The sequence below is a fragment of the Oncorhynchus mykiss genome, chromosome 11 (genome assembly GCF_013265735.2).
Source record: "Oncorhynchus mykiss isolate Arlee chromosome 11, USDA_OmykA_1.1, whole genome shotgun sequence".
Classification (NCBI taxonomy): domain Eukaryota; kingdom Metazoa; phylum Chordata; class Actinopteri; order Salmoniformes; family Salmonidae; genus Oncorhynchus; species Oncorhynchus mykiss.
The window spans coordinates 45,891,365-46,015,998 of NC_048575.1; the positions used below are offsets into that span (position 1 = coordinate 45,891,365).

At 41.9% G+C, this 124,634-nt stretch overlaps 7 protein-coding genes across 12 annotated transcripts; 2 read left to right on the forward strand and 5 right to left on the reverse strand.

Moving 5' to 3' along the window:
- Positions 1 to 25,229: 25,229 nt before the first annotated feature.
- LOC110535743 (caspase recruitment domain-containing protein 9) lies at positions 25,230 to 30,923 on the reverse strand. 2 transcript variants are annotated; one of them, XM_036935530.1, is made up of 11 exons: positions 30,532 to 30,923; positions 30,155 to 30,292; positions 29,478 to 29,803; positions 29,111 to 29,281; positions 28,557 to 28,709; positions 28,083 to 28,208; positions 27,079 to 27,267; positions 26,640 to 26,685; positions 26,341 to 26,450; positions 26,108 to 26,160; positions 25,230 to 25,921 (listed from the first exon to the last, which is right to left on the reverse strand). In XM_036935530.1, the coding sequence occupies exons 1-11, from the start codon at positions 30,746 to 30,748 to the stop codon at positions 25,822 to 25,824; spliced, it is 1,629 nt and encodes a 542-aa protein (XP_036791425.1). In that variant the 5' UTR covers positions 30,749 to 30,923; the 3' UTR covers positions 25,230 to 25,821. The 2 variants fall into 2 exon arrangements, with proteins under 2 accessions (XP_036791425.1, XP_021476644.1); XM_021620969.2 differs by having other exon boundaries at positions 25,340 to 25,921; positions 26,087 to 26,160; positions 30,532 to 30,903.
- A 1,186-nt stretch (positions 30,924 to 32,109) lies between these two features.
- LOC110535744 (snRNA-activating protein complex subunit 4) lies at positions 32,110 to 51,042 on the reverse strand. Its single transcript, XM_021620970.2, has 25 exons — positions 50,871 to 51,042; positions 50,386 to 50,520; positions 48,023 to 48,063; positions 47,836 to 47,941; positions 47,686 to 47,717; positions 47,414 to 47,554; positions 47,185 to 47,310; positions 45,490 to 45,568; positions 45,285 to 45,366; positions 43,354 to 43,455; positions 43,093 to 43,165; positions 42,834 to 42,998; positions 42,405 to 42,555; positions 42,003 to 42,109; positions 40,228 to 40,322; positions 39,978 to 40,069; positions 39,786 to 39,871; positions 39,235 to 39,696; positions 38,752 to 38,841; positions 38,200 to 38,365; positions 37,987 to 38,057; positions 36,001 to 36,057; positions 35,814 to 35,853; positions 33,685 to 35,324; positions 32,110 to 33,589 (listed from the first exon to the last, which is right to left on the reverse strand). Exons 2-25 carry the CDS (start codon positions 50,504 to 50,506, stop codon positions 33,488 to 33,490), a joined length of 4,227 nt encoding a protein of 1,408 aa, XP_021476645.1. The 5' UTR covers positions 50,507 to 50,520; positions 50,871 to 51,042; the 3' UTR covers positions 32,110 to 33,487.
- A 10,458-nt stretch (positions 51,043 to 61,500) lies between these two features.
- Positions 61,501 to 66,336, reverse strand: entr1 (endosome associated trafficking regulator 1). The gene is made up of 8 exons (XM_021620971.2): positions 65,904 to 66,336; positions 65,184 to 65,305; positions 64,555 to 64,980; positions 64,371 to 64,444; positions 62,556 to 62,667; positions 62,308 to 62,370; positions 62,079 to 62,218; positions 61,501 to 61,903 (listed from the first exon to the last, which is right to left on the reverse strand). The coding sequence occupies exons 1-8, from the start codon at positions 65,947 to 65,949 to the stop codon at positions 61,813 to 61,815; spliced, it is 1,074 nt and encodes a 357-aa protein (XP_021476646.1). The 5' UTR covers positions 65,950 to 66,336; the 3' UTR covers positions 61,501 to 61,812.
- chek2 (checkpoint kinase 2) lies at positions 66,238 to 75,259 on the forward strand. 5 transcript variants are annotated; one of them, XM_036934617.1, is made up of 15 exons: positions 66,238 to 66,351; positions 67,906 to 68,137; positions 69,708 to 69,832; positions 69,947 to 70,079; positions 70,276 to 70,366; positions 70,500 to 70,599; positions 70,682 to 70,735; positions 71,517 to 71,581; positions 71,767 to 71,866; positions 72,066 to 72,152; positions 72,331 to 72,494; positions 72,734 to 72,852; positions 73,032 to 73,117; positions 73,263 to 73,364; positions 73,583 to 75,259. In XM_036934617.1, exons 2-15 carry the CDS (start codon positions 67,930 to 67,932, stop codon positions 73,676 to 73,678), a joined length of 1,530 nt encoding a protein of 509 aa, XP_036790512.1. In that variant the 5' UTR covers positions 66,238 to 66,351; positions 67,906 to 67,929; the 3' UTR covers positions 73,679 to 75,259.
- Positions 75,233 to 77,823, reverse strand: gstt2 (glutathione S-transferase theta 2). Its single transcript, XM_021620973.2, has 5 exons — positions 77,612 to 77,823; positions 76,533 to 76,620; positions 76,290 to 76,440; positions 75,939 to 76,115; positions 75,233 to 75,741 (listed from the first exon to the last, which is right to left on the reverse strand). The coding sequence occupies exons 1-5, from the start codon at positions 77,739 to 77,741 to the stop codon at positions 75,595 to 75,597; spliced, it is 693 nt and encodes a 230-aa protein (XP_021476648.1). The 5' UTR covers positions 77,742 to 77,823; the 3' UTR covers positions 75,233 to 75,594.
- Positions 77,824 to 81,690: 3,867 nt separating this feature from the next.
- Positions 81,691 to 99,058, reverse strand: LOC110535747 (solute carrier family 2, facilitated glucose transporter member 11-like). Its single transcript, XM_021620974.2, has 12 exons — positions 98,721 to 99,058; positions 98,062 to 98,160; positions 97,050 to 97,210; positions 96,755 to 96,879; positions 96,464 to 96,593; positions 96,202 to 96,350; positions 95,452 to 95,639; positions 86,692 to 86,802; positions 84,238 to 84,339; positions 83,492 to 83,567; positions 83,233 to 83,360; positions 81,691 to 82,815 (listed from the first exon to the last, which is right to left on the reverse strand). Exons 1-12 carry the CDS (start codon positions 98,787 to 98,789, stop codon positions 82,618 to 82,620), a joined length of 1,536 nt encoding a protein of 511 aa, XP_021476649.1. The 5' UTR covers positions 98,790 to 99,058; the 3' UTR covers positions 81,691 to 82,617.
- Positions 99,059 to 101,823: 2,765 nt separating this feature from the next.
- si:dkey-98f17.5 (uncharacterized protein LOC569123 homolog) lies at positions 101,824 to 120,371 on the forward strand. Its single transcript, XM_021620975.2, has 12 exons — positions 101,824 to 102,092; positions 103,356 to 103,467; positions 104,038 to 104,131; positions 106,490 to 106,544; positions 112,034 to 112,174; positions 112,646 to 112,806; positions 115,356 to 115,454; positions 118,071 to 118,216; positions 118,458 to 118,629; positions 118,861 to 118,973; positions 119,137 to 119,224; positions 119,373 to 120,371. The coding sequence occupies exons 1-12, from the start codon at positions 101,951 to 101,953 to the stop codon at positions 119,424 to 119,426; spliced, it is 1,377 nt and encodes a 458-aa protein (XP_021476650.1). The 5' UTR covers positions 101,824 to 101,950; the 3' UTR covers positions 119,427 to 120,371.
- The last annotated feature ends 4,263 nt before the right edge of the window (positions 120,372 to 124,634 follow it).

The following is a 124,634-nucleotide window of genomic DNA, read 5'->3' on the forward strand; positions in this document are numbered from 1 at the left end:
AGGGGGAACTTTACCTAGCAGGGTCTTGTAGATGACATGGAGCCAGTGGGTTTGGCGACGAGTATGAAGCGAGGGCCAGCCAACGAGAGCTTTGGTGACAAAACGGATTGCACTGTGATAGACTGCATCCAATTTGTTTAATAGGGTATTGGAGGCTATTTTGTAAATGACATCACCAAAGTCGAGGATTGGTAGGATGGTCAGTTTTACAAGGGTATGTTTGGCAGCATGAGTGAAGGATGCTTTGTTGCGAAATAGGAAGCCAATTCTAGATTTAACTTTGGATTGGAGATGTTTGATATGGGTCTGGAAGGAGAGTTTACAGTCTAACCAGACACCTAAGTATTTGTAGTTGTCCACGTATTCTAAGTCAGAGCCGTCCCGAGTAGTGATGTTGGACAGGCGGGTAGGTGCAGGTAGCGATCGGTTGAAGAACATGCATTTAGTTTTACTAGTATTTAAGAGCAATTGGAGGCCACGGAAGGAGAGATGTTCCGTATAGAAAGGTAATATGTTCAATAAAAATACCCACATTTTTATATTTGCTAGTAAACTCAAGAATGTCTTCACCAAAACAAAACTGAAAACCACTTCTCTTAGTAGCTGGTTTTCTAAAATGCATGATCTGTGTTCTTGTCTAGTTGATGGTGTGTCTCCATCTTTTACACCAATTGACAGCACATGATAACGTGTTCTGCCGATCTTGTTCAGTTTATACCATCAAAATAATATAATCCGCATATAAAATTATACTTAGATACTTATTTCGTCATCATATCTTACGCCAATATTTAACTGTTTAAATGATTTTGCCAAATCATTTGTAAACAAAGCAAACAAAGTCGGTGATAAGGCGTCTCCTTGTTTTACACCCGAGGGTGTGGGAAACCAATCTGTACGATATTCATTAACACGCAATCAAGCAATTGGTACTTTGTAAAGAGACTGGATTGGGTGATCAAATATCATATCAAAGAAGAGAAGTAAGAGAAGTGTCTTTAACAAACTACAGGCTAAAATATCCCTATTTACACAATCAAAAGCTTTCTGGAAATCAATACAACATGCAAAAGCTGGCTTCACAGCAAATCATTGATCTCAGTACGGCTGGTTTCTGTGCTGTTAAGGGTTCTATAAGGGGGTACTCACACCCTGCTCCTCTGGTTTGGGACCAAACCGCTGGAATCTCTTGTCAAACGAGTGGGTTTGGAAAACTTCACAGCAATACTAATCTATTCATAAGCTATGCAGTAACTTTACTGTTACTACAAGTGATGCCTGCGTGATTGTGCACCACTGATAAAGATAAGAAAAGGTGTCCTCTGACCTTTGCTCACTGACAGATTCAGCAGATGGGCTCTTCTCTGACTTTTTCCCAATAGGAAATTACAATTTAAGTACAGAGAGCACAGACAGACAAACCACTACATCTTACTGGAGCTAGCACAAGTTTTTCTTGCATTTGTTCTTGGCTAGCCTGGGAGCCAGACAGATCACATGGTACGTTATCTTAGCTAAGAACAAACCGCAAAATGGCTCAGAGACTAAGCACCAGGCTAGTCTTGATCAGTGGTGGAAAAAGTGCACAATTGTCATACTTGAGTAAAAGTATAGATACCTTAATAGAAAGTTACTCAAGTAAAGGTGAAAGTCACCCAGTAAAATAGTATTTGAGTAAAAGTCTAAAAGTATTTGGTTTTAAATATACTTAAGTATCAAAAGTAAAAGTATAAATCATTTTCTTAATTTTAAAATGTATGGATAGCCAGGTGCACGCTTCAACCCTCATGAATCTTGTAAATAATGTCTTTGTATTTAGTGAGTCCGCCAGACCATAGGCAGTAGGAATGACCACATGTTATCTTGAAGTGTGTGAATTTCACCCTGTCGTGCTAAGCATTCCAAATGTAATGAGTACTTTGAGTTGTCAAGTAAAAGTACAATATTTTCTTTAGGAATGTAGTGAAGTAAAAGTTGTCAAAAATATCAACACTAAAGTAAAGTACAGATACCCCCAAAAAACAACTTAAGTAGTACTAAAGTGTTTTTACTTAAGTACTTTACAGCACTGGTCCTAATAGGCTAGATTGAATTCCGTTTTTTTCTGAAGTGGATGAAATCATTGTAAGCCAACACGACCAGTCATTGTGACTGCCGCTGAGCACCTGTCTGTTGACTGAATGGGTCTGAGCAATTTTAGGCTTGCTTAACCTGAGGAATCAGAGAATATTAGTTCTACTTTTTACTGAATTTATCAAGTTAAAGGTTAGTCATTATTTTTGGACTTCTACAGAATACAGTGCCTTGCGAAAGTATTCGGCCCCCTTGAACTTTGCGACCTTCTGCCACATTTCAGGCTTCAAACATAAAGATATAAAACTGTATTTTTTTGTGAAGAATCAACATCAAGTGGGACACAATCATGAAGTGGAACAACATTTATTGGATATTTCTAACTTTTTTAACAAATCAAAATTGGGCGTGCAAAATTATTCAGCCCCCTTAAGTTAATACTTTGTAGCGTCACTTTTTGCTGCGATTACAGCAGTAAATCGCTTGGGGTATGTCTCTATCAGTTTTGCACATCGAGAGACTGAAATTTTTTCCCATTCCACCTTGCAAAACAGCTCGAGCTCAGTGAGGTTGGATGGAGAGCATTTGTGAACAACAGTTTTCAGTTCTTTCCACAGATTCTCGATTGGATTCAGGTCTGGACTTTGACTTGGCCATTCTAACACATGGATATGTTTATTTTTGAACCATTCCATTGTAGATTTTGCTTTATGTTTTGGATCATTGTCTTGTTGGAAGACAAATCTCCGTCCCAGTCTCAGGTCTTTTGCAGACTCCATCAGGTTTTCTTCCAGAATGGTCCTGTATTTGGCTCCATCCATCTTCCCATCAATTTTAACCATCTTCCCTGTCCCTGCTGAAGAAAAGCAGGCCAAAACCATGATGCTGCCACCACCATGTTTGACAGTGGGGATGGTGTGTTCAGGGTGATGAGCTGTGTTGCTTTTACGCCAAACATAACGTTTTGCATTGTTGCCAAAAAGTTCAATTTTGGTTTCATCTGACCAGAGCACCTTCTTCCACATGTTTGGTGTGTCTCCCAGGTGGCTTGTGGCAAACTTTAAACGACACTTTTTATGGATATCTTTAAGAAATGGCTTTCTTCTTGCCACTCTTCCATAAAGGCCAGATTTGTGCAATATACGACTGATTGTTGTCCTATGGACAGAGTCTCCCACCTCAGCTGCAGATCTCTGCAGTTCATCCAGAGTGATCATGGGCCTCTTGGCTGCATCTCTGATCAGTCTTCTCCTTGTATGAGCTGAAAGTTTAGAGGGACGGCCAGGTCTTGGTAGATTTGCAGTGGTCTGATACTACTTCCATTTCATTATTATCGCTTGCACAGTGCTCCTTGGGATGTTTAAAGCTTGGGAAATCTTTTTGTATCCAAATCCGGCTTTAAACGTCTTCACAACAGTATCTCGGACCTGCCTGGTGTGTTCCTTGTTCTTCATGATGCTCTCTGCGCTTTTAACGGACCTCTGAGACTATCACAGTGCAGGTGCATTTATACGGAGACTTGATTACACACAGGTGGATTGTATTTATCATCATTAGTCATTTAGGTCAACATTGGATCATTCAGAGATCCTCACTGAACTTCTGAGAGAGTTTGCTGCACTGAAAGTAAAGGGGCTGAATAATTTTGCACGCCCAATTTTTCAGTTTTTGATTTGTTAAAAAAGTTTGAAATATCCAATAAATGTCGTTCCACTTCATGATTGTGTCCCACTTGTTGATTCTTCACAAAAAAATAAAGTTTTATATCTTTATGTTTGAAGCCTGAAATGTGGCAAAAGGTCGCAAAGTTCAAGGGGGCCGAATACTTTCGCAAGGCACTGTAAATCTCCTCTTTGACCAGGGAGTTCTGATAACTAATATCATACATGGATAATGTATGAACAAGATTATCTATGGCCATATAAACAGAGTGATGGATTGCATTATCAGAGACTATGTGTGAGTTTCTCACTGACCTCAGCAATCCCCTGATGACCCGCACAGCCACGTCATTCATGAAGGGCACCCACATGCGGCTAGGCTGAAGCAGACTGTCTGTGGCCGGGCTGCCCGTCTTGTCCTGTTTGCGGGACTTGGGACACGCTGCTACTGTGAAAGACCCCTAGAGACTGCCATGGAAGAGTCCTGCAAACAAAACCCGCTGCATTGAACCCCAGATGAACTTTAGTCATTGTCAATGCAACCATAAAAACAAATGATCAACATAGTAAAATTTGACTACAGTCCATTTATCATACAATATGTAGGTCTCACCTGTTATCAAAAGAGGTCCATCTCTCTCTCAAAAGTTTGTTTGCTGCATAAAACCCATACAAGCAAAAAAAAAAAAAAACTGTGAAGCGACGGCACTCAAAAATATCTCATTATTTTTGGGTAAGTTGTTCAGGTCTGTCTGTATGTTTATATAGAAGAGAGTGTTTAAATCCACTGCAACAGACTCAGCAAAAAGCATTCAAGGTAATGTCATTGTGCGAGTATAGTCCATGTAAAAGTGAAAATATAATCTGTCGTCACTCTCTACGAGAGGGGAAATGAATGAACTTCATTTGGATTGAGTTTATAACCTTTTCTGGATTGCTTCTGACACAAATATCTACTATACTTTTTAACTCGGTCAGGAGGCTGTTGATGGATTCTCTTGTGCATGTTGCTCTTTGTTGCCTGTAGACAGGCACATTTTGATCTGTGGGTGCAAATTAAGATATGAGCAATGGCAAGAGGGGCATGCAAGAGAACCATCATGAGATTCAGGCTGACCAGATATATTAATGTACCTCTGTTTTTATCTGAACCTGTGTATTTGTGAGCATTGTTTGGATTTTGTCCAGAAACCTAAATTCGACTGAAATTTCTCCTTCAATAATGTTTCACATCCTTCGCCTAAGGGGGAAATGCCATACCAATTTTTCTCCCTGTTGCAACACTCAGCACAAATATGCAACACTGAAATAATGAATCTGGGTCAAAACAAAATCAAGTAATGTGACTACTCCTTGGGTTTCAGTTACAGAACTGTTCATTGAATCAATGTGCATACAATCTGAGGAAACATAGAAAAGTAAAACGCTGTACAATAACAGAATGTAGGAAAACAAACAATAGTAAGAAACAGTATAGAATGTGCATTTGCTCACCAATTTACTCATTGACAGATGAGAGTTATGATACTCAGTGATAAGAACCTTACTGCATCTTGGAGGTATCAAGGTACTACAGATAAACCAAACATATCAATACTGTAATGTATCCCTAACTAAATATGACACCCTGACTTGTCTCACAATAGAGGAAATCAACTGAAGAATTTTGAAGCTTCATTCACGAAAAGATTGCTGAGCGGCACATGTTGTCCAGAGTAGCTTGTACATCCTTGGGACATTGGATTGGAGGGCTTCCCAGGAAATCTGTAATGTCAAAAGGTTAATGCGATTTAGAAGTTGGTCAGCAATTATCACGGGCGGGCAGACTGGCCATCAGGCAATTCTGGCAAGTGGCAGATGTGCCCAACCATCATTTTGTTGGGTTGGCTGGTCAAAATTGACAACAACAAAAAATCTATTCACAAAAAAAAATAAAAAATCCTCTTTTGTCATTATGTACAGCTCCAAAAGTATTGTCACAGTGACAAATGTTTTGTTGTTTGGGCTCTGTACCCCAGCACTTTGAATTGGAAATGAGACAATGACTGTGGTTAGCGCCGACTGTCAGCTATAATTTAAGGGTATTTTCATCCATATCGGGTGGACTGTTTAGAAATTGCAGCCCATTTTGTACATAGTCCCCCCATTTTAGGGGACCAACAGTATTGGGACAAATTTGTAAGAAGCTAGGTATTTGGTCCCATATTTAAAGCACACAATCAACACGCTTGATGTAGTCACTCTACAAATTTGTTGGACGCATTTGCTGTTTGTTGTGGTTGTTTCAGATTATTGAAAGGTAAATAATGAATTGTGTCATTGGAGGCATTTTTACTGTAAAAAATAAGTGTTTCTGGACACTTCTACATTAATGTGGATGCTACCATCACTACGGATAATCCTGAATGAATCGTGAATAACAATGTGGGAGAAAGTCAGACGCACAAATATCATACCCCCAAGACATGCTAACCTCTCACCATTACAATAACAGGGGAGGTTAACATTTTGGGGGGGGGGGGGGGGGGGGGGGGTATGATATTTGTGCATCTGTAACTTTCTCACTTATTATTCACATTTAAATACATCCAACAAAATGTGTAGTCAAAAGCTTGATGTAGTAATTGCGTGCTATAAATATGGGAACAAATGATTAACTTTTGACTACTTTAATGAATACACAAGTGAATTTTGTCCCAATACTTTTGGTCATATAAATTGGGGGGGGACTGTAATTTCTAAACCGTTCACAAGTTATGGATGAAAATACACTCAAATTAAAGCTGAGTCTGCATTTTGACTGCAGTCTATCATTTCAAAGAGACAAAACCAAAAAAATGTGACTGTCCCAATACTTTTGAGTTCATTGTATATTTCAACGTTTGCCTGATCAGTGGACAACGGCCGGCCCCGTTATCTGATTGGCTGAGGTTGTGCAAAAATTCACATTCACATTCAAACACGCATCAGCAAACAGACCTGCATTGACTCAATGTCATCAGTCAGCCCAGATCAAGGATCGTAAAAAAAATGAAAAGGTGGTACCAAAATGGTTAGAGACAAAAAGAAAGGATCTTGATACCAATGCTGCTAAGTGTATGAAATGAACCAACTCCTTTGGTAAAAGTTCTGGTTCTGCTGGTCCAAGTGATGTGACTGACTGTGCTGAGAAAAGATGCTAGGCTTAGCACCGACAGACGAGCAGCTGCTGCAGAAGACAGTGCAGTCGAGGTAGGGAGAAAATCAGGGGTGCAACTTCGGTTTTAGAAGTGGTGGGGGATTTAATAAAAAATTTTTTTTTTAAATATATATATATATATATATATATATATATATATATATATATATATATATATATATATATATATATACATACACACACACACACACACACACACACACACACACACACAAAGTCGGAAGTTTTACATACACCTTAGCCAAATACATTTATACTCAGTTTCACAATTCCTGACATTTAATCCTAGTAACAATTCCCTGTCTTAGGTCAGTTAGGATCACCACTTCATATTAAGAATGTGAAATGTCAGAATAATAATAAATTACATGATCATCTTTTTCAAGTTTGTTTACTTGGTTACCATGGACATGAATAGTGACAGTGGAGCACATTGATGTCATGAGGGGAATTCCAATTTTGATGCCAGGAAATTATAGAAATATAAAGATAAATATGACTTGAGAACATAATATTTTTATTATGTTAGATTTTTGAAATGATGTTTTAATTATGTGTATTTTAGGATACATTGTATGCTAGCCCTTCAACTGGAGTTAGCACGCTAGAATCCCTGCTATTTATGACCAAATACTGTTAAAATATAATTCCCACCACATGTCATTACCACCACATAATGAGCTGTGATGTAAGGGCAGAATGTGGTGGCTAATGACAAAATGTACTAGTTCATACATTTTTACTTACCTTAATTAAGACCTGAAAATAATTAGTCTGTCCTACGTTGTAACACTCACTACCGAGTTCCAAACTGCCTCTGGAAGCAACGTCGGAGGCTTTATGAAATGGGTTTCCATGGCCGAACACAAGCACAAGATCACCATGCACAATGAGTGGTGTAAAGCTAGCCGCCATTGGACTCTGGAGTAGTGGTAACGCATTCTCTGGAGTGATGAATCACGCTTCACCATCTGGCAGTCTGACCGACGAATCTGGGTTTGGTGGATGACAGGAGGACGCTACCTGCCGCAATGCAGACTGCCAACTATAAAGTTTGGTGGAGGAGGAATAATGGTCTGGGGCTGCTTTTCATGGTTTGGGCTAGGCCATCCATACAGGCAACAGTTTGAGGAAGGCCCTTTTCTGTTTCAACATGACTATGCCCCCGTGCAAAAAGCGAGGTCCATACAGAAATGGTTTGTTGAGATCGGTGTTATCACATCTAATCTCACTCCTCCCCTCCAGCGTTCGACGTCACCGGTAATGAAAGCTGGTGATTGAGTCCAGGCGAGTCCACACTGATGCGCGTGACGAGGGAAACAGGTGTGTGTAATGATGGTGGCAGGAGTGCGTAGTGCTGGGCAGCCTGCGGATCGGAAGAGTGGGCGCAGGTGTGACATTTATGTAATTTCCATTTCAACAATAATAGCAAATTTTATAATGTTGTGGTAATGACATTTCCTCTCTGGTATTTGGGAAAACCAATAAAACTCTTGATATTCTTAAATTATATGGTCTCAGCCACTATTAGGATCTTGTTTCCAGAAAGAGTGAAGAAAAGTGAAGAAAATATTGATATAGATAAAAAGCAGTTTCAAGAGGTTTCATTTTCCAAAACATTTGCCCGTATTTGTAAAATCAACCACAAACTATATACATTTTACAGACACAGTATATTTTACAATAGTTATCTTATGTTTGTTTTTAGTCCCATCCTTCAGCTCCACTCAACCCCTCCCATCTATCTCTGAACACCATCCAGTTTTGATATCAATTTGCCATATAATTTTCAACTGTGCTGTGACGTTTCACAAACATTCTATTCTCATTGATTCTACATATTGTACATAAAAATACAAATAAATGTTTGCTAAGACTGTCATATTATTGATTGATTGTCTATGACTTTTTAAATCACCCAACATCGCTATTTGCAAAGGGGGACATAACTTGACAGGGGAGCCCTCCCATATTTGGGGGCATCTAAAGCACATTTCCTGAATTTCTACACAATCTAATATGACGGCCCTTCTAGCAGTCTCTATGTAGAACAACAAGAAGTAAGCAAAAATGCCCACAGTCATCAAGCTAGGGAAGAGATGATTAAATATGTTTAAGTGATTGATAAGACTGAACCAGATCCATGATAATTCAATAATACATATTGTGTTGCATCTTTAACCAATAGCCTAACAAATTAACAGCTCTTACAAATAAAGTACAAAGACAACTTTTGATTGTCTTTAAGACATCCTCCATATCAAATTTCAGCCAGACCGCCCAGCCAATCTGAGCCACCTACACGCCTGACCCCCACCAGTCAAGTCAATAACTCAACTCTCTCCCAACACAACTTCCTTCCCATCTTTTTTTTTAATGTCTAAATGGAACGGTTTGGTAAACAAAAGTTGAATGAAAACACACACCTACCCATTAACACACAGAAACAGTACACCCTCCATATAATTCATATCATAGGCCTAATAGAAGTGTAGAGCTCTTTATACACAATATAGCTGGGTCGCCTCGTCCTGCCCCTAGGGGTCCCTTAGTTCCAGTGAAGGGAAAGCTTAACACTACAGCATACAATGAAATTCTAGATGATTCTGTGCTTCCAACTTTGTGGCAACAGTTTGAGGAAGGCCCTTTTCTGTTTCAACATGACTATGCCCCCGTGCAAAAAGCGAGGTCCATACAGAAATGGTTTGTTGAGATCGGTGTTATCACATCTAATCTCACTCCTCCCCTCCAGCGTTCGACGTCACCGGTTTACTAACCACCGGTCCTGGTATTCATCATTAGGCACACCTGTAATCCATCACTTCACTGATTACCTCCCCTATATCTGTCACTCCCTTAGTCAATACTGCCTGGGGAATGGAACTATGTGTTTTATGTCTGTACACTACTCATGTTTGTTGTATTGGTCCGTTTATGATTAAACTCACCACCTGCACTTGCGTTCCAACTCCCAGCGTATACATTACAGGTGTGGAAGTTCTTGACTGGCCTGCACAGAGAGCCCTGACCTCAACCCCATCGAACACCTTTGGGATGAATAGGAACAAATGGTCTGTTCTATATCTTCAATCAAATTAAACATGTACAACTGTGACAAAATGTTTAAAGATATTTTTCATCAGTTTTATATGAAATGTAATTTCCACCACACTCAGTTATTACCACAATGCTTAGTCATTGCTGTCACAGTACATATTTTTGAGGCAAAGGTGTATTAAATTCTAATTGATATTAATGATTTTTCACATGTGCACCTTATAATATTGTTCTTAAGATAATTTCAAAAGTAATGTTAAATACATGTTTCTGAGTATCTTCAAAGCATATGTGGACATTTAGACATGACAATGATGAATATGTATAATTAAGAACAAAAAAAAAAAGACTGAAATGTTACATAAAATAGCTTTGGTGTAAGAACTGACGCTGGAGATGAGCAGGTACAGGGAGTGATTTTATTTTTGTTTAAAAAATATATATATACACCCCACCTTTTCTCCCCAATTTCGTGGTATCCAATTGTTAGTAGTTACTATCTTGTCTCATCGCTACAACTCCCGTACGGGCTCGGGAGAGACGAAGGTCGAAAGCCATGCGTCCTCCGAAACACAACCCAACCAAGCCGTACTGCTTCTTAACACAGCGCGCATCCAACCCGGAAGCCAGCCACACCAATGTGTCGGAGGAAACACCATGCACCTGGCGACCTGGTTAGCATGCACTGCGCACAGCCCGCCACAGGAGTCGCTAGTGCGCGATGAGACAAGGAGATCCCTACCGGCCAAACCCTCCCTAACCCGGACGACGAGGGAGTGAACAGGGGGGAACGTGCCAGAACACGGGGGAACAAAACGACATGACGACAATGTGCTGAAGCGGGGAACAACCTCGTGAACAGACAGATATAGGGGAGGTAATGAAAGCTGGTGATTGAGTCCAGGCGAGTCCACACTGATGCGCGTGACGAGGGAAACAGGTGTGTGTAATGATGGTGGCAGGAGTGCGTAGTGCTGGGCAGCCTGCGGCTCGGGAGAGTGGGCGCAGGTGTGACATTTGCACAATTTATGTAATTTCCATTTCAACAATAATAGCAAATTTTATAATGTTGTGGTAATGACATTTCCTCTCTGGTATTTGGGAAAACCAATAAAAATCTTGATATTCTTAAATTATATGGTCTCAGCCACTATTAGGATCTTGTTTCCAGACAGAGTGAAGAAAAGTGAAGAAAATATTGATATAGATAAAAAGCAGTTTCAAGAGGTTTCATTTTCCAAAACATTTGCCCGTATTTGTAAAATCAACCACAAACTATATACATTTTACAGACACAGTATATTTTACAATAGTTATCTTATGTTTGTTTTTAGTCCCATCCTTCAGCTCCACTCAACCCCTCCCATCTATCTCTGAACACCATCCAGTTTTGATATCAATTTGCCATATAATTTTCAACTGTGCTGTGACGTTTCACAAACATTCTGAACCATTCTATTCTCATTGATTCTACATATTGTACATAAAAATAAAAAAAAGGTTTGCTAAGACTGTCATATTATTGATTGATTGTCTATGACTTTTTAAATCACCCAACATCGCTATTTGCAAAGGGGGACATAACTTGACAGGGGGGCCCTCCCATATTTGGGGGCATCTAAAGCACATTTCCTGAATTTCTACACAATCTAATATGACGGCCCTTCTAGCAGTCTCTATGTAGAACAACAAGAAGTAAGCAAAAATGCCCACAGTCATCAAGCTAGGGAAGAGATGATTAAATATGTTTAAGTGATTGATAAGACTGAACCAGATCCATGATAATTCAATAATACATATTGTGTTGCATCTTTAACCAATAGCCTAACAAATTAACAGCTCTTACAAATAAAGTACAAAGACAACTTTTGATTGTCTTTAAGACATCCTCTATATCAAATTTCAGCCAGACCGCCCAGCCAATCTGAGCCACCTACATGCCTGACCCCCACCAGTCAAGTCAATAACTCAACTCTCTCCCAACACAACTTCCTTCCCATCTTTTTTTTTTATGTCTAAATGGAAAGGTTTGGTAAACAAAAGTTGAATGAAAACACACACCTACCCATTAACACACAGAAACAGTACACCCTCCATATAATTCATATCATAGGCCTAATAGAAGTGTAGAGCTCTTTATACACAATATAGCTGGGTCGCCTCGTCCTGCCCCTAGGGGTCCACGGCCCTGTAGCGCCCCAACACAACACACCCCACTCAGCTTTAGGATCTTAGTGAAACATTCATTATTGGTTTCAGGTGTGTTAGGCCAAGGCCAGAGAGACAACAGTACAGCAGACCCCCAGGGCCAGGACTGTGCAGCCCCAGCAGAACCCCACCTGGTTTGAGCCCCACATTTTTAACAAAAAATTGCTTGTTTTGCATGTTATTTTGGCATTAATAGGTGTCACATATCAGTTTGCAAACAATGTTAAAAATATATATATCATTGAGTTAATAAAGCCGCATACAAACATGGTCTCTTTTTTATTTTCTTGAGTAAGGCAGCCTCAAAATGCAGGTGTTTCAGCCTAGCTCAGTGCTTTCTGTGGTGGTGGGGCAAGCCAGCAAAAAATACAGTGTTGCACCGTGATTGGCTCAGTGTTCTGTCAGTCATGGGGAAACAATGTCACCGCGAAGTCTAAGGGGTGACCGCGAGAATTTGAGTCCTTTGGGTATTGACATAGAGATACATTAGAAGTGCCCATCCAAGAAGGCTCAAGGTCATTGGCCACAGATAAAATGACGTCAAATCACGTTATATGTACAGTAGCTTTGATTGAACTGATCATGTCAACATCATACTTTCAAAGTCTTAGCTAGCAGTCATCATCATGTCGACAATCTACTGGCAAATCCTTTTCGATCCTTGTCACATGAAGAGAAATAATGAAGAGAAATTATAGATAAAACGCATCGGTGCTCATCGGCCATAAACTTTGCTGTCCCTCTCTGTGGTCGCAGGTCCGTCTGCTGGATAGTAGTTCATCAGAGAGTCTCTGGTTGCGTTCCCCATAAGTCCCAAGGTCTTTCGTGGTTTTAGTTGTTATAATGGATACTTCAGAATACCATTTGGAAATGTTCTTAGATTGACTGCGTTTACCAGACTAAAGTATTTAAACAGCTGCAGTAATTGTTCTTTAGTTTGTAGATTTCGTAGCAATTTCAACGCTTCATGGTTTCTGATCTCTTTAACCATTCAAGACGTCCGGCTTACCGTGGGTCTCTTTGGCATAAAATGTCAATTTTGTCACGGGTGGTTTTAAAAGGGGGCTTTCGATGAATCGCCACTGATAGCTTGACATTTCTTCCGTACATTGTGGGAGGATAACCAACCTCTCAATTAATAGTAATGCATGTATTAGACACTATAAAACGCTAGGTTACACAAGTTACACAACATGTTTGGTGTACTTAGACAACATCATAGTGTTTGGTCGTACATTCCTAGAGCATGTGAAGCGTTTAGACGAGGTTTTCAGCGGATTGGAGCAGGCGGGACTTCAGGTGAAGCCATCTAAGTGCCATTTGTTCAGGTCGCAGGTGAGCTACCTGGGACACATCATCTCAGGCTGAGGGAGGGTCCACTGACCCCATGAAAACAGAGACAGTCAGGTCATGGCCTAGCCTCAAGTCACTCACAGAGGCAAGAAGCTTTTTAGGCCTGGCGTCATAATACAGGAGGTTCACACCAGATTTTGCAGCCATGGCGGGGGGCCGTTGTACAGATTGACAGATAAGGGGAACATTTTTGAGTGGAAAGCAGCATGTGAAGGGGCTTTAAATCACGTAAAGTCTGAGCTTACCACATCCCCCATCCTTGCTTTCCGGACCCAAATCTAGATTTCATAATAGATACTGGGGCATGTGATACAGGCATAGAGAGTAGTAGCATATGCTAGTCGGGCACTGTCAAAACAGAAGAGGAAGTATTCAACTACCAAGAAGTAGCTTCTTGCTGTGGTAGCGTTTCGTCCTCTCCACACTTTTTGCTGGAGAGGACATTTCTACTGAGAACTGATCCAAGCTAACTGAGGAAGCTGAGTAACTTCAAACAACCTGAGGAACAGTTGACTACATGGTTAGAGAAACTGGATCAGTTTGACTATGATATTGTCCACAGGCCAGGGAGACTGCACAGTATTGCAGATGGTGTATCACGCCGGCACACATATACAGAGAGTGTAGACACAGCCATCTCACAGGAGGCCACTGTCAATCTGAGAGCCGTCGTCAACAAGCCTCAGGATGTCACTATTTAGCCTTTGGTTGGAGCTCAAACAAGCCAGGCAGTACCCAAAAATGCAGCTTTCCTTCTGGAATCACAGGATAGAGACCCAGTAGTCTCCCAATTAAAGATATCAGACAAGTGTGGGGGGCATTACATGTGAAGAATGGGGTGTTATGCCTTAAGAGTCAAAACTATGAGACAGATGACACCATCTGGAGAGGGGTTGTACCAGATGAGCGCATACATGAGATATCCACAATGACACAACAGGACGCCATTTGGGAATTGAAAAACTCACCAGTAAAATCAGAGCAAGATTGTATTGGCCAGGCTGGCAGAGGGCCATAAAGCGGTTGTGTAAGGGCTGTGTTGTGCACTGCATACAAGTTACAGGGCCCAGCCCCCAGAGCACCCATGACAAGTTCTGTCACAGGCCGCCCTTTTGAAAGGATAGCTGCAGACTTAATGGGTCCGTTTACAGAGATGGCTTTACTAGGTGGTCAGAGGCATATACCATACCCATTCAGGAAACAGTAACAGTGCCCAAGAAGCTAGTAGAGGAATTTGTGTTGAAGCTAGGCGTTCCTCGCTCTATCCATAGCGACCAGGGGCGACATTTTGATTGTAGTCTTTTTTATAGAAATGTGCAATCTTTTACAAATGAACAAAACACGAACCACTCCGTACAACCCACAATCAGATGGTTAAGTGGGAAAAAAATTAAAAGAACTTTGATCAACATGCTGTCACTTTTTCTTGATGACAATCAAAGAAATTGGGATGAGATACTCCCATATGTGTTGATGGCATACAGGAGCAGTGTTCAAGCTTCCACGGGGTTCACACCATACATGGTGCTGTTCGGCAGTGAAATTACTTTATCGGTTGATGTTGTTATGGGAACACAAAATGAAGGAAACAGTATGTTTCTCAGTATGTGCAAAAGGTGCAAGGGTATTTAAGCTGTAAAGAGAAATCGCCTAAAAGCCACAGGTAAACAAAAGCTATACTTTGATCTTAAGGTGACACCCCAGAGGTATGAGGAAGATGAGTGTGTGTGGTTTCGAGACTACCAGAGGAAAAAGGGGTTGTCGCCCAAACAAGAGAAAGAAATTCAAGGGTCCTTTCAAAATTGCAAAGGAACTGTCAGAGGTGCTGTATGGAGTAATACAGTGTAATGGACTGGTGCCGTGGTGCACTTGTAACAGTACAAATTTAGACCGTCCCCTCGCCCATACCCGGGCGCGAACTAGGGACCTTCTGCACACATCAACAGTCACCCTCGAAGCATCGTTACCCATCGCTCCACAAAAGCCGCGGCTCTTGCAGAGCAAGGGGAACTACTACTTCAAGGTCTCAGAGCAAGTGACGTCACTGATTGAAACGCTATTTAGCGCCCACGCTAACTAAGCTAGCCGTTTCACATCTGTTACACACTACAACAGGCTCAAACCTTACTTTGGGGTTGTTTCAGAGCATGAGGTCACTGGCACGGGACAAGAGACTGAGTTGAGCATTGACTCATTTATGCCTTATAAGACAATACTACCCCCCGAGGAAAAAGCAACCAATTTTGCCTAGTTTATCCTTCAAGAGAAGGGTGGGGGACATTGTGAGACTGTGGGCCCCAGGGGATGTTAATGCCTCAGTGGAATGGGAACTGGACACTGTCAGGACTGAAAGCTCAGTCAAAGACACAGAGACTCGTACCACGCAAACGGATGTGAACACTGAGTTGCCCTGTGCACCTGAAGAGAATGTGTCTCCTTTGAGACGGGTCAAGCACCTGAGTCAATTGCAGCAGAAGATCACATGGGTCAGGGAGGTAGACCCCAAATAACTATTCGGAGACCTGTTTGGCAAGAGGGTTTTGTGTTGAACTTGGTCAATGCATTCTGAATGTGTTTGGTTACTGTACACTTCTCAGAGGTTCTTTTTTGTGTGTTTATCCAGTTTAAGAAGCGGGCAATGTAAGGTTTTACACATTCTAAAGTCTCTCAGCCTATCACACAATGTTATGCAAATGAGTTACTGTATGTGAGGATGCGGAGGTATGCTGGGGGAGTTATTGGGAAGGCGTTTTGTGTGGCGGGTCAGTGCACTGTCTGTTCTTCCAAATAAAATACAACTTGATTATTTCATGGGAAATCAGTGTCCTCGACTGTTTACGCTAGTCAACAAACAATGTGCGAATTTCGGAGGCTTTACAGTTTAGTTACAATAATAGTAATAGCCACCCCATTTTGCTACCTGCCAGATAACTAGAGGCTAGAGCTGACCTGGCTGTGGTAGCTACTCAGTAGCGTAGCTTATTCATTCACGTCAGTCGAGAGCTAACTCAGCTAACTAGCTCGGCATTGCGAATAAACACACATTTTCTTTCAGTTAAGTTAAATAGCAGTTGCCTTGCCAGCTACATCAGTCAACTAAAGACCAGCCCGTTTCTGTTCCTGTTTCAACTCGGTGGTGAAAGAGCTTAACGAGTACAGTGATCTATGCTCAGCTCTCACTTCTGGTCCAACCAGCCTTCCAGAAGCTTAGCCTTCACACAGCCTGTCAGCCCGCTCTGTGGTGTCCACGTGGTCCTAAATCCAGTCGAATTCACACTCCAAAACAACCTATCCGACGCTCTGAGGAGTTCGCATTTACAATAAAACGTCCATATATTTAGCAAAAAAACAGGCAACGAATGGGTCGCATCTCTGGCAACCGAACCGATATAATGAACGACCAGACGGCTTGGGTAGCAACCCTAGATTTGTGTTGGGACTATATCTCGTAAAGTATTTTTGCAGTCCCTAATCACAAAGTGAGTGCTATTTATACTCTGTTGTTTTGAGTGACCAGTGTAATTCCATTGACAGATATTCCTGCTGTACCTGGTAAAAGAATAAGCACACCACACAGGATGTTTAAGGTAATATCCCGCTTTAAATGACATGCAGCTCATAAAGCCTTCATAAACACTACATAAATGTGTTAGAAATCTATAACCATATGTCATGGTTTATAAAAGGTTCATAAATCTGGCATAACTGTGTGACATAACTACCAATGTCAAATGTGACAACGCACTATGTCAAATATAACTTAAACCTGTGCTTTATAAAGGATGGCATAAGCACCTCTTAATAAAGGCCATTTAAATAATACTAAATTGAGGCTTCACAAAGCATTTATAACCCTGTCATGCATCTTGCATTGCATTGCCAGGATATTGGGTACGATTCCCAGGCATAAGTAAAAATGCTTTGGATAAAAGCGTCTACTAAATTGTATATATTATATTACATGTCACTAAAACATTTCTAGGATGGCCCAACCTCTCTTCACTCTTGGGTGCATATTCAATATTGGCCCACAACTTGCCCCATGCTGTCCTGCAAGATGACACACATTCTAAAGTGCAGTCATGCACGGCAAAAAACATCCTTTTTTTTTTGCCTACTTATGTTTTCTTCCCAAATTCAATTTTCTTCATTTTTCCAGGTTTCGGATGTCCCCCATTTTTTTCTGGGTTATCAAATTTTTTCACACTTTTCTCTATAGAAAAATGCTTAAACCACTTCAGGGGATGACTTTTGAGGTCTGTGAAACCACATCAGTGGATGACTTTTGAGGTCTGTGAAAAATCGAAAAAACTTCGATTTTTGAGTGTAGTTGCCTTATAATTCAGTGAGCATGCCCTACACTGTTGTTTGGTTAGCAGATTTTCTGTAGTGCAGTAAGCACATGTGATGTGATTCCGCTGCCAATGGAATGGGTGGAGTAAAAGGGGGCTCCTGAGTTGCACAGGACACCTTACCCAAACCGGTCGCGCACGTGCGCCATCTTGCGCAAATTGATTTTGTCCCCCCACACCAAATGCGATCACGACGTGCAGGTTGAAATATCGAAACAAACTCTGAACCAATTATATTAATTTGGAGACAGGTCGAAAAGCATTAAACAATTATGGCAATATAGCTAGCTAGCTTGCAGTTGCTGGCTAATTTGTCCTATTTAGTTGGCTTGCTGTTGCTAGCTAATTTGTCCTGGGATATAAACGTTGAGATGTTATTTTACCTGAAATGCACAAGGTCCTCTACTCCGACAATTAATCCACACATAAAAGAGCCAACCGAATCATTTCTAGTCATCACTCCTCCTTTCAGGATTTTTCTTCTCTGGACTTTATATGGCGATTGGCATCTAATAGTATTACCATGACCACGACCGATCTCAGTTCGTCTTTCAATCACCCACGTAACCAATGAGGAGATGGCGTGTGGGTATTAGCTTCTATAAATCAATGAGGAGATGGGAAAGGTAGGACTTGCACCGCGATCAGTGTCACAAATAGAACAGACTTCTATTTTAGCCCTTGACAACGCAGACGCTCGTTGGCATGCGCGAACAGTGTGGGTGTAATAATTGAATAACATGTATGTTTAACTTTATTTTGCAACGCTCGCACACGCGACGCAAGCGGTGTGGTCAGTATGTGAGGCAGTGGATCTCAGTGCTAGAGGCGTCAATACAGACCCTGGTTCGATTCCAGGCGGTATCATAATCGGCCGTGATTGAGAGTCCCATAGGGAGGCGCACAATTGGTCCAGCAGTGTCCAGGTTAGGGTTTGTCCGGGGTAGGCCATCATTGTAAATAAGAATTTGTTCTTAACTGACTTGCCTAGTTAAATAAAAGGTTAAACACATTTTTAAAAATGACAACATATAGTATTCTGTATATACAGTGTTTTCTGAAAGTATTCAGACCCCATTTTGTTACATTACAGCCTTATTCTAAAATGGATGAAAAAAAATTCCCCTCGTCAATCTACACACAATAGCCCATAATGAAAGAGCAAAAACAGCTTTTTAGACATTTTTGCAAATGTATTAAAAATAAAAAACTGAAATATCATATTTACATAAGTATTCAGAACCTTTACTTAGTACTTTGTTGAAGCACCTTTGGCAGTGATTACAGCCTCGAGTCTTCGTGGGTATGACACTACAAGCTTGGCATAACTGTATTTGGAAAGTTTCTCTCTGCAAATCCTTTCAAGCTCTGTCAGGTTGCATGGGGAGCGTCGTTGCACAGCTATTTTCAGGTCACTCCAAAGATGTTCGATCGGGTTCAAGTCCGGGCTCTGACTGGGCCACTCAAGAACATTCAGAGACTTGTCCCAGAGCCATTCCTGCGTTGTCTTGGCTGTGTACTTAGGGTCGTTGTCCTGTTGGAAGGGGAACCTTCGACCCAGTCTGAGGTCCTGAGCGCTCTGGAGCAGGTTTTCATCAAGGATCTCTCTGTACTTTGCGCCGTTCATCTTTCCCTCAATCCTGACTAGTCTCCCAGTCCCTGCTGCGGAAAAACATTTCCACCGCATGATGCTGCCACCACCATGCTTCACTGTTGGGATGGTGCCAGGTTTCCTCCAGACGTGACGCTTAGCATTCAGGCCAAAGAGTTCAGTCTTGGTTTCATCAGACTAGAGAATCTTGCAGGCTGTCATGAGCCCTTTACTGAAGAGTGGCTTCTGTCGGGCCACCCTTCCATAAAGGCCTGATTGGTAGAGTGTTGCAGAGATAGTTGTCCTTCTTGAAGGTTCTCCCATCTCCATAGAGGAACTCTGGAGCTCTGTCAGAGTGACCATTGGATTCTTAGTCACCTCCCTGACCAAGGTCCTTCTCCACCGATTGCTCAGTTTGGCTGGGCGGTCAGCTCTAGGAAGAGTCTTGGTGGTTCCAAACTTCTTCCATTTAAGAATGATGGAGGCCATTGTGTTCTAGGGGACCTTCAATGCTGCATAAATTGTTTTGTGCCCTTCCCCAGATCTACCTACAATTCCTTCGACATCATGGCTTAGTTTTTGCTCTGACATGCACTGTCAAATGTGGGACCTTATATAGACAGGTGTGTGCCTTTCTAAATCATGTCCAATCAATTTAATTTAACACAGGTAGACACACCTGAGGTAAACACACCTGAGATAAAGTCTCAGTCTCATAGCAAAGGGTCTGAATACTTATGTAAATAAGGTATTTCTGTTTTCTCTTTTTATACTTTTTCCACACAAAAAAAGCTGTTGATGTTTACTGGGTATTGTGTGTAGATTGATGAGGAAAAACCTTTATTTAATCATGTGGAAATAGTCAAGGGGGCTGAATACATTCTGAATGCACTGTCTATATATATATAAACTGGGTGGTTCGGGCCCTGAATGCTTATTGGCTGACATCCGTGGTATATCAGGTATATAGAGTCAGTATATAGAGTCAGAAGTTTACATACACTTAGGTTGGAGTCATTAAAACTTGTTTTTCAACCACTCCACAAATGTCGTGTTAACAAACTATATTTTTTGCAAGTCGGACATCTACTTTGTGCATGACACAAGTCATTTTCCAAAAAATGTTTTCATGACATCATGGGAAAATCAAAAGAAATCAGCCAAGACCTCAGAAAAAAAATTGTAGACCTCCACAAATCTGGTTCATCCTTGGAAGCAATTTCCACACGCCTGAAGGTACCACGTTCATCTGTACAAACAATAGTACACAAGTATAAACACCATGGGACCACGCAGCCATCATACCACTCAGGAAGGAGGCTCGTTCTGTTTCCAAGAGGTGAACGTACTTTGGTGCAAAAAGTACAAAAAAATCACAGAACAACAGCAAAGGACCTTGTGAAGATGCTGGAGGAAACAGGTACAAAAGTATCTATATCCACAGTAAAAAAAGTCCTATATCGACATAACCTGAAAGGCTGCTCAGCAAGGAAGAAGCCACTGTTCCAAAACCTCCATAAAAAAGCCAGACAACGGTTTGCAACTGCACATGGGGCCAAAGATGGTACTTTTTGAAGAAATGTCCTCTGGTCTGATGAAACAAAAATCAAACTGTTTGGCCATAATGACCATCGTTATGTTTGGAGGGAAAAGGGGGAGGCTTGCAAGCCAAAGGACACCATCCCAAACGTGAAGCACGGGGGTGGCAGCATCATGTTGTGGGGGTGCTTTGCTGCAGGAGGGACTGATGCAATCCACGTGGATATATTGAAGAAACATCTCAAGACTTCAGTTAAGTTAAAGCTTGGTCGCAAATGGGTCTTCCAAATGGACCCCAAGCATACTTCCAAAGTTGTGGCAAAATGGCTTAAGGACAACAAGGTCAAGGTATTGGAGTGGCCATCACAAAGCCCTGACCTCAATCCCATAGAAAATTTGTGGGCAGAACTGAAAAAAACGTGTGCGAGCAAGGAGGCCTACAAACCTGACTCAGTTACACCAGCTCTGTCAGGAGGAATGGGCCAAAATTCACCCAACTTATTGTGGAAAGCTTGTAGAAGGCTATCCAAAACATTTGACCAGATTTAAACAATTTAAAGGCAATGCTACCAAATACTAATTGAGTGTATGTAAACGTCTGACCCACTGAAAATGTGATGAAAGAAATAAAAGCTGAAATAAATAATTCTCTCTACTATTATTCTGACATTTCACATTTTTTAAATAAAGTGGTGATCCTAACTGACCTAAGACAGAGAATGTTAACTAGGATTAAATGTCAGGAATTGAGTTTAAATGTATTTGGCTAAGGTGTATGTAAACTTCCGACTTCAACTGTATCTATGTGTGTGTGTGTGTGTATATATATATATATATATACACATATATTTGGAGCTCAGTCTCAACTTACTATTGAGAGTTAGAATTTTTCTCTCTGCCCAATGACAAAATGAGTAGAATGGAATAAAATGTGTTACAAAATTGCAAAATGTGTACAGTCATGGCCAAAAATATTGAGAATGACACAAATATAAATTTGTACAAAGTTTGCCGCTTCAGTGTCTTTAGATATTTTTGTCAGATGTTACTATGGAATACTAGAGTATAATTACAAGCATTTCATAAGTGTCTAAGGCGTTTATTGACAATTACGTGAAGTTGATGCAATCCACCCTGGCATGCTGTCAATTAACACATGGCAGCCCATTCTTGCATAATCAATGCTTGGAGTTTGTCAGAATTTGTGGGTTTTTGTTTGTCCACCTACCTCTTGAGGATTGACCACAAGTTCTCAATGGAATTAAGGTCCGGGGAGTTTCCTGGCCATGGACCCAAAATATTGATGTTTTGTTCCCCGAGCCACTTAGTTATCAATTTTGCCTTATGGCAAGGTGCTCTCCATCATGCTGGAAAAGGCATTGTTCGTCACCAAACTGTTCCTGGATGGTTGGGAGAAGTTGCTCTCGGAGGATATGTTGGTACCATTCTTTATTCATGGCTGTGTTCTTAGGCAAAATTGTGAGTGAGCCCACTCCCTTGACTGAGAAGCAACCCCACACATGAATGGTCTCAGGATGCTTTACTGTTGGCATGACATAGGACTGATGGTAGCGCTCACCTTGTCTTCTCCGGACAAGCTTTTTTCCGGATGCCCCAAACAATCGGAAAGGGGATTCATCAGAGAAAATGACTTTACCCCAGTCCTCAGCAGTCCAATCCCTGTACCTTTTGCAGAATATCAGTCTGTCCCTGATGTTTTTCCTGTAGAGAAGTGGCTTCTTTTCTGCCCTTCTTGACACCAGGCATCCTCCAAAAGTCTTCACCTCACTGTGCGTGCAGATGCACTCACACCTGCCTGCTGCCATTCCTGAGCGAGCTCTGTACTGGTGGTGCCCCGATCCCGCAGCTGAATCAACTTTAGGAGACGGTCCTGGTGCTTGCTGGACTTTCTTGGGCGACCTGAAGCCTTCAACACAACAATTGAACCGCTGTCCTTGAAGTTCTTGATGATCCGATAAAGGGTTGATTTAGGTGCAATCTTACTGGCAGCAATATCCTTGCCTGTGAAGCCCTTTTTGTGCAAAGCAATGATGACGGCATGTGTTTCCTTGCAGGTAACCATGGCTGACAGAGGAAGAACAATGATTCCAAGCACCACCCTTCTTTTGAAGCTCCCAGTCTGTTATTTGAACTCAATCAGCATGACAGAGTGATCTCCAGCCTTGTCCTCATTAACACTCACACCTGTGTTAACGAGAGAATCACTGACATGTCAGCTGGTCCTTTTGTGTCAGGGCTGAAATGCATTGGAAATGTTTTTGGGGGATTCAGTTCATTTGCATGGCAATGAGGGACTTTGCAATTAATTGCAATTCTTCTGATCACTCTTCATAACATTCTGGAGTAAATGCAAATTGCCATCATACAAACTCAGGCAGCAGACTTTGTGAAAATTAATATTTGTCATTCTCAAATCTTTTGGCCACGACTGTAGAATTGCAGGAAATTAACCACTAAAATGGATTGGGCAACAAAATTATTTGGGCCCCTAAATGGCTAGTGCCGGCTCTGACTGCATACAGTGCCTTGCGAAAGTATTCGGCCCCCTTGAACTTTGCGACCTTTGCCACATTTCAGGCTTCAAACATAAAGATATAAAACTGTATTTTTTTGTGAAGAATCAAGAAGAATCAAGAATCAAGAATCAACAACAAGTGGGACACAATCATGAAGTGGAACGACATTTATTGGATATTTCAAACTTTTTTAACAAATCAAAAACTGAAAAATTGGGCGTGCAAAATTATTCAGCCCCCTTAAGTTAATACTTTGTAGCACCACCTTTTGCTGCGATTACAGCTGTAAGTCGCTTGGGGTATGTCTCTATCAGTTTTGCACATCGAGAGACTGACATTTTTTACCATTCCTCCTTGCAAAACAGCTCGAGCTCAGTGAGGTTGGATGGAGAGCATTTGTGAACAGCAGTTTTCAGTTCTTTCCACAGATTCTCGATTGGATTCAGGTCTGGACTTTGACTTGGCCATTCTAACACCTGGATATGTTTATTTTTGAACCATTCCATTGTAGATTTTGCTTAATGTTTTGGATCATTGTCTTGTTGGAAGACAAATCTCCGTCCCAGTCTCAGGTCTTTTGCAGACTCCATCAGGTTCTTCCAGAATGGTCCTGTATTTGGCTCCATCCATCTTCCCATCAATTTTAACCATCTTCCCTGTCCCTGCTGAAGAAAAGCAGGCCCAAACCATGATGCTGCCACCACCATGTTTGACAGTGGAGATGGTGTGTTCAGCTGTGTTGATTTTACGCCAAACATAACGTTTTGCATTGTTGCCAAAAAGTTCCATTTTGGTTTCATCTGACCAGAGCACCTTCTTCCACATGTTTGGTGTGTCTCCCAGGTGGCTTGTGGCAAACTTTAAACGACACTTTTTATGGATATCTTTAAGAAATGGCTTTCTTCTTGCCACTCTTCCATAAAGGCCAGATTTGTGTAATATACGACTGATTGTTGTCCTATGGACAGAGCCTCCCACCTCAGCTGTAGATCTCTGCAGTTCATCCAGAGTGATCAAGGGCCTCTTGGCTGCATCTCTGATCAGTCTTCTCCTTGTATGAGCTGAAAGTTTAGAGGGACGGCCAGGTCTTGGTAGATTTGCAGTGGTCTGATACTCCTTCCATTTCAATATTATCGCTTGCACAGTGCTCCTTGGGATGTTTAAAGCTTTGGAAATCTTTTTGTATCCAAATCCGGCTTTAAACTTCTTCACAACAGTATCTCGGACCTGCCTGGTGTGTTCCTTGCTCTTCATGCTCTCTGCGCTTTTAACGGACCTCTGAGACTATCACAGTGCAGGTGCATTTATACGGAGACTTGATTACACACAGGTGGATTGTATTTATCATCATTAGTCATTTAGGTCAACATTGGATCATTCAGAGATCCTCACTGAACTTCTGGAGAGAGTTTGCTGCACTGAAAGTAAAGGGGCTGAATAATTTTGCACGCCCAATTTTTCAGTTTTTGATTTGTTAAAAAAGTTTGAAATATCCAATAAATGTCGTTCCGCTTCATGATTGTGTCCCACTTGTTGTTGATTCTTCACAAAAAAATACAGTTTTATATCTTTATGTTTGAAGCCTGAAATGTGGCAAAAGGTCGCAAAGTTCAAGGGGGCCGAATACTTTCGCAAGGCACTGTATGTGTGGGTATGGATGTGGGTTCGCAGACCCACGAGCCACTGCAGCCCCTCATGATGAGTTCAGCCCCTACCCCCATCAAAGTTGCTCTTCCCTGCTCCAAGTCATCCATTTGCAACATGTAACATTTTGTGAAAACATTTTATTCCGTGACACAAAATGCAAAGATTGTAACTTCTTGTGTCCATAAATTCCAAACAGTGTCTGCATTTTGTGGACAAAGTGCAAGTGTGCCTCTTCATCAAAGATTTCTATACAAATTGTATCTTTACTTTTCTTTGCCATTCATTATCCCCACTTTCCTCTGCTTTTGCATTTCTTCTAAAAATGCACATGAAGAGATACAAGCAAAGACATCAGAGGAAGGTGTTGATACCGTCTCTCGTACAAATAACTTGAATACAGAAACACATTCATCATGCAATCACGGTTCAAAATATAAAAATATTATTGGAAAAATATAAAGATTAAACGTCTTCATGATATCAACAAAATGATTATTTCAATTGATTTAATAATTAAACATGTTTTGTTTAAGAATGTAAACTAGCCTGTGTCTCAAGGTCCTTGCCATGTCACCCAGCCCCTCCTCTGTTCCCCCTCTCTCAGTCACATCCCATCCGTGTCAGTGTTGTCACTTCCACTGCTGTTGTCCAGGTGACAAGGTGTGTGTTCCTTCCATGTGGGCTTTGACCTAAGGACACGTTTCCTGTTGTTGAAGAATTCAATTATTATTTTAAAAAATTCTAAAAACAAGCAGCATAAAACAAGCCTCTTTGCCATACCAAAATCACTCCCATGGATAACCCCTATGGAGACTATGACAAAATACAGATTTCAACAAATGTTCTCTAAAACATATGAACTTGCCAACCTTCTGTAGTAGATGTTACACCTCGATCTGGGCTTGCTACAACCTAAGACATCATCCACTGATGGAGCTCTTTCCTGGCACAAAGAAAAATACATTTACAATACACATTAACTTCACAGCGGTTTCCTTTTAAACTGAAACAACATTTGACATGTGTTCCATCCAGATGGAGAGAAGTGAGTTCAGTTGGCGCGACTACTGATAAGTGGTCAAGACCTCAACTCGTCAACAGATAAACAATTGAAGGTACTTACTGCTGAGGTATTCTCCTCCCTGGGCCCTCCTGCACACAACTGGTGGTCTTGCGAAGCAATGCACACATCATACTCCCCTGATGTCGGACTTTGCAGCTCCACGCTACTAGCTGTGATAAAAATAAAAAAAAACATGTAAATAGCTAACATAGAATGCTAGGATTTCAAAAAAGCACAGTCAAATCACATCTTAAGCTAAGCTCATGATTAGCCAGAGCACAATAACTAGAACTAGACTGTTATTGAATATCTTTTTTTGTGCTGTGATGGTTATTTGTCACTTGTCATAGATTTCTTGCCTTTGGTTAATTTATCTTTGCAGTCTTCCTCACTGGTCTGGCTTTTCTGTGGCAGAGAAAACACAGGGGAAAAAACACACTCAATCTAAAGTGGGTTGCAGAGACAGGAAAACACATGAGTTGCCAAAGCAGAAAAACAGCAGAAAAAGTTCAAAAGTAATAAAACCACATTGTTATAAATCAGGAAGCACATTACATTTAGTCTCTGCAAGGAACCATCCTCAAAGTCTGACGTCTGAGAGCGAAAGACGTTATTTCATGTAAATATGTTTCCAAAATCAAAAGGCTAACCGAGGCTATCCTTTCCCAAAAACTTTTTATGGAAACAATTAACGGAGAGAGAATCTGAGAAGCTTGCAATTCAGTGAATCCAGTGACATTCTAGGTTTTGAATTAAAACAGATCTGAATGGAAACGGTTTGGTGGAACCCATTCTCACATCATGTTGGGAGCAGGTGTGTCTGTGAAGCCTGGTCTGTAGCGCAATAACCTCTCCCTCTGTCCGGAACAACTGGACCTGCAGCTCATCACAGCGCTCACCCAGCTCCCGAATCTGTTTCCGGTACTGGTCCTTCTCCTGGAGGCCCCGGCAATTCTCCTGGTGGTACTCCTCTCGTGAGGCGATGGCCTACCGCAACAATAGAGGAAAGACAAAACAGGGGCTTTGGTTTGCTTTGCTGTAGTGGTTTATATGAAACAGATGGCAAGTGCGGTTGGATGAACATCTGATCACAACCAACACAGATAGTAAATTCTTTCATTTTGATCAAAATAGAAGTAAACTCATTTCCAGGTTTAAATTAAAATAAGCACTATGGGACAAATCTTTTAGTTATTTATTTAATTTTTTTGACCCCCTTTTCTCCCCAATTGTTAGTAGCTACTATCTTGTCTCATCAGTACAACTCCCGTACGGGCTCGGGAGAGACGAAGGTTGAAAGTCATGCGTCCTCCGATACACAACCCAACCAAGCCGCACTGCTTCTTAACACAGCGCGTATCCAACCCGGAAGCCAGCCGCACCAATGTGTCGGAGGAAATGCCGTGCACCTGGCAACCTTGGTTAGCGTGCACTGCGCCCGGCCCGCCACAGGAGTCACTGGTGTGCGATGAGACAAGGATATCCCTACCGGCCAAACCCTCCCTAACCCGGACGACGCTAGGCCAATTGTGCGTCGCCCCACGGACCGCCCAGTCGCGGCCGGTTACGACAGACCCTTTGGGCGAACCCAGAGTCTCTGGTGGCACAGCTGGCGCTGCAGTACAGCGCCCTTAACCACTGTGCCACCCGGGAGGCATGGCACAAATCTTAACCGTCGCTTGAATGTTCACTTAGTCTTGCATTGATGCCAATGGGAGACAAAGTGAAAGGGGAAGTTAGGATTTGCCACCAAGTCAGTGAAGTCCTAGTATGACGCGGTCCCAGAATCACACCATGTTCACCTTGTCTCTCTCCCTGATAACCTCATCCATCTGTTTCAGGATACCCTCCATTCGGTCACCATACATTTTGGCATCCTTCTTCAATGTCGTGCATTTCAAGTCGAGAACCTCGTTCGCCTCCAAGTACTGCAAGAATAAATCAAACCTACTTGCTACAATTGGAACAACAGAACTTGCTCCATCATGGGAAAACCCAACTTGCACAATTTAACACAGCTATTCCAATGAATAAGGAACAAGCCGGGGCAGATGACAAAAAAATAAGGACATTTATGAATTCCGATGCTGAGGATCAGCATTCTGCACAAATAACGTGATTTGTGATATACATTTGTGATATACATTTTGCACCTGTGTTGAAAAATCAGTTGAATAACTTATATTTTAAAGATGCTAATATAATCAGTAGTCTTCTCTACAACTAACCCTAAACAGTGCTCATTGTTGTGGAAAATATCAGGCTGTGATGTATACCCTATCCCGCAGTGCCTCAGCATCATGCAGATCTCTACGCAGGGTGTAGATATTGTTGACCAGCTCCTGGTGCTGAGCCTGAGAGTGCTGCTTGTAGTCCTCCAGACTTTCAGCGCTCAGCCTCTCTTGATCCAAGGGGGCTGGAGCTGTCCCCTGTTGGAACATAGATGAATCCTGTCACACTACTCAAGACAATACTTTTACCACACTACTGTACCGGCCTGAATCACACTGTGCAGATTCAGATATTTTCTTTTCATTTTGTCCTTTTCAGCAGAGTTCCCTCAAAGTATAGTGGATGTAACCAAGCCAGCACAGTACAGCTCTGCTCAGCTCAGCACGACTTGGCTCAGAAGTGCGAAAAGGGTACAATTGTGCATCTGAAAAATCACATGTACTTTATTTGCAAATACATTTTACTTGCGGCGCACAAAATGGCAGCTGTTATTCCAAAATGTGTCCAGTGCAGCGCATTGTCTTTTTTATTTCACGGCATATCCAAACATTTGTTGAGAAATGATCACTGAAACTGACTGAGGAGAGATCAAACGTACCTGAGCAGACGCCTCCAGTTCCTGGATGCGCGCTGTGAGCAGATGATTGTGTCTCTGGAGCTGCAACATCCTGTCCTGGCTGGGTCTCTGCTCCATGGCGTTCTTCAGTTTCACAGTTCTGATTTTCGAGTCGCTCTCCGCGTTCATCAGGCAGTGCTTCAGCTTCTCTATCTATTGATCAATAAAAATCCCATAGAAACTGTATTCGCTGTTGCTGATTGAGTTTGTGCTGTCCTCTAACAAAATGTGTCAACATGTATGACTGCAGAGGTCTTTTTATACAATTTTTTTGTTAACCATTTGTCATAAGTTGTTGTGTTTGGGTTTGCCAGAGCCGTATCCCCCCCCTCCCTATTCCCTATCTCACCTCCAGCTGCAGATCACGGTTGGACATGAGGGCACTGTTCTTCTCTTCGCTCAGCTTGGTAACATTGTGCATCAGGCTGTAGTTCTCGTCCTTCAGGTGGCGTACCTCCTCCCACAGCCGGTCCTTCTCTTCCCGCATACGATGTACGCGCTCCTGCTGCTTCCGCAGCTCCCTCTCCCTAACCTGGTGCTGGCGGACAGTGTCCTCCTGCGTGGCTGCAGCCGCAGCGGCCTCTTGTCTGCGCCGGCGTTCCTCCTGCAGTCCCTTCTGCAGACGTGTGACCTCATTCATCAAGAACTGAGTCAGTCCTGACTCACCCACCGTGTCTATGATGTCAGAGAGAGTATGTTATGCAGTGGATGCTGAAGGGAGGACGGCTCATAATAATAATAATGGCTGGAAAAGAGTAAATGGAATGTCATCAAACACATGGAAACCATGCGTATGATGTGTTTGATACCATTCTGCTCCAGCCACTACCATGAGTCCGTCCTCCCCAATTAAGGCACCACCAACCTCTTGTGATGTTATATTATGGACAAATCCATTGTCACAGTCAGACATTGGCACTTTAAAGGATCTTAGCAATACATTTAACTCGTAACTTACAAAAAATGCATAAAAGCTTAAATGGAAAACACAACTATTCTACAGAAAGATGGTTCATAGCTACTCACCAACTAGTATGGAGAAGACCCGGGCAGGTTCTTTGCCAGTAATTTTGTGATACAGTCGAGGATAGTCCAGCTCCAAGCTCTCGAGGAATGCCACATAGCCTTTGTGTCCAGTTCTTTGAAGAATATCCAATAGTGCACCTGTGAGCATGAATCTGAGGTTTAAAAGTAAGGTATGGACATTCATTTCAGGTCATCGTTATTTAGCAGATTATCACATCTCTCAATGGCTGAATTGATATATATAGCAATCTTCTGAGATGCGCAGTGCAATTGCAATAAGGATGACCTGGAATGCAACTTCATTCTTGTAGTTCAAAGTAAAAAGTGGAACACTTGACCGTTTTCTCAATAACCTGAAATAGAAGAGAGTGCCTTACCTACTTTGCGTCGGCGGACGACCAGATTGGGGTCATTGAATATCTGCTCCTCATCATCACAGCTTAGCACCTTGCACTGCCGCAGGTAGGGAGTGATTTGCGACGGCTCAATGGTCTTTGTCAGCAGCAGCCTGTATTCCTCCAGCTGGACCCAGCACTCATCATCCTCCATATCTGACACACTCTGACTGTCAGTCCCAATTGTCTCTGGGTCCATGCTGGTCTAATAACTCCTTCACTGAGGGTTTATCAACTTGGAGCCAACTCTAGTTGTTAAAGTGGCTACAATCCAAATGTGGAACTGTTATGTGGAACTGCTGTTTTATGATGCAAGAGTCAAGTTCCTTTTTTTGTTATTTCAGTTTTTCCATTTCCCCCATTTCACAAGTATTTGTGCTGAGACAAACTCTTCAAGAAAAAAAATACAAATATGAATGCAACATGTAAAGTGTTGGCCCATGTTTCATGAGTTGAAATAAAACATTCCAGATATGTTCCATACATACACAAAGCTTATTTCTGTCAAAATGTTGTGTTTACATCCCTGTTAGTGAGCATTTCTGCTTTGCCAAGATAATCCATCCACCTGACAGGTGTGGCATATCAAGAAGCTGATTAAATCGCATGATCATTACACAAGTGCACCTTGTGCTGGGGACAATAAAAGGCCACACTAAAATGTGTAGTTTTGTCACACAATGCCACAGATGTCTCAGGTTTTGAAGGTGTGTGCAATTGGCAAGCTGACTGCAGGAATGTCCACCAGAGCTGTTGCCAGAGAATCGAATGTTCATTTCTCAACAACAAGCCGCCTCCAACGTCATTTTAGAGAATTTGGCAGTAAGTCCAACAGGCCTCACAACCGCAGACCATGTGTATTGCGCCGCGTGGGCGAGTGGTTTGCTGGTGTCAACGTTTTCAACAGGTTGCCCCATGGTGGCGGTGGGGTTATGGTATGGGCAGGCATAAGCTATGGACAACAAACACAATTGCATTTTATCGATAGCAATTTAAATACAGTAAAGAGATCCTGAGGCCCATTGTCACGCCATCCATCCGCCGCCATCACCTCGTGTTTCACGATAATGCACGGACCCATGTTGTAAGGATCTGTACACAATTCTGGGAAGCTGAAAATGTCCTAGTTTTTCCATGGCCTGCATACTCAGACATACTCAGCATGTTTGAGATGCTCTGGATCGGCGTGTTTCAGTTCTCGCCAATATCCAGCAATTTGGCATAGATATTGAAGAGGAGTGGGACAACATTCCACAATCAACAGCCTGATCAACTCTATGACAAGGAGATGTGTCACGCTGCATGAGGCAAATGGTGGTCACACCAGATACTGACTGGTTTTCTGATCCACGCCCCTACTTTCTTTGAAAGGTATCTGTGAAATACATAGATTAGGGCCTAATAAATGTAAATGTACACCATTTCCTTATATGAACTTTGACCTTTTTGCATGTTGTTCAGTATATTATGGACCATGAAAATGGGTAAATGGACTGTGATCTGCAAATACATTGACAGTCAACCTGAGCCAAGTGCTCTGAAGACCCATCCAGACATTTATTTTTAAACAAGTAGAATGATTTATTACAAAATATGTACAGGTCAACATAACTTTCTCTTTTCACAATATGTATAAGAAAATTTCAATTATGAACAAAAACAAGTACAAATATGAACCATTAGTTTAGTGCAGTGGTCACCAACAGGTCGATTGTTAAAAACTAAGCCATGCTATTTGTTTTTTTCCCCACTGTTGACAGTAGGTGCACTTGATTCAGCAGCCCTAGCACAGGGAAGACTGTGTTCCCATTTTTAACAATTTCATGTGTCTGAAGGTAGAGCAAATCAAGTGAACCGATAGGCCTGCCACTGACCAATCATAGCTCAGACCACCATGTCTGCAGTGTCCTTGTGCCTTAAACTGTAAAAATAAGCCTTGAACTCACAGCAAAGTTGATACTGTCAGATTTAAAAACCATGACTAGAGACTCAACGAGTACAGCAAAGAGCTGCACTTTTTATAAGTTCATGTTCAAGTTATTCAGCCCTGTCAACACTTTTATAAGCCATCATAGAATGCACATTCCCCCTACTTCCAATCTCGCCACAATCAGCACTGCAGCTGCAATGAACGAGTATAGAAAAGCATTCCGATAAGCTTGTGTTATTATTAGCTGCTTGTCTTTAATATTGAGGAATATTTCACTTTCTCTGGTTATAGGAGTAACATTAATTTGTGCACGAGGCAGAAATAATGCAGTGCAACTTGACTTTTGCCATCAGCTGGAAGACTGTGTCCCCTTTTCTCAGCAGAGGGCAGGTGAGCGGAGAGATGGCGAGTCGGATGAGAGGAAGCCCCAAGAGCTGCTCCTTCTCCTCAGATTGACCATCGGATGCAGGCCATCAGTCCAGTAAAAACATAAAAGCAAATTTTGCTCACTCAGCTGTGCCTCACAAACAAATGATCTATTACCAGTGTGATTATATACCAAATGTGTGTTTTATATATATTTATTTATTTTCAAAATGGTCTGAGAAGAACATTGCCAGGGCAATTCAAGCAGAACAAATATGCAGTGATAATGTATTGGGGCCTATAGCCTACTGCACTAACTTCATGGCTACAGATCTGTTTTTAACTGGCTAATGTTGCGTAGGCTTACATTTCTTAAGTCACGTTTATTTAAAATATGAGCGGTAGATCGGCTTGCATTTGGACTCAAAGTGATCTTGACTCAGAACAGGTTGGTGACCACTGGTTTAGTGCAAATTCGACAGCTTAAAATTCGTCTGAACTATTCTGTACTGAGTGACATAGAATACAGCTATCCACTGCCATCTTCTATCAATTCCAGTAACATCACAAAATTGGCAAGAACTTTCAAACACAAAACCTGGTTAACCCGTAAGACCACACGTCACTCCAAAACGACTCCATTTACTCTGTGTCCATGTTGAGGTAGCGACTTTTATTTCTTGTGGTGATTCCAGAGAAGGAGGTGGCAGGAGGTCCTTTTCCGTCTGTGCTTAGCAGAGGGGCCTGAGAAAAGAGCATAACACAAGCACAGTGGTTCAGTGAGAGGAGGAGGACGGCATGGCAGTGTTTACGAACACATGGTTTGAGACTGAACTCACCTGGAGTGTTGTTGGCTGTTCATACCCAGTATCCGTCTGTTCCACTGGACGGTTCCTGAAAGGTTCCTCCTCCACATCACCATGGTCCGGGGTGGGGGAATTGGAGAGTTTCACCGGATTGATAGTAGCTAAAAGAGCAGGCATGGTGAAACAGGACAAGAAGCGAGCCTTCAGGAGCAGGTAGCCTGGGTTATGGCTGAAGCGCTCTGCCACAAAGCTCCGCACTGCAGCTACCTGCTGCTGTTCTTCCTGGTTCTCTTTCTCCTCTGGGGGTAGGAGCTGCATTGCACGAACTGCCAATGTCTTTTTACATTTCAGGAGACCCGATAGGGTATTAAGACTGCTGACAAAAGGGGGTAAGTAGGGCAGAGTGACGCCCAAATCCGGAAGCGCAACTCCTCGCTTGCCGCTCAACCACTCGCTCACTTGTGCCGGGTCCTCCATGAACATCAGGTTGGGATCAAACTGCATTAGCTCCGGATTGCGGGGTGGAGGGACACTTTTAGGGTGGTTAAGCTGCACGATTCGGAGGGCTCCCTGTGGGAATGAGGCTGGAAGGGAGCCTGGAGGGACGTTGAAGACTAAAGCCTGTGGAGGGCCAGTCTGCGGTCTGATGGGAGCCGAGATGACCGTGTTCATGGGAATAGGTGAAACTGCATTGAGCCGAGGACAAGTGGTTGCCACAGCCTGCATGACTGGGTTAGTTATTCTCATGCGTTTTACTGGGTTGGTCATTCTTAGAGCAGTGTTGCTTGTGATGGTAATGGAGGTGGAGAGAGAGTTTACAGATGGGGAGGCAGTTCCCTGTGCTACAGATGAGGCAGGAGATACCATGAGGGCAGATGGGTCTTTAGGGGTAGAGGGAGATGGGCAGACATAGGTCATATTGGGAGAGGCTTGTGTTGCAGCAGCATTTAGTGTTAGAGGGACTTTCTGGTTGATAATAATAGGAGATGGACAAGCAGGTGCAAGAGCATTTCGTGGTAGACTCTGAGGTGTCATCTGGATGCCAATGCCACTGATTGGCACAAGTCCAATGGGCATCAGGACCCAGGCAGTTTGTGGGGGGGACATAACCACGTTAGAAGGCTGGACAACTAGGCTCTCTTTGGTACGGGCTTTCTTGCGTTTGGGTGACTCTTCCACTGACTTTTTAGCAATCGCAGCATCCTTGAGGGCTTGTGCTTTCGCAGTAGGTTTACGATTGCGTTTTTTCCCTGAATGATTCTCATTAGCCTCCTCATTCACCCGGTCTATTGTAGTTGAGGATTGGATGGAAAGGGAAGCAGGGAGTATAGGTCGGTTGGGGGTTGAGGTTATAAGTTGACCAGGAGTGGAGGGTATGGGTAGGCTGGGGGTAGAGAGTACAGGTTGACCAAGTGTGGAGGGTATAGGTCGGCTGGGGGTAGAGGGTCTGAGTTGGGTAAGTGCGGAAGGCATGAGTTGTTGTCTGGAAGTTGGAGTGGAGGGGACCGCAGGATGTGGGATGGACTGTACTACCTTCGGTGCAATGACAAAGGTCTGCGGGATCATCATCACAAGTTGACTGTTCTGCTTCCTCTTCTGCTCATTTCCCTTCTGGTTTAGCATACTGGCCACTGTTCTGGGACCATGGAGTTGCTTTGGGTTTTTCAATGAAGCTAGAAAAAGTAAATAAAACAGGGGTATTTACATTAAACTCACATAAAATGTAATATTGATGAATAGATGTATTTAAAACAAATTTAAAAATACTGTGCAGTTGACCATCACTGATCTGAGTACTGAGTCTCTTAGCTAATGTATAAGTGATTTTGGGTGGTATAAATACACTGAAAGTAACAAGGAAGTGACTGCCCCTCAGCCCTGTAGTTTTTAAACGTTTAAAAAATAATAATAATAAATGGTCTTCAATGCCCAAAGACGTAGCGCACTGGTCTTCAAGCACAGAACTTCATAAAAGGCATCTTGTAAGTTCCTCTATAAACACACACCATTTTATAACTGACAGCGTTAACATGATTTCATTACACAATCACGAAGCCAATTCAAAACAGCATGGTAAACGATGCGGAAGTACAGCGGAAGTGACCGTCACTTTCACAGGGTACGTACGACATATTCAAGGCCATATGCAAATATAATGTTACCCTGTTTCGCTTCCCAAGATTTGTTTCCCAGGTGTACAGCCTGAAAAAGATAAATTGACGTCACAATTGTTACAATAAGGCCTGTTCAAATTGATTATAAGTAGAAATGACTTTAGATGCAAAAATGTAAAACCTTATGAAGGTTGTAAAGTACGAGAATGTTTTGTTTATAGTAAATTATACTCACTTGGTTGTTACGCATTTTAATGATCTGCTTACAGCCTTCTGCATCTAAACTGAGGACCTGTTTCAGATCACAACATTAGAAAACGAGCAATGCATTATATATTGGTCATACAATCAGGATCGCTGACAACGGCTTCAAAATATGGTATTATAATCAGTAAACCTTTTTCAGAAACTCTGGGCTGATGACGCATTAATTGTGTACCATAATAAGTAGTCATGTTTTTTCTTTATTGGCATATCAAGAGCACGTGTTCAATCTTTCCTGTACACTACCGTTCAAAAGTTTGGGGTCACATAGAAATGTCCTCATTTTTTTTAAAGAAAAAAAAAGCACATTTTTTGTCCATTAAAATAACATCAAATTGATTAGAAATACAGTGTACACTCATGGCCAAAAGTTTGGAGAATGACACAAATATTAATTTCCACAAAGTTTGCTGCTTCAGTGTCTTTAGATATTTTTGTCAGATGTTACTATGGAATACTGGAGTATAATTACAAGCATTTCAAAGTGTCAAAGGTTTTAATTGACATGAAGTTGATGCAAAGAGTCAATATTTGCAGTGTTGACCCTTCTTTTTCAAGACATCTGCAATCCGCCCTGGCATGCTGTCAATTAACTTCTGCGGGTACTATTTAATGAAGCTGCCGGTTGAAGACTTGTGAGGCGTCTTTCTCAAAAACAAGGACATTTCTAAGCGACCCCAAACTGTTGAACGGTAGTGTATGTTACTATACTGGCCAGAATATCTGCATAGGCCTACATCAGGGGTTCGCAAACCTTTTTGGCCCACGACACCATTTGAATATAAAAAAGTGAATGTAATCAACAGCCAAAGTTTACTTTTTAATTCTATTCAGTCTATTACAAATCAGTCTGACACTACTTTTGACAGTACAGTATTTCAATACGAAGGTAGTATGGTTTAAATGACTGAAATGCATCAGAAAGGTATTGGGAATTACAGACGATCATCAGGCAAGAATTTATAATGATCTTTTGTGTAGAAAAGAACATCATTGATGTTATTTGTTTCCCCCCAGTCCGAGTTAGTGCCTGGTCTGTTCACTCTGTCCTAATGAGTCCTGCTTGGCTTGTGGGTAAATATACACTGTGTACAAAAAACAATAAGGACACCTTCCTAATATTTGAATTGAATTCCCCCCCTTTTGCCCTCAGAACAGCCTCAATTTGTCGGAGCATGGACTCTACAAAGTGTCGAAAGCATTCCACAGGGATGCTGGCCCATGTTTACTACAATGCTTCCCACAGTTGTGTCAAGTTGGCTGGATGTCCGTTGGGTGGTGGACCATTCTTGATGCACACGGGAAACTGTTGAGGGTAAAGAAAAAACAGCAGCGTTGCAGTTCTTGACACAAACCGGTGTGCCTGGCATCTACTAACATCCCTCGTTCAAAGGCACTTAAATATTTTGTCTTGCCCATTCACCCTCTGAATGGCGCACATACATAATCCATGTCAACAATTGTTTCAAGGATTAAAAATCCTTCATTAACCCATCTTCGCTCCTTAATCTACACTGATTGAAGTGGATTTAACAAGTGACATCTATAAGGGATCAGTTTCCACATGGTCAGTCTATATCATGGATAGAGCAGGTGTCCTTAATGTTTTGTACACTCAGTGAATGTGTTCCTGAAAGTCTTTCAGTGTTGGGGTCATTATATTTTGTAGCTTAAACGGTTCAAAAGATAGAGCCACATTTGTAGGAAGAAAACATTAAACCCCCCCAGTTTATTACAACCACAACCACTGACGTAACCCCGGTTCTATGAACCAAGCACAATTTTATTTATTAACTATTTTATTTATATCTATTTTCAAATCAGGCAATCTCGACCCCTAGTTTGGGAAACGCTGGCCTAGGAGCTAGCATCCTTAAGTAAAACCTGACTGGCATAATATGAAATGACAATTGTGCCCATTCATAGAAAGTGTTATATTTGTGGGTTCATTCCCTACCTGCAGAAAGAACAAGAACACTGGGCTATTGGTGAGTCCAATGCTCTCTGCTCTCTCTCGCACCATGTCCGCTAAAAAACAACAAGAGATCGTAGGATCAAATCATCGGTTCAGTCCTGAAAGAACCATTATGAAACCACCAAAATGCAAATAGTCGTTTTCTACAAGTGAGAGAGAAGTTGTGACTTATTTCCTTGACATCTCGTAAAGTACCTTCACGGCGCTTGTTTGAAGAGTGTGGTGGGGGCATAAGCACATTGCCCACCCAGGGAGTGACTGCCAATTGAAGGGAATAGTTGAGAGTGACGAAGGTTTCACGGTTGGCAGAGGACTCCTTTTGTCTTGAGGACTGGTCACCGCTGATAGGCCCACTGTTTTTCTGCAGAAACAAATGCATGGGATAGAAAACAGAAGACCTGTATCACAGACTCTGTGACCTCTGTATTAGGTCACAAAGCTCAATCTGTGTCATAGATTGAGCTGGATGGGCCATGCAACTAAAGCGTTGAGCACACAACTATGACAACATATTTTGTTCACTCCCTTCTAACCTTGGTTCAACAGTTTATATCTACGTATTTGTATGAAACGGTCAGATGCATTGATGGATTGTAATAATAATAACAATGCAACATATTTTTATTATAATGTATACAGACAAATGAATAAAAATGTACCCACTGGAAACAACTTTGTTTTTGATTTTTTTTTAAAGCAATTGAAACACCTGTTTCAACACAAAGAGAGTGTCACCTGGCGACTTACGTGTTTTCTGGCATTGGTTTTCTTCCAAGCGATCAGGTTTCTCACCTCTCCGTAGCACACCTTCAGCATGGCCAGGTCACTGTTGTAATCCTTTAGAAGGAACACATACAGAGAATGTCACATGCTACTTTATGTCACAAAGCCAGCACAATGGGTTAGCTTGCTAACTTTCCAACATATTCTAAAATCATCATCCTATTTCAGGAGGTCATAAACAGTGACACCCACTTCAAAATGAGCACGGTGTAATTGACGCCACACTCCAAACCGCAGATTAACGTTAACTGCCTAGCTTAATGATCCTGTTCTGTGATACACTGATGAAGTCAATATTTATGGTTACCGATGCAGATCCACAGTATGCGTTATGATGAGTGCTATTTAGGAACAAAATGACAATAGGGACAGGTGTTGAAAATGTGCTTAAGGTAAACACATAATGGCGCAACACATGATTGTTTAGAAATAAATAAATGCCGGTACCTTCTTTGCTAGGATTGGGGGGTTTTGTCCGATGACAGTGGCAGCAGGCTTGCCGAATTGGTCCAGGATAGTGGAACGTACCACTGTGACCTTGCGCGCCGCATCCTGGCTGTCCGTCGTTGCCTGCTCTTGCGTTGTGTTCTTGCTGGGCCGTTCAACCATCGTGCTCCTCACCTTCCCCAGCCCTTCAAACTCCTTCTCTAGCACGGGGATCCATTGCTCCATGTCTGGTTGGGTGTAGTCTTTGATAATGTCACTTTCCTGATCAGACCAGTGCGGTTCAAAGAACTTCTGTTTCTTCTCGTCGTCACTGTCCATAAACTCAATCTCGACGTTCTCCTCCTCGTCGGAGCTTGAGTGCTCATCATCGTCTAGCCTCATCAGCTTACTCTTGATGCTCCTCACAGCCGCGATCTTTCTCCTTCGCTGCAATGCTCTTTTACTTTTGTCCCTCTCTCTGGGCTGTTTACAAAAACAAGAGAAGAATTAACTGTGTCCAGTGTCACAGATTGAGTTGAGAGAGACATGAACGCTACATAGTCAACACTGACCTTGTACCCGGTCATTTTCCTCCACTGATGAAGGACCTGGCAGTCAATTCTGTTGGGAATCTCGGCAGCTATCTTAGACCATTTACCTATAAAAAAGGACCAAATGAACCGTTAGACGATTATTATCAAGAAAGACGATGGATTATTTTGATATAGTTTCTGTGCGAGTCAGCTTTCTATAACAGTTCCTACGTCCATATTTCTCCACCAATCGTCTGAGCTGTGCCTTTTCCTTCTCGTCAAAGGGCCCCTTCTTCACGTTCCCAACCAGGACGCCCAAGTACCTACAGGGTCAAACAGAGTTTGTCAGTGACAGTATGTTCTAACACTTTTTAAGTTTGAGTTAACTAAAATGGGTTGGCCAACGTGGAAATTGTCAGGGAATGTGGTGAGAGTTTGGTCAATGTATTAGCTCTATCGATCAGTCCATATTAGTCCTCACCTGTCCCGACACTGGCCATCATTTCTGCCAGGCACATCCTGACGGATCTTCCACCAGTTCCCTGCCCCGTGTTTAGCCACTGCGCTCAGTAACATCTGCAACAACCAAAAATCGGAGCACAACTTATATTATCAAATAACTATACACTACCGTTCAAAAGTTTGGGGGTCACTTAGAAACATCCTTGTTTTTGAAAAGAAAAGCACATTCAAATAACATCAAATTGTCCATTAAAATAACATCAAATTGATTAGAAACAGTGTAGACAATGTTGTAAATGACTATTGTTGCAGGAAACGCCAGATTTTTTATGGAATATCTACATAGGTGTACAGAGGTCCATTATCAACAACCATCACACTTGTGTTCCAATGGCACGTTGTGTTAGCTAATCCAAGTTTATCATTTTAAAAGGCTAATTGATCATTAGAAAACCCTTTTGCAATTATGTTAGCACAGCTGAAAACTGTTGCCCTGACTTTAGACTAGTTGAGTATCTGGAGCATCAGCATTTGTGAGTTCGATTACAGGCTCAAAATGGCCAGAAACAAATAACTTTCTTCTGAAACTTGTCAGTCTATTCTTGTTCTGAGAAATGCCAAGAACATTGCTAAGAAAGATCTTGTACAATGCTGTGTACTACTCCCTTCATAGAACAGCGCAAACTGGCTCTAACCAGGATAGAAAGAGGAGCGGAAGGCCCCGGTGCACAACTGAGCAAGAGGACAGACGCCTCATAAGTCCTCAACTGGCAGCTTCATTAAATAGTATCCGCAAAAAAACACCAGTCTCAATGTCAACAGTGAAGAGGCGACTCCGGGATGCTGGCCTTCTAGGCAAAGTTGCAAAGAAATAGCCATATCTCAGACTGGCCAATAAAAAGAAAAGATTAAGATGGGCAAAAGAACAGACACAGGAAGATTGGAAAAGACAGACAAATCTAAGTTTGAGGTGTTTGGATCACAAAGAAGAACATTCGTGAGAAGCAGAAAAAATGAAAAGATGCTGGAGGAGTGCTTGACGCCATCTGTCAAGCATGGAGGCAATGTGATGTTCTGGGGGTGCTTTGGTTGTGGTAAAGTGGGAGATTTGTACAGGGTAAAAATGATCTTGAAGAAGGAAGGCTATCACTCCATTTTGCAACAAAGTGCCATAACCTGTGGACGGCGCTTAAATTGGAGCCAATTTCCTCCTACAACAGGACAATGACCCAAAGCACAGCTCCAAACTATGCAATAACTATTTAGGGATGAAGCAGTCAGCTGGTATTCTGTCTATAATGTAGTGGTCAGCACAGTCACCGGATCTCAACCCTATTGAGCTGTTGTGGGAGCTTGACAGCAGCTTGACCGTATAGTATGTAAGAAGTGCCCATCAAGCCAATCCAACTTGTGGGAGGTGCTTCAGGAAGAATGGGGTGAAATCGCTTTAGATTACCTCAACAAATGGACAACTAGAATTCCAAAAGGTCGGCAAGGCTGTAATTGCTGCAAATGGAGGATTCTTTGACGAAAGCAAAGTTTGAAGGACACAATTATTATTTTAACTAAATGTTTTATTTATTTATAACCTTGTCAACATCTTGACTATATTTCCTATTCATTTTGCAACTCCTTTCATGTATGTTTTCATGGAAAACAAGGACATTTCTAAGTGGCCCAAAAACTTTTGAACGGTAGTGTACATATCGGCACATCTCAAACTGCCCTTGTAACAGATTCGATGCATCAAATCAATTTCCCAACCAAAAAATCCACAAACCCTCCTGACCATACCTCATCTTCTTCTTTAGACCAATAGCCTTTTTTGAGGGTGGGGTCCAGAACCTGAGTCCACCGATACATCAGCTGGCATGAATCCCGGCCCTCCATGAAATAGGAGACTGGAGTAAAACAGAAAATCACAGAAAACGAAAGTGAAATTGCCAGAACCAAACAGACGACGCACTACAACGACAAGCTACAGTATCTTGTATTGAACAAGCACTTTGTCTAGAGAAAGTAGTTAGTAGACTAGAGCAGTGGACAATAAGTAGTATCGCGAGAGCTTCTCGCCCCCACTGGGGCATAACAGTGAAGGGGACATCAATAACAACAACCGTCATCGATGTGCACAAACAATAAAAAAAGAGTTAATGTGTAAAACCCCAGGGTGTACACTGGGAGGTGGGAACTTACTCTGGGTGTACGGGATGTAGTTCCCGATACGCATCTTCTCCACCAGCTCTCGAAGGATCTCGTCCTCCACGCCGCCCCACCTCCTCCTCCTGAAGTCGGTACAGATGTAACGCTGGTACGTCTGGAGACACATGAAGGCTGTCCTGTTGGTCTGTGTGTGACAGACAGGGGGGGACATGAGTTCAGAATCGATAACGCTGAATCGTTTACACATTCAAAGAAATGGTTTGTGTTAAGACGTTCAGGGAATTACACTTGATCTACCTACTACCGAGAAACTTTAACCGTTCAGTACCAGGCACTTATCTCTAAGCAAAGCCCAATCAAACTGTGCAAATCAGGACTGGAAATCACGCCTCTGGATCCCACTGATAGGAAGGGGTAATGACCATGATTCATGATTGGCCAATACTATACATCTGCTCTTACCCCAAGTTTATCAGCAATCAGATCCCAGTTGTGGTGCCCATGTTTTAAAGCGACTTTCTTGAGCATCTCAATTTCGTTTTCCTTCCAACTGGCTTTGTTAATGGAGGGATGCAGGTAGTTCTGCCAAAAGCTTTTTATGGGTTCAGCTTCACGGATGCCTTCAAACTGGATAGGAATACGATTTCAGAGTCAACACTTAAGCCTTTTTAACAATAGGAAAACAAACGGGGGGGGAGATGACCGAAGTTACTCAACCCACATCAATATTGGAAATCTTTTGCCAATCATGGTCATCATAGCGGCCACCCATCAGCTCATCCTCCTTCAGCGCACTGCAAGGTAAGGCAGAAACAGTCATACAGCAATGGTTTGATTGATATCGATTAAACAATTCAAATCCATTTAACCGCTTCGCGTTAAGTGAGAACAAAACAGACCTGTCTGACAAGACAACCTGACGCATCTTGGATTTAATAGGCTAGGTCATTATTTCCCATGAAAGAGTTATGACGGTAATCACCTGATGGCCTCAATGTCCTTTTCAATTTCAGCGATTTGTTTCCGCAGGATTTGCTTTTCCACATTTTCAGAGTTGACCATTTTCTGTGTGAGGTATTCCACCCTATGAGACAAAAGAAACTTCATGTCATTCATGAAGGCCATTGGGTTAATAATCCTAATCTATTCAACTTCTACAGCACTTTTCTTTACAGAAATAATCTCAAAGTGCTTGAAAACACAAAACAAAGAGAAATAAAATACAACAGCTATCATAGTAGGCCTACACTACTATTTTCAGCCAGAGTAGAACGTTTTCAGTTGTTAAAGCTTTCAACAGATGGGCCGACACCAATCCTCAATAAATGTTAAGCTACATTTCATACACCCTGTGTAAAAATCAGAAGTTTTGCTACATTTTGAAAAGCACAGGAGCGAATAACACATTACCATTTCAAAATCCATCTACACTTTTTTTGGCATTTTGTTGCTTTACAAAGGAAGATTGAAATCAATTTAATTGTAATTTTTTGTCAATGACCTACATAAAATACTCTGTAATTTCAGTAGAAGAAAAAAAAAAGATTTTTAAAGATGAATGTAAACTTAAACACTAATATAGCGTGAATAGATAAGTATTCACCCAGAGTCAATACATGTTAGAAAAACCTTTAGCAAGTGTGCAAAGCTCGTGCACACCTGTATTGTGCAATATTTGCCAATTATTATTTTCTAAATTCTTCAAGCTCTGTCAAGATGTTGGGGATCATGACTAGACGTACATTTTCCAGTCTTGCTATAGATTTTCAAGATTTAAGTCAAAACTGTAACTTAGCCACTCAGGAACATTCACTGTATTCTTGGTAAGCAAGTCCAGTAGGTGTGGCTTTGTGTTGTAGTTTATCGTCCTGCTGAAAGGTGAATTCCCCTCCCAGTGTCTGGGGTAAAGCAGACTGAAGCAGGTTTTCCTTTAGGATTTTTGCCTGTCTTTGTTGATGTCAAGCATACCCATACCATGATGCAGCCACCACCATTCCCTAAACATAACGCTTTGCATTTAGGCAAAGCGTTATTTTGGGCCTTGTTAAATACACATTCATGTTTTGGAATATTTTTTTAATTCTGCATATTTTTTTTGTATTTTAGGTCATTATTTTTGAGTCATTACAATGTTGTTGATCCATCCTAAATTCTCCCATCACAGCCACAATCTGTAGCCTTTTTAAAATCCCCTAATTGCCTCATGGGTGACATCCCTAAGAAATGTCCTTCCTGTCCTGAAGCTCAGTTCAGAAGAACTGTATGTGTCTGCGTGGTTTAATATATCATCCACAACATCATTATTATTAACTTGACCATGCTTAAAGATATATTCAAATGTCTGATTTGTTATTGTTACCCATCTACCAATCACTGCCGTTCTTTATGAGGCTTTCGCAAATCTCCCTGGTCTTTGTAGTTGAATCTGTGCTCGAAACTCAATACTTGACTGAGGGACCTTACAGATGTTGGATTTATGGAGGACAGAGGTAGTCATTCAAAAATCATGTTAACCCCTATTATTTCACACAATAATCCATATAACTTTTGTGATTTAAGCCAAATTTGACTTCTGAACTAATTTAGTCTTGCCTAAACAAGGTGGGTGATACTTATACAACAACTATACTTTAGTTATTTATGTTTTTTAAAAATATGCATTTTCTTTTCGCTTTGACACTAGTGTGTTTTATGTAGATCAATGCCAACAAAAAAAAAAGAAAATCACATCTATTTCAATCCCACTTTAAAAAGCAACAAAATGTGAAAAATGTTCAAATGTTGCAGTTGAAATTTGTGTTATCGATTCTTCTTCCACAGGCTCAAGTGGGTGTAGACTTTCTACAGGCACTGTACATGATGAATTAAAAAAATGATAAAATACTCTTCAGGGGAAAACAACCCTTTACTTACTTGGACAGCTTGGGCTGTATCATGCGTTTCATACTGTCTTTCATGACAGCATTTATCAGCAGAGTCTTCTGCCAGCCTTCCCCTGAAAATAGAAAACCGGCAATTTAAAAAGTCATCAAGACCCCACGTCACATTCTGATAGTGGTGATGTCACATAAGGGTGCAAGAAGCACTAAGGTCTAACAATTATTATTTTTGTACTCACATCTTTTCATCTTGACGTCGTCAGTAGGTCCGATCCTTTTACTCATCTTCTCTCTGGCTTCTGGATTAGCAGGTGGGCCCTGTGGGAATCGGAGAGGCAATGTAAAAACATGGAGATATACAGTACCAGTCAAAAGTTTGGACACACCTACTCATTCCTGGATTTTCTTTATTTTTACTATTTTCTACACTGAAGAATAATAGTGAATACATCACAACTATGAAATAACACATATGGAATCATTGTTGTTAAACAAATCAAAACACAGTTTATATTTGAGATTCTTCAAAGTAGCCACCATTTGCCTTGACAGCTTTGCACATTTGGCATTCTCTCAACCAGCTTCACCTGGAATGCTTTTCCAACAGTCTTGAAGGAGTTCCCACATATGCTGAGCACTTGCTGGCTGCTTTTCCTTCATTCTGCGGACCAACTCATCCCAAACCATCTCAATTGGGTTGCAGTCCGGTGATTGTGAAGGCCAGGTCATCTGATATAGCACTCACCACTCTCCTTCTTGGTCAAATGGTCATTACACAGCCTGGAGGTGTGTTTGGTAATTGTCCTGTTGAAAAACAAATGATAGCGGGACTAAGCGCAAACCAGATGGGATGGTGTACCGCTGCACAATGCTGTGGTAGACATGCTGGTTAGGTGTGCCTTGAATTCTAAATAAATCACTGACAGGGTCACCAGCAAAGCACCCCACACCTCCATGGTGGGAACCACACATGCGGCGAACTTCCGTTCACCTACTCTGCATCTCACAAACACACGGCTGTTGGAACCAAAAATCTCTGATTTGGACTCATCAGACCAAAGGAAAGATTTCCACCGGTTTAATGTCCATTGCTCGTGTTTTTTGGCCCAAGCAAGTCTCTTCTTATTATTGGTGTCGTTTAGTAGTGGTTTCTTTGTAGCAATTCGATCATGAATGCTTAAGTCACAGTCTCCTCTGAACAGTTGATGTGAAGATGTGTCTGTTACTTGAACTCTGAAAAGCATTTATTTGGGCTGGAATTTCTGAAACTGGTAACGCCAATGAACTTATCCTCTGCAGCAGACGTAACTCTGGTGGTTATTTTCCTGTGGCGGTCGTCATGAGATCCAGTTTCTTCATAGTGCTTGATGGTTTTTGCGACTGCACTTGAAGAAACTTTCAAAGTTCCTGAAATTTTCCAGATTGACTGACCTTCATGTCTTTAAATAATGGTGGACTTTTCTCTTTGCTTATTTGAGCTGTGCTTGCCATAATATGGATGTGGTCTTTTACAAATTAGGACTATCTTGTCACAACTGATTGGCTCAAACACATTAAGGAAAGAAATTTGACAAATTAACTTTTAACAAGGCACACCTGTTAAATAAAATGCATTCCAGGTGACTACCTCATGAAGCTGGTTGAGAGAATGCCAAGAGTGTGCAAAGCTGTCATCAAGGCAAAGGGTGGCTACTTTGAAGAATCTGAAATATATTTTGATTTCTTTAACACTTTTTTGGTTACTACATGATTCCATGTGTTATTTCATAGTTTTTATGACTTCACTATTATAATACAATATAGAAAATAGTCAAAAAGAAAAACCCTTCAATGAATAGGTGTATCCAAACCTTTGACTGGTACTATATCTTTGACCAAGGCTATATCCGCCTGACCCTGCTCATATTGTACTGAATCTGCAGTCTAATACCTACCAGACATGATACTTTATCTCTGAAATAGGGCTTCAGAAAGCTCCCCAAGAAAAGCTTCAGTGTGGGTTGTCCAGATGTGGTAGCCTGGGGAGATCCTGTGGCAGACAGCTGAGTCATAATCTCTTTCTGTAGGGAAAGACGGACACTATTACATCGCACAGCTTCATTTAACAGATTCCATACGGCACCTTTAAGAATAGCTGTATGCTTTTAGTTGTTGGCCTCTTACTTGTTGGTGTTGATTGTCTGATAACAGTCGCTCCAGCTCCTCTAATTTCTCTTTCAACACTTCCTGGTAAACAAGGTTCATTTGCAGACATGTATCTGTGTTCTGGGGTAGATCCAGCTCCTCAGCACTGTCCTCTTTGCTCTACCAGATGTGGGAGATAGGAGAGGGCAGGCATTTTACAGACACCTTACTTTACATACTGTATTATTTACATCATGTGATAAACTGAAAACTGGAGTCATAGAATAGTGAAAATGGTCATCAATACGAACCGATTCTGTTTCACTTCCTTGGACATCCTCATCTGTTTCAACACATTATAAAATAAGTCACATGTGGTAGAAACGCATATTAGCAGGAAAACGTATTCATGAAACAATGCATAACCTGTTTAAAGAACACAAGTCAAGGGCAATGGCTACCTGACAGAATCTCAGCATTAGATGCATTTGGGCCAAGAGTGCACTCCAACTCTTCAATCTCTCTCTGTATTTGCTCCCGCTCTGCCTCCAGGTCCCCCGGAGGACCCTAGAAGAGCAGGTTAACATTATTTCTCAATTCATCTGAGATAAATCACGCGGTACTAATGGTGATGTCAATGAGTCTTACCAAATCTTCTGGTTGAGATGCATTATCGTCTGATCCATCATCTGACAACAGTAAAAAATAAAAATGTTAAAGTACATTTAGGAAGCCCTTAGCCAAGCAAACACAGCCAAGGAGTTGTGGAGACTAAATTGCATTCTATGATTAGACTAAGGTCCAGTTTTTCAAGTTATCGATAGGATTAAAAGCATAGAAATAGAATTCATAGAATGGAAGTTCCCATTCATGTCAATGATTTGTAATTGCTATACATTTAATACTACCCATAGACGAAACCTAGATTGATAACTTCTGAAAAACTGGGGGTCAGGGTCTCTCTCTGGAAGCTCACTGCAACAATAACGCAGAAACAACCCCCCCCCCCTCCCAAAAAAGGAATTAATAAACATAATAGTTCTGTGTTTCATAATTTACCTTCAATTCGCAAGAGGCTGAATGTACTTCACAAGAGAAAGCATCCAAGCGAGTGAAACAGCGCCCCTCTGTCTCTCTACGTGGAAGTCATCTATCTGATACGGTCTGGTCCAAACGAGTATGACATTGTTGTCGCCCTTAACATTGAAGGCATGGGAAGCCAGCGAGCATTTGGCCTCCCTTGACCAAAAATGTATTACAAAATGTGCCAATCAGCGTTGAGCTAATCTGAGCGAGCTCAACAGTGAATGGTCCTGGCACACCAAAAAAGTGTCAAGGGAAGCCAGCTTGGATTTGGCATCACTCCTATCAAATCCCATTGAGAGCATACCTCATTGACAGAAAACCATGAATAGTTGCATCATTGTGTTGTTGTGCTCCGGTAGCTAGCTGGCTAGAATTGACCCTTTCCTAAATTAGCCATGGGGATTGACCGTACTGGTCAATGATTATAATGGCGATTCGGATCCAACCATTAATTCATACATTGCTGTTGCCCTGGCCTTAGAGGATGGAAGTTCAATATTTAGAAGGCTAATGTTAACTAGCTAACGTTGCCCATGAATAGAGGTTAGGCTAGTGAGCAAGCATTTTAGCCAGGTAGCCTAGGACAACAAAAGACTACTAAAAAGACTACTATGTACTGTATGACAGAGTGATAGACCTTTTCGTCAACATGAAAAAAAGGTCATTGGCGTTTCTCCACAAGTAGGGTGAGTCAACATGTTTTGCGACTTGCACAAATGCACAGAAATCAGAACCATAGACAGCCACATCATATTTAGCTGACATTAATTGGACTAAATAGTCACTGTATTAGACTAAGCAGAGGAGATTTTGTGATGTTGAAATTTGCGACTTGCGATAACTCGGTGGTTCTAAATCAATAGTTATTTAGTGGTCTGAAAATGTTGTTAACATTAACTTGCTAGGTCATGTAACTGTCAATATGCTGTGTGGACTTCACGGGACAGAGGTGGCTACCGGTTTTGTAATAAACCAAGGTGTGGTTGAATTTATTCTGCAACTGTCTACTTATAGTCTCGCCCGGCCCTATATATATATATATATATATATATATATATATATATATATATATATATATATATATATATATATATATATATATATATATATATATATATATATATATATATATATATATATATATATATAGTAACGACCCTGGGTTTATAAGCGTGGATATCGACTCCGCCGCTTGAGCATTATTTTGGGGCACAGTCGATAGCTCGCTGGACTTCAGGCTAGAAGGTTGAGGGTTCGAGACCTGCTCCCTACCTGTTTCATTACTAGATATTGTAATGAAACAGCAGGGAGCAGGTCTCTAACCCTCGACCTTCTAGCCCGAAGTCCAGCACGCTATCGGCTGTGCCGCAAAAGCATGCGCAAGCGGCAGAGTCGATATCAGAGCTTATGAACCCAGGGTCCTTACACTACTCCCTCCTTTCAAAGGACATTCTATTTCACTTAAGATCTCTATGTGCTACAAATGACACTGCTGGAATATTAACTTAGCTTGCAACTAAGTCTTACAGGAACGCGCTCACCGGCCAAGCACATGCACTGTCGTGGATGCAAGGTCCGATCACTTCTGACACCAATATAATGAAACAGGCAGGGGGCAGATCTCCAACCCTCAACCTTCTAGCCCAGCGAGCTATCGACTGTGCCACAAAAGCATGCTTGAGCGGCAGAGTCCATATCCGCACTGGATTTCGGGCTAGAAGGTCGAGGGTTCGAGACCTGCTCCCTGCCTGTTTCATTACATTGGTGTGTGTGTATATATATATCATGGTCGCAAGGCATATGAATTAACAGGGTTATAGAGCAAACAACGCAGTTATCACAACACATAGGTTGTAATACGGCTTCCCTAATGATTTTACACACGCACCCCTAACGTACTGCTTTAATATACTTCAGATACCCACCAGATGAACAACTGTCTGAAGATAGTTCAATGGAGTTGCTTTCGGGACCAAGGGTGCGCTCGAGCACCAAAATCTGGCGTTCGACTTTCTCCCTCTGTGCAAGAAGTTCATCCGAGGACATAATGGATGAGACACCTTTTAAAAAAAACAATGTAAAATGAATGATAACAAAACCAGGGATCAATTTATTATAGGGCAATATGCATTGAAAATACAGGACGTTACAGTAGCTAGCTGACAATATTGAAAGGAAGCAGGGGGAGCGTGCTGGAATCCAAACCCATTCGCGATCAGCAACACAACATTTGCAGGTAGCTAACGTAACTTAATAACTAGCAAACACCTGAACTAAACCCAACGTGCAAAAAAAGCAACGTCCCTCAACTTCAGCATCAGTCAAAAGTGTTCTAATGTAGCTAGCTAGCTAGCTAGCCATGCAGTCTTGACCAGGAGGAGCATCTGAAAGCTTGCTAAACGCTTCTTACCAAGACTGTCATCCAAGTTAACAGATATGTCTTCTTATGTTATACATAAAAATATTATGTAGAAACAAATATATTTAACTTGCTAAGTCCCAATGAAATTGTCTGACATCCTATTTCATTTAAGATCTCTACGTGCTACAAACGACACTGCTGGAATATTAACATATTTCCCAGAATGCAACTGTGAAAGAATCAACGTTTATGTTGTTTTTAAAATGATATTATTGTTTATCATGCATAAACAATTTAGACACATATTCACCGAATATTCCTACTCAAATGCTATTACTTGATTAAAATAATCAAATGGTACGTTGCAATATTCAAATACCCACAATGCAACGCGGGTATCACAGTAAACGTCACAGCCTTGTGCAGAGTCGCTCCGTTGTTGAAGACAAAGATTTTCGATATACTGACAAGATCACATGTCTCTTCGCTATAACAATGGGAGTCGTTGTCCACAGAGGCACGGTGGGCTGTCCAGCTCCCGCCTATCCTTTACATCTCAGTTCTTGATTATTCGATAAAGGTTGTTGACGCATGTATTCAATGGGAGAGATTTTAGTATGCTACTAGCCTCAACCATGAATACACATAGACAACTCGAATATAAATGTTTTTTCCTCAAAGTTGCAGGGATATCACGTGTCCTACTTATGTCAGTAAACTCATAACGTAAGCATTATAAAACTTCTATTACTGCAAATAAACCTAATGTAGCAAATAAGCCATTCATTACTTTTTTGACCAATTCGACTCTCGTTGGCCTCCATACAAAACTCTTGGGAGTGTTCTGCCTTGTGGGAGATCTGTCGACGTTCCCTTGAGCAAGGCATTGACCGTAGATGTTTCTGTGTGTCGCTCTGAATGGGAGTCTATTGGATGACTGGTGTGGTGTAGTTGTTGAGCGGCTTCACTGCAAGTATATTGTATGTTTTGGATGTTTTGGCGAAACGCTGAAAAAACGCCACATGCTGGAGGGAGACAGCCTCTCTCTTCCTCTCTGTTGCAGCACAAGCTTATCAAAGCCACCACACGATTGTGACAAATTCCTGGAGCAGTTCAACCTTATTGGGCACAGGGGGAGGGTAGTGTGTTTTTTTCCTGGTTTACATTCACTCTTTTGCAGTTTTTACTATACCATTTCTTCCATTCTAGCCAAATTCCTCATCTGCTTACATGCGCCTCCCCTATATAGAAGTGTTTTGGTACTTCCCTTATGCGCTATGCTTATCATTGTGCTAACTTTTATTGTCAACTGGGGGGTTCGAGGCCTGAATGCTGATTGGCTGACAGCCGTGGTATATCAGATCGTATACCACAGGTATGACAAAACATTTAGTTTAACTGCTCTAATTACGTTGCTAACCAGTTTATAATAGCAATAATGCACCTCGGGGGTTTGTGATATATGGCCAACATACCACGGCTAAGGGCTGTGTCCAGGTACTCCGCGTTGCGTCGTACAAGGAATAGCCCTTAGTCGTGGTGCAGTGCCTTCGGAAAGTATTCAGACCCCCTTGACTTGTTCCACATTTTGTTACGTTACAGCCTTATTCTAAAATTGATTAAATGAAAACATCGCTATAACAATTCAATTAACTCAACATTCTCCACACAATACCCTATAATGACAAAACAAAAACCGGTTAAGACATTTTTGCACCTAAAAAAAACAACATATATAGATATATATACCTTATTTACATAAGTATTCAGACCCTTTGCTATTAGACTCAAAATTGAGCTCATGTGCACCCTGTTTCCATTGATCATCCTTGAGATGTTTCTACAACTTGATTGGAGTCCACCTGTGGTAAATGTTTTGGAAAGGCAAACACCTGTCAATATAAGGTCCCACATTTGAGTGTATTTCAGAGCAAAAACCAAGCCATGAGGTCGAAGGAATTGTATGTACTGCTCCGAGACAAGATTGTGTCGATACACAGATCTTGTGTATTGTTGTATGACGTTGGATTAACTTTCTAATGTTTTGCGAAGGCCTTTGCTGTGATGGCCGAGAACATCCTGACAAAGATGGAGTTTTTGTTTATTTTTCTCGGGTTGTGAGGTGGACGGAATACTCTCTTCAAGTGGAGCCTTGACAACTTTTGGCACTATTTGGCCTGCTAGATACATAACATTATCAGGTACTTCTGTAGGCCTACAAAGATTGAATGTTTTTATGTTTCGTGTTCATCAAACATTTTTCTCACATGAACACGTTGCTAATGTTGAGGCACTGGAAAATATATAAAAGTGACAACATTATTGATTAGCGGATAGACTTTTATGTGTGCAATGCTCCTCACAGGGAACCATAATGTGGTCCTGTGTTTCCTTTTCATGGCTGGACCTCCCTTTATGTTGCTCCACTTGAAGCACTAATTGTTTCAGAAAGAAAAACAATGTAAATAATCACAAATGGAATTCTTAAAACACCATAACTTTTTCAACAACAATTCAAAGGGTTGTTCATTGAAAACTAGTACAACGTTTGATACGTTTCCTAGTGTGGCGCAAGATAACAAATAGGCCTACCTTCAACAATACTTAATAATGAAACTTAAACCAGAAACATTTCTGGTGTACCTTGAGGTTGATTCTGAAAGTGGTGATCTTTGATAGAAATCTGAACCTCCCTTTGCCTTGTTTCACTGCCTGTGGAGACGTGGAATCACTCCAGGCCTGCTCCTCAGACCCAGTGGCTATGACAAATGCCTCTCTGTCAAGGATGTCGTCAGCCATTTTAACTGTAAGAACTTTAGCTGGGAAAGTCACTTTTCCATGGTGTTCGGCCTCCATTGTGGGACTAGAGGTCCCAGATACGTTTTCTGTCAGTGACAGATCGCCCTTGTGAACAGATCACGGTATTATTGTAAATCTGCGAGAAAATGCCAGACACTAGAGAGCTACTACCATCAAGAACAGTCACTTGAGAGGTAGTGAAACTTGAGCTACAGCGGCTGATGCTCTGGATGGAAAATCATGAAGATCTCTGCTTGTGGTGGCCAAAAGTTGAGAGTAAATTCCCTCAACATATTCTGTGACCTTTTAACAAGCCTAAGGGTAGAGAGTTCACTTTTGTAAAAACTGATTGTGCGAATACACTTCATATGGCTCACAAAGGAATCCATAATGTCAGAGGCTTCAGAACCCACATTAACTGTAGTAGTTAAATGTTCCTCTGGCATAGCTGGCAGATTTGTTTGACTGGCCAGATTACTTGTAGGAGGCTCAGGTGTGCACGCAGAAATTTGTGCAGGTAGACATCTGCTAGACCTAATGAGCACCTCGATAATTGCTTCACTGGCTTCTGACTTCAGGTCAACACTAGAGTTTCTTAATGGTTGACATTACAGTGTCACGTCCTGATCTGTTTCACCTGTCCTTGTGATTGTCTCCACCCCCTCCAGGTGTCACTTATTTTCCCCAGTGTATTTATCGCTGTGTTTCCTGTTTCTCTGTGCCAGTTTGTCGTGTATGTTCAAGTCAACCAGCGTGTTTTTCCCCCGTGCTCCTGCGTTTCTATTCACTTTTACTAGTCCTCCCGGTTTTGACGTTTGCCTGTTTTTCTGGACTGCATTCCTGCCTGCCTGACCATTCTGCCTGCCCTGACCTCGAGCCTGCCTGCCATTCTGTAACTCTGAACTGGTTTTGACCTTTTGCCTGTCCACGACCATTCTCTTGCCTACCTCTTTTGGATTGTTAATAAACATCTTGGACTCTAACCATCTGCCTCCTGTGTCTGCATCTTGTGCCCTTATATAAAAGAGATCCAATCCTTGTGTCAGAGGGTGAAGGTATGAGCATGTTTTGACTCACCATGCTGCCAGAGAATACTGTCTCTTTTCAAATATGTTTTTCTCTGATGCAGTCTACCAGATTAAGACCACCAACACAATCCCTTGATGCTAAAATACATTTGTGTGCGAATCATGAAACCCATCCATTGTTCCTTGCTCTCTTCCCTGGCATTTTCCTGAGTCCAAAATGGCAGCAATGACTTCCCCTGGCAATGGTGCAAGGCAGGCCTCAATGTCCCTATCCTCTTTAGATGCAGTGGTCTTGGTTTGAGGTGCAGTCTGGCCAGTGACTTCAAACTGCCGCAGAGACAACAGACGCCATCTTTTCCGTGGCTTGTATGGCATTTCGCCTCCCAGTGTCACAACACACATTGCTTGATTTACCTGAGCTGGAACAGGAGATGATCAGTGAGATGTCAAAGTTAACCTGACCCACGACATCTCTGTCCACAGATCTGGACAATCCAGGTGAGCCAGAAGAGCTGGATTGATCACCCAGTGCCTGAAGAATTGTGTCCTCGGTGATCCCAAAGAGGGCATTCAAAGGATTTGCCAGGGGAGCCTCTCCTCCATGTACCCTCTGCAACGAGGTCTGGGAACTTGATCAGTCTTGTCTGATGTTTACATATTGATCTCTAACAATTGTTACTTTGAATTAACCAATACTTCATTATCTAACCAATATGTAAAAGTTTGTTCTCTTACGTGTTTATACACTGTGTACAAAACATTAAGAACACCTGTTCTTTCCATGACATTGAGTGACCAGGTGAAAGCTATGATCTCTTATTGATGTCATGTGTTAAGTCCCCTTCAGTCAGTGTAGAGGAAGAGACAGGTTAAAGAAGGATTTTTAAGTCTTGAGACAATTGAGACATGGATTGTGTGCCATTCAGAGGGTAAAAGGGCAAGACAAAATATTTAAGTGCCTTTGAACAGGGTACGGTAGTAGGTGCCAGACGTACCGGTTTGTGTCAACAACTGCAGAACTGTGTCAACACAGTTTCCCGTGTTTATCAAGAATGGTCCACCACCCAAAGGACATCCAGTCAACTTGACACAACTGTGGAAAGCGTTGGAGTCAACATGGGCCAGCATCCCTGTAGAATGCTTTTGACACCTTGTAGAGTCCATGCCCCGATGATTTGAGGCTGTGCTGAAGGCAAAAGGGGAGGTGCAACTCAATATTAGGAAGGTGTTCCTAATGTTTGGTATACTCAGTGTATGTGGTGTCTGCATTCTTTACAATAAACATTTTAGTTTCTTCGCTTTGTAACCCTAACTGTCAAATGCTGTGTAATGTGTGAACAAGTTAACCTGAATGGAGTACTGGGGAAAGGAGGATACCTAGTCAGTTGTACAACTGAATGCCTTCAACTGAAATGTGTCTTCTGCATTTTTACCTTTCGATTACTGGCCCAACGCTCTAACCATTAGGTTACCTGCCGCCCATTTGGGTCAGGCACACCGTCGAGGTGTGGTTAGTACCTTCTAGAAGAAGAATGTAGGGTGGGTGTGCGGGAGCTAAAATAACGTATGCCGCTGCTGCTCTTCCTCAATTCTTTGCTGTGGTAACTGTGTTCGCGGATCAACACCAAGCTCTGTTCAAATTCAGTGGATGAGGAGTAGGGAGTCTTGATTCCTTGACTGCACAGAAACTTTCCACTGCGAGGCCGTGTGGGTAGAGCTTCGTCATTAAACGTCACCATGCGTGACTGCTTCAAGTGAGTGGATGAGGAGTGGGGAGTCTTGATCCCTTGACTGCACAGAGACTTTCCACTGCTAGGCCTTGTGGGTAGATCTTTGTCATTAAACTTCACCATGCGTAACTGCTTAAAGTGAGTGGTGGAGGGGTAGGGAGTCTTGACCCATTGGCAGCACAGAGACTTTTCATTGCCAAGCCTCTTTGGTAGACCTTCTTCATGAAACCTCACCACACGTTCCTGAATGCTTGTAATGGTGCAGCACTCTGATCCAAAAAGATAGCCCTTGATGCCGCTTGCTTAGCGGCGTCAAGCTTTAATATGTATGCAAGGTAATGAGGATCTCAATCACCATATGGGAAACCATGTTCGCTATCACAACAGGTGTCATCTGTTTCAATACAAAAAATATTTATTTTTGAGAGATTGTGGTGTCAAGTGCTTAGTAATCAACATGATAAACTTTGTCCAACTTTCTATGAAATTATCACAGATAAACTTACCCAATCTCTCATGCCCTCTTCAATCACCTTCCACTGCCTGATAAAGAAAACAAAAGTAAACATGTTCTGTTGTTTTGTCGTGATGAGCCAGGTTGTTGTATATAGAATGCATAGTACTGAAAGATTTTGACTCTTGCGTAATTCCTCCTCTAAGAGTTCAATTACTGTCACTCTGTTTTGGTATTGATCCGAAGAGTGAGCTCTGGATGAACAGAATACCACATGGGGACCTAAAGGTCAACAAGCAAAATGACTGAGGTCTAATCCAAATACCTATACAAAGTTAACCATGATCTCAATACTCTCACTACTACTAGACCAAATCAAGTTGACATTTTTGTCATTGGCTAAACTAAGGTATTAATTGCATTAATGAAAACCACCTGCCCTTTTATCAAATGAATCATCCTTTGAATTGATTGTGTGACTTTTAAGTGGTTTTGATTGAAATACTGAATCTGCATAAGAAATGGCACACTAATCATACTAAACAGAGTAACATCAAGTCAAAGCAGCCCATTATTTAGCAAATCCATAGACAGATAGATTAAAACCTAGCAAATAACCCAAATGACCAGAAAACCAATCTTACCTTCCCAGACTTCTCCTTCTTCTCTTCTTTTAGCTGAGCAACTGGCTCTTTTTACTTTACCTCCTTCTCCATCTGTTTCTCCTGGTGACTATCTTCCAAGTCCTGTTATAATCAAGTGTTGTTACAATCATCATAGCCTATACAAAATGAAGCTTTTTTTTACAATGTTTGTAGACATTGTAGACCATTTTTGTTGAAAACACAAACTCCAAGCTGCCAAAATAGACCTACCTTCTTTTTCGTCTGACATTAAATCACGTTTATAAAACAAAACCAACAAGTGCAGATGTGTGCTAGTGCTAGTCCAGCTAAACATGTGTGCTGTATATACCGTGGAGACAGCAGAGGGTCTGAATGGCAGAAACCAAAGTAGCCTAAGGATAAACCCATGTTGACCGTGACATCATAATGATTGATGTCATAGTGGACATTGTCATAGTGGACAATAGTGGCCCTTGACAGGAACTTGCATGCATGCAACCATGTCCCATTAAATTAGCCTAATAATGTTGTAACAACTCAGCCTGTTGTAGGCATAGGCCCAATAACTGGTTCTACACAGTTAGGCCTATGTGACAATATTTCCTTCATCACTCGCAAGTCAACCTATTCTTAAAAGTTAAACTTGGTCATTGATATTTTTTTAAAGACTTCTGCTATTCCTCATTCACCATTTTGTACATTCTGTCTTCATCCATGTTCATGCACTATTTTGAAGACCTTTGTGGTGACTTTGTCACAGGACTATGCTTAAAAGTTAGATGCAACAAATATTAGCCACGATCAGAGATTCAGCACCATTCTACCGGACAGCGACTGAATCAGAATCTCACGATCTGACTTTCAGCACCACAGTGCAGAGGACAGCGGCCCTCTCAAGCGCAGTCCAATTCCTGTTACAGCAACAAACAAAAAAGTGTGCTGGGGCTCCCGTGACCTTTGGCTGAAATAAGCATTGTAGCTTTAAGTCAAATGTGGGCAAAACAAAACAAGGACATGTGCCGTCCATAGTAGGCTACAAAATCTGTAAGTTCTTATTCTAGGGCTACTTTTTACGAATATACAATAAATGGTAACGTGGGTAGGCTAACTTACTGGGTAACATGGGTTATAGGCGATTCCATAGCAAGACTAACCTACCAAGATATCAATGCACAGTTCAGTCATAAGCTAACCAAATTGGTATAGTTGTATTCAGGGGTGGAAATGGGAAGAAATCACTCCTGAAACCCTCCAATGTAAAATCCATGAATTCAACACAAAAAAACAATAATAATAATATTTAAAAAATGTAAACAATTATTCCACTCACAGAACCTAGAACTTCCTGTGGTTGGATGTATTAGATCGGGTAGTGATGGGGGGTACGCCAAATTCAAATGGGATTTTTTTATTGTAAAAAACAATATTCTTCACATTTTCAAACAGTCCGTTTATATTTTCCAACGGGTCTATACATTTGGGTGAGTTTTTTTCTCTCGCCTGATTAGCCTGGCTTTACTGCCAAAAATAAAATGAAACCATCTAGTGTTAAGCGAAATAACACCTCAATGTCAAATACAGGTTGCTCTCGAGGGAAACCTTAACTCTTGCGCAGACAATTTGAAATATAAGCCAGTATTTTGAGCGTGAATAAAGACGACTTTCAAGTAGTAAGACATGTATAAAAGCAATAGATACCATTAATAAGAAGGGGCTAGAAGCGTCTTATTTGGTGAGCTACCGAGTGTCTAGGACAGGCAAGCCCCATACTATTGTAGAGGTCTTAATTCTTCCTGCTGCCGCGGGGATATGGCTGGGACAATGCTGGGGGAAAAGGCCTAAAAAACTATACAGACAATGCCTTCATCAAACAACACTGTTTCATGACACATCAATGACATGGCAGGAGATGTTTTGAAACAATTGCTGCTTCGCCGTGAATTCTATGCGTTACAGCTGGATGAGTCAACAGATGTGGCGGGCTTGGCACAGCTCCTGGTATATGTCCGTTACGTTTAAGGGGGGTCAACTAAGGAAGACATCCTCTTCTGTAAACCACTGTAAACCAGGACAACATGAGAGGATATTTTTTAAGTACTGGACAGCTTTGTGACATCAAATTATTTTGGTGGTCAAGATGTGTTGGTATTTTTACTGATGGCACAAACGCCAATGCAGGGAGACATAGTGGAGTGGTAACCCGCATACAAGCAGTTGCTCCCGACACCACTTGGGTACACTGCTGCAGCATCCACCGAGAGGCTCTTGCTGCCAAGGGAAAGGCTGACAGCTTGAAATACGTTTTGGACACTACATTACAAATGATTAACTTTGTTAAAGCAAGGCCCCTGAACTCTCGTGTATTTTCTACATTATGCAATGATATGGGCAGTGACCATGAATGCTTTTACAACATACAGAAGAAGTGCACTTGTTATCAAGGGGCAAAGTATTGACATGGTTTTTTAAATTGAGAGACGAGCTTAAAGTTCTCTACTGACCATAATTTTCACTTGATGACAGGTTTCTCACACCACTGGCCTGTCTGGGTGATGTTTTTTCTCGCCTGAATAATATGAATTACAGGGACTCTGCACAACTACATTCAATGTGCGCGACAAAATTAAGGCTTTGATTAAGTTGGAGCTCTTTTCTGTCTGCATTAAGGACAACACACAGGTCTTTCCATCAATTTATGATTTTTTGTGTGCAAATGAACTCAAGCTTACAGACAATGTCAAATGTGATATAGTGAAGCACCCGAGTGAGCTGGATGTGCAATTACGCAGGTACTTTTCCAGAAAAAAACAACACAAACAACTGGATTCGTTGTCCCTTTCAAGCCCTGCCTCCAGTCCACTTACTGATATCTGAACACGACAGCCTCATCGAAATTGCAACAAGCAGTTCTGTGAAAATTGAATTGAATCAGAATCCACTGCCAGATTTCTTGATAGGACTGTACTCACGAGTATCATGCCTTGGCAAATCGCACTGTTAAGACACTGATGCCCTTTGCAACCACATACCTATGTGAGAGTGGATTCTCGGCCTGTGTGTGGAAAATTATTTAAGACTGAGACTCTCTCCAATACAACCCAACATTGCAGAGTTTACGTGCATCCTTTCAAACACACCCTTCTCATTATCCTGTGGTGAGTTATTCACAATTTTTGATTAACAAATAAGGTTTTATATGTAAGATGGCTAAATAAAGAGCTACATTTATTATTATTATATTATTTGTGCGCTGGTCCTATAAGTCCTTCCCACAAGCCAGGGTGACACAAAAACTCACACTAATTCTTATGTTTAATAAATATATTGTATAGTGTGTGTGGCAGAATTACAATGATGGCAAAAAAACAACATTTGAGAGTGCGCTGACCCTGGTGCTCGAGGGGGTAGGTACGCAGCTGGAGGTTGTATGTTTGAAGGGGTACAGGACTATAAAAAGTTTGGGAACCTCTGTATTAGATTATGATGGAAAGTACAAAGCCAAACGTTTCATTGTCATGTTACTGTAATACATCAGAGCAGAGGAGGCTGGTGGGTGGAGATTTGATACCATTCCATTCCAGCCATTACAGTGAGCCTGTCCTCCTATAGCTCCTCCCACCAGCCTCCTCTGTATATGTGTTGGGGGTGGGGGGCACAGAGCTACAGTAATAAGATCGAGGGTTGAGATGTATGACTGTTTCTTGTTTTGCTCTCTGCCTCCCTCCAGTGGTTAAAATAATACATGATACCAGAGATGGTTTAGAGCAGCAGTATTCAACTCTAACCAGCAGGATCCGGACCTCGTAGGGTTTCTGTATCAGTCACTCATCGCAAATACGCTCATTACTAACCAGACTTTCTGACAATCTCAGGAAAAAGTGGATGAAATACAAATACATTAAAAGGGGATCAGAGGTCGGAAAACTTAGCCAGTAATTGAGCTAGCTACAAACGATCTCTGCTCGCATAGAATGGCTATGTTCAAGCAAAGTTTGTGGAACAAATGCAGTGTAAAATGCTCACAAAATAAAAATGACCAGCTTTGAAGGATATCTAGTCACATGTTTATTAATCACAATATTTGAGTCATATTTGACTCAGTGGTAAATACATCTGTTAGTATATATTGTTTTCAAATCACCTGTTAAAGTGATTTAAAACTAAACATTTTATGATGTACAAGTAAAAAAAAAGATGTGCACTATTTTTTTGGGGGGGGGGGGTCACAAATCAGTGCCCCCACCACAACTTAAAATTCTCGTTTGAGTGTTGTGTGACACACCATAATTGCTTTCCAGGTCCTTGTTGCTGGATGGTACTAGATCTGAAATCTCTAGTGTCCTTTAAACGCCATCAGCCTTCATTATGAATCTCAGATAGGTTGTCGATGGACTGCAGCAGTTGCGATACTAGACAAAGACTCTCTGCACTTGTAAGTAATTGCCTGTGGACAGAATCAAACGGATAGCCTGAACTTGGAGCAAATACCACAATGTTTAATTAGGGGTTATGTAGAAAACCCTATGAAATTGCACATTACCCAATACCCACACAATCAATATGAGGGACTGTTTTTATCCCACCTGTATGTAGATGACACTATGGGAGAGAGGACTCACTTGATGGAAGTCTCTGCATTGAGTGCTGCTTTGTTGAGGTACTCTGAGGCCACTTGCGCATTATGTTTCATTGTATTTAAGGCAGCTGTCTCTCCGGCTCGAAGTCTCTCATTCTCATACCGGTACCCCTCTACTTGGCCCTGCAATATAAAGAGGGTCACATTATGCAATCATATGTCACTGAAGCTCACCATCCCAGTAACGCCAGCAACACCAGTAAAGGTCAAACCTGTAATTGATGCAGCTCCTGTTTGAGTTTTGATACAATGTTTTCAGCCTTAACTGCTCGTTTCTGTCAAGAAGAAAAAGGTCAAAATAATGAATTAAGACTTCATATCTCAACACAATTCTGTTTAGTAACCAATCATGACAATTTGCTTGTAATCCTATTGAGACATATTTCAGATAATCAGTGAACAAAAATGATTCTTCATCTTTGTCGAACGGATGAACTAGGAGAAAGGGACAGGTGCGCACGGTCATTAACTGCAGGTTCTGCTCGACGGAGTGGACCATGGTCTCTAAAGCCTGAGCCTCCCTCTCCTCCTGCACTCTTCTCTTGTGCAACTCATCTGTGACGTGGCGAATTCTATGGGGCAGTCAGAGAGACATGACGATGAGCATAGGTTAAACACTCTTTAAACAGCATTAACATACGGTACCAGTCAAAGGTTTGGACACACCTACTCACTCAAGGGTTATTCTTAATTGTTTTAAACTATTTTCTACATTGTAGAATAAAAGTGAAGACATCAAAACGATGAAAATACACATATGGAATCATGTAGTAACCCCCCCCCCCCCCCCCCCCCAAAAAAAGTGTTAAACAAATCGAAATATCGTTTATATTTTAGATTCTTTAAAGTAGCCACCCCTTGCCTTGATGACAACTTTGCACACGCTTGGCATTCTCTCAACCAGCTTCACCTGGAATGATTTTCCAATTGTCTTGAAGGAGTTCCTACATATGCTGAGCACTTGTTGGCTGCTTTTCCTTCACTCTGCGGTCCAACTCATCCCAAACCATCTCAATTGGGTGGGGGTCAGGTAATGGTGGAGGCCAGGCCAGGTCATCTGATGCAGCACTCATCACTCTCCTTCTTGATCAAATAGCCCTTACACAGCCTGGAAGTGTGTTTTGGGTCATTGTCCTGTTGAAAAACAAATGATAGTCCCACTAAGCCAAAACCAGATGGGATGGTGTCACCAGCAAAGCACCCCCACACCTCCTACTCCAGGCTTCATGGTGGAAACCACACATGTAGAGATCATCCGTTCACCTACTCTGCATCTCACAAAGACACGGCTGTTGGAACCAAAAATCTCAAATTTGGACTCATCAGACCAAAGGACAGATTTCTAATGTCCATTGCTTGTGTCTCTTGGCCCAAGCACGTATTTTCTTCTTATTGGTGTCCTTTAGTAGTTGTTTCTTTGCAGCAATTTGACCATGAAGGCCTGATTCACGCAGTCTCCTCTGAAGAGGTGATGTTGAGATGTATCTGAAGCAATTTCTGAGGCAGGTAACTATAATGAACTTATCCTCTGCAGCAGAGGTAACTCTGGGTCTTCCTTTCCTGTGGCGGTCCTCATGAGAGCCAGTTTCATCATAGCGCTTGATGGTTTTTGTGACTGCACTTATTTGTGACTGCACTCACAGTTATTGAAATTTTCCATATCAACTGACCTTCATGTCTTAAAGTAATGATGGACCGTCGTTTCTCTTTGCTTATTTGGGCTGTGCTTGCCATAATATGGACTTGATCTTTTACCAAATAGGGCTATCTTCTGTATACCACCACTACCTTGTCACAACACAACTGATTGGTTCAAATTCACTAAGGAAAGAAATTCAACAAATTAACAAGGCAAACCTGTCCATTGAAATGCCTTCCAGGTGACTACCCCATGAAGCTGGTTGAGAGAATGCCAAGAGCGTAAAAGCTGTCAAGGCAAAGGGTAGCTACTTTGAAGAAACTCAAATATAAAATATGTTGATTTGTTTGACATGTTTCCATGTGTTATTTCATAGTTTTGATGTCTCCACTATTATTCTACAATGTAGAAAATAGTACAAATAAAGAAAATCCCTGGAATGAGTAGGTGTGTCCAAACTTTAGACTGTATGTGTACAGTTTACATCTTAAATGTACATCTAAAGAGTAATATTCAAAGCATTACTCCCATGCCATAACATAATATAGGCTTTAACACCGTCCCTTAAACACTTCTCATGCACCGGGTAGGTCTGTACTCTGCAGACCATATCAACTGGCAATTCTATCCACCTACCTTCGATCATCATACTCAGACTTTTTCACAAGATCTTTAATGTGCTTCCTGAGCTGCGCATTTTCCTCCCTCAGCTTAAAAAGAGAAACAGAAATAATCAAAATAAAGGACTTGTGACTAATCCCATGTGATATCCAATCACACGTGTGCATCTGTAAGCAAAGCCTTGAGAGAGGAAAATGACCTTTTGTTGATCCCTATTGCCATTCTCGGTACTACTCTTCTTGGTCTTGTAGGTGAGCTCTGCCATTGATGTCTCGTCATCTCCCTCATAATTCACTGGGGCCCGTCTGGACTGGTGGGCCTCTGGTGAGAATTCTTCATCCACCTGCCATAGGGAGGATGAAGTCTCCTCTTCTTCCTCTGTGCACAGGGAGGACTGACCAGAGTATGTGCTGCTGTCTGCTGCTGCAGTGCCACACAGTCCAAACTCATGTGCCTCCTCAATGGCTGATGGCTGGTAACTCCCAGCCCACTCCTCCTTAGTGTCATTTTCCAGAAATTGAGGAAACGGTGTGTGGTCCATGTAAAACTGACCCTGGAAGTCTTGATCGAAGCTCTTCGGGGCAGTATATTCCCCCTCTGCCAGGAATGTGCTCCCATATGCTTTCTACAACACATGAAGCAGCAGTAAGGTAAGTTACATTCACACCAAAATTCCACCAAAAGTAATATTCTTAACAGTCTGACCAGGCCTTGTATATCATGCTGTGACTTTTTCCAAGGACATAACAACTCATTCCATGCATAGGCTTTGTAACAGTTAATCTCTGGGGTTTAATGTAAGACTGGTTCATTTTAAATGTTCAGCACCTTTCGCGTTGAGTAATTCTTCTCATCTGGATCCCCTTTCATATCTGGGTACTGGTTTTTACTGCGGATGAACTCTTTGAAGGAGAAAGGATTCATCTCCTCTCCATCTTCTCTGACTTCATCTATGAAATAAGACATGTCGGTAAATATTTGGATGATAGTTATTTTCAAACTGTCTGGCTGCCATTATTGGAGAAATACAAAAGTTGGATTTTGTTGTGGATGTGTAGGGGCCAATACCCCGTCCTACTCCAGCAACAAGTGCCATGGAATTTGTAAATCCAGATTGTCTCACTAAAGGGCAGCACTGTGCCAGGGCAGGGTGCCTGGGTCATGGAGTTCTTAGACCAGAGGTATCATGGAGTTCTTAGACCAGAGGTAAGAGTGCCTCCCTAATGGCCCTCCAACACCATGCCAGCAGAAATAACTCTGATCCTGGTACCAACCATGCCAAACCCAGCACTAGACACTTGTAACACAAATTAATGAACCATTGCACCATCACTTGCTGATCACTCTTCGATGGTGCTGAACAGATGTGCCCCTGTCTCAGGTAGATGAGATGTGTGTTATTGCATCCAATGATGTGAATATCAAGTAGCCTATGTCTATGGTTGCATGCATCATGTCATTTGAATACTGGATCAGCTAGATATAGCTAGTCTATAACCTACAACTGAATATTGGACAGATGGATTTGCTGTGGAAGTAACAACTTACCAACTTCGATTATATTGTTTTTTTCAGAGGTTTTATGCTTTGCCATGTTGACGGTGAACCAGTCAATCGGTGATGGTATGAGCGGTTGTCAGCTAACTTCAGCGGCTAACGCGTTGTTAGCTAGCTAACACGGACAGTTTACGTTACCAAGCTAGCTTGCTGAAAACAATGAAATAATGTACTAGCAAATTACTGGATGTAGACGAAATTACTTGTCATACGAAAGATAATTGATGAAAATGACATATTTTAGACGTGGTTGTTGTTCGTCAGCTGTGTGCGTCGATGCGCCAAAGGTTTGCTAGCTGCCGAAAATCACGTGGACAATCCTAAACTTCTCACTGGCTACGATTCAGATGACGTTTTAGGGAAAATAAACAACATTTCCCAGGAGTCGATCCGATTTCCCGGCAAATTTTACACGTGCCGCGATTCATTCGAAATCCCGGTAAGTGTAAAAATGTATTTGATTAAATTGTCATTCTCATACATGTTTAAAATATTGCCCTGGTCAGTTGCACACGTCATAGTCGGCGAGTCGTCACCTTTATTCGGTTAGTAAACAACCACTTAATTTCGCCGTCGTGCTAGCTAGACTAGCTAGCTAACTACAACGGAAATGATTAGGACACTTGTGAAACTGATTTTGATTTGCTTTATTAGGGCTTGGTGAGGATAAAAATACAGTTAACTCGCATGACAGGTTAGTCAATAACACTGCTGGCAAGAAACGATAGACGTATTTGTAAATAGATGGAGCATGTTGAATGAATTACACACAGCTAGCTAGGTAGCCAGAAGATTCTGACCCTTCCTTTATGCTTGTTTACACTTAGCTGCACTACTGGGGTCGGAACGCCATCATGGTTATGAGTAAGACATTACAGAGCTGGTGCGAGATATTTTCGGAAATGTATTTCAATGCAGGGGTTGGATATGCCAATGTACTCCCAATTGGACCTTTATCCAAACTGATACTTAGAGAAGATTGAAATACTTCTAGTTTTTCTGGAAAACGGACCATCTTCAAGCTAGCTAACAGTAGCCACAGCAGCCATTATGGAATGGCATGTCACCTTGAACAACAAAGGAGCTGACTGGCTGAAACTGCCATTCCAAGATGGTTGTGGTGGCTACTAGCTGGCATGAGGACGAAAAGGACACTCTTTTCCGTAAAAACTAGAAGTATCTATCTGGGGCGGCAGGTAGCCTAGAGTGAAGATTTTTTTATTTTTTTTACCTTGTCAGCTCGGGGATTTGATCTTGCAACCTTTCGGTTACTAGTCCAACGCTCAACCGAAAGGTTACAAGATCAAATCCCCAAGCTGACAAGGTAAAAAAATCTGAACAAGGCAGTTAACCCACTATTCCTAGGCCGTCATTGAAAATAAGAATTTGCTCTTAACTTACTTGCCTAGTTTAAATAAAGGTACAAAAATAAAAATAACTTACTTGCCTAGTAAAAAAAAAAAAAAAAAATCTTCGACGTAGCAGTTTGGATAAAGGTACAATTTGGAGGACAGTGGCATAGGGTTAGAATATTCTGGCTAGCTACAAGAGTTGCCACGATTATGGATTTTCCAGACTCAGTGCATTTTTGAAATTTTATTTGACCTAGGCAAGTCAGTTAAGAACAAATTCTTATTTTCAATGACGGCCTAGGAACAGTGGGTTAACTGCCTGTTCAGGGGCAGAACGACAGATTTGTACCTTGTCAGCTCAGGGATTTGAACTTGCAACCTTCCGGTTACTAGTCCAACGCTCTACCCACTAGGCTACCCTGCCGCATGATGAATACATGGGCAGATCATTCAAATCAATCAATCAATCAATCAACCAACCAATCAATCAACCAATCTTTCATTCATATTCATAATTCACGGGGGGGGGGCTAGGATTCTCAGATGCAAGTTATACATGAGGACTTTGCTTAGTTTACGGACGTGGAAAATTGAAAGATGCCATGATAACCTGAATGATGTTTTATTATTTACTTTAATAGACTGACTGAGGAGAAATATTGACCATGTCCCAGGAGAAGCCAGATGCTGGCAGCCAGACACAGTCGCAGCCTCAGACTCAGTCCCAGAGTGGCTCCAGCTCCTCCTCTGGGTCAGGCACTGTCAGCTCAGTGGACACCATCCCTGTTAGGGACCTTGGCTCCATACCAGAAGAGCCTGAGCCACAGCCATGGGGTCGCCTGCTGCCTATGCAGAGAGGCTTCAGAGCCCACGGTGAGTGCAACCACAAGACATGCCCTGTTTTTTTGGGTAGATAGCCCAAACTGAAGGTATCCTGTGACAGTCATGGAATTTTTGGATGACAGATATTGGGTCAGCCAAATGATCGGGGTCACCGTTTTAATCGTTTGAATAGCCAAAAGAATAGACGCACATTTTCGCCTCTGCTCTGCTCCTGACTGTATGTGCTACTGCAGCAGTAGGGATGGGGGCGTAGCCCAAGGAAACCGAAGACCGTTTGTTACGACACCTTGCTGTTTCAGCCATAGAGATCCATTCTAATTCCTAATTCTATGGTTTCAGCAAGGGGCAACTAGGTTTGATCACGTTGTAGAGTCCATGTTACAGCAGAAACGGACTCAACTGCACAAATGTTCGGCTGGCAATTTTTTTTGGGGGGGCCATTATGACTGTTCTTTTATTTTCATAAAGGTCTTCATCCATAACCGTCGGTTATACAGTGATTGTGCCAGTCTTACCTTCAGGATTAGCTATGGAATTGTAACACGATATGTGATGGCTCCATATCTATCTGGCGTTATGGCTTAGCTTCTAGAAAATGCTGCTACACATTTTTCAACTAACCTGGTCTTGGAAATGCTTTCTTCGTTTTGATTCAGAAGAAAGGTGTATCTTATAAATGTTTGTGTCTAGTTACAGGTGGTTTTACCAACAACAACAAAAAAAACAGGGGAAAATTCTGGAAGCTGTAAAAATCCATGTTTTTGTACTGTGCGAGGAGCTTAGCCGCTGCACAGCTAGCGTTTCCCAGCATCTTTGCGCTAGTCGGTTCTATGCAGCCAACGTGTAGAAGTAGATGACCGTGCGTCACACAGTGCAGCCAAAACAAAGATCTACACACATGCCATTTTTCACTTGATACAAAACATGGATTTTAAAATCTTTCTGAATTTCCTCTGGTTTTTTGAAGAACCACTTGCAACTGGACACGGACATTTCTAAGATACTTTCTTAGTTTTCAATTTAGAAGAAAAGTGTATCAACAAGACTAGGTATAAAAAATAAAAAAAAATATAGCAGTGTTTTCTATTAGCTAAGCTGTCAACCCAGATATGGAGCCGTCACATATCGCGTTACAATTCCGTCGCTACTGTAGGCAGTGAATACAGGGGCACGTTTAGTTATTGAACGTTTTGCTACAGTTTGTACTGAACAAAACGTTTTCCCACCACGGTGCGCACCATTCCTCAACATTTTTTGAGGTATATTTGATCCCGTTTGTGTGTGGCGGGGTGGGATCTGCTCAATATGGGTGTGACCATTTGAAATGTCAAACTACTGCAGCAGCACACTGTACAAAATCGCCCTCTGAGCCGCCGTAATCAGTCATCAAAATGTTCTTCAACTGGTCATTCAGAACAGCACGGTTTCCGTTCAATTGAACAACGTTGTGTCCTGCTGAACGTGGTCCATGTGGGAACTGTGCGCGCCTGTGTGCAGTTTGCTTTGTTTGTGTGAGATTCTTTGTATTTCTCAACTAGCAGCATTAGCATCTGTGTATTCTCTTCTCTATTGAAGTGATGGTGTTTGACTTTTTTTTCAGACTGTGTTGAGGACGACACTTGGTTTGGCCGGGACAGTAAATGTAACTATTGCTTTGATGACCCCATACTGAAGAAATCGCCCAGATTTGCTACGTACAGCAAAAAACACTTCCGAATATTCCGAGTAGGTCTATTCATTTGACAAAATGATGTATTTCATGTTTTTGTTTAACAGTAGTAAAATAGTTTTGTTCGCAATGTTTGCTCAAGTGATGACGGTCAGATCGTTACCTTGCAGGAGCAGAACATTGTCTATGTCTTTGACAACAGTGGCAATGGCACGTTTGTTGACGGTACAATTCTTGGGAAAGGAAAAACATTGCCTCTAGCAAACAATGCGGTGCTGTCCCTAGCTGAGGAACGCCATAAAGGTAACCTTGTTACAGAGTTTTATTTTCAAGTCATTTCTGTTTTAGGTCACTGATACTCAAAAGTCTTAGCATTCCACTATATTTATTCCCTGTCACTCTCAACATTAAGTATACAGCATCATTCCCTTATTGGTGATGCCGGTTTTAGTTTTTTGCATTTACAATCCATGAGATTGATAGTTTCTTCCCTCATTAGTGTTTGTGTTCATTGATCTCATGGCGGATGAACAGTCCAACCTCCCCAAAGAGTTCAGTGAGAAATACCTGATTACCAGAAAGATTGGAGCGTAAGTGAGCATTTTGATTCGTTTCAACTTGTGAATTTTCTGCAAAAATCCAGATTTTCGATTTGAATTACAGAGTGACATTCTAGTATGATCAATGTGTGTAAACGTGGCTGATAACGATTTGTTGTACCAGTGGTGTGTGCGGGGAAGTGAAGCTGGCCTTTGAGAGGGCCACTTGCAAAAAGGTGGCTGTGAAGACCATCAACAAGAAGGACTTCCCAGCATCCGTCGGCGTAAGTCTTTTCACCATTTTCCCCGTTTCCTAGTTGATGAATGTTACTGCAATAAAAGGAACTCTTCTTTGTGCAATTCTAGACTGCCACACGAAATGCGGAACGAGAGATCCAGATCCTCCAAAGGATAAACCATGTAAGTAAGTAATCATTGTCATTTTTAATAGCCTGTTTATACACTGAGTTGTACCAAACATTATGAGCACCTGCTCTTTCCATGACTGATCAGGTAAATCCAGGTGAATGCCTTGATCCCTTATTGGTGTCACCTGTTGAATCCACTTCAATCAGTGTCGATGAAGGGGAGGAGACGGGTTAGGGAAGGATTTTTAATTTTAAGCCTTGAGACGTGGATTGTGTACGTGTGCTGTAAATGGGCGAGACAAAATATTTAAGTGCTGTTGAACGGGGTATGGTAGTAAGTGTCAAGAACTGCACCGCTGCTGGGTTTTTCACCGTCAACAGTTTCTTGTGTGCATCGAGAATGGTCCACCACCCAAAGGACATCCAGCCAAATTGACACAACTGTGGGAAGCATTGAAGTCAACATGGGCCAACATCCCTGTGGAACGACATCTTGTAGAGTCCATGCCCTGACGAATTGATGCTGTTCCGAGGGCAAAAGGGGGGGTGCAACTCAATATTAGGAAGGTCTTCATAATGATTTTACACTCAGTGTACATCTATAATGTATTATGCTGTAATGACTGCCAAGGAAAGGAGCCTAGTACATTTTTCTTGGGGGGGGGTAGTCAAATACCATAAAAGTAGTCATTTTCAACTTGTGTTTTCTACTGGACAAAGCCACAATCATAACATGTTTTTTTTTTTTTTTTTTTACATATTCAACCTGTATGTATGTATGTAGTATTTGCCTGCAATTTTTCTGTGTAACTTTTTCCTCCTGTCTATTCCAGCCATGTTTGATCAAAACAGAAGACTTCTTCCAAACAGACGACTCATACTACATTGTTTTAGAGCTGTGAGTTTAGTATTTAATTCAAGCAGACACTTTTTTAATATATTTTTATCAATGGCAAACCAGTATCATTACATTGCATGTAATATTTTCTGTAGCCCATCTCAGAAGTACAATTTTCACAAGCATCGTATTTCCTTTCCCCTTCGATTTATTCTGTTTCAACTGACCGCATGTATGTGTTTCAGCATGGAGGGCGGGGAACTCTTTGATAGGGTCAAAAGCAAGAACCAGATAGAGGAGTCAATTGCCAAGCTCTATTTCTACCAGATGTTGAAAGCAGTAGAGGTGGGTGGATTGATGTATTTCTCCATTTTTTTTCCCCATTTCCCAATTTCTAGAAGAGTGGTAGGCTTTATTAAATAGGCTCTGCTGTGATGTCAAAATACGCCATAACTATCTTGTTTTATACTGGAGATAGTTACTGTCACTTGAGTAGTTTTACACTGCTTCCTTATGCTTGTTTATTTCACATTCCTTCCACTAGTATCTTCACAACAATGGCATCATCCACAGAGACCTCAAACCTGAAAATGTGCTGCTTTCGTCTCAGGATGATGTTTGTGTCATCAAGGTAAGATTTGTCAAGTCATCATGTGGGTAATTTTCCCACAATAATTGAACATGGTAGATGAAGTGTAAGTGAGGGTAGATAGTTATCCACCTGGAAACTCATTGTCTTCCTGAAGTGGGGGTGGGGGGACTGAAAGCTTGGTTGAAGAGTGACAGGCCTCTCTCTCTCTATGTGACAGATCACAGACTTTAATCAGTCCAAGATACTGGAGGAGTCTGCCCTGATGAGGACCCTTTGTGGAACACCCACATACCTTGCACCTGAGGTGTTCACCGACGCAGTCACCGTGGGCTACAGCAGAGCCGTAGACGCCTGGAGTTTAGGGGTCGTCCTGTTTGTGTGGTAGGGATCCATACTACTGATGGCAGGGTAACATAAACGACAGTGCTGCGTGCTCTGACTAGTAGGAAGTGCCATGTAACTTGTTTCTGTCAACATTTAAAGATAATTGTAATGCAATTATTTCAATTCATTTGCAAATAACTTGGGCCAAGATTACTTTTCAACAGCACGCAAGGTTTTCCTGTTCACAGATTCACATAATTTATTAAACTGGAGCTTACTTCCTGTCTCCCTCACAGCTTGGCAGGCTATCCCCCGTTCCACCCTAATGCACAAACGGGTTTGTCAGTCAGGGATCAGATCACGCAGGGAATTTATACATTTATTCCATCCAAATGGGACGGCATCTCGGATGATGGTAAGAGACTACTGTCAATCCTGTTTGGCTCTGTCATGTGTGTTAGAGCACATAGAAATTCGAAAACAGATTCTTCCTGTCTCAGGTTGGGAAAGAACTTTGGGTACTTTACTACAATCGTATTGATAATTCCTTAAATGCTGTCCCAATAGTTATTTTACTTATCCAATCATGTCTAGCGAAAGATGTCGTGAAGAGGCTGCTTGTAGTGGACCCCAATGCCCGCCTCACCATTGAGGAGGCTTTACACCATCCCTGGCTGATGGTAAGAGCTTTATTGCCGTCTCTCATTGCCTGGCCCTACTGCCATCAAGGCGGGTACGTTTACTGGATGGAGGGGTATTTGGGGCTAGGCAGTGTTGTAAGTGGCAACAGTGAATAATCTCTGGTCCCATCAATCTCCGTCTCAGGATGAGGCCATGAAGGAGACTGCTGAATGCATCATGTACCCCAAGGACTCCGGAGATGCCACAGCGGCTGATGCCACAGCAGACTCCGTAGACACCACAGTAGTGAGAAACGATGTCATTCTACTGCAGCAGTGTTTCCCACCCCTCTCCTGGGGGGACCACTAGACAGTTCATATTTTTGTTGTAGACCTGCACCGACACAGCTGATTTAACAAAGGTCTTGGTGATTAGTGATTCCGTGTAGGGCTAGAACACACCCACACACAGAGAGAGAGAGGGGTGTTGCTAACAAAATTGAACTATGGCTCTTGTTACTTTAGGCTTCAACTACAAAGAGGTCAAGAGAAGATGATGATGATGATGATGAGCAGCAGCCGGCAAAGAGGAGACCAGGCCCATCCACAGAGGCAACATGAGTCACATTTCATCCTCATCACCACATTGGAGACCCCTCCCCCCCAGGTAGTTTTCCACCGGCAATTTGGCCCCCTGGAAATCTACCAGTATATTGTATTTTATCACACTTCTATTGCTACATTTCCATTAACTTGTCAAATGATTTTAGAACGTTCGAATAGAAAAATAGATGCGACAATTGCCTGCTGCGGTGCGTTTCCATTGAACTCTTTTGACGATAGAAACAGCTATATGTAATGGTCACACATACAAAAAAAACGTTTATAATAAAACATTAAGTGTTTCCATTAATAAATTGGCCACAGCCTGTATTCCCTCCCACCTATATGTTTTATGTCTCAGGTAGCCTGCAAAAGCCAGCATGGATAGAATGCAAGAATTGCCATATTTTAATAATTCTCATGTGCCAACATATCACCATGGTGAAACTTGCATCCAGCCAACCAGAATAGCATTCAGGCTTTCTTGAAAGTACAGACAATTGTCCTGCAAAGAAACATAATTTTTATAGTTGAAAAACAGATTGAGCAAGCAGTAGGCATTTCGAATTAAATGTGAAGTGGAGCTTCCAAATTCGGCAATCGTCATTTATTCGAAAAACAACTTTTCCATCAAGTTCGAGAAACGTCAAATCCACCCGTCGAAACAGATAAAAATGTTGATCTTTAGAAGATGTCATCTATAGCTGCCGTTTCCATTACATCATGGTGCAATCATCTGAAATGTACTTGATTAACGTTACTATACACTGAACAAAAATATAAACGCAACCATTTGATTTTACTGAGTTAGTTCATATAAGGAAATCAGTCAATTGAAATGAGGTTCTAATCTATGGATTTCACATGACTGGGAATAGAGATATAGATCTGTTGGTCACAGATACCTTTAGAAATATGGGCCTCAGGATCTCGTCACAGTGGCTCTGTGCATTCAAATTGCTATCAATACAATTTTATTTTGTTTGTTGTCCGTAGCTTATGTCTGCACATACCATAACCCCACCGCCACCATGGGGCACTGTTCACAACTGCTCGCCCAGACGACGCCATACACGTGGTCTGCGGTTGTGAGGCCGGTTGGACGTACTGCTAAATTGTCTAAAACGGAGGTGGCTTTTGGTAGAGAAAGTCATATTCAATTCTCTGGCAACAGCTCTGGTAGACATTCCTGCAGTCACCATGCTAATTGCGTGCTCCCTCAACGGCATTGTGTTGTGTGACACAACAGCACATTTTGGAGTGGCCTTTTATTGTCCCCAGAACAAGGTGCACCTGTGTAATGATCATGCTGTTTAATCAGCTTCTTGATATGCCACAACTGTCAGGTGGATGGATTATCAACACATTTGAGGGAAATAATACTTTTGTGCGTATGGAACATTTCTGGGATCTTTTATTTCAGCTCATGAAACATGGGACCAACACTTCACATGTTGCGTTTATATTTTTCTTCAGTGTACATGTTGATTTCCAACTTGTGGGCACATACTGAGCTATGTCTACTGGAAATGTCCTCCTGTTTTGTAAATAATTGTCTTTGTACAGCTACTGTTGAATAAACAAACATTTTCCACTGGTTTTTATTGTTATGCATCCATTCATTCTAGGCAGTTGTATGTCATTGAAAATATATTACTCTTCTAGATAATATTTTATATTATCTTACTCTATTCAACATTTCCCATCTCCACTCCAGATCAAGGTTCATAATGCTGAACCATCTAGCTAGTAATTTTGTAGCATATCACACAGAGGTTAATGTAAGGCACTGATCACTCTCCCATTGAGCCTATAAACAACCTCAATCTCGAGGTCAACATGGACAGCACAAACATAATCCGTATAGACATCTGGTAGTAGTGTTGCTTTCAAGCATTGTGCAAGCTTTTATATCAAACCATATTGAGATTATTTCATAGCTTTGCTTTGGACCTGTCCCGGAGACTGTACAGCACTGTGTGTGCCTTGCCAAAGGAATCACCCAGCGCAGACTGGACACGACTTTTCCAGCTCAACAGCTTGGGACGATCCTTCAGGATGTCTCTGCCGCCACCTAGGGGCTGAGAGCAAAGCAGTCAATTCATTTAGTAGGCTGAAATGGGTAGCAACCCATACATCAAAATGTATTGTAAGTGGTCAAACAGACAGTCTGAGATTTGACATTCCTGACTACATTGTAGGACCATTTTCTCAGCAGAGGTGGCTGGTTCACCCAGTGGCTAAGCTCTGATGGACCAGTTGACCCACTGCTCCTCACCTGCATGAGTTCACACACGGCCAGCAGGTCAGCCAGGCTGATGTCATCTCCACAGAGGAAGGGCTGTCTCTTGAGGAACATGTTCTCCAGCTTCTCCAGAGTGTCACTCAGGTCTGCCAACGCCCGCTCCACCTTCAGTGGGTCTGCTGGCTGCCCTGTCATATGGGGCAGTAAAACCTACAAAGCAGCGATGCGTGCCATCAACAACAACCACAGAACATGAGATATAACATGTTCCATAACAGTAAAATTATATTGCATAAATGTGTAATACCCTGCAAAAAGATGGCTGTGGGACTAGGCTACATTTCACCTGCCAAATGACAGTAGTGCTCCATGAGCAAGCCTTACCTCCATGAGAAAGACCTTGGCCGCATGTGGCCGGGTGTTGGTATGGTGCCAGGCTGTGTATTCATCCACTCTCGCCCTCCTCTCTGGGTGGCGTGGGTACCAGTTACCTGGGACATCATATTTGGTGGCCAGGTATTTTAATATGGCATCACTGTAACAAGATGAGGGAGGGGAAATGCCCCTTTAATTTTTTTTCATTTTCAACAAAAAAAATTAAACTACAGAGTGAATGAAGAGTGTTACCTCTCAGTCAGAACAAAGTCATTGTCGACCATCACAGGGACCTTCTGCATGGGATTGAGTTTTGTATACTCTGGTGTCCTATTCTCCCCTATATATAAACAAAGGTATTGAGATACAGTATGTTAATTACATTTCGTTTAGGTATTGGTTTATGCATGGAGCAATATTGAACAAAAATAAATGCAATATGCAACAATTTCAACGTTTTTAAGAAGCCGGATGTGGAGGTCCTGGGCTGGTGTCGTTACACATGGTCTGTGAGGCGGGTTAGACATACTGCCAAATTCTCTAAAATGACGGATGCAGTTTATAGTAGAGAAATGAACATTAAATTCTCTGGCAACAGCTCTGGTGGACATTCCTGCAGTAAGCATGCCAATTGCATGTTCTTTCAACTTGAGACACATGTGGCATTGTATTGTGTGACAAAACCTACACATTGTAAAGTGGTCTTTTAGTGTCCCAGCACAAGGTGCACCTGTGTAATGAGCGTGCCCTTTAATCCACTTTTGATATGCCACACCTATCAAGTGGATGGATTATTTTGGAGAAACACTCACTAACAGGGATGTAAACAAATGTGTGCACAAAATTTGAGAGAAATAAGCTTTTTGTGCATATGGAACATTTCTGGGATTTCTATTTCAGCTCATGAAACATGGGACCAACACTTTACATGTTGGGTTTCTATTTTTGTTCAGTGTATTTGTCCAAATTTGAAGACATGAACGATTGTGAAATAATAGCATACTGTTGTCATTCTGAATAGCTAGTTAGCTAGCTAGTACACATTCGGGACAACTATTAACAGAAAACACGCGTTTTGATGTGCAGAGTAGGACAAAGTTCAAGGTACAGTAGGTCTAAGTTCAATGCAGGACAGAGCAGATACATTTAACTTTTTAAACAATGTCGCGCTCAGTCTCTTTATAAATATATCAAACCTATATATGCATTTCCAATTAACATTAACAATCTTGCTTTAGTAGCAACCAAAACGATAGATATATTGATTGCATGTTTAACGTTAGCTAGATGATGTTGGTAACTAACGTTCGCCTAGCCCGCTTGAAACTCACCTTTTCGTATTGCAACTGTTTTCACCTTGTGTGGAATTTTATTGCAGTTAAGAAATATATGTATTGCTCTACATGGTTGAGACAATAAATCTAAATACACTACTAGTTCTACGGCCTTTCTACCAGCCATGATAAACGTATTTGTATTGCTTGCCAACGTTAGCTAGGCACTGTAGGCTACTAGTATTTTGCCAGCAGCACAAATTATGTCACTTTGTAGGGTAATGACGAAACCTTCCAAGTAAAAGCCCCCGTTTCAAACCATTGCAATGTGGATAACTAATTCAAATTGTATTGAATTTTAATCAATGGCCACTTTAATTGTGTCAACATGAAAATGCAAGAAGTAATTTCTGAAAACAAATGAAAAATGTGGCGGCAGGCAGCCTAGCGGTTAAGAGCGTTAGGCCAGTAACCAAAAGGTTGCTGGTCCGAGTCCCCAAGCCGACTAGGTACAACATCTGTCGCTGTGCCCTTGAGTAAGGCACTTAACGCTAATTGGTCTTGTAAGTCGCTCTGGATAAGAGTGTCATGTAAAAAAAACTATGTCGACACTGGTATGTTGAGAATATTGGGCTGTAGCGAGATAACTTTTCTACCTGTCTCAGCTAAAGTGGGGTGGAAAATACTCCGTTGGGTCTCTACTAACCAAATATGGTTAGTTTTGGATGGGGACTGTGTCGCACGGCCTGCTGCTGGCTCTTCACTCTGCCCGTCCATAGCTCCCAATGCAATACACGGTAATAGACTGTACATGGGATACATACTGGCTTGTAGAAAGAACTGTTCTTCCTGTCTCAGCTAAAGTAAGGTGGGAAATACTCCGTAGGGTCTCTACTAAACAAATATGTGTCCCCCTCCAAAACGAACCATATTTGGTTAGTAAAGACCCTACTGAGTATTTCCCACCTTACTTTAGCTGAGACAGGAAGAAAAAATGTCTCTCTACAAGCCAACAAGTATCCCATATACCGTGTATTGCATTGCAGTAAATGGAGTGGGTGGAGATGGGAATCACCAGTACTCTGTATTAACCTGTTGCCCAGCACAATTGACCCATTTAAGTTTTGCAGACTCTATTGAGTAATTCCAATAACAAATATTAGTATTTTATTAAAGTGTATTTCTTTAAATATACACTGAGTGTACAAAACATTAAGGACACATTCCTAGTATTGAGTTGCACCCCCCTTTTCCCCCAGAACAGCCTCAATTCGTCAGGACATGGACTCTACGAGGTGTCGAAAGCGTTCCACATGAATGCTGGCCCATGTCGACTCCAATGCTTCCCACAGTTGTGTCACGTTGGCTGGATGTCCTTTGGGTGGTGGACCATTCTTGATGCACACGGGAAACTGTTGAGTATGAAAAACTCAGCAGCGTTGCAGTATTTGACACAAACCGGTGCACCTACTACCATACCTCAAAGGCACTTAAATATTTTGTCTTGCCCATTCACCCTCTGAATGGCCCTCATACATAATCCATGTCTCAATTGTCTCAAGGCTTAAAATCCTTCTTTATCCTGTCTCCTCCCTTTCATCTACACTGATTGAAGTGGATTTAACAAGTGACATCAATAAGGGATCATAGCTTTCACCTGGATTCACCTGGTCAGTCTATGTCATGTTTAATGTTTTGTAAACTCTGTGTAGTCTACAGGGTAGCTTTCAACATACCAGTATGTGTAAACTTTCAAAATATATGATTGTATAAATAATCCAATATACAATAAAATACATCAAATTATATATTTTTCAAAGGTGGTTGCAGTGCTGTTCAAAAACAGTTCTACTGCACTAGACTGCAAAAAAATAGATATTCACAATTTAGTGTCTTTGCAGGGGACTCTTGTTTTGAAAAGAAACAACCGCGATCGTGCTACCAGCACAATATTCTGTTGCTTTGAGAACGGTAATCTGTAGGCTACATAGTCACCAACTGAGTCAAAACAAAAGTCGTGCAGGGCGTGATCAATGGATGGTCGAGCGGCAGATTTCCTCTTTTTACATTTTAGCTTAGGGTTTAAGAATTTTGTTCTAGTATAAAAGAACGCTTAAAATCTATTTTGTAAGTAAATGTTTGTAGTTCATGCTCCGTTTTTTAAAGTTTACATTATGGCTGTAAAAACAACAACATTCTTAAAGTTTTACACCGTCAGTTAAAATGTTATATTTACTTTAACCTAGATAATGAATTTACGTGATAACGCCATGCGAATATTACAAAGGCGTGATTACTAGGCTTTTAAATGAGAACTAAGTTTTTCCACGAACGACCTAGGGGAGAGTTTCCGGGCACATGGCAGAAAGTACCCGCCGACTGGTAGTCATTCAGCTTGTACTTTACCATCTTTAGCTGTGACGTACTTGCAGGTTGACTTTTGTCAGTGCGATAGGTATGCATGAACAGGACGGGGCTCATTCTCAGAATGTACTTTTACGAAAATTGACCATTAGTTTGTGAGATATCAGTTGAGATCACAGCTTTGCAAATGTCTGTATATATAGCAGCAAGCATGAAGCACAGACTGAGCATGGGGTGCATCAGTTTCTTGTTTTAATTGACAAGGAATATATTAGGTTTCTTGTTTTAATTCACATGGAATATATATCTCCATCTGTATTTTCAATATAAAATGTATCCCTCAATTTCTGTAGTAACTTATTTTATTTGTATCTATACCCGTTATGGAATTTTCCTTCCTCTTTACCCTGAATTATTCAAACATCATAGTGTGGAAAAATATGTAAAACACAGGAAAATCACGTTTTCGACTACTGGGCCTAATAGAATAAACATGGAAAAAACAAATGTAGACATTAATAAATGCATTTATATAGCCTCTAAAATATTTTATACAATGGTGGGGGAGTGCCAAGATGGAGTTGGCTTCAAAACAGCGTCCCCTATCAGCCATTTGTTTCCTCAGCGGCAGTCGTGTCAGTGGCGGGTGTGACAGCGATGGTTGTGTCAGCGGTGGTCACGTCGCAAAACTAAGATGGTTCTGCCGAGTTCATCTTCAGAGTTATTCGAGGAAGGAAAGAGAGGATGAGTAACTGAGTAACTCATTGCGAGCTTATAGAACAGGGCTGTGGGCAGCTGAGCAGAAATGGAGGAAAATTAAACTTCTGGAGGACCTATCATCCTTTCATTCCCTCTTTTCTACCTTCTCTTCCTCTGTACCCGCTGCTAAAGCCACTTTCTATCACTCTAAATTTCAAGCTTTTGCCTCTAACACTAGGAAACTACTTTCCACCTTCTCCTCCCTCCTTAATCCTTCACCCCTCCCCCTTCTTCCTCCCTCTCCGCGGACGACTTTGTTAACCACTTTGAAAAGAAGGTTGACGACATCCACTCCTCATTTACTCAGCCTATTGAGTCCAATGGTCCCACACATATAGAGCTACCCTACACCTTGACCGCTTTCTTTCCTCCCTGGACCGCCCAACAACCTGCCCGCTCGTGGAGAGGATCTGTGTTTTCACCACATACTCACGACTGGTGTCCAAAGGGCTCGGTTCTAGGCCCTTTCCTTTTCTCACTATAAACTAAGTAACTCGGCTCTGTCATATCCGCAAATGGTCTCTCTATCATTGCTATGCGGATGACACTGAGCTACTACTCTCCTTCTCATGACACCCAGGTGGCGACACGCATCTCTGCAAGCCTGGCCGATATCTCAGCTTGGATGTTGGCCCACCACCTCAAGCTCAACCTCGACAAGATGGAGCTGCTCTTCCTCCCGGGGATGGCCTGCCCGCTCCAAGTCCTCTCCATCACGCTTGACTCCCTCCAAGAGTGCAAAGAACCTTGGTGGGACACTGGACAACACCCTTTCGTTCTCTGCAAACATCAAAGCAGTGACTCACTCCTGTAGATTCATGCTCTATAACGGCCATAGAGTACGACCCTGCTTCACACAGGAAGTGGTGCAGGTCCTAATCCAGGCACTTGTCATCTCCCATCTGGACTACTGCAACTAGCTGTTGGTTGGCTCCCTGCTTGTGCCATCAAACCCCTGCAACTTATCCAGAACACTGCAGCCCGCCTGGTGTTCAACCTTCCAAAGTTCTTCCATGTCACCCTGCTCCTCCACAGACTCCCCTGGCTTCCAGTCGAAGCTCGCATCCACTACAAGACCATTCTACTCTTCTCTGTCCTGGCACCCCAAAGGTGGAACCAGCTTCCCCCTGAAGCTATGACAGCAGTCTCTGTCCATCGTTAGAAAACATCTAAAACCCTACCTCTTCGAAGAATATCTTAAATAATCCTACAGCACCGACCCTCTCACCCCGACACCCCCCTCCCCCCCCAAAAACAGCCTTTTGTGAACAAATACTTACACTACTTTTTCCCCCCTTACTAGCTCTGACTTTGCTGATAGCTACATTATTGAGGAAAATACACTAACTGTAAGTCGCTCTGAATAAGAGTGTCCGCTAAATGAATAAAATGTCAAATGTAAATCTCATGCATACTGTATATAAATCATTGATCTGGACTTATCAGCAACATTAAAGGCATACTTAAGGATTTTGGCTTTGAGACCTTTTATCTACTTCCCCAGAGTCAGATTAGCATAATTTCTGGATTAGCATAATGTCTGGAAGTCTATGGTATCTGCTAGCAGATACCCATAGACTTTAAGTCATTGCGCTAACGTTTTTTTAGCAATTACGCTAGCACTAGTTAGCAATTTCCGTTAAACTGCACACAGACACATAAAAATGGTACCCCCGAGTTCATCTGACTCTGGGGAAGTAGATAAACGGCCTCATTGCCAACATCCCAGAGTATCCCTTTAACAGTACCTAGTTCATTTTGTTGTTACCTGTGTTCCAATTACTATAATGTCTACACTTCACAATCCCTGACAAAGAACACATATTCTGGAACTTTGTATCAATATGGCAATGAGATATTCATAGCACTGCCAGTTGTTGAATAATAAGTAATGTGGTACAAGTTTGACAAGTCCTTTCAGCAAACACGGGAGCTGTGTTTCACAGAGGGGTTGACAACAATGTTGTCCTTGGGCCGTCATCTGCGTTTGAAGCCTTCCTCTTATCTCCGGACTGGAACTCGGTATGGATCTCCAGGAAGGTTTTGTTCTTGGTCTCAGGGACTACCAGGAATATGTATACAGCCACCAAGACAGATATCACCAAGAACACCAGGAAACAGTACTGCTGCAACTTAGTCTGTGGAGGTAAAAGAGCAGACCAAACCCATCTAGAACCAGCTCTCAAAACAGCCACCTCTCCTAATTTTATATCAATCGACAGTACGGATCAAACTACTCTAGTATTGTATAACCTACTGTTACACAATGTATTTGTCTTTTTTATTTAACCTTTATTTAACTAGGCAAGTCAGTTAAGAACAAATTCTTATTTACAATGACAGCCTACCCTGGCCATACCCGGATGACGCTGGGCCAATTGTGCGCCGCCCTATGGGACTCCTAATCATGGCCGGGTGTGATACAGCCTGGATTCGAACCAGGGACTGTAGTGACGCCTCTTGCACTGAGATGCAGTGCCTTAGACAGCTGCGACACTAACCATACTCCTTCATTTAAAGGTTAAGTACCACGGATGCAAACACTTGGAACCTACCACAATAAATGGAAACACCATGCCAATGACGAAGAAGCTGAGCCAGTTCACGGACCCTCCGATCATGTACGCGGCAGGCCGACTGGTTTGTGTGAATAACTCGGTGGTCAAGATGTTTGTCACCCCACCTCCAAGGACAAAGCGAAGGTATAGTGTTAGTTTCAAATACATTTATAATCAGATAATAATATTGTTGCCAGATCACCCAAAGTTTGGCAATACTGGCATAAATGAGCGATAAGTAAGTTCTGTCGGTTACCTGGCCCCAAGCCAAAGCTGAGTATGAAAGCAAAGACGCATCCCATGCTAAGATAAGGCATCCATACGCCTGCTCCCTGCGTTCAACGAAAGAAGACAACAATTCGATCATAGAAAACTAGTGCTCTCAAAGTGGCCAGCCAAAGGCACAGTGCAGCCATTTTTATCTCAATATCAAATCATTTATGGGTAACAATTAAGTACCTTACTGTGATTGTTTTCAATTGCAATTGTCAAAAAGAAACAAAAATAGCTTCTTAGCATAGAGCAATTTCTAAAGCAATAATTTTGCTAGGACTGTCTGAGAGTGTGGAGTGGAAAACTGAAAACTATCTGTTATTGGCGGAGAGGTTTTGAACTTTCTTTTTTATTGGTCTATTAACTAATTTACTGCCGGGTGATGTGACCAGGCAGGCCTAAACTCCATTCCACCAAAACAGCCTAACATTTCAGGCGGTCTTTTCAAACGACTCTTACACCAAAAGGGCATTCATTATCCTCATTTTTCAAATGTCACCGTATTATTCCAACCTCATAGTGTGGAAATATATATAAAACACAGGAAAATCACATTTTTGACTGCACTGGGGCTTGTTACCCAGAAATGATTTGATATTGAGATACAAATGGCGACATTGCGCCTTTTTTAAGGGTTGGTTTAATCAACCATAACTTAAGTGCAACACGGGTCTCTTATTCTGATTAATAAGAGACTGAAATGGAATTGTTAGATCAAAGATACTTTACTTGGAAGGTGAGGGTCAGAGTGAAGCAAATGCACCAGAAAGCCATTAGGGTGTACCCTCCGATGATAAGCACCTTTCGTCCCAGAGTTTCGATCAGCATGCCCTGAAAGACACAGCATCTCATATGGCATACCAGCAGAAGAATAAGATCGTGGAGAAATATAAGATCGGAGTTAAAATAACCTACAGATGTAGGATATTAATTTGATTAACCTGTTGCAAGATAATTTTCCTTTAATGCAGGACATTTAAAACCTGTAGTGTATTTGAGGGTTTTAAAGGCTTCTGAAGTTTGTAATTTCGACTTTAAAATTTCAGACTTGATTTCCCTTACGAAAAATGTATCAACTCCTACAAAAATGTCCATGAATTATAAATCCACATAATTCACATTTCCTGTTGCTGCAGGATTAAGATCCTACAGCTGTAGTCAACACATCTTAAATATGTTAGTCCACTCGATGAATAGTAACGTAAATCATAGCAGAGCATTCAATGAGAACAGTACTGTCATACCAGCATAACATGATGAAATTAGCGATCAGTCATTAACGAAGATTCTAAAAGACTCATAAATCCATGCAGAGGCATGGGGTTGTATGACATTTCCGCTCTACGATGGACTCCATGCATGCTACTAAATACTTGGAAATATACAGTACCAGTCAAAAGTTGACACACCTACTCATTCCAGGATTCTTCTTTATTTTGACTATTTTCTACATTGTAGAATCGTAGTGAAGACATCAAAACTATGAAATAACACATGGCATCATGTAATAACCCCAAAAAAAAGTGTTAAATGAATCTAAATATATTTTATATTTGAAACTCTTCAAAGTAGCCACCCTTTGCCTTGATGACAGCTTTGCACACTTGACATTCTCTCAACCAGCTAGTGTAACGAGTGCGCTGAGAGTCGCGAAGCAATTACAGGGAGTGAATATTTAATAAATGGAACATAATACAAAATAAGAAACACGAAGAGCACACAGACATGAAACTGAAATAATAACACCTGGGGAAGGAACCAAAGGGAGTGACATATGTAGGGAAGGTAATCAAGGAGGTGATGGAGTCCAGGTGAGTCTGATGACGCGCTGGTGAGTGTAACGATGGTGACAGGTGTGCGCCATCATGAGCATGAGGGACAGTATATGTGACAAGTAGTCACCTGGAATGCATTTAAATTAACAGGTGTGCCTTGTTTAAAAGTGAATTAAGTAATGCGTTTGAGCCACTCAGTTGTGACAAGGTAGGGGTGGTATACAGAAGATAACCCTATTTGGTAACAGACCAAGTCCATATTGTAGCAAGAACAGCTCAAATAAGCAAAGAGAAACAACAGTCCATCATTACTTTAAGACATGAAGGTCAGTCAATCTGAAAAATGTCAAATCCTTTGAAAGTTTCTTCAAGTGCAGTCACAAAAACCATCAAGCACTATGATGAAACTGGCTCTCATGAGGACCACCACAGGAAAGGAAGACCCAGAGGATAAGTTCAGTAGAGTTACCAGCCTCAGAAATTGCAGCCCAAATAAATGCTTCACAGAGTTCAAGTAACAGACACATCTCAACATCAACTGTTCAGATGAGACTGCGTGAATCAGGCCTTCATGGTTGACTTGCTGCAAAGAAACCACTACTAAAGGACACCAATAAGAAGAAGAGACTTGCTCGGGCCAAGAAACACAAGCAATGGACATTAGACCGGTGGAAATTTGTCCTTTGGTCTGAGTCCAAATTTGAGATTTTTGGTTCCAACTGTGTGTGTGCTTCCACCATGAAGCATGGAGGAGGAGGTGTGATGGTGTGGGGGTAATTTGCTGGTGATACTGTCTGTGATTTATTTAGAATTCAAGGCACACAGAACCAGCAAGGCTACCACAGCATTCTGCAGCGATACACCATCCAATCTGGTTTGCACTTAATTGGACTATCATTTGTTTTTCAACAGGACAATGACCCAAACACACCTCCAGGCTGTGTAAGGGCTATTTGGCCAAGAAGGAGAGTGATGGAGTGCTGCATCAGATGACCTGGACTCCACAATCACCCAACCTCAACCCAATTGAGATAGTTTGGGATGAGTTGGACCGCAGAGTGAATGAAAAGCAGCCAACAAGTGCTCAGCATGTGGGAACTCCTTCAAGACTGTTGGAAAAGCATTCCAGGTGAATACCTCATCAAGCTGGTTGAGAGAATGCAAAGAGTGTGCAAAGCTGTCATCAAGGCAAAAGGTGGCTACTTTGAAGAATCTAAAATCCCAAATATGTTTTGATTTGTTTAACACGTTTTTGGTTACTACATGATTCCATATGTGTTATTTCATAGTTTTGATGTCTTCACTATTATAATACAATGTAGAAAATAGTAAAAATAAAGAAAAACTATGAAAAACTACCTACTGTTAAATGGTACTGTATGTACTATGACCAATAGTTGACACTCACACAGGTAAGGGCAGTGAGGCATTCACAGGCTCCTGTGCCCACAGTTACGTAGGGTATGTTGACATCTGGAATTCCGGCCTCCTCAAACACATAATCTGTATAAAAATAAATCTGCAAGAGAGAGAGTAATAGAAAACAAAATGAAACCCCGGTCCTTCACATTATACCCTATAGTGTATAACAGGGATGGACAAGTTTGATGGGGGTGAGCTCAAATCTGAACTCATCATGCAGTCAGAACGAGCCCTAGCCTTTTGGGGCCCTAAGTAAAATTTTGTTGGGGGGAGTTGATCCGCAAGCCTACAAAAGGGGGGCGGCAGCCAGTTGCCTATACCTGGTGTATTACATATCATATCACAGTTGAAGTCGGAAGTTTACATACACCTTAGCCAAATACATTTAAACTCAGTCTTTCACAATTCCTGACATTTAATCCTAGTAAAAATTCCCTGTCTTAGGTCAGTTAGGATCACCACTTTATATTAAGAATGTGAAATGTCAGAATAATAGTAGAGAGAATGGTTTATTTCAGCTTTTATGTATTTCATCACATTCCCAGCGGGTCAGAAGTTTACATACAGTCAATTAGTATTTTGTAGCATTGCCTTTAAATTGTTTAACTTGGGTCAAATGTTTCAGGTGGCCTTCCACAATTTCCCACAATAAGTTGGGTGATTTTTGGCCCATTCCTCTTGACAGAGCTGGTGTAACTCAGTCAGGTTTATAGGCCTCCTTGCTCGCACACGCTTTTTCAGTTCTGCCCACAAATTTTCTATAGGATTGAGGTCAGGGCTTTGTGATGGCCACTCCAATACCTTGACTTTGTTGTCCTTAAGCCATTTTGCCACAACTTTGGAAGTACGCTTGGGGTCATTGTCCATTTGGAAGACCCATTTGCGACCAAGCTTTAACTTCCTGACTGATGTCTTGAGATGTTTCTTCAATATATCCACATCATTTTCCATTCCTCATGATGCCATCTATTTCGTGAAGTGCACCAGTCCCTCCTGCAGCAAAGCACCACCACAACATGATGTTGCCACCGCCGTGCTTCACGGTTGGGATGGTATTCTTCGGCTTGCAAGCCTCCCCCTTTTTCCTCCAAACATAGCGATGATCATTATGGCCAAACAGTTCTATTTTTGTTTCATCAGACCAGAGGACATTTCACCAAAGATCATGATCTTTGTCCCCATGTGCAGTTGCAAACCATAGCCTGTTTTTTTATGGCCGTTTTGGAGCAGTGGCTTCTTCCTTGCTGAGCGGCCTATCAGGTTATGTCGATATAGGACTAATTTTACTGTGGATATAGATACTTTTGTACCTGTTTCCTCCAGCATCTTCACAAGGTCCTTTGCTGTTGTTCTGGGATTGATTTGCACTTTTCGCACCAAAGTACGTTCATCTCTAGGAGACAGAACGTGTCTCCTTCCTGAGCGGTATGACGGCTGCGTGGTCCAATGGTGTTTATACTTGCGTACTATTGTTTGTACAGATGAACGTGGTACCTTCAGGCGTTTGGAAATCGCTCCCAAGGATGAACCAGACTTGTAGAGGTCTACAATTTTTTCGGAGGTCTTGGCTGATTTCTTTTGATTTTCCCATGATTTCAAGCAAAGAGGCACTGAGTTTGAAGGTAGGCTTTGAAATACATACACATATACTCCTCCAATTGACTCAAATGATGTCAATTATCCTATCAGAAGCTTCTAAAGCCATGACATAATTTTCTGCAATTTTCCAAGCTGTTTAAAGTCACAGTCAACTTAGTGTATGTAAACTTCTGACCCACTGGAATTGTGATAGAGTGAATGATGTGAAAAATTTAAGTGAAATAATCTACTTTGTGTGTCATAATCTACTTTGTGTGACATCTGAAGGTACCACAAAGTAGATGTCCTAACCAACTTTTTTTATTTAATTTATTTATTTTATTTCACCTTTATTTAACCAGGTAGGCTAGTTGAGAACAAGTTCTCATTTACAACTGTGACCTGGCCAAGATAAAGCAAAGCAGCGCGACACAAACAACAACACAGAGTTACACATGGAATAAACAAACATACAGTCAATAATAGAATAGAGAAAGTCTATATACAGTGTGTGCAAATGAGATGAGTGAGGCAATAAATAGGCCATAGTGGCAAAATTATTACAGTATGGCAAATTAAACACTGGGGTGATAGATGTGCAGAAGATGAGTGTGCAAGTAGTGGTACTGGGGCGCAAAGGAGTAAAATACATGAAATATATAACAATATCAAATCAAATGTATTTTATAGACCTTCTTACATCAGCTGATATCTCAAAGTGCTGTACAGAAACCCAGCCTAAAACCCCAAACAGCAAGCAATGCAGGTGTAGAAGCACTATGGTGATGGATAGGCTAGTTGGATTGGCTATGTACAGGTGCAGTGATCTGTGAGCTGCTCTGACAGCTGATGCTTAAAGCTAGAGAGGGAGATATATCTCCAGCTTCAGTGATTTTTGAAGTTCGTTCCAGTCATTGGCAGCAGAGAACTGGAAGGAAAGGCGTCCAAAGGAGGAATTGGCTTTGGGGGTGACCAGGGAATTATACCTGCTGGAGCGCGTGCTGCGGTTGGGTTCTGCTATGGTAACCAGTGAGCTGAGATAAGACAGGGCTTTGCCTAGCAACGACTTATAGATGACCTGGAGCCAGTGGGTTTGGTGACGGATATGAAGCAAGGGCCAGCAAACCAGAGCATACAGGTCGCAGTGGTGGGTAGTATATGGGGCTTTGGTGACAATACGGATGGCACTGTGATAGACTGCATCCAATTTACTGAGTAGAGTGTTGGAGGCTATTTTGTAAATGACATTGCCGAAGTCAAGGATCGGTAGGATAGTCAGTTTTACTAGGGTATGTTTGGCAGCATGAGTGAAGGATGCTTTGTTGCGAAATAGAAGCTGATTCTAGATTTAATTTTGGATTGGAGATGCTTAATGTGAGTCTGGAAGGAGAGTTTACAGTCTAACCAGACACCTAGGTATTTGTAGTTGTCTACATATTCTAAGTCAGAACCGTCCAGAGTAGTGATGCTGGATGGCTGGGTAGGTGTGGGCAGCGATCAGTTGAAGAGCATGCATTTAGTTTTGCTTGCATTTAAGAGCAGTTGGAGGCCACAGAAGGAGAGTTGTATGGCATTGAAGCTTGTCTGGAGGTTAGTTAACACAATGTCCAAAGAAGGGCCAGAAGTATACAGAGTGGTGTCGTCTGCGTAGAGGTGGATCAGAGAATCACCAGCAGCGAGAGCAACATCATTGATGTATACAGAGAAAAGAGTTGGCCTGAGAATTGAACCCTGTGGCACCCCCATAGAGCCTGCCAGAGGTCCGGACAACAGGCCCTCCGATTTGACACACTGAACTCTGTCAGAGAAGTAGTTGGTGAACCAGGCGAGGCAGTCATTTGAGAAACCAAGGCTGTTGATAAGAATGTGGTGATTAACAGAGACGAAAGCCTTGGCCAGGTCGATGAATAGAGCTGCACAGTATTGTGTCTTGGTGGTTATGATATCGTTTAGGACCTTGAGCGTGGCTTGAGGTGAACCCATGACCAGCTCGGAAATCAGATTGCATAGTGGAGAAGGTACGGTGGGATTCTAAATGGTCGGTGAACTGTCTGCTTTCGAAGAACTTAGAAAGGCAGGGTAGGATAGATATAGGTCTGTAGCAGTTTGGGTCAAGAGGGTCTCCCCCTTTGTAGAGGGGGATGACCGCGGCAGCTTTCCAATCTTTGGGGATCTCGGACGATAGGTTGAACAAGCCAGTAATCTGAATCTAAGAGCAGCGTCAACTCACCATCAGTACGACCAAGAATAGAACTTTCGCAAAGCGGATCCTGTGTTCTGCCTTTCACCTAGGACAACGGAATGGATCCCAGCCGGCGACCCAAAACAACGACTTCGTAAAAGAGGGAAACGAAGCGGTCTTCTGGTCAGACTCCGGAGACGGGCACATCGCGCAACACTCCCTAGCATACTTCTCGCCAATGTCCAGTCTCTTGACAACAAGGTTGATGAAATCCGAGCAAGGGTAGAATTCCGGAGGGACATCAGAGACTGTAACGTTCTTTGCTTCACGGAAACATGGCTCACTCGAGAGACGCTATCGGAGTCGGTGCAGCCAGCTGGTTTCCCAACGCATCGCGCCGACAGAAACAAACATCTTTCTGGTAAGAAGAGGGGCGGGGGCGTATGCTTTATGGTTAACGAGACATGGTGTGGTCACAACAACATACAGGAACTCAAGTCCTTCTGTTCACCTGATTTAGAAATCCTCACAATCAAATGTCGACCGCATTATCTGCCAAGGGAATTCTCTTCGATTATAATCACAGCCGTATATATTCCCCCCCAAGCAGACACATCGATGGCTCTGAACAAACTTTATTTGACTCTTTGCAAACTGGAATCCACATATCCTGAGGCTGCATTCATTGTAGCTGGGGATTTTAACAAGGCTAATCTGAAAACAAGACTCCCTAAATTGTATCAGCATATTGATTGCGCAACCAGGGCTGGTAAAACCTTGGATCATTGCTATTCTAACTTCCGCGACGCATATAAGGCCCTCCCCCGCCCTCCTTTCGGAAAAGCTGACCACGACTCCATTTTGTTGCTCCCTGCCTGCAGCCAGAAGCTAAAACAAGAAGCTCCCGCACTGAGGTCTGTTCAACGCTGGTCCGACCAATCTGATTCCACGCTCCAAGACTGCTTCCATCACGTGGACTGGGATATGTTTCGTATTGCGTCAAACAACAACATTGACGAATACGCTGATTCGGTGAGCGAGGTCATTAGAACGTGCGTTGAAGATGTCGTTCCCATAGCAGCGATTAAAACATTCCCAAACCAGAAACCGTGGATTGATGGCAGCATTCGCTTGAAACTGAAAGCGCGAACCACTGCTTTTAATCAGGGCAAGGTGACCAGAAACATGACCGAATACAAACAGTGTAGCTATTCCCTCCGCAAGGCAATCAAACAAGCTAAGTGTCAGTATAGAGACAAAGTAGAATCGCAATTCAACGGCTCAGACACAAGAGGTATGTGGCAGGGTCTACAGTCAATCACGGATTACAAAAAGAAAACCAGCCCAGTCACGGACCAGGATGCCTTGCTCCCAGGCAGACTAAATCACTTTTTTGCCCGCTTTGAGGACAATACAGTGCCACTGACACGGCCCGCAACCAAAACATGCGGACTCTCCTTCACTGCAGCCGAGGTGAGTAAAACATTTAAACGTGTTAACCCTCGCAAGGCTGCAGGCCCAGACGGCATCCTCAGCCGCGCCCTCAGAGCATGCGCAGACCAGCTGGCTGGTGTGTTTACGGACATATTCAATCAATCCTTATCCCAGTCTGCTGTTCCCACATGCTTCAAGAGGGCCACCATTGTTCCTGTTCCCAAGAAATCTAAGGTAACTGAACTAAACGACTACCGCCCGTAGCACTAACTTCCGTCATCATGAAGTGCTTTGAGAGACTAGTCAAGGACCATATCACCTCCACCCTACCTGACACCCTAGACCCACTCCAATTTGCTTACCGCCCAAATAGGTCCACAGACGATGCAATCTCAACCACACTGCACACTGCCCTAACCCATCTGGACAAGAGGAATACCTATGTGAGAATTCTGTTCATCTACAGCTCAGCATTTAACACCATAGTACCCTCCAAACTCGTCATCAAGCTCGAGACCCTGGGTCTCGACCCCGCCCTGTGCAACTGGGTACTGGACTTCCTGACGGGCCGCCCCCAGGTGGTGAGGATAGGTAACAACATCTCCACCCCGCTGATCCTCAACACTGGGGCCCCACAAGGGTGCGTTCTGAGCCCTCTCCTGTACTCCCTGTTCACCCACAACTGCGTGGCCACGCACGCCTCCAACTCAATCATCAAGTTTGCGGACGACACAACAGTGGTAGGCTTGATTACCAACAACGACGAGACGGCCTACAGGGAGGAGGTGAGGGCCCTCGGAGTGTGGTGTCAGGAAAATAACCTCACACTCAACGTCAACAAAACTAAGGAGATGATTGTGGACTTCAGGAAACAGCAGAGGGAACACCCCCCTATCCACATCGATGGGACAGTAGTGGAGAGGGTAGTAAGTTTTAAGTTCCTCGGTGTACACATCACAGACAAACTGAATTGGTTCACCCACAACCTCAGGAGGCTGAAGAAATTTGGCTTGTCACCAAAAGCACTCACAAACTTCTACAGATGCACAATCGAGAGCATCCTGTCGGGCTGTATCACCGCCTGGTACGGCAACTGCCCCGCCCACAACCGTAAGGCTCTCCAGAGGGTAGTGAGGTCTGCACAACGCATCACCGGGGGCAAACTGCCTGCCCTCCAGGACACCTACACCACCCGATGTCACAGGAAGGCCATAAAGATCATCAAGGACAACAACCACCCGAGCCACTGCCTGTTCACCCCGCGATCATCCAGAAGGCGAGGTCAGTACAGGTGCATCAAAGCTGGGACCGAGAGACTGAAAAACAGCTTCTATCTCAAGGCCATCAGACTGTTAAACAGCCACCACTAACATTGAGTGGCTGCTGCCAACACACCGACTCAACTCCAGCCACTTTAATAATGGGAATGGATGGGAATTTATGTTAAATATATCACTAGCCACTTTAAATAATGCTACTTAATATAATGTTTACATACCCTACATTATTCATCTCATATGTATACGTATATACTGTACTCTATATCATCTACTGCATCTTTATGTAATACATGTATCACTAGCCACTTTAAACTATGCCACTTTGTTTACATACTCATCTCATATGTATATACTGTACTCGATACCATCTACTGCATCTTGCCTATGCCGCTCTGTACCATCACTCATTAATATATCTTTATGTACATATTCTTTATCCCTTTACACTTGTGTGTATAAGGTAGTAGTTTTGGAATTGTTAGTTAGATTACTCGTTGGTTATTACTGCATTGTCAGAACTAGAAGCACAAGCATTTCGCTACACTCGCATTAACATCTGCTAACCATGTGTATGTGACAAATACATTTGATTTGATTTGATTTGTAGGGGTCCAGATTTTGCAGCTCTATCAGAACATCAGTTTTCTGGTTTTGGGTGAAGGAGAAATGGGGGAGGCTTGGGCAAGTTGCAGTGAGTGGTGCAGGGCTGTTGACCGGGGTAGGGGTAGCCAGGTGGAAAGCATGGCCAGCCGTGTAAAAATGCTTATTGAAATTCTCAATTATCGCGGATTTATCGTTGGTGACAATGTTTCCTAGCCTCAGTGCAGTGGGCAGCTGGGAGGAGGTGCTCTTATTCTCCATGGACTTTACAGTGTCCCATACATTTTTGGAGTTAGTGCTACAGGATGCAAATTTCTGTTTGATAAAGCTAGCCTTTGCTTTCCTAACTGCCTGTGTATATTGGTTCCTAACTTCCCTGAAACGTTGCATATCGCGGGGCTATTCGATGCTACTGCAGTACGCCACAGGATGTTTTTGTGCTGGTCGAGGGCAGTCAGGTCTGGAGTGAAACAAGGGCTATATCTGTTCCTGGTTCTAAATTTTTTGAATGGGGCATGCTTATTTAAGATGGTGAGGAAAGCACTTTTAAATAATAACCAGGCATCCTCTACTGACGGAATGAGGTCTATATCCTTCCAGGATACCCGGGTCAGGTCGATTAGAAAGGCCTGCTCGCTGAAGTGTTTTAGGGAGCGTTTGACAGTGGTGAGGGGTAGTTGCTTGACCGCAGACCCATTACGGACGCAGGCAATGAGGCAGTGATCGCTTAGATCCTGGTTGAAGACAGCAGAGGTGTATTTGGAGGGCAGGTTGGTTAGGATGATATCATTGAGGGTGCCCGTGTTTACAGATTTGGGGTTGTACCTGGTGGGTTCATTGATCATTTGTGTGAGATTGAGAGCATCAAGCTTAGATTGTAGGATGGCCGGAGTGTTAAGCATGTCCTAGTTTAGGTCACCTAACAGCACGAGCTCTGAAGATAGATGGGGGGAAATCAATTCACATATGGTGTCCAGGGCACAGCTGGGGGCAGGTGGTCTATAGCAAGCGGCAACGGTAAGAGACTTGTTTCTGGAGAGGTGGACTTTTAAAAGTAGAAGCTCAAATTGTTTGGGCACTGACCTGGATAGTAAGACAGAACTCGCCCCCTTTGGCAGTTCTATCTTGTCAGAAAATGTTATAGTTAGGGATGGAAAGGTTTTTGGTGGTCTTCCTAATCCAAGATTCAGACACGGCTAGGACATCCGGGTTGGCAGAGTGTGCTAGGGCAGTGAATAAAACAAACTTAGGGAGGAGGCTTCTAATGTTAACATGCATGAAACCAAGGCTTTTACGGTTACAGAAGTCAAGAAATGAGAGCGCCTGGGGAATGGAAGTGTTAACCTACACATCACCCAAGGAACAGAGGAGGAGTAGGATAAGGGTACGGCTAAAGGCTAAAAGAACTGGTCGTCTAGTACGTTCAGAACAGAGAATAAAAGAGGGGGGGGGGGGGGGTCGCCCAGGGAGCCATACAAGCTAGATCCGCCACCGTGTATGCCCTATAACAATCTGTATGTCCTGCAGGTATATTAATTTAACATGAGAATTCTGTGAATGGAATATTGTACATTTAAACCAACTTCTTCTGATTTGAGTTCATACTGATAAACGTTGCACCCCCGAGGGGACATAGGGTCATGTGTGGAAATGTGGTCTGTTGCTAACATACAGCGTTGATGCCGTTGAGCTGCTGGGCAGCGTTGAGCAGGATGATGGTGAGGACTTGCCAGCGGAGGCTGCGGTCCATGAACAGCTGCCACGGCTTCTTGGGTTTAATGCCAATGGCGTTGACCCTCTCCCTCTCCATGTCCTCCCGCTCACGATCAAAGTTATCCGTGCCGTGGAGTTGCTTCATCGCTGTCCACAGGAAACACAAGACACAGCTCACATGGTCTCTTTCCACTCCACGCTTCATTTATTATCCCTCACACTCATAACAGGAATCCACCCAGCCAGCGTAACAAAACCAAAGCAGACAGACACAGTGGGATACACAGAGGTATTTATTTGATTAGCAAGGATTGTGTGACTAATGAGAGACATTGCCTATTCGCAGTGTAACTTGCTGTTACAGTATGCACTGCAGTCATGTGCTTGACCCAGTATGTCTCTCAAGGGGAAAGATTTGTATAATTTATGTTTCCCGTCCCTTCTAATCTCAGATAAAGGAAGAATCATCACCCCCTCCAAACTTTCCATCATGTCAAATCAATGTTCAGGTATGGAGTGACACAGGTCGGCTCTCTTTTTTTAGATGAATGATCGTAGGTTACGTTACAATTTAGGTTTGCAGACTTGGATCCTGCTTTTTCGCTAAAACAACTGTTTTCTGTCCCAATAGTTTTCAGCACGATGACTGTTGTCAGTCCTTATGTGGTAGATATTATGGTAGATATTTTGACATGTGATTGGAACATACCTTTTCTACATCCAACGTCATCCCCTCTGTCGATCAACAGGTAGCGAGGGCTCTCTGGGAACCAGGGCAGTATGAGGAGCTGCAGGAACGCTGGGATACAGGTGGTGCAGAGCAGGATGGGCCAGTGTTCTTCTTTACCGAGGAGCTCCCTGCAGGATCATAGACACTCATTATAGGAACCTACACAAGACGTTATGCGCAGTCTTCATTTCAAAGTACTCTGGAAGTTAGTAGGCAATAGTCCAGGATGATCTAAACTTACTTAAGCCCAATCACCTGTCCAGTAAGGATGCCCCCGGTGATGAAAATAGAAGTCCCCATTGCCATGGCACCACGAAGTGCCCTTGGGGCGATTTCCCCCAGATACAGTGGCTGAACGCATATGCCGATACCTGGCAATCAGCATATTATTAGAACAAAGTGTGGCACATTAACTTACAGACAAGACAAAACCTTCAATAAATATACATTTTTCAACACATCCAGCTAAGAAATAAAGACTGCAAACTACTGATGTCAACACTTCCCTTGACTAACGCACTAACATATTTACCCGCATTTACTCCTGTGAAAAATCGTCCAACGATGAGCAGTTCAAATAATCCAGTGGGGTAGCTCAGGCCCATCAACAGAGCAGCCAGTAAGGCAAATGCGTTGTTCATCATTAGTGTCCCCTTTCTTTGACACAGAATAATTGCCGTTAATTAAACTTGTATTGAAAGTGCCTTGTTTGGCGGGAAAGAATGCATGCAGTCTAATGGCTATTGCCAAAACAGTAATAGCCTATGTGTAAACACAAATATCCAAATGAGGATTCAAGCCATTATTAACAAAACACTTCTTTATACCTCCCAAATCGAATGGCCAGTGTTCCACCTATAGTTGCTCCAATGAATCCTCCTATTGTGAAAATGGACACGATGTTGGACCACAGGAGAGTGAGGTATTGCTCTGAGATGTCCTCATCATAGCGCTCCAGCCAGGTTTGGTTGATGAAATTCTGCACAGACTGGGAAAAAAGCACCCCTAACTCAACATAGCCTTGAAAAGCAGATGCACTGCTCACAGCTGAAATGGAATCGTAATTTGCATAACTTAAGAACGTATTATACCTCTGAATGTGTGTGAGAAATGTACCAACACACAGCAATTGCACAATACTGAAATGGCATGGTAGAATTAATCTCTTTTTACTCAAAAGGGTTCCATGTTACATGCTCGTAAGTGTTATTTTTTGCTGTTGTCATGATTCCCTTGTAAATGTGCCCTAAGATTTACATGGAGCCTCCAGGGCTGTGTGTGACTGCTTAGACGGACTGATTTCTGAACACACAGACATGGTTTAATGAGGACAGACTACAAATGATTATCCGATGTCAGTATCATCTTCTCATGAATTCAATAACACCAAAACATGTTCTATTTAGCCATCTAGGTATATTAAACTTAAAGGAGCAATCTGCGGTTGAAACAATGACAAAATGTAATAACCCTCCACTGTTTCAGTAAAAAGCTGAGGGAGGGGTCTGGATAAATGTAACCAAGCTCAAATTCATAGACAGAGCTATTGATGCAACGGCTGACCATCAACGACATACAAATGATAGTTTAAACCATGTTTTAAGGCTATACAGTGTTTACATGTACTTTGTCTACAAACATTGGAATAAAATAATCTCACATTTTGGGTTGTGACGGGGTACAGCAGTTGAACTAAGGGGCATTTACAAGTTACATTCTTAAGGAATAAGTAGGTCCATATCCTTAATTAAGTCCCAAAATGGATGTAGCAACTTCAGACCCCCCCCCCCCCCCCCCCCTTTTTTTTTAAGTAGACACATATTGACCATAATGTCTTACCTTGGTGGGGGCATTGATGACTGAAATATTATAACCATATTGAAAGGTTCCTCCAATGCAAGCTGCACAAACTGCCAGTAGAAGGGATTTGTTCGGACGCTGAAACCAATAACACACATAATTGGTGGTTTAGCATCAGATGGTACGTTCAGATTCTGTGCTGTACTTTTCAACTTTCAGCATTGAACAGAAAAAGGATAACTCTCACGGGTGTAGCCCAATCACGGTCATATTTTGCTATTAGATAGCTGTTAGACGTTCAAATGAGGCACAAATACATATCAAATATATTTTTAGCTTAGGTTAATAATTACAATAGCCAAGTGTAGACAATGAAATAGGCTATTGGTTTCTTTAAATAACTTTGTAATAATTGGAGTCCCTGTTTGCAGGTGAAGGACACCAAAAACAGTGGGCTTAGTTAGTTTAAAACAAGATATGCAGTATAATACATGTATTTATTATTTAGCATTGATTAAATATAACTTATAATTCACACTAATGATAATAATAATAACAACAACACCAATAATAATAATGACAATACATGTGTTATCACGGTTGTTATTATTACTAATATAGCAATAACACTTCTTCTTCTTCATTATTATTATTATTATTATTATTATTATTATTATTACTATAATTATTATGCATACCTTAATTTTCTTTTTTGTTTCTTTGCTGCCTTCAAGCAAAAATTGATATTCCGTATCTCCTTTAGTCATTTTGAGTCCTGCTTTTTGTTTTATCTTACAGTATGTCCAACTTCAGATTGTACACAGGTTTTTCTGTCTAGCCAAAGGCAAAGTGCAAAAGTTGCTCTCTCCTAGGCTAATGTAGACCACTCATCCTCAAGTGGAGTGCCTTTCGAGGATGTGGTCGGGCTGCGCCATAAATATGGTGAGGATAATACAATTGATCAGTTGTTCCTTGGATGACCCAGTGTCTCCTCATCGGAGCATAACATTGCATTACAGACTTCTCTCTTTTTTACGAGTGGGAAACTCTGCACTCTTTAGACACAGTAACTATTAAATATGCCATGAAACACATTTCTCTATCACACATCGGTTACAGATAATACATTTTGTGCGGATATCTTCATCAAGCAGTAGGCTATTTTTACCTTTCACATGAATAAAAGGCCTACCTCTTTCTTTAAATCTGCAGACACTTCATTGCTATCCATTTTGAATTTCATTCATTGAGCCCAACAAATAAAAAGGCACTATTTATTCAAGTAAAGCAACTGCAGCCTACTTATGGATTAAACCTGGGCTATTTATGGTCTGGTCACACCCATACTAGTTGTAGGTGTGATGATTCCATTGTAGCCTAGGCTGTGTTATTATCACTTGTATGAAGGTGTTTAATGAACTCTTGACAGCATTACTTTAGGTTACTCTGTGCTATCAGTAGGCCTATGAAAGGTGCAATTTCAAAGGTATAGCCCAGGTCTTATTTGAAAACCATGCACGAAAACGAAGAAGAGGTATATTGAGTTATTGGATTTGACCTATTTTATGGTCATCAGTGTGGCAATTTTCCTTTTTGATTATAAAGACCTCATTGTTTGTGAAGTCAAGTGACCAGAAAAGCTCATAAGCCCCTTCTTGGTCAGCAGGATGGTCATTCCACTGTTTCCGGATAGGCTACATGCCATTGCTAGAATTTCAATGATTTCCATTTCTACATTAATTTTCACAATGGAAAAAAACTGAAACCTCTTTCTTCAGTTTATTGACTATAGCCTATAGAGCCTAGGGACTACAGACCTTTCACTAGACCTACGGTATACAGTGGGGCAAAAAAGTATTTAATCAGCCACCAATTGTGCAAGTTCACCCACTTAAAAAGATGAGAGAGGCCTGTAATTTTCATCATAGGTACACTTCAACTATGACAGACAAAATGAGAAAAAAAATCCAGAAAATCACATTGTAATGAATTTATTTGCAAATTCTGGTGGAAAATAAGTATTTGGTCACCTACAAACAAGCAAGATTTCTGGCTCTCAAAGACCTGTAACTTCTTCTTTAAGAGGCTTCTCTGTCCTCCACTCGTTACCTGTATTAATGGCACCTGTTTGAACTTGTTATCAGTATAAAAGACACCTGTCCACAACCTCAAACAGTCACACTCCAAACTCCACTATGGCCAAGACCAAAGAGCTGTCAAAGGACACCAGAAACAAAATTGTAGACCTGCACCAGGCTGGGAAGACTGAATCTGCAATAGGTAAGCAGCTTGGTTTGAAGAAATCAACTGTGGGAGCAATTATTAGGAAATGGAAGACATACAAGACCACTGATAATCTCCCTCGATCTGGGGCTCCACGCAAGATCTCACCCCGTGGGGTCAAAATTATCACAAGAACGGTGAGCAAAAATCCCAGAACCACACGGGGGGACCTAGTGAATGACCTGCAGAGAGCTGGGACCAAAGTAACAAAGCCTACCATCAGTAACACACTACGCCGCCAGGGACTCAAATCCTGCAGTGCCAGACGTGTCCCCCTGCTTAAGCCAGTACATGTCCAGGCCCGTCTGAAGTTGGCTAGAGAGCATTTGGATGATCCAGAAGAAGATTGGGAGAATGTCATATGGTCAGATGAAACCAAAATATAACTTTTTGGTAAAAACTCAACTTGTCATGTTTGGAGGACAAAGAATGCTGAGTTGCATCCAAAGAACACCATACCTACCTAAGCATGGGGGTGGAAACATCATGCTTTGGGGCTGTTTTTCTGCAAAGGGACCAGGACGACTGATCCGTGTAAAGGAAAGAATGAATGGGGCCATGTATCGTGAGATTTTGAGTGGAAACCTCCTTCCATCAGCAAGGGCATTGGAGATGAAACGTGGCTGGGTCTTTCAGCATGACAATGATCCCAAAGACACCGCCCGGGCAACGAAGGAGTGGCTTCGTAAGAAGCATTTCAAGGTCCTGGAGTGGCCTAGCCAGTCTCCAGATCTCAACCCCATAGAAAATCTTTGGAGGGAGTTGAAAGTCTGTATTGCCCAGCAACAGCCCCAAAACATCACTGCTCTAGAGGAGATCTGCATGGAGGAATGGGCCAAAATACCAGCAACAGTGTGTGAAAACCTTGTGAAGACGTTTGACCTCTGTCATTGCCAACAAAGGGTATATAACAAAGTATTGAGATAAACTTTGTTATTGACCAAATACTTATTTTCCACCATAATTTGCAAATAAATTCATTAAAAATCCTACAATGTGATTTTCTGGATTTTTTCTCATTTTGTCTGTCATACCTATGATGAAAATTACAGGCCTCTCTCATCTTTTTAAGTGGGAGAACTGGCACAATTGGTGGCTGACTAAATACTTTTTTGCCCCACTGTATAGTAGCCTAACCTTACAAGTTTACACAAACATATTGGACTTGGAATGTCAAAATGCCTAAATTCTTACGCAATTTGTAAGACAAAAGAGACCCTTCTATTTACTTATATTATGTGATGTATAGTCTACTACATTAATACTACTGTAAACAGTGCTACCGACATAGGCCTCCTTGTTCTTTTGAGCTGTACTTCTGTATTTTAGTCTCAGGGCGACGCTGTCAAGCCTTCTAATGGACGTGACTAGATGGGATACGGTTTATGTCAGACTCGCACAGAATATATTTTTTACGTAGTCGGTTAGAATTTACGCAGCCGGTTAGGATAATTCAATTATGATTCGGAAAACTGTTGAGTTAGCTAAAATGCTAAACTCCGCACAAAACAAATCTTCTTTAGACGTCAATTTGACAACTGTATTCAATCTAGCCGTAACCTCATCTAAAACGCAAATGGTTCTATCTGTGAGCAAATCATAGACACTGTGCATCACCGTAAACGTTCCCCCTGTCATTTTAAAGATGGTGGAAGGTAGTTCTACAACTGTCATGTCGGGCGGTAGAAAGCCCCGTTCTGTGGCAAACCCTCTGGAATCCGCGATCACCACACCCAGTGAACGAATCTTGAGAGAATGCCACAATTTATATATCGACAGCGAAAACGGTAAATAGCAAGCTATTTCTACACACAGCCTACATGATCAATAGAACAGCCGTGCATATTCGTCAAGCCTGCTGTTCAACAAAGTAGCAATTCATTTAAAAGTTAATGCCTGTGTTTACACGTGCTCGAATGTTCTACTCTGATCATCAAGCGTTGTCTGTCACTATCCACTAATATGTCAAACACCCCAAACAAACAGGGTCTTTAACAGTGGCAAACTTCTTGGTATTGTTGTTTTAACCAGGTCTTTAACCAAGTGTTTGGATGTGTATTTGGCATTAAAAAAATGTACAATATTGGTCTTATGTCATATTTTAAATAATAAATATAGCCTACAGTTTGTCAAGTGGTGGAAAACGTACTCAATTGTCATACTTGAATAAAAGTAAAGATACCTTAATAGAAAATGTCTCAAGTAAAAGTGAAACTCACCCAGTAAAACACTACTTCAGCAAAAAGTCTAAGTATTTGGTTTAAAAAATACTTAAGTGTCAAACGTAAAATGGAATTGTTAAAATGTACTTATGTATCAAAAGTAAAAGTATAAACCATTTCAAATTCCTTATATTAAGCAAACCAGACGGCATCATTTTCTTTTTTATTTATTTATTGGCAAATAGCCACGGGCACAATCCAACACGCAGACATCATTTACAAATTAAGCGTTTGTGTTTATTGAATCCGCCAGATTAAAGGCAGTAGGGATGACCATTAAGTGTGTTAATTGGACCATTTTTCTGTCAAAATTTAAGGAGTACTTTTGGTTGTCAGGGAAAATATATGGAGTTAAAAGTACATTATTTTCTTTAGGACTATAGTGAAGTAAAATTTGGCAAAAATATAAATAGTAAAGTACAGATACCCTAAAAAACAATGTAAGTAGTACATCGAAGTATCTTTACTTAAATACTTTACACCACTGCAGTTTGTTGGCCAGATCATGCTCTCAGGGCCTAGGGCCTACTCTATGTTCATGCCCTATTTCCTGAGCTAGATAGATATAGATACATTTTTCAACCATTTAAAAAAAAAAAATAATCTTAATGTGGCATAAGTAAATGTTGTGATATCTGGATAAAGATGGAAAAGGGGTCTTAGAAAAACATTGTTGGAAAAGGACCCATAATAAGTAAGCATTTCACTGTTAGTCTACACCACAAATTTGATTAGATTTGATAGCACGGCTTGCCTGACCCATACTGAAACGGTAGTGTCCGAAAGAAAGGAAAGCCGTCTGACCTGTGTATGTTTGTGTGTGTTCAGGGCTGGTGAAGATATCAAGCCGACTGGGTCTCCGGCTCCTTCCTCCACGGAAGAAGATCATTGTGATGATAATGGGGAACCACTCTGCTGGAAAAAGCTCATTTATTAATTGGTAATATAGCTCCCTAGTATCACTGCTAAGGATCGGCACAGGCTAGGCCACAAATCAAGAGCCGAGTCGAGTGTAGGAAGGAAGGAAAGAGGGCAGGAGAAAGGAAGAGGCAAATATGTTTGTTAAAATGTGGCTGACGAATGTCCACACAGGGACATGGATTGGAGGTGCTGCAAGATACAGCATTAGCCTAGACGTTGTGGTCTAACAATCCGGTGATTTATTTACCCGAGACCTTTCCTAATGGAAAGAAAGGAATCTAGCAATTTAGTGAGGATGTGAAATACCTAAGAATGTAGATGTATGAGTCTGTTTAATGAATATGACATGTAAAGATTCTGTTTTTGTTTTGCATTTGCTTTGTGTAACGTTTTCATTATCACACTGTATCCTAAAGGATATCATGAATGTCATAGTCACACATACATTTGAAATTAATAATAACTGTCAAGTTTGATTCTGTGATTTAAATATTTATATATATTTTTTTAAATCCCTAGTGATGGAATTTGTCAATGTGCAGTGCATTTCACACAATTGTTGACTCAATTTCACTTGCTGCCATTTCAGGTATGTGGAAGAACATATACAGAAAACAGGCGTTGCCATAGAAACGCAGGGATTTACGTTTATAACAAGTGGTCGGAAAAGAGAATCGCTGACGGTAAGTTCGTAGCACCACGCCACCGCTGCTGTGAATGTCTCTCAAAGCTCTTTTAACCATGTTGTAAACAACTTGCTTCGTATTCAGCCAGTGGCGATTGAATACCATAACAGTAAGCCTTGTGGTATGCTAATAATTGCTTACCAATGGTTTACTGTCGCTGGCGCCATGAATCTCATTCATTGCAGCCATAACTATGATCACTGGAGCCTGTTGTTGGTCACCGCTGGTACATATTTAGGAAATCTTTACAGCGTTGTACACTCATTTGAGATTTAGGCATATAGCTGGATCTACACATTGATGTACAGTGCCCTCCGTAAGTATTGAGACTGTGACACACTTGTTGTTGTTTTGACTCTGTACTGCAGCACTTTCAAGTTTAAATGATATAATGACTATGAGGTTAAAGACTGTCAGCTTTAATTTGAGAGTGTTTTCATCCATACCGGGTGAACCGTTTTATAAATTACATTACAGCACTTTTTGTACATAGTCCCCCAGTTTTAGGGGACCAAAAGTATTAGTACAAATGAACCTATACCGTATATATTAAAGTAGTCAAAAGTTTAGTATTTGGTCTCAAATTCCTAGCATGTAATGATTACACCAAGCTTGTAACTCTACACACTTGTTGGATGCATTGGCTGTTTGTTTTGGTTGTGTTTCAGACTATTTTGTGCCCAATAGAAATTAATAGTAAATAATGTATTGTGTTTTGGATTCCCTTTTTTTAATGTAAATAAGAATAGAATATATTTCTTAACACTTCTACATCAATGTGGATGCTACCATGATTACGGATAGTCCTGAATTAATCGTGAATGATGACATGTCAAAGTTAAGAAATGCTAACCACTCCACAGGTTAGCATTTTTGGGGGTATGATATTTGTGTGTCTTAACTTTCTCATTATCATTAGTCACAATTAATTCAGGACTAACATATTATATTCTATTATATTCTTATTTACAATAAAGGTGACTTGAAAATTACACTACATTATTTACCATTTGTATTTATTGACTTTTGTATTTGTATTAATTAGGGATCCCCATTAGCTGTTGCCAAGGCAGCAGCTACTCTTCCTGGGGTCCAAACACATCAAGGCACTTACATTACATATAAAACAAAATATAAAACAGCACATCATATAACATTATTACACCACTACATATCTACAATACAAAATGTATAATACCACCATACTACAATGTACGTGCGTGTGCTAGCGCTTGTGTGCGTATGCAATGTTTCTGTACTTTGTGTGTGTCTCTTCACAGTCCCCGCTGTTCCATAAGGTGTATTTTTATCAATTCATTTCTATTGGGCACAAAATAATCTAAAACACAACCAAAACAAACAGCAAATTCATCCAACAAGCTTATAGGTTAACAAGCTTGATGTATTCATTGTGTGCTAGGAATATGGGACCAAATACTAAACTTTTGACTACTTTAATACACATAAGTGAATTTGTCCCAATACCTTTGGTCCCCTAAAATGGGGTTGACTATGTATTAAAAGTGCTGTAATTTCTAAACCGTTCCCCCCGATATGGATGATGCTTCACTATCCCAATAATTATGGAGAGCACTGTATTCACGTATGAATGTAAGTCGCTTTGGATAAAAGCTTCTGCTGAATTACATATGATATATTCGGTATATTACATTGGGACGTGGTTGCATCTTGATATATTACTCTACTTTTGAGGTCTGAAAAAAAAATTGAACAAACTTTATTTTTATGACTTGAATAATGTCACTGCAGTGAAATTGCGCTCGTGTGAGTTTAAAAAACCAAGCGTGCAGGTACCATGTAACATGCAGATTTTTAATTTTTTCATTTTAACTCTGTGTAGTTTTAAAATGAGAGGCCACTTTTCTTGCTTGCTTAAGCAATGCATGTATGCCTGTGTAAACGTAATGGTACGTACAGTGGTGATGGCTCACTCTGCATGCTGCTCCATCCCCAGAGGACCTGGGCTGCATGCAGAGAGAGAGAGCAGAGAGAGCGATTGGCATATTTGCAGTATCATCAGGCTAGGCAACAAGCTTCTCTCTTTCTTTTTCTCTCTCTCCCTCCCCTACCTTGGTGAAGGAGATGAAGATGAATAATGTAATTATAGTGAAGGACTGTAAGGATTATCTGCTTTATATACAGGAAGGGCTTAAAGCCATGCGCGAGCTGCAGCAAAGCCCCTGGCATTGAGACCAAGAATAACGCCTCGCCTGGCTACTCTAGGAGGAAGACATCTTTCTGACCAGCTGGGCTCCCAACAAGTCTATACGTAGCTAGACATTTTCTGTCTGTTCCTACCACCTCTCTCACTATCTTTTTAAAAATCTTCCACAGGGAAATGCCACGCTCCATCTCTACCCCCATTTCCGACCACTCCTGGAGTTTAAAGGTAGGGTTTCCCCTGTCGTCGGAAATCCTTTCCAGTGTGCCTGGTTTACGAGTCCGTTTGTGGCACAATTTTATGTTTTTCTCTTGCGTGAGTATTTACGGCGTAAAATTGATTGCCGTCTAACTTCCACAGCTTTATATTCTGCCTATTTCACAGTTGTTGTTTTTTTAATGCTGTCTTCCTATTTTGAACCCATTGTCGTTTTCACAGCGGCAGGAAAGACTGCACACCTGTAACTTAATGGCACGTTTGTGTTCTTCTGTCCATTATCCTTATGGTAGGCACATTTTGGTGCACCTCAGAACCACCTAAAAGTGTTTAGTCTGGAGCAGATTTTGCTACTTAAGTTTTCATCTATTCTGTTCAGGGAGGACTAAAACACACACATGTTGGTAAATACAGAAGAAAATACATTTCACGGTAAACTGTTTTAATTGAAATAATGCAAACTTTACGCTGGTGTAAAGGCTTAAAAGGGCAGTGCAGTCAAAAACATGATTTTCCTGTGTTTTATATATATTTTCACACTGAGGATGGAATGATTCTATGAAATTGTGAAAATTATGATAATGAACTTTTAATATAAGAGCTGTTTGAAAATAATTTTTTAATAGACCAATAACAAACAACAGATAGTTTTCAGGTGACACGTCCCTCCCATTTGGCTCCTCCAATTAGGCCCCTCTCTCAGAGCACTCCCAGATAGTCCTAGCACAATTGTTGCTTGAGAAATTGCATTTTTGCTAAGAAGTAATTTTGTAATAATTTTTTACACTTTTAATTGAAAACAATCACAGTAATTGTTACCCAGAAATTATTTGATATTGAGATAAAAATGGCTGCATTGGACCTTTTTTTTTAAAAAGTTGTAAATCTGATCCAAGTGACTTTGTCCACGGTATCAGAACATTGCATCAAATCTACTTGGAATGCATTGATTTCTTACTGAAGTCTTGGTTCAAACATACTGCTGCTTGGTTCCCTCCACAAGGTGTGTCTGTCTGATAGGAGCTAGAGCTTATAGGTGGTGTGTCTTGATGACTAACGCTCAATTCTGAGTCATCATAGTCTGGTTGCGTCTCCGATGTCTATAATAGTGCACGCTACTTTTGACGAGAGCCCCGTTCGCTATGGGGCCCTGGTCAGAAGTAGTGCACTATATAGGGTGCCATTTGGGACATCAGTGTGGTTTAACACTTCATCTGTGCTGCAGACTCTGTGTGGTTGCTTCTCACTGTCATTTATATCTCGGGGAGGTGGAGATGAGACTGGGATTACATAGGACCATCAGACAAAGTCGTGCTGTCATCTTAGGAAAAGTGCCTGTTGAGTAGCTGCAGTAGGTTGGAGCTCCAATTTGATGGCTACAAGGTAGCTGGCAACATGAATGTAGATACGGTCTTGGTGGGTGTGTCCAAGGTGTCTAAGGCCAGGGGAGGGCCTGTGCAGTGCGGATTCAGTGTGTCTCCACATTGACAGCGAGACGTGTACACAGAGAGAGAGAGGGGGTTCACCGGGTGCAGAGTGCACACTGCATTGTATGGAGCTGTGAGTCACACGCCCCGTCTACGGCAGTGCGGTGGAGTCAGAAGGACAGGAGGAGGAGCAGCTGAGAAATGTCACAGCCGTGAGAGATGGATTAGCCAAGGCACCAGCAGCAGCCACTGCCACTGACTGAGGAGCCACAGGCCGCCTGCTGAGGCGCTGGAGAATCATCATGGATCTGTTCTGGATACAGCTAGCTATTTATGTCCACATCACCACCGACACCAACGCCGTACGCCAACGACATGTTGAGATGTTATTAAGCAGTGGAGGATGACTCATCAAAATCTGTCCTCTGTGTGATTATTGCCATTTGTTTGCTGGTTTACACTGTTTTTCAAGTCTATTTTCTCTATTTGCTTGATACTCTTGTCAGAACAAGAGTGTGTGCTCTTGAGGAACAGGTGTTTAATCAAGTAATATGTTTAGTGTCATTTCCACAGTCTTGGAACAACAGTCTTTAATCAAAGTCTTGTCAAGAGGTTACATGTTCAGATCTCAAATTTGATGTACAGCATCAAAATGGCATGTCAAGTTATCCGTTTTGACAGCCGTCAGTTTGGTCCAACTCTGGTTGGGTATACTATACTACAGTACTTGAGTTTTCCTGGATTGGGTTTAACACAGGCGGCTCTGGAGCCATATGTATTAAAACTAGATCAGCGCCCCCTGTCCCTACAATCGTATTAATTGTGACCTAAAAGGCAAAACTGATCCTAAATCGTCACTTCTACTTTGAGACACTTGATATAAACACCCCCCTGCCCTGTGCTGCCCCGCAGGGTCACGTTGTCTTGCAGCCTTTGACCTTATCCTGGTGCACTGGATATGCCGGGTATCTATCCCTCTGTCTGAGGTGGCAAGCCCAGCGCTAGCAGGGCCAGAATAGAATATCGTTCTCTTCACCTTTTCTCCTTTCAAGAAGCTTATTGGGGGGAGGGGGGCTCTTGCAATGAAGGAATCTATCCCATACTGGGGCAGCATGTCTGTATCTAATCTATTTGATTTGGCTATTTTTAGATGTTCTTCTTGCATAATGACAATGGTAAAAGCACAAGTTGTCTTCAACCCCTATAGGGACGGGCACAGGAGTCTGCGCTGCACCCTTAATGTCTTAGAACCGGACCCAACTGGAGCGCAGTAATGGGTGCTGGACCTCATTAACTGTGTTTGACATGCCCCTCTGTTGTGCCGTGAAAGGGACCTTGTCCTTGAGTCTTGGTTGTGTTGTGATTGGAGACGGGGCCGTGTGGGTGGAAATCTATGGAGACGTCTCATCTCGTCTCGAGCTGCTAGGGAGATTGACGCATTAGGGGAGCGAGCAGCCGCGTTGATATAGGAGAATGTTGGGAATGCTAATGTGCACCAACAGCAAGAGCAGCACAAGGCTGTGATTTGTACTGGCTGGTAACACCTGCCTCTTGCAATGATAAAGCCCCAGTGTCATCCCAAGTGGGGGAGGAAGGTGGGTATGTGTCTCTCAACAGTCATCCTGTTCTGATTCTGAGAGGGAAGGGAAGGGGTTGGGGGAGGGGGAGGGTCAGTCATAGCTGCAGTGCATGGTGTGTTTGTGTGTGTGTCATGTAACCCTCACTGTGCGTTACTTCACAGTCGTTCTTCACTGGCTAGCTTTATGTCTCACTCCCCTCTGTAAAGCTGCCAGTTGAAGAGCTGTTGTGGGTAACTATGACTACAGACCTCTCTACAGAAGGGGATGGTAAAGGCATAATTCAGACCTTACGAGTCAAATTGAGGGTTGATCTGAGGCCGTGTTTTGTTTTTGTCTGAGTAGAGGGTTTTTAGTGAAGTAGCCTACTGCACTGTACTACTTGCTCTGGATCCAATCAAAATGGTTTTGAAATTGTTTACAAATGCTTCATCCTAATTGTCTCTGCTGGCGTATGCAAAATCGTAGAGAAATGTAGAATAGACAGTCCTTGCATTCTTGCAGACTAGCGCTGCGGGCATCGTCCTCAGCTTTCCAAGTATTGACCGCACTGAAGTTTATGGGCAACAAATAAAACAGATTTTGGTGCTGACAGCCTTCAACGGGACTCCACTTCTTATTTATCACCCACAAGTTCTCCAGAAGGGCCATACTTTAGTCCAGCCTCCTTTACAGCGCCTTCAGAAAGTATTCATACCCTTTGACCTTTTCCACATTTTATTATGTTACAGCCTGAATTGAAAATGAATTATATTTAGATTTTTTGGTCACTGGTCTACACAAATAATATCACTGGTCTACACACAATACCACATCATGTCAAAGTGGAATCATGTTTTACATTTTTTTAAACAACTTAATTACAAATGAAAAGCTGAAATGTCTTGAGTCAATAAGTATTCAACCCCTTTGTTATTGGCAAGCCTAAATAAGTTAGGAGTAAAAATGTGCTTAACAAGTCACATAATAAGTTGCATGGACTCACTCTGCATGCAATAATAGTGTTTAACATGATTTTTGAATGACTACCTCATCTCTGTACCCAAATTATCTTTAAGGTCCCTTAGTCGAGCAGTGAATTTCAAACACAGATTCAACCGCAAAGACCAGAGAGGTTTCCCAATGCCTCGCAAAGAAGGGCACTTATTGGTAGATGGGTAAAAAATGAAAAGCAGACATTGAATATCCATTTGAGCATGGTGAAGTTAATAATTAAAATGTGTGTTTCAATACACCCAGTCACTACAAAGATACAGGTGTCCTTCCTAACTCAGTTGCCGGAGAGGAAGGAAACCGCTCAGGGCTTTTCACCATACCAACGGTGACATTAAAACAGCTACAGAGTTTAATGGCTGTAATAGAAAACTGAGGATAGATCAACAGCATTGTAGTTATGCCACAATATTAACCTAATTGACTGAGTGAAAAAAAAGAAGCCTGTGCAGAATTTTTAAAAAGATTCTAGAACATGCATCCTGTTTGCAACAAGGCACTAAAGTAATACTGCAAAGCAATTCACTTTTAGTCTAGAATACGAAGTGTTATGTTTGGGGCAAATCCAATACAACCCATTACTGAGTACCACTCTCCATATTTTCAAGCAAAGTGGTGGCTGCATCATATTATGGGTATGCTTGGAATCATTAAGGACTGGAGAGTTTTTCAGGATTAAAAAGAAACGGAAAGGAGCTAAACACAGGCAAAATCTTAGAGGGAAAACCAGGTTCAGTCTGCTTTCCACCAGACACTAGGAGATGAATTCACCTCTCAGCAGGAAAATAACCTGAAACATAAGGCCAAATCTACACTGGAGCTGCTTTCCAAGAAGACAGTGAATGTTCCTGAGTGGCCGAGTTACATTTTTGACATCTACTTGGAAAATCTATGGCAAGACCTGAAAATGGTTGTCCAGCAATGATCAACAACCATTTTGACAGAGCTTGAAGAATTTTTAAAAGAATAATGGACAAATGTTGCGCAATCCAGGTGTGGAAAGCTCTTAGAGACTTACCCAGAAAGACTCACAGCTGTAATCGCTGCCAAAGATGCTTCCACAAAGTATTGACACAGTGAATACTTATGTAAATGAGATATGTATTTATTTAATTTGCAAACATAAAAAAAAAACATGTTTTCAGTTTGTCATTATGGGGTATTGTGTGTAGATGGCTGAGGGGAAAAATATATTTAATCAATTTTGAATTCAGGCTGTAACACAACAAAATGTGGAATATGTCAAAGTGTATGAATACGGTATGAATACTTTCTGAAGGCACTGTATGCACACAGACAGTCCCAATTCACTCTTTACCTCTTCCTCTTGGCCCGTTCAATGTTTGCAGATATGGAAGGTAGAAGCAATATGGTGGAAGCGCCACCATTACACTGCTTACACCTATCCAGACCTTACAGATCTGATCAAATTAAAGGGTTCGGGTCAAGGGGGAGGGACCGGGAGCAAATTGGGTCCGGCTGACTGTGTCGGCGTGTGTTGTAGGTGTTACGGACTATCTGTCGGCTGAGATCTCCACCTCCAAGCAGAAGAAGTTTAGTCTGGTGACGTTCGTGGACACACCGGGCCTGGTGGATGGGGACATGGTCTATCCCTTTGATGTCAACCGCGCGATCACCTCGTTTGGTATGACTCATTCCCTTCGCTGGTGTGGCTTGATATGCAGTTAACGCACACATTCTCACCCACGCACACACCCTGATCCCGTCACATAGGCAGGACTGCATCACCTTGTGTAATCATTCTGGTATGTTGGTGCATGGGGGAGGATGGGATAGCACAAAGAGGATCTTTTGTAATCACTCTGATGCCTAGTCACTTTACCCTGCCTTTATGTACATATCGACCTCAAATATCTCCTACGCCTGCATATTCATCTGGTACTGCTACTCCCTGTATATAGCTAAATGTTTGTGTATTTTATTCCTCTTGTGTCGCTATTTCTAAACTCTGCAATGTTGGGAAGGGCTCGTAAGCAAGCATTTCACAGTAAAGTCTACACACCAGTTGTATTCGGCGCATGTGACAAATATTCTTTGGGGGGACTTGATTGTATATTTTTATAAACGCATTCTACGTGGGGGTGCCTCTTTCCAGGGGAGCAGGCGGACCTGGTCTTTGTGTTCTTCGACCCTATGGGCCAGGCGCTGTGCAAACGCACGCTCAACATTGTGGAGAAGCTGAGCGATAAAGTTGCGGACAAGCTGCGCTTCTACCTCAGCAAGGCAGATGAAGCCGGGAGGGAGACGGACAGACAGGTCAGTTACTCTTTGACGATGTACTTTCCATTTAACCTCCATCTAGATCCCTCTGCTGTCCATGCAGTGACTGGATCGATGTCTGTGGAGAACAATGTGTGTTGGTTTATGCTTGTTGGTTCAGAATGGATTAGATTTTTGAAGCACATTATGGCATTTGCTGTGTGGTATAACAATTTCATTTAACTTGGCAATTTTAATTACATCTACTATTTTTATCACGTCATAATTAAGCAATAAGGCCCGAGGAGGTGTGGTATATGGCCAATATACAACGGCTAAGGGCTGTGTCCAGGCACTCTGCCTATGCCACAGTCCTTAGCCATGATATATTGGCCATATTCACAAATCCCTGAGGTGCCTTATTGCTATTATAAACTGGTTACCAACGTAATTAAAGCAGTAAAAATAAATGTTTTGTCATACAATCTGATACAGTGCATTCAAAAAGTATTCAGACCCCTCCCCCTTTTCCACATTTTGTTACGTTACAGCCTTATTCTAAAATGGATTAAATTTAAAAAAAAATCCTAATCAATCGACACACAATACCCCACAATGAGGATTTTAGAAATGTTTGCACATTTATTACAAATAAAAAAGATACATAAGTATTCAGACCGTTTGCTATGAGCTCAGGTGCATCCTGTTTCCATTGATCATTCTTGAGATGTTTCTACAACTTGATTGGAGTCCACCTGTGGTAAATTAAAGTGATTGGACAGGATTTGGAAAGGCACAAACCTGACTATATAAGGTCCCACAGTTGACAGTGCATGTCAGAGCAAAAACCAAGCCATGATGTCCAAGGAACGTAGAGTCCGAGACAAGATTGTGTCGAGGCACAGATCTGGGGAAGGGTACCAAAACATTTCTGCAGCATTGAAGGTCCCCAAGAATACAATGGAGAACATTTTGAACTACCAAAACTCTTTCTAGAGCTGGCTGCCCGGCCAAACTGAGCAATTGGGGAAGAAGGGCCTTAGTCGGGGAGGTGACCAAGAGCATGATGGTCACTCTGACAAAGCTCCAGAGTTCCTCTTTGGAGAACCTTCCAGAAGGACAACCATCTCTGCAACACTCCACCAATCGGGCCTTCATGGTAGAGTGGCAAGACGGAAGCCACTCCTCAATAAAAGACACATGACAGCCCGTTTGGAGTTTGCTAAAAGGCACCTGAAGGACTCTGAGAAACAAGATTTTCTGGTCTGATGAAACCAATATTGAACTCTTTGAATGCCAAGTGTCACGTCTGGAGGAAACCTGGCACCATCCCTATGGTGAAGCATGGTGGTCGCAGCTTCATGCTGTGGAGATGTTTTTCAGCGGCAGGGACTGGGAGACTAGTCAGGATCGAGGGAAAGAGAGATCCTTAATGAAAACCTGCTCCAGAGCACTCAGGACCTCAGACTGGGGTGGTTCACCTTCCAACAGGACAACGACCCTAAGCACACAGCCAAGACAAAGCAGGAGTGGCTTCAGGACAAGTCTCTGAATGTTTTTGAGTGGCCCAGGCTGTGCTCGAACTTGAACCAGATCGAACATTTTCTGGAGAGACCTGAAAATAGCTGTGCAGCAACACTCCCCATCCAACCTGACAGAGCTTGACAAGATTTGCTGAGAAGAATGGGAGAAACTCCCCAAATACAGGTGTGCCAAGCTTGTAGCGTCATACCCAAGAAGACTCGAGACTGTAATCGCTGCCAAAGGTGCTTCAACAAAGTGCTGAGTAAAGGAAGTCTGATATTTCAGTTTTTGCCTTGTCATCATGGGGTATTGTGTGTAGATTGATGAGGGGGGAAAAAAACGATTTAATCAATTTTAGAATAAGGCTGCAACGTACCAAAATGTGTAAAAAGTCAAGGGGTCTGAATACTTTCCGAATGCACTGTATTCCACGGCTGTCAGCCAAGCAGCATTCAGGGCTCGAACCAACCAGCTTATAATATGTGTTATAGCACATGTTACTTCCCAAACTTAGAATATTGCATTCATGAAATCTCTCTAGAATACCTTGGTTTTGGCCGTGCTGCTGCTCCAGTTTCAACTGTTCTGCCTGCGGCTATGGAATCCTGACCTGTTCACCGGACGTGCTACCTGTCCCAGACCTGCTGTTTTCAACTCTCTAGAGACAGCAGGAGCGGTAGAGATACTCTTAATGATCGGCTATGAAAAGCCAACTGACATTTACTCCTGAGGTGCTGACTTGCTGCACCCTCGACAACTACTGTGATTATTATTATTTCACCATGCTGGTCATTTATGAACATTTGAACATCTTGGCCATGTTCTGTTATAATCTCCACCCGCCACAGCCAGAAGAGGACAGGCCGCCCCTCAGCCTGGTTCCTCTCTAGGTTTCTTCCTAGGTTTTGGCCTTTCTAGGGAGTTTTTCCTAACCACCGTGCTTCTACACCTGCATTGCTTGCTGTTTGAGGTTTTAGGCTGGGTTTCTATACAGAACTTTGAGATATCAGCTGGTGAAAGAAGGGCTATATAAATAATTGTGATTTGATTTGAGTTTTCATTTGTTGTTTTCCCATGAACAGCGTGTCATGATGCAGATAGTTCAGGAACTGTGTCGCCGACCGGGGCTGAACAAGTGTGGCTTTGAGATGCCCACCATATACATCCCTAACCCCCAGAAGGTAAGACACCACGGACTAAGGCTAGACAAGTCTGTCCCAGAGACCTCGTTCAATATAAAACTCTGCACAAAGTCACAAATGTAGGTTGAAAAGTATTCTCAAAGCATTTCCTGATATTTCAATGTGTATGTACAATGAGAAATGTCTTGGTGTTTTTTCACAGGATATTTAGGCCCTACCGCCCTCTAGCCCTGTTTAGCTTGCCTCACAGTTAATTTGACAAAGTCAATCAAGTAGTGGTAAAGCTGAAGATTTCCTTTTCAGCTACTACTTTACCAGGTTTTTTTTTAAATAAATTTCTACTGAACTGATAATTAATAGGGCAAGTAGGATATACAGTGCCTTGCGAAAGTATTCGGCCCCCTTGAACTTTGCGACCTTTTGCCACATTTCAGGCTTCAAACATAAAGATATAAAACTGTATTTTTTTGTGAAGAATCAACAACAAGTGGGACACAATCATGAAGTGGAACAACATTTATTGGATATTTCAAACTTTTTTAACAAATCAAAAACTGAAAAATTGGGCGTGCAAAATTATTCAGCCCCCTTAAGTTAATACTTTGTAGCGCCACCTTTTGCTGTGATTACAGCTGTAAGTCGCTTGGAGTATGTCTATCAGTTTTGCACATCGAGAGACTGAAATTTTTTCCCATTCCTCCTAGCAAAACAGCTCGAGCTCAGTGAGGTTGGATGGAGAGCATTTGTGAACAGCAGTTTTCAGTTCTTTCCACAAATTCTCGATTGGATTCAGGTCTGGACTTTGACTTGGCCATTCTAACACCTGGATATGTTTATTTTTGAACCATTCCATTGTAGATTTTGCTTTATGTTTTGGATCATTGTCTTGTTGGAAGACAGATCTCCGTCCCAGTCTCAGGTCTTTTGCAGACTCCATCAGGTTTTCTTCCAGAATGGTCCTGTATTTGACTCCATCCATCTTCCCATCAATTTTAACCATCTTCCCTGTCCCTGCTGAAGAAAAGCAGGCCCAAACCATGATGCTGCCACCACCATGTTTGACAGTGGGGATGGTGTGTTCAGGGTGATGAGCTGTGTTGCTTTTACGCCAAACATAACGTTTTGCATTGTTGCCAAAAAGTTCAATTTTGGTTTCATCTGACCAGAGCACCTTCTTCCACATGTTTGGTGTGACTCCCAGGTGGCTTGTGGCAAACTTTAAACAATACTTTTTATGGATATCTTTAAGAAATGGCTTTCTTCTTGCCACTCTTCCATAAAGGCCAGATTTGTGCAATATACGACTGATTGTTGTCCTATGGACAGAGTCTCCCACCTCAGCTGTAGATCTCTGCAGTTCATCCAGAGTGATCATGGGCCTCTTGTCTGCATCTCTGATCAGTCTTCTCCTTGTATGAGCTGAAGGTTTAGAGGGACGGCCAGGTCTTGGTAGATTTGCAGTGGTCTGATACTCCTTCCATTTCAATATTATCGCTTGCACAGTGCTCCTTGGGATGTTTAAAGCTTGGGAAATCTTTTTGTATCCAAATCCGGCTTTAAACTTCTTCACAACAGTATCTCGGACCTGCCTGGTGTGTTCCTTGTTCTTCATGATGCTCTCTGCGTTTTTAACGGACCTCTGAGACTATCACAGTGCAGGTGCATTTATACGGAGACTTGATTACACACAGGTGGATTGTATTTATCATCATTAGTCATTTAGGTCAACATTGGATCATTCAGAGATCCTCACTGAACTTCTGGAGAGAGTTTGCTGCACTGAAAGTAAAGGGGCTGAATCATTTTGCACGCCCAATTTTTCAGTTTTTGATTTGTTAAAAAAGTTTGAAATATCCAATAAATGCCGTTCCACTTCATGATTGTGTCCCATTTGTTGTTGATTCTTCACAAAAAAATACAGTTTTATATCTTTATGTTTGAAGCCTGAAATGTGGCAAAAGGTCGCAAAGTTCAAGGGGGCCGAATACTTTCGCAAGGCACTGTATATGAGGCTTTTATGTGCAAAATAATAATATTTTGAAACCATGTGGATGGGATGAGAATAAATACAAAAGTTTTATTAAAATATTAAACCCATGACACTGTCCTCTGGAGGGAGGCTATGGAGTTGTTTCAGAGCATTTCCGTCAAGTGTAGCCTACTCCCTGTAATCGATCTTCAGCTGTTGAATGTCGTTTGGTTAGGTCTGGATTTAAGGCACTCTTGCTGTGGAAGGTAAATCCTCCTGATCAGGAGATCTGATGGCTGTGGATCGCTGAGAACAGGATGAATCACTTGTGTTATGTATGACAGCTGGGAGAGTTACATTCAGTCTCAGTGGGACTAGGGGTTATAAACCACCAGGCCTGATCAGCCACCTTTAGCAGCTTCAGACCTGAGTAATCGCTCCCTCATCCGGTAATCAATGGTCGTCAGGCTGTGTGATGGATGGTCGGTGGATTTTTGCATTCGTCCTGCACCAATGGATTACTGCTGAGAGAGGGAGGCCAAACTTTCCAGTCTTTCCTTCTCAAAACTCCAAAACACATACAGTATATCAACATCAGAAGTGAGCAAAATGCATTGTGTACTTTATGGAGGAGGATGTTGTGTGACCAAGAGGTTGGCTGCTTATACCTCTGTCCTGTTGTCCAGCCGAGCCGGTGTGTGAACCAGATCGACGGAGTGTGTCAGACGATAGAGAAGACCATCAACCAGGCCGTCCAGAAGACACTGGACCAGCTGGAGAAGGACTGTGACCTCATCTCCTCCACAATCGACAGCAAATTGTCCCAGGACAGGTAAGAGAAGGAAACAGTAGGTATCCTAGTGGTTTGAGAGGTGGACCAGTAACCGAAAGGTTGCTCGTTCAAGTCCTGGGCCGGGTGACAGAAAAGTAGGGCTTGAACTGGCCACTGGAGAGCTGCTGGTGTCATTCTACCCTTGTGCCCTTGAGCAAGGCACTGAACCCCAAAAATAGGGGACCAGGCTATTCCTCTCAAAGCTCCATTAACCCCTGGGCCTCTGTCTGTGTTGCTGCAGGGCGGACGTGAGTTTCAACAGCAGTGTCCGTCTGCACTCCTTCCTGTGTGGGGCACTGGGCATCCTACTGCCGTGCCTTTTCATCCTCAGCTTCGTCGTCAACACCCTGACTCCAGAGGAGCTGCAGGAGCTGCTGGGAGATGGGCTGGCCAAAGCCCTTGGGCTCTCCATGGTAGGTAACCTCTGACTCCTAACCCCTGACTCGAACATTCAGACCCTGAATTTCAAATCGCCCCCTAGCCCCTCTTCCCTAGGCACTCCTGTAGATGCATTACGACGCAGCTCTAATGCATTTAAAAACTTGTCATGAGCATGACCAACCAAGACTCAGAATAAGAATTGATATCCCGTTTGCCTCAAAATACTGTTCTAAATACTGCTGTTGTTATGCTCGTCTCAACAGGGTGTAGTTGTCTTTCTGTGGACCTGGATACCAGAGGATTTCCAGATATTGTTTGTGATCATATTTGGTGTACTCTGCTACTTTTTCTTTTGTCTTGCCAAATATTTTGCCCGGTAAGCAGAATCACTGTTTCTCTCTTTTTCTCACGCACAAAAAACACACACTAATCCATTGCTTACTCCAGTCCCCCCCCCCCCTCCCCCCCCCCCTCCCCTCCCTCATGGAAAACATTTCCCACTTTGATTGACAGCCGTTGTCATGTGATTGTGTCCTCAGCCAAGGGAATAGGACTCTTACGAAGAAGGAGAAGAGAAGCCTCACAGAGTACAGCGATTACGTCCAGGATGTCGTCAAAGCCAAGAAGGTGCGATTTCATTGCAATAATTCTCATTCTGCAATTCGGTCGAAGAAGTTGTGTATATCAAGTGTGTCGATTTAGATATATTTCTGAGGCATGAAATGCGCTACTGGGTACATATCATCTGTATTCCATTCTCAACTTATTTCAACAGGGAAAACTATACGAGGAGTATCTCGCGCAGTGTGCTGCTGAATATGACTTCTGATAAGGGGCGGGCGGATCCATCGGAAATCTACATGCCGGACTTTCTCCTTGATTGTTATGTAGGACGTCTTCGTAAGTCTTTTCCTAATCACACTGATCAAGGGCTCACATGCCTAGGATTGCACAATTTGGGAAGCTTTCTGGTACATTTATATGCCACTGGGCGGAGGGAGAAGTATTTATTTCTGTAATAAAACTCTTTCTGATTGGCTGGGCCTGGCTCCACAGTGTGTGGGCCTATGCCCTCCCAGGCCCACCCATGGCTGCGCCCCTGCCCAGTCCTGTGAAATCTGTAGATTATGGCCTAATTTATTTATTTCTATTGACTGATATCCTTATACCAACTACAACTGAGTCAAATCTTTGAAATTGTTGCATTTTGCTTTCATATTTTTGTTCAGTGTATAACTCAATTTGTGAGATACAGTATATAACTGTGAGAGAAATATAAAGTGCCTTTTCTATTTGGAAAACTGTGATTTAAGAAGTATCTCAATCTGAAATTTCTCGTGACTTTTTCAGGATGTGTATGTATTTACATCTGAAAGCATGTATGGGACTGTTTACTTGTTTATAGGCTACCTTTCTTAAATGACTCTCTTAAGCTAAAAAGCAAACAATTTGCTGGCAGGTGTTTCTTGATGTCTTTTTTTGAAACATCTTAGATTCTAATGTTTGAACGTGCTTGGGGGATCCTTTGACATTTTGTAATGAATATGTTGTATTACAAACTACAGTATCAATAGAAGTGTCTATTCTGGACAATAATTATTATTTATTTTTTCTATGGGAATGCAAAGGTAGAGATGATCATGACGTGAGAACACTGTGTGTGTGGCAGGGAATGCTATTTTATGGCAATATATGGAGACACACCAACTCTATTTTAAAAGGCCAGACTTTTTTTTACCAGACTGCTTCCACATGGTTAGCAAATTAAATAGAACAGTCAGTTCGGTCAGTGCTTTCTCCTGCCTCCTATTTCCTTTGATGAGAAAGATTCCCAATACAGAATGTAGAATGGTTCACACAGCACAGTATAGTAGTAGTGAAATGTGTGAAAAGTATTTTTAAGCAATAAGGCCTGAGGTGTAACATATTGCCAATATACCAGGGCTAGGGGCTGTTCTTAAGCACGACGCAACTTGGAGTGCCTGGACACAGCCCTTAGCTGTGGTATATTGGCCCTATATCACAAACCCCCCCAGGTGCCTTATTGCTATTATAAACTGGTTACGAATGTAATTAGAGCAGCACGAATAAATGTTTTGTCATACCCGTGGTATACAGACTGATATACCACGGCTGTCAGCCAATCAGCATTCAGGGCTCGGGCCCACCCAGTTTCTAATCCTGCTTGTGAAGTGAAGCCCTGACTAAGCACTGATGTGTATTTCACCTTCTGAATGTCTCATGTTGTTTGGTAGTACATGGTTATAATACTCAATTATATGGATTAGTATGCCGTTTGTCTTACTGCTAGTCTTTGGATCAGTGAAACGTAAAATAACTTACCATTTAATGCCTTCAATGAATACAGTATATAGAATATATATATATTTATTGGCCTCATAAGGTGCCTGTTTTGGGGACATTTATACTTGTACAATGCAGAATACCTCCACTGTGTGCTGTTTGCAATTATGTTTCAAACTGTAAACACAAAGTTTGGGTATGTCTTCGATGTAGCTTTAGGGAATAATCACAACTGAAGTTCTTGTGAAATGGTGCTGTTTCTACATGTATTAGGGTTCTTGTGTACTGGTGTTTCAGATGTTATTTATTTTTCAATATAATATACTTAAATTATGTAAATGTATCCTGTTTCTTGCTTTTTGCTTGTATAACTAGTTTACGTGTTGCATTTCCTCAAAGTAGGAGGTATCTTATACATTAAGCTATACTCTGTAACAACAATGTAATATAAGGTAATTAAATGTTTTCTGATTAATCCTGTGTATTGTTCTGTGTATTTTCTACCACGATCACAAACCAGGGATCAGTTTGAGAACTAGAAAGTTACATTTAAAACTGGTCCAGTGTCTGTATAGGTTCACACACTGCTTTGTGTAAAGCCTTATTTGCATATTTCCCAGTGTGCCTTGCCTTTTGGTTGAAGTGTAGTTACTACCCATAACTGTATCCATTTTCAGTCTTGTAGCCTTCAAGTGAGATCCTAAGCAAATTTAGAACAATACAAGTATTTCGCAAGGTGTAGTTTTACCCTAAAGAGTGACGGGAAACTGAGGCTCTGTCCACAATGCACATTAGTGACATCTGGTCAGAAATATGCCAGTGTGATTTTAAAAATAAATAAATGATCCACTGTTTTAATCAAAACTGGTAAATTGTCTTTAGTAGCCTATAACCAGGTTCGCCTTCAAGTTACCTATTTTTCAAAAATGTATATCGATGGCATTATTTGGGATGCTTAATTAAGCGATAAGGCACGAGGGGGTGTGGTATATGGCCAATATACCACGACTAAGGGATGTTCTTAGGCACAGCCCTTAGCCGTGGCGTATTGTTCATATACCACAAACTCAAGGTGCCTTATTGCTATTATAAACTGGTTAGCAATGTAATTAGAGCAGTAAAAATGTTTTGTCATGTGGTATACGGTCTGATATACCACGGCTGTTAGCCAGTCAGCATTCAGGGCTTGAACTACCCAGTTTAAGACTAAATTAAAAAATGAACAACAGTGCTGAATGTGTTTCGCATAAAACAACTTTTTGCCTTCAACTGGATCTGACCTCATACCGTCACATCCCTGAATTTCCATGGTTCCCTACGCTACCTTTTTGTACAAAATCCTAACTATATTTGTAAGTACGGTGTCCAGTAGCAGCTTGGACTCTAAGCACCTGAACCAATCAGTGCAAAACATGGTTTGAAGAAGCACGTGATCAAATGAAGCGTCGGACGTGCTTCTTCGAAGTAATGCCTCGATCACACCGACAGTGGCCTTGCATTTTGGTACACCAGAAGTACATTCATTTCCAATGGGACATTGCATTTGGCTTGCTGCTGTGCGTTCTGTGTGGCGCGTACGTTTGATTTATCGAAGTATGAGTCAAATTGTATGCATAGACAGAAATGGTAGCAGAAAGTAAATGTTTAACTTTTGTTACACATATATCCAGATGATGCTGCTTACCTTTTTGTGCAATGACACTGTCGGTGTGATCAAGGCGTTAGCAATTTTGACGCATGCCTCGGAGCTCTGGTATCAACCATAACATCACAAGTTTACAGGCCACATCAGCCCTGCAGGTCACATTATGCTGGCTTGCAAAGTGATGTGTAATTCCTATTGGAATCCAGCCCGAGTTGGGATAGGCAACATTTAGAATTTGTATTACCCACAACCTGCATTTAGAATGAATGACTGGGTTGATTAGACTAAGGTAACCCACAAGACTTAACAGGAACAACCATTTCAGTAACGGTTGCAATCGTCCAAGTAACCGATTGGATTAGTTTAGAAAAACATTTAAGTAGCATAAAATTAATGAATCAAATGTACATTAAAAAATATATATATACACTTCTGCAATAGAGCATGCTGGGAAATATAATGATGGTTGTGGTTTTGGTGTAACACCACACAGAGTGAATGAATCAACACTGGAAGTGTTACACTGAAAAATCAGCACTAGGCGTCTGGCCAATTTGCTGTGTAAAAAGATCCTCTTTTGTAATTATTGTAAAGGGGCTTTGTGCCATTGACTTTAATAAAATATAATATAGCTTTAATGCCAATACATACTGATAGCAGAACAGGAAACATTATTGAAGACTTTTATTTCAAAGTTTCCATTATTAAAAAAAACAAAAACTACCATTTAAGCTTCTCTGTATGAAGAATGTCTTTCAAAATGTGGTCTTGTTTTTCACCTCAGGGCTGAAGCATTTTGGAATCTTCAACATGCCAAAACGGAGATGGAAATACTTCCTCCTCTACATACAGTGCCTTGCGAAAGTATTCGGCCCCCTTGAACTTTGCGACCTTTTGCCTCATTTCAGGCTTCAAACATAAATATATAAAACTGTATTTTTTTGTGAAGAATCAACAACAAGTGGGACACAATCATGAAGTGGAACGACATTTATTGGATATTTCAAACTTTTTTAACAAATCAAAAACTGAAAAATTGGGCGTGCAAAATTATTCAGCCCCTTTACTTTCAGTGCAGCAAACTCTCTCCAGAAGTTCAGTGAGGATCTCTGAATGATCCAATGTTGACCTAAATGACTAATGATGATAAATACAATCCACCTGTGTGTAATCAAGTCTCCGTATAAATGTACCTGCACTGTGATAGTCTCAGAGGTCCGTTAAAAACGCAGAGAGCATCATGAAGAACAAGGAACACACCAGGCAGGTCCGAGATACTGTTGTGAAGAAGTTTAAAGCCGGATTTGGAAACAAAAAGATTTCCCAAGCTTTAAACAACCCAAGGAGCACTGTGCAAGCGATAATATTGAAATGGAAGGGGTATCAGACCACTGCAAATCTACCAAGACCTGGCCATCCCTCTAAACCTTCAGCTCATACAAGGAGAAGACTGATCAGAGATGCAGCCAAGAGGCCCATGATCACTCTGGATGAACTGCAGAGATCTACAGATGAGGTGGGAGACTCTGTCCATAGGACAACAATCAGTCGTATATTGCACAAATCTGGCCTTTATGGAAGAGTGGCAAGAAGAAAGCCATTTCTTAAAGATATCCATAAAAAGTGTTGTTTAAAGTTTGCCACAAGCCACCTGGGAGACACACCAAACATGTGGAAGAAGGTGCTCTGGTCAGATGAAACCAAAATGGAACTTTTTGGCAACAATGCAAAACGTTATGTTTGGCGTAAAAGCAACACAGCTGAACACACCATCCCCACTGTCAAACATGGTGGTGGCAGCATCATGGTTTGGGCCTGCTTTTCTTCAGCAGGGACAGGGAAGATGGTTAAAATTGATGGGAAGATGGATGGAGCCAAATACAAGACCATTCTGGAAGAAAACCTGATGGAGTCTGCAAAAGACCTGAGACTGGGACGGAGATTTATCTTCCAACAAGACAATGATCCAAAACATAAAGCAAAATCTACAATGGAATGGTTCAAAAATAAACATATCCAGGTGTTAGAATGGCCAAGTCAAAGTCCAGACCTGAATCCAATCGAGAATCTGTGGAAAGAACTGAAAAC

Excerpts from the sequence above, each read along its gene's own strand:
- chek2 (XM_036934617.1), top strand. The coding sequence starts at position 67,930 with ATGTCCCAGGAGAAGCCAGATGCTGGCAGCCAGACACAGTCGCAGCCT. Across the intron at positions 69,833-69,946 it reads AACACTTCCGAATATTCCGA|GAGCAGAACATTGTCTATGT; the intron begins GTAGGTCTATTC and ends GTTACCTTGCAG. Across the intron at positions 71,582-71,766 it reads TACTACATTGTTTTAGAGCT|CATGGAGGGCGGGGAACTCT; the intron begins GTGAGTTTAGTA and ends TATGTGTTTCAG.
- LOC110535747 (XM_021620974.2), bottom strand. The coding sequence starts at position 98,789 with ATGACTAAAGGAGATACGGAATATCAATTTTTGCTTGAAGGCAGCAAA. Across the intron at positions 97,211-98,061 it reads TCATCAATGCCCCCACCAAG|TCTGTGCAGAATTTCATCAA; the intron begins GTAAGACATTAT and ends CTTTTTTCCCAG. Across the intron at positions 96,880-97,049 it reads CTGGCCATTCGATTTGGGAG|AAAGGGGACACTAATGATGA; the intron begins GTATAAAGAAGT and ends TCTGTGTCAAAG.
- gstt2 (XM_021620973.2), bottom strand. The coding sequence starts at position 77,741 with ATGGCTGGTAGAAAGGCCGTAGAACTAGTAGTGTATTTAGATTTATTG. Across the intron at positions 76,441-76,532 it reads GACTTTGTTCTGACTGAGAG|TGATGCCATATTAAAATACC; the intron begins GTAACACTCTTC and ends ATCTTGTTACAG. Across the intron at positions 75,742-75,938 it reads CCGTGTGTGAACTCATGCAG|CCCCTAGGTGGCGGCAGAGA; the intron begins GTGAGGAGCAGT and ends CTTTGCTCTCAG.
- LOC110535743 (XM_021620969.2), bottom strand. The coding sequence starts at position 30,748 with ATGGACCCAGAGACAATTGGGACTGACAGTCAGAGTGTGTCAGATATG. Across the intron at positions 28,209-28,556 it reads CTGAGGCACTGCGGGATAGG|TACTTGGAGGCGAACGAGGT; the intron begins GTATACATCACA and ends TTATTCTTGCAG. Across the intron at positions 25,922-26,086 it reads TGTAACATCTACTACAGAAG|GAAACGTGTCCTTAGGTCAA; the intron begins GTTGGCAAGTTC and ends CTTCAACAACAG.
- LOC110535744 (XM_021620970.2), bottom strand. The coding sequence starts at position 50,506 with ATGTCCTCGGATGAACTTCTTGCACAGAGGGAGAAAGTCGAACGCCAG. Across the intron at positions 38,842-39,234 it reads CCCCAATCCTAGCAAAGAAG|GATTACAACAGTGACCTGGC; the intron begins GTACCGGCATTT and ends TTCCTTCTAAAG. Across the intron at positions 36,058-37,986 it reads TGTTCTTGTTCTTTCTGCAG|GTCCTCAGTTTAGATGCAGA; the intron begins GTAGGGAATGAA and ends GATCTGAAACAG.
- si:dkey-98f17.5 (XM_021620975.2), top strand. The coding sequence starts at position 101,951 with ATGGTGGAAGGTAGTTCTACAACTGTCATGTCGGGCGGTAGAAAGCCC. Across the intron at positions 112,175-112,645 it reads CCGCGCGATCACCTCGTTTG|GGGAGCAGGCGGACCTGGTC; the intron begins GTATGACTCATT and ends GCCTCTTTCCAG. Across the intron at positions 119,225-119,372 it reads ATGTCGTCAAAGCCAAGAAG|GGAAAACTATACGAGGAGTA; the intron begins GTGCGATTTCAT and ends TTATTTCAACAG.
- entr1 (XM_021620971.2), bottom strand. The coding sequence starts at position 65,949 with ATGGCAAAGCATAAAACCTCTGAAAAAAACAATATAATCGAAGTTG. Across the intron at positions 65,306-65,903 it reads AAACAATATAATCGAAGTTG|ATGAAGTCAGAGAAGATGGA; the intron begins GTAAGTTGTTAC and ends CTTATTTCATAG. Across the intron at positions 61,904-62,078 it reads AATGCAGAGACTTCCATCAA|GCAATTACTTACAAGTGCAG; the intron begins GTGAGTCCTCTC and ends TTCTGTCCACAG.